This window comes from Grampus griseus (assembly GCF_964374135.1).
Source record: "Grampus griseus genome assembly, chromosome: 11".
Taxonomy (NCBI): Eukaryota; Metazoa; Chordata; class Mammalia; order Artiodactyla; family Delphinidae; genus Grampus; species Grampus griseus.
Genome location: NC_139005.1, coordinates 71,443,356 through 71,587,534, shown reverse-complemented (window position 1 = coordinate 71,587,534; position 144,179 = coordinate 71,443,356). Strand labels below are relative to the sequence as shown.

The following is a 144,179-nucleotide window of genomic DNA, read 5'->3' as shown; positions in this document are numbered from 1 at the left end:
TTTTTTTTTACTGCACTATGATTTTGAAAACCATTAGACAGCAGGAGAAATGATTTGTAATCATGCTGTAGAAAGAAAATTTTTTTTCTTCTCACTCTAGAAATGATTCTCGTTGAAATTCTAAAAGCTTTTTAAAGGCTAGATAATTTATTGTAATGAACATAGTTATGAGTTAGAATTTCATAATAACAGGGAAGTTATCTTTCCTCTTAGAAGATTTATTTCTTTAAAGGCTGTCTGAGCCTCCAATGAAGATTGCATGTTTCTATTTCAACTATAAACTCAAGACAGAACTAAGGAAATGTCAAGAGGGACACATCCCCTCTCATGCTCATATTTTTCCATGATTTTTCAAAGGAGAGTCTTTTCCTCACGCAAATAACTGAGGTCAACAGAAGGAAGAGGTCAAATGTCAGATAAACAGACCAGAACCAGAAGATAATTCTGAAAGTAGGAAAAGGAACATTGTCCAATGCTCAGGGAATCTGAAGTGCTGTAAAATGGGGGAAGGTACAAGCAGGGAAGAAAGCACAAGTTCCTGAAACCAGAAAGGGCAGAGAACTACACCCTAGGACTCAAAATGTAGGCCTGCAAATACTTTGTAGAGCAGGAGGAGTGAACAGAAGGAAGCAGCAGCTATTGTGGTAGCTATATTGTGCTAGCTATTGTGCCTGGCTAGAGCCAGGCAGAGATTCATCTAAACAGCTAAATTAAGTGATATAAGTACTAAGAAAATTTTTTTTTAAGATTTAGGTATAAAGGGACTTCCCTGGTGGTGCAGTGGTTAAGAATCCACCTGCCAATGCAGGGGACATGGGTTCGATTCCTGGTCTGGGAAGATCTCACATGCCACTGAGCAACTAAGCCCGTGTGCTACAACTACTGAGCCTGCGCTCTAGAGCCCATGAGCCACAACTGCTGAGCCCACATGCTGCAACTACTGAAGTCTGCATGCCTAGAGCCCATGCTCCCCAACAGCAATGAAGACCCAATGCAGTCAAAATAAATAACTAAATAAAATTTTAGAAAAAAATTAGGTATAATTTATTTGATTGAATTAAGTCAAATAAGGCATTTGTTTAATTCAGGTCAGTTTTTGCAATGCATATGTCCACACTCACAAATTCAATAACTTAGGTGAAATGCACAAGTTTACTGAAAGACACAAAAACACAACACACAAAAACAAAAACACACAAAAGGAGAAGTAAATAATACAAATATACTACATTTATTAAAAGTATTAAATTAATAATGTTCCAAAAAAGAAAGCAAGGCACAGATGGTTTTCCTGGGAAATTCTACCAGATATTTAAGAAAGAAGTTATACCAATTCTCTATAATCTCTCCCCCAAAATATAAGGAGATGGAACACTTCCAAACTCATTCTATATGACCAGAATTATCCTAATACAAAAGCCAGTTAAAGACACTACAATAAAAGAAAACTATAGGCCAATATCTCTCATGAACATAGATATAAAAATCCTCAACAAGATATTAGCAAATTGAAGCCAACAATGTATTAAAAGAATATCCACCATGACAAAATGGAATTTATTCTATGTATGAAAGGCCGGTTTGACAAACTTACAAAATCAACTAATATAAATTTCCAAAAAAAATATGTAAGTCAAACCATTATGCTGTACACAACTTATACAGTGTCAATTATATCTCAATAAATATGGAAAAAGAATCAACTAATGTAATCTATCACTTCAACAAGCTAAAGAATAAAAGATAAAGGATTAAGTCAATACATGCAGAAAAATCATTTGGCAAAATCCAACCATTCATGATAAAAACTAAGCAACTAGGAATAGAGGGGAATTTCCTCAACTTAATAAAGAATATCTACAAGAAACCAACAGCTAACACCATTCTCAATGGTGAGAAACTTGAAGCTTTTCCACTAATATCAAGTAGAGGCAAGAATGTCCCCTCTGACTACTCCTTTACAACATCATACTTGAAGCCCTAACAATAAGACAAGAAATAAGACAAGAAAAGGAAAAAAAGGAATACTGTTTTGGACGGAGGAAATAAAACTGTCTTCATTTGCAGATGACATGATTGTCTAGGTAGAAAATCCAAAAGAATCAACAAAAATCCAAAAGTTCAAATCCTGGAACTACTAAGCAATTGTAACAAGGTTGCAGGATACAAGGGTAATGGACAGAGTCAATTGCATTCCTACATATCAGCAATGAACAACTAGAATTTGAAATTAAAAACACATCACCATTTACATTAGCACCCCCAAAATTGAATACTTAGGTATGAATCTATCAAAATACAAGTAAAATCTATATGAGAAAAACTACAAAACACTGATGAAAGAAATCAGAGAAGATCTAAATAAATTGAGAGACATTTCACATTCATTGATAGGAAGACTCATATTAAGGTATTTTTTCTTCCCAACTTGATCCATAGATCAAAGCAATCCCAATCAAAATCTCAGCAAGTTATGTCATGTATACCAAAACCTGATACTAAAGTTTATATGGAGAGGCAAAAAACTCAAAACAGCCAACATAATATCGAAAGAAAAGAGCAAAGTCAGAAATTTGACACTCCTTGACTTCAAGATTTACAATAAAGCTACAGTAATCAAGACAATGTGATATTAACAAAAGGATAGGCAAACAGATCAATGGACCAGAATATAGTCCAAAAAGAGAGCCACATAAATGCAGTCAACTGAACTTTAATAAAGGAACAAAGACAATACAATGGAGCAAAGATAGTCTTTTCAACAAATGAGGCTGGAACAACTAGATAGCCAAATGCAAAAAAATGAATCTAGACACAGATTTTACACTCTTCATAAAAATTAACTCAAAATGGATCACAGGCCTAAATGTAAAATACAAAACTATAAAACTCCTAGAAGATAACATAGGAGAAAACCTAGATGAACATAGGAATTGTGATGACTTTTAAGATACAACACTAAAGGCATGATCCATGAAAGAAATATTTGATAAGCTGAACTTTATTAAAATTAAAAACTGTAACTCTGCAAAAGATGATGTCATAAGAATGAACAGACAAACCACAGACTGAGAGAAATATTTGCAAAAGACACATTTGATAAAGAACTATTATCCAAAATATACAAAGAACTCTTAAAAATCAACTATAAAGAAACAAAAAACCCAATTAAAAAATGGACCAAAGATATTTACAGACACCTCAACAAAGAAAATATACAGATGGCAAATAAGCAAAGATGCTCCACCTCATATGTCATTGAGGAAATGCAAGTAAAACAAAAAGATATCACTACATGCCAACTAGAATGGCCAAAATTCAGAATACTGTCAACATCAAGTACTGGTGAGGATGTGTAGCAATAGAGAGCTCTCCTTCATTGCTGATGGGAATGTAAAATAGTACAGCCACTTTGGAAAACAGTTTGGCAGTTTCTCACAAAGCTAAACGCAGTCCTACTTTTCAAATCATAAGACGTGGAGGAACCTTAGATTCATACTGCTAAGTGAAAGAAGCCAGTCTGAAAAGACTACATACTATATGGTTCCAACTAGATGACATTCTGGAAAAGGCAAAACTATAGAGACTGCTAAAGTTTCAGTGGTTGCCAAGGTTTTGGTTGGGGCAAGGATGGGGGATTAGGAAATAAATAGGTGAAGCACAGTAGAAATTTAGAAAAGTGAATTCTGACTAACATGATAATGGTGAATACATGATATTATGCATGTATCAAAACCCACAGAACTGTACAAAGAGTGAACCTTAATGTAAACTATAGACTTTAGTTCATAATAATACATCAATATTGGTTCATTAATTGTAATAAATGTACACAGTAAAATGTTAATGGAGAAAACTGTGTGAGTGTAGGTATATGGGGATGGTCTATGGAAACTCTCCGTACTAGCTGTTCAATGTTTTTATAAATCTAAAACTGTCCTAAAAAAGTGAAGTTTATAAAAAAAGAAAAAATATTAGAAGTATTTACTCTGTCTTTAGACAAGCAAAAAAACAAATGCTTGCCCTGGTTAAAAAAAAAACAAAACTCTAGTTTTCTTTACCTTTCTTTACCATTTGAAATACTGTACTAACTTCAAGATTCTCAAATTCCAAATTACTCCCAAACAGAAACCTTACGTTATTATTTTCACTTTTTTATCCTAAGTCAGGGTTAATATATTCCCTCATATGTGCTTTCTTGTGTTTTACATCACTCTCTAACTGATTTGACCATTATTTATGCACTTGTCTCTTCTCGCCTACTCGACCACAGATATTTATTTCCCACAGCACCCTCAGCTATGAATTCTGAGGCAATATTAAACAGAAGTTTAGAGCTGGAAGGGGAGATGTTGATACCTGATGAACTCTCCTAGAGCATCACAGACTAGGCTGACTATCTTGAATGCTTATTTTCAGATTTCACATTTAATAATTTTCGTTGTTTTCAAAAATTTGTATGGCTCTCCCCCTTCTCCTTTGGTTAAACTCCTCAACCAAAGAAGCATTTACTTGATATGATGGATAAATCTAATTAGTGATTTTTTTTTGTAATGAATCAACTTCTCTAAGGGAAATATACAGGGTAGCCATAAAGTCTGGCAACAGAGATGAACTGTGCACACTAAATGGTTTATTGCTATTATGTTACAATATGTGATCTGTTCAACCTTCTGTTCCTCATCACCAATGAATAGAGTACAGTAAGGGAGCATTATTTTAAATCGCTACTCATGCGTCTGTGATGTGATGCCTCAGGTGGCTTGTATGTCAGTTTGCTAGGGCTGCTGTAACAAAGTACCACACCTGGGTGGCTTAAACAACAGAAATGCATTGACATAGTTTTGGAGGTTAGAAGTCCAAGATCAAGGTGTTGGCAGTTTTGCTTTCTTCTGAGGGTTGTGAGGAAGAATGTCTCATGCCTGTCTCCTAGCTTCTGGTGTTTTGCTGGCAATCTGGCTTTCCTTTACTTGTAGACACATCACTCGTTATCTCTGCCTTTACATTCACATGGCGTTCTCCCTATGTGTATCTGTGACCAAATTTCCCCTTTTTATAAGGACATCAGTCATATTAGATTAGGGGCTCACCCTACTCCAGTATGACCTCATCTTTACTAACTAATTCTGTCTGCAACAACTCTATTTCAAAATAAGGTCACATTCTGAAGCACGGGAAATTAGGACTTCAACAATGTGAAATTGGGAAGGACACAATTAAATCTGTAACAGTCTGTGTCTCTAATTTTCACTGAATAAACCTGCACCTTAAGAGTATTTTAGAAGTGATCAAGAAAGCCCCTCTATTTAAACAAAAAATCTATATTCCCAGTCTTTATGGCCATCCTGACTAGTACTGCAGCATTGAGCACAGGTTTTGAATACCTGGATTTTAATCTCAAGAACTTACAATCATTATAGACTTTGGCGAACTACTTAAATGTTCTCCACCTCAGTTTTCTTATCTATAAAATGGGACTGGGACTTCCCTGGTGGTGCAGTAGTTAAGAATCTGCCTGCCAATGAAGGGGACTCGGGTTCGATCCCTGGTCCAGGAAGATCCCACATGCCGCGGAGCAACTAAGCCCGTGTGCCACAACTGCTGAGCCTGCGTTCCACAACTACTGAAACCCACACACCTAGAGCCCGTGCTCTGCAACAAGAGAAGCCACGACAATGAGAAGCCCGCGCACCACAACGAAGAGTAGCCCCGCTCGCTGCAACTAGAGAAAACCCGCACACAGCAACGAAGACCCAACTCAGCCAAAACTTTAAAAAAATAGAATAAATTTAAATAAATAAAATGGAGCTAAGAATTACATCTGCACACAGGGTTATTGCAAATATTAAATAAAATAATTTACATACAGCATTTTTGACAATGCCTGTCGTAAATTCTAATATCAGAAAGAACATCATCTTATTGACCATCATCTTGCTCCAGAAAAATTCCTGATAGAATGTAAGATCCTATGATTTGTCTGTCTGGTTCAGAGCTGTACCTCAAATCCCAGTGCCAATCATAATACCTAAAACATGATGGTGGCCCATGAAATCTTTTTGAGATGAATATCTGATATTCTACTTAATTATACCTCAAACTGAATTATTGATACTTGCACATACACACACACAAAATTTGCTCAACCTAAGATATCTTTTACACACAAAATCCCAGTTCTAGGATCTCATTTTTTTACACCAGCAATGGTGAAGCATCCACTTAGGAGCCTTTAACACCATTAAAGTAGAAACAGTTACTTGACCAATATGACAGGTCAATCAGATGAAGAAGTAAACCATACTTACTTTTCCTGTAGGTGCATCAGGAAAATGGGAATCATTATTCCTTTCTCTCTCTAGAAGACAAGCAATATTTTTGTGTTCTAGAGACTTTTGCTCTCAAATTTAATTAAAAAGGATCAGGATTATTTTAGAAAGAGACAGTCTCACAGGGATAAAAGAGGGTATCCTGACTCCAGAAGGAGGGGAAATCTCTGGGGTCTGGAAAATACTCTGGGAGGAACCAATAACTCTAATGTAAGTGGGCCTGGAAAGTTTGGGGACCTGAACCCTAAAAACCAAAGCTTTAGAAGCTTCATGGAAGGTCTAAGAAGCCAGAAATCTATGAGGTCAGCTGCAGAGCCCCCAGCCTTCTGATGGGCCATGGCAGCCTAGGCAACAGGCATCTTTTGAGGTGGCATAACCCTTCTTAACTTCAAGGTAAGGAAGAATGTTTAATTTAATTTAGAAAAATTAAATTAGTTTGTTTTGGAATAAACTTACATCTGATATAACAATGTAACAAAATCCTAACCTATCCTGCTTTACCAAACCCGTCCTTTGGAGCTAGATCTACAGGGCACTTGGTGATCTCCCAGGATTTTAGGGTGTCTCTTTTCTGGAAAAAAAGAGGAAAGAAAAATAAAGATGAGGTGGGATCATTAAATTCTAATGTCAGAAAGGACATCATCTTATTGACCAAACTGCAAAACTGCAGAAAGATGGAGCACCTTGGCGCTTGGAAAGGTGGTTGAGTACAGTTACTAAAGTATTTGATAGAACACATGGTAAAGCCATGTTCTTTGCTTGATGTAGTGAGATGATTCACATTTAAAAGACAAACAAACAAACTCTAGATGGTACTAGATAAATTCATGATACTAAATGGGAGCATTAGAAATAAATAGGTATACCTTTTTTCACACCAAAGGCAATCGTAAGGTGATTAGAAACTTCTCTCTAAATCTGAGATCTCAGAACAGGTAGACAACTGAACAGACTGGAAATGGCTCACATTTCCCCATATTTTTCTATTTAAATTTTTAAGAGAAGATGAAATTCATGCCCTCTTGTGGTAGGGAATAAAAGAGAAAAAAGGTAAAAGCTTTTTGGAATCTGAATCTATTCAGAAGGCTGAATCTGACATTGAGATATTTGTAGAAAATTCAGACAATTGTTGGGGGGGGGAAGTGTTTTTAATACTTGTAACAAAAAGAAATGCTACATGAATGATGACTTAGAAGAACAGAGTGGTCTAAAATATACTCATTTCAAAATGTTCAATGGAACACGAATCTATTCAGCCAACAAATCATTACTGATCACCAATTGCATGCCAGTCACCGTGCTATCACCTCTTCCTCCCCCCTTCCCATAGCTTATCACAATCAAAAAAAATATTACAGGGTTTCCCTGGTGGCACAGTGGTTGAGAGTCCGCCTGCCGATGCAGGGGACGCGGGTTCGTGCCCCGGTCCGGGAAGATCCCACATGCCGCAGGGCGGCTGGGCCCGTGAGCCATGGCCGCAGAGCCTGCGCGTCCGGAGTCTGTGCTCTGCAACGGGAGAGGCCACAACAGTGAGAGGTCCGCATACCGCAAAAACAAAAAACAAACAAACAAAAATATTACAACTACATCTCATCTTATATGTTCTCCTCTCAGAACACATTTACTTCCTAGAATCCATTTCCTACTCTGCCTAACGTTAGTGTCTCTCATGTCATACTCCTTAACTGAATGTTGTCTTAACTGGGCAGATAAACCAATAGAAATAAGTTGTTTGTTTGTATAATGTATTTCTAAAGTAGCTATAGAGATCAGGATTAAATATATACAAATTTCCCCAGCTTTCCTAGTTTTTTTAAATCTCTGGAAACTTTCCGTTGATTCCTTCCTTTGGCTGGATTTTCTATTTTTTTTAACCAACTCTACTTGCCTTGCTGACTAATTATCTTAGATCTTTTCTGCTCCTCAAATTCAAAAGAAGGAGAAAGTGCAAGTGAAAATAATACTCCTTGAGTGCCTCCTGTATTTCAGGAAAGTGCTGGTCACTTTACGTACATTTTGTCATTTATTCCTTTCAACAACTCTAGAAAGTAAGTACAATTTTCCTTACTTTAAAAAGCAGGCTTGGGGCTTCCCTGGTGGTGCAGTGGTTAAGAATCCACCTGCCAATGCAGGGGACATGGGTTCAAGCCCTGGTCCGGGAAGATCCCACGTGCCGCGGAGCAACTAAGCCCGTTTGCCACAACTACTGAGCCTGCACTCTAGAGCCTGCGAGCCACAACTACTGAAGCCCGCACACCTAGAGAAACCGTGCTCTGCAGCAAGAGAAACCACCACAGTGAGCAGCCCGCGCACTGCAACGAAGAGTAGCCAGCGCTCCGCTCAACTAGAGAAAGCCTGCACACACAGCAACAAAGACCCAACGCAGCCAAAAATAAAAATAAATAAAATAAAATAAATTTTTTAAAAAAAGAGGCTCTGAGAGGTTAAAGAGCTTCCCCAAGTTTCACAGAGCTAGTGAATAATAGAGCAGAGAACTAAGATTAAAATCTGTGTCCATGTTCCTTTCACTAAAATGCATTTCTTCCCCAAACTAAGAACTTTTGCTTCCTTCAAAATTCTTTGTCCTATCTTTCCTAGATTATTTAATAATACCACTATTTCTTCTATTTCACAAGCTGAAAAATTAGTCATTTACCACTCTTCCTCTTCCATTGTATCTACCCCTTCTTCTCTTTCTCATTCATTGGTCACCAGTTCTTGTCAAGTCCGCCATCCCCAATGAGTTCTCGGACCCCACTGATCTTGTCTGTTTCCATGGTGAACACTGCATTTAAGACTCTCACATTGCCTATTAACTACTAACTGGTATTCCTGTCATGGAGTTTTTCTGGAAGGGGTCTATTCTCCTTTCTGTTACCAAGGTGATCTCTAGTACATGATCTCCATTTCCTCTTCAGGTTAAGTGATACACCAGGCCTGTACCAAGGTGTCCCCAGCCTCATTCCCATCCTCACCTCCTATTCCATAGGACTTCTCACCACCCTTCACACTCACGGTGCTCATGATATTGCCCCTACTAAAATACTCTCCTCCTTATTCCTCTAGAATCTTTCACAAACATCCTCTCCCCTCTGCAGCCCTTCCTGGCCGGTTCATCTCTCCCTAAACAGAATACAGTGCTTCATAACGCGTAAGTCTCTGAATGTGTGAGTGTTTTTGTGTACTTCTTTCATAGCACTTAACCAATCGCCCTATAATTCTTTGTCTACAAGCTTATTTTTCCTCAAGACTATGTTATAGATACTGAGCACATTGTTTGGTGTTTTGTAGGTGCTCTTGTAGGTGCTCAAATTCATTAGAGCTTTAGAGTGAAGTTTTGGTTGTTGTTAAAACAGCAAAAACATCTGCGTAACAAATTGGCAAAGGATCTATAAAGAGAACACTTACAACTGGAAACAACAAAAATTTATGGTCATTAAAGTGTTATTTAAATAACAGGGGCTAAATGATTGTGCATAAATGCTTTCAAATATATTTCCTCAAATAACTGTCCAAGAATAACCCTAGTCTATGAAGGCATAAAGAATACAGAGTTCTGATACTTTATTTGCATAGGGCACTAGGTGTTTCAGGAAGTTCTGACCAGTAATTATAACAACTAACAACTTTAAAGTTTAAATCAAATTTTTTTCTAGAATTACCCCTTGTATGGAGTGTGTTAATGAATCTAACTTATAAACTCTTGTAATAAATCAAATCATATAGTAGCTGACAGTAGCAATTCTGTTTTATAGAAAGCATTAACTTCCCTCCTAAGAGAGTAAATACATATTAGATAAAGTCTATAAAACACTCCACAAATGTTAGACAAATAAGGAAATTAGAATGTCTTTGTATAAAAAGAATGGATATAATTCAAAGGCAAAAGAAAAATTACTCCTTAAAATGTTTGTAAGTTGTTGTTTAAAATCAAAAGTAATAAGGCATGAATGCATACAGCTTTTTCTCTAAAAAAAAAAAAACTGGCACAGAATTTCTTGGTCTTAAGCATTTCAAAGACACTGCTTAATAGGAACACTTAAACACTCTTATTCAAACAGTAATTGTTTTCCAAACATTAGTTTAAGAAAGAATGCCTCTCTAGATCTTTTTTTAAGTGTTGGTTATCAGCTCTCCTTCTTTTCCCTTCCTGCAGGTCCCCTGGCCAAATTACATCCATGTCAGGGCACAGGAGAAAATTCTCTCCTCCTAGTAGCTTCCCCTGGCCCACCCCCACCTGCACACGTAGAAGCAGAGTTCATTGCTCCCCAGGCTGCAGTTCCATGGTATTTTATAGACACCATTATTATAGTCATTGTTGCGTTTAATTATCGCCATTTATACGTGTAACTCTTTCTCCTGCTAGACTGGCAGCTCATGCAGACAAGGACCACTCCTACCGTTAGGCAACAGAAACATAACAAAGAATAAACCTTCCAAGTTATCATGGTCAAACAGCAGCAAATTGGCAGAACACAGATGGGTTCCAGTACTATTCCTTTACTCAGGGAAACATTATGGCAGTGACTCTATCGTGTAGCTTACAACTGTAAAAATTCAGCCATTAAAAGAAAAGAGGTGGGCTTCCCTGGTGGCGCAGTGGTTGAGAGTCTGCCTGCCGATGCAGGGGACACGGGTTCGTGCCCCGGTCTGGGAAGATCCCACATGCCGCGGAGCGGCTGGGCCCGTGAGCCATGGCCGCTGAGCCTGCGCGTCCGGAGCCTGTGCTCAGCAACGGGAGAGGCCACAACAGTGAGAGGCGTGCGTACCGCTAAAAAAAAAAAAAAAAAAAAAAAAAAAAAAAAGAAGAGAGGCAATAAGTTAAGTATTTGTTGGAAATCACTGAAACCCTAACACTAAACTTTAGTGACCCCAAATATAGGCCAGAGGAGACGGAGACATGTTAGAAGAAGTGGGAGGGCACATTTTTCAATGTGAGAATGCCTGACAAGGTGTAGCGTGTCATTCTGAGGACAAAGTACATGTAACCTCCTCAGTTAAGGGGAGCAAGGTTGGTTAAGAAAGTGCTAAGAAACTGCTGAACTGCTTTGGGCTCAACAAGGCAAACAATGCATTTGACGAAGTTCATGTCTCTTCCCAGGCAAAACGGAACCAGAATGCCTCAAAGAACCAGCAAGCTTACCAACTCCCTAGGATAATGGTCATTTTTGGGGTACTGGGACCTTTTGAAAATCTGATGGAAAAAAAAATAAAACGTATATATGATCTGTTTCCCCGAAAAAGACACATATGCAATTTTTTTTATTTCTTGAGATTCCAGAAGCCCATCCATCCATGTGAGGATAAGGACCCCTGAGGAAGTCAGAAGCAGCTCCAGCAGAAGCATCCAGACCGGTGGGCTTTGGAAATAACAACAGCCAAAGACGACTTTCAGAGGTTGGGTGTAATCTTCCAGAAGCCGAGGGAGTCCTCTAGCAGCCGAGCAGAGCAGTTGGGAGCTAAGCCTGTGGCTGCCAGATGCTAAAAGCATTTGGGACTCCAAGCCAGAGGTAGATAGAGCTACATGAAATGAGCCCGAGGTAGGAGGTTCAGAACACCACTTCCCTGATCATCTGTTTAAACAAGGTTGCCTTGGACAGTTTCTAGGCCCATGAATGGGATTGGCTCTCCCTGATTCCCCTCTTGGAGCTCTCTCTTTGAAGAGACTTTGCAGGAAGGGAGTACAGATCTTTGAAACTGGTGTTTCTATTCTAGAGAAACAATAGGATATATATATAAAGAGATTTATTATGGAGAAATAGCTATTGTAATTATGGAGGCTGAGAAGCCTGCTGTAAACTGGAGACTCAGGAGAGCCAGGGGGATAGTTTGGGTCTGAGTCTGAAGGCCTGTGAACCAGGACAGCTGATGGTGTAAGTTTCAGACTGAGTTTGACTCCAAGGGCAAGAAAAGACTGATGTCCCAGCTCAAAGACAGTCGGGCAGAGAGAGAAGATTCTTCCTTACTCAACCATTTTATTCTATTCAGGCCTTCAACGGATTTGATGAGGCCCACCCACATTTAGGAGAGCAATCTGTTTTACTCAGTCTGCCAATTTAAATGTTAATCTCATGTAGAAACACCCTCACAGACACACCTAGAATAATGTTTAACCAGATATCTGGGTACCCCATAGCCCAGTCAAGTTGACATATAAATTAACCAACACCATGACCTCTAGTGGAAGAACAACCAAGGAAACATTTAAGGGAAACCAACCATAGTCCAGAGGACATTAAAAAGACTTCAAATACTATTGCTGACTATTATAAACACAATTAACAAAGCAGTCAAGAGGACATATTGATATTATACCATTCCTCTCTACCATAAACAAAATAACAACCCAAAAGTATGAGTTCTTAGATCTTATCCCAAAATATAAGCAAAAGTATTTTCTTTTCATATTTCCTTTAAGATAATGTATGCATTGAATGTCTATCAAGAATACATTGTGATGTCTGCCTTGTTGATCATGCTTTTTACAAAGGGTTGTTTTCTTTTTATTTGTTGTAAATTTACTTCTGGGGCCATTATGATAGTTTAGAGGGTTACACAATATTTATCTTGGCAGAAGTGGCCTAAATTTTTCAAAAATGTTGTATGTAATACTCTAACCCACCACATCATAAGTACAGAAAACTAGAAGGTTTTGAAAGAACAAATTTTTTTAAACTATTGCTTGGACTTTAAAATGAGATCAAGGGTGATTCTAAAGAAGTATCAAATGTTTGGTCATTTAAGAATGTACCTATCAGTGATTTTATAGTATTTGATAGTCTTCTTGGTTATCTGTGAGTTCCAGGCACCAGAATTTGTTCAACTGGTAGCCATCCATGCTAGTTAAGAGGAGTAATTTTAACAACAAATAATCTCAGATCATGAACAACCTAAAGCACACTGTATTTGATTTTAGATGTTCTGTGAGATATTGTCTTTTTCACAAAAAGATTCCCTATGTTTTGTTGACTTCACCATAGCCTTCTTCGTGTTTACATATCAACGGCACAATGGGAGGAAATTCAGACCCTAAAACTCTACTTAATATTTTGATATTAAATTAAAAAGGAGTCTTAGATAACCCATGCAGTAAATAAATCTTGTGCAGTTGATTTAAAACTAAATATACACAGTAAATACAGCTTAAGAATGTTGATGGTGACTTTACTAAACTAAAACCCATGGGAACAGAGGGCAGCAGAAACATTCTCATCTCCTTGACTGTAAGTTTCCTCACTAACACATCCCCAGTATACCTCTAATGCACTTTGGTTCACTGCCATGCAAGGCTTTAATGGCAGAAGAGGAGAGGACAGAATTTTTTTAATATTGATTTAAGGGAAATTCTCAGAGGCCCTTCTCCATTAGACTCTTAAGACTGGTTAAGGAAAAAAAAGAAATTGGATTTTCCTATCTAATAATCACATTTATTTTTATGAACTTTCATAATATATATCTTTATAGATATTTAATTATTTAATGGGAACACCGACTGCTTTGAAGGCTGTTAGATTACAGAAAAGTTCAGGTGTGGGGAAAGCATGAATGTACACCATCAGTTAGGGGAAACTCTGAAATGGTCTCTAGCACATGGTTATTTCTTAAGTGTACTCCTGCTTTCTTTCCCAACCTCTTGATTTCTCTGTTAACACTTCCTAACCAGTTCTTCCCCACATCTTTTCCTTCTCAGCAGGACTCCCTTTGATTTTTTAGCTATAATGTTTTCTTTCCCAGGTGACACCCAAGCTGTCTCTTTTTGTCAGGACATCCTGTGAGGAAATCCCTCATCTCCCAAGCTTTCTTCCTCGATACCTTCCTCCTCCTAAGATTCCCTTTCTAACGTCGATAGTTTTTGAGGTTGGGCTCCTTCATGATCTCAATTATAGTCCCTCAGGCCAACTCCTCAAGAGTCACTTTCCAGATGATAGTCTCTTAACCACGGACGGGGTAAAATGAAGAAAGGGAGGCTAGAAAATTAAGGGAACACAAAAGCAAAAAGACAAATTAATAGCAAGTTTATTCAATACCGGCTGAGCATCTCAGGGCAGGGGACCTGGTAATAGGTCACAACATCCAGAAATCACTTTGACAGCCCAACATCAGTCATGACTAAGAGCCAGGCCCTGTCTGTGCCTGGCGCCAGGTCTGTGGCACCAATCTCCCTTTAAGGCCCCTGACTCCTGATCTAATCACTGATGTAGGGCATGCAGTGTCAACCACAGTTAATACCCACGTTCACCTTCTAATCCCAGGCATTGGACTATTGACTAGCAGTAAAGATTCTTTTCCCCCAAAGATTAAAACGAACTATACTTAAGGAATATTATCTATAAAACCCTCACTGTTTGGGCTAGAATGAACCAATATGAATTGGGTAATTTTTAACTTGATGACAACAATTTGAGACAAATTAATTTCGTCGTCCCAGAAGTGTCTCTATTTATCTTTAAACTGAAAAGCTCAAGGAGGAGAAAAAAAATTGAGAGCTATAGAAGGACTATAGATCATGAACTTTTTATTTGTGAATCACTGTTACTGAGTGTGGCTTTGTATTGCTTAACCTGAAGAGAATTTTGGAGAATAAAGCAGTGACTAAGAAAAAACAGCTTGCAAAGCAGGCACTGTATCAATGGAGGAATTCCAGGGTGACAGTGAAAAACAACACTGTGACTGATTACAAAGTCAGATTGTTTCCATCAAAATTCTCTTCTATGAGATCTGTCAATCAAGTAAACTCCATTCATCTTTTCAAAGTTAGATGACCTCTAAGAGTTCAGACTCTCCAACATTATCCATCTTTTTCATTGCAATCAAGCAGTGGTCTTGTATATCTGGATAAGATTTAACCCCCATACCATCACATAGGGTTTAATAGTCTATGAAATCACTTTTAACGGGATATTGCTAAACTTAAGGACATTTAAAAAATGTTAGCCTAACAACCTCTTAGAATTGCTTACTTACTCAATGAACACTGTCCTTTTCACTACTTAGCACAGAATTTTTTTTTCCTTTGTGCGAACCTCTCCCATCAGAGTCCATGCTCTGGACTTTGCTTTTTTTATAAGCAATAGTCCTGTAAAGGTGATTTTTTTCAACAAAAGAAGAGTCTCCTCTCAACATTATATCCTGCTCCCCCCGCCATTATAGAATTCATAAATAGTTGCACTTTTAAAATATTGGCCCGTTGCATGTATTAAATCACAGTAGTCTATGAAAAAGTGTTCTTAGGGCTCAAATGTGTTAGACATGTCACTTTTCAAAGGAAGAAGGAAGAGAGGCAGAGAAGGAAGGAGAGAGGGAGAGAGAAAGGAAGGGTGATAGTTCTAGGGCTGGAAAAGAAAAGGAAACAGCAAAGAAGGGCCACAATTTCTTGCAAAATACAACTGGGACTTCAATATCCCACATACCATCAGGAAATTTCAGGGTACTGTTTGTATGTGTGTGCATGTGAATGTGGTTATTTTCCTTGTGGTTATGATATACCAGCCTATACCGAATTCAGTAGAGTACCACACAACAGTGAAACCACATTTTTATGTCCTTAACAATTGTAATTTTAAACAAATGTAAGAAATTCTCATGAATTCTGTACAGTGAAATTCCAAAGAAGGAAGAAATCCTCCTTCTTCCTTTTTTCTTTTTTAGGTTAGAAGCCAAGCAAAGGTCAGCAGAAGAGATACTCTCTATCCTAATACTCTCCAACCGCTTGCTCCCACTTTCTTATATTAGGGTATAACTCCAAGGCCATTTCACCAAGTTAACCCTCTATCACTCTGTGGCCAGCAAACAGGGAATCTGGTCCAAAGTGCCAGAACAGGAGCAAAGCAGCTTGCAGGAGACCTAATTATCCAGTCACTAAACATAGAAAGGAGGTGAGAGTAAAGAAAGCATCACACCCACACTAAAGGCTACTTAGCATTTCAGTGACCTCCATGTTAAGGAATTAAACTTCTTTATGTTCACAACACTCTCTCTATTCCCCATGCCTCCTCCACCAACCTCATCTCCTGCCCCAGCCAGTTCCAGACACTTCACACCTAAATACTTACAAATAAGGAAGAGATAGGAGAAATTTTAACGACCGCTCTATTACCACATTGTCAAGGACATGCCCCATAACGGACACCCATGACCATTAGCAGCAGGAATTACTGTCAGAGAAAAGCACCCAAGGGCTTGATAACCTCAGGTTTCAAAAGTTTGAAACAATAAACATGATTTCATTAAAGCCTGCTTCCTACTTTAGTAGGAGCAGGCACGAACACAAACATGATAACGAGAAGATTTCTTCGGAGGAACGTTTCTTCTTCACAGAGCTGTGTCATGCTTACAATCATACAAAGCATAGAATCCTGGAACTGGAAGGGGTTGCTCAACGTTCAGGTGAGAAAGTGAGACTCAGAGAGGGGAGCCATGTGTGCGAAGCCCACACCAATGGTAAGTGTTAGAACTAAAACTCAGGCCCTCAGATTCCCAGTTACTACTCTTCTATATGTACCAGTGATCCTCAAATGTTTGTATATACCTTGGAATCACCAGCAGCGATCTTGAAAAATGCAAGTTCCTAGGTCTCATCCTCAGAGAATCCAGGCTGGTAGATCACGTGGGACCTAGGAATCTGTATTTCTACTGAGCGGCCCTTTGTGATTCAGATGCAAGTGGACCATACTCTGGAACAGTGTACAATACCACCTTGCTGAAAAGAGCACCAAAGTTTGCTTGTGATATTTATACACATTTTTCTGCTTTTCTTGGTTCGCCTCTCTCTCACATTTCTTCCTTTGCCAATGGGCTCATGACTCATTTGTCAACAAGAACTCATATTAAAACCCTCAGTGCTTTAAAACTCCATGTAGTATTTTGTGCTGGGGTAGTTGTGGAAAGGACAGTCTCCCACATAAGGAGATACTACCACTTTTAAAAAACTGCACAAGTAATGCATGTGTATATGCTCATTGAAAATTTTAAACAGTGCAGAAGACTATAAACTAAAAAGTGAGGTTCTACCTTTATCCCTCCCCTAATCTCACTCCTCTCCCCAAAGTTACTTACTGCTGCTGGGTGTGTACCCTTCAGATTTTCCTATACATTTAGATACATAGATACATAAGTACGTGTGTGATTTTTGCCCTTAGAGAATGATCTCAGCAATTTTTTTTTTTATTATTAGATAGGTGACAGAGGATACTGTCACCAGCACAGAACTTAAATCAAGGACATCTCAGGATATGTGACTGCTACTGGTAATTACAGCATCTGCCCTTGACCTTTCTAAAAATGAAGACTTTCTGGACCTCACTCACCTCCTCAAATACATTTTGGTCAGTAAGTAGTGTTCCTCAGTTACATAAAAAAAACATCTGCGAAGATGCTAAAGGAAAAGGAAAGGGCGGGCAGTCACATCATGTAAACGGGTGAATACTATCACAGAGTTCTCATGGGAACACAAGGTGCTCAATTAATTCAACTTGTTGTAAGCCCTGCATGAGTGAGGATCTGTTTCTGTGAGAAGGGTTGCATGGGGTAGGGCCAAGGGCATAAAGGGGGTGCTGCCATGCATTCATACAAAATGTACAGCATTTGTCCTGCTTTCCTACCTTCTAAACCCCACAATCCAGCTGTCACCTTCAGCACCCAACTGAAATGGCTCTTGTTAAGGTCATCCAAGACCCCTAACTACTGAACCTCATTCTTACCTTCTGTGGCATTTTTTATGTAACCATTTCTTCCTTCTGCAAATATTCCTCCTCCCTTATATCTCCTTTGGTTCTGGTGAAACTGAGTATTCACTGTCCATCTTTACCAGTTTCTCTTAAATATTCACATACCTCAGCATCCCATCCTAGGATTGCTTTTATCCTGGCTCTGTATCCTCTGTCTGATGGAGCTCATAGCCTCAGCAATGATACCCAGATCGTCATCTACAGCCCCATTTTACACTGAGCTCAGGGCTCACCTTCTTAAGAGCATCTGCAACTCAAATGTGGCATGTCTAACAGCAAATTGGTGTCTCCCTCCCCATCTTTCCACCAACCTATTCCCTCTACCCCATGTATTACTCATATAAGTTAAGGATAAAATAATATATCAATTCCCAAATCAGAAACTCCATAAACATTCCTCATTCCTCCCTTTACTTTATTCTTCTCATCAAATCCTATGGATTCCACCTCCAAAATATCTATGTACTCTGTCATCACCACTCTGCTCCCATTGCTATTACCTTAGTCTTCCTTATCATCTCCACTTGGACCAGAGTCATGGCTCCCTAGCAGGCATTCCTATATGAAATTTCTTTCCTTCTCCAATTCCAAATATTTTGCACTAAAAAATGTTCATGTTTCTGCAACATATAACATGTATGTCACTCCCCACTTAATAACCTTAAGTGGTGTCCCACAACCTACAGGATATAAACTTAAAATTCTTAACATACTTTCTAATCCTGCCCCAACCTACATTCCCAGTCTTATCCCTGGTCACAAATAACTCAGCAATTCCCCCCAAATGACATAAGCTTCCTCATCTATGTTTTGGGCATTCAGTTCTCTCAACCCAGAGGGAAGTCTACCAACAACTCCTCAGTGTGTAAAATAAATGCTTTCTCCTCTGTAAATCTACACCCAGCAACACCTGTCCATAACCTCCTTCAAGGCACTCACATCTTTCTCTGCGCTCCCACTCTGCACCTACCTCTAACAGGACACTTTCTCTAGCATTCATTCACATATTCTTTCAGCCAGCATGTAAGTAAGCATTCATAACAGTGTATAGTAATATCATTTCTAAACCCTACTGACCCTAATAAACCTGCTAACCTGGAACTCTGCACCAACTTCCAACATATAGAAAAGTGCCTTATATACAAAAAGTTCTCAACAAACATTTGTCGTTAAATGAATGGATAAATGAATGGAACATAAATAATAGCCATGCATGGAAATGACCTTCATCTTATTTCTCATGAAGCCAGCTGCTAGAAAGCCACAGATTTGAACCCTATTACCAGGTCTGAACCCTGTCCTCCAGAATTTGTTCATTTGATCTTTTACGTATTCAGGTATTCAATAACTTTAGTACCTATGGTGTATCATGTCTCAAGGTGTCAGGGAGACAGCAATGAACGAGACAGACAAAAGCCCTGATCTCCTGCAATTTACATTCTAGTGGAAAAAATACAAACTATAGACAAATATAGAAGTAGAATATTTTGCATTCTAGTCAGTGATGAATATTAGGGAGGAAAATAAACCTGAAAAGGAGATAGAGTGCTGCGAGTATGATTAAAGTTTTGAGGGGGTTAATTCTAAATAGGGAGGTCAAGAAATGGCTTAGGGAAGCATGATTCTAATTTGTACTCCAGGGATGGCTTCTCACAAAAGCCAAGAAAATAGGATACCAAACCTACTTTCCCAGTTCCTTCTCAGGAAAAAAAAAGGGGGGTGGGAGGGACAAAGAGGCCCCAACACACAACCATGTGATGTGGGTTTATAAGGAGCAGGACAGAAATGTTATCAGTCTGGGCCTAGAGTTGTAAGTTCATACTTGGGAGAGCCTCTGGACTTTGTAAGAGAGAAAAAGCTTGAAGCACTAGGGCCTTGCAGGGAGCTTTGGAGAAGAGGCTCAGGTACTTTATCAGAGACAGGCTTGGACCTGAACTCTACAGTCAGGTCAAGGCAGGCTTGGTAGCATGGAAAAGCAAGAGTAGTCCAGGGTTAAGAGTCATGGAATGAGAAATGAAATGGGCAGTAAGCTTGAGCAGGGTGCCTTTTAAATTTATGTTTATCTTTTTTTCCCCTTCACAGGAGACATAGAACCCAATCACAAACTATTTCCAATTCCATGGCTTCCAATGATTTTACATAATTAAATTTGTGTATACCATCTTGAAGCACTAGGGCCTTGCAGGGAGCTTTGGAGAAGAGGCTCAGGTACTTCATCAGAGACAGGCTTGGACCTGAACTCTACAGTCAGGTCGAGGCAGGCTTGGTAGCATGGAAAAGCAGAAGTAGTCCAGGGTTAAGAGTCATGGAATGAGAAATGAAATGGGCAGTAGGCTTGATCAGGGTGCTTTTTAAATTTATGTTTATTTATCTTTTTTTCCCCTTCACAGGAGACATAGAATCCAATCACAAACTATTTCCAATTCTATGACCTCCAATGATTTTACATAATTAAATTTATATACACCATATTTTTAAATGGTGTCAACAATTTTCATGATATAAGGCTGATGTGTATCTTCAGAAAACACTATTTACAGAATTATTTTCATAATATTTCATTACAACTAACAAACATCATTTGGAAAAAAAGGGAATATTCTAATGAAGAAATATTAGAGTTTCATTCTCTAATCAAATATGGATCCTTTAAATGTCATATTTAATTGTTTTACTGACATTTTAGAAGGCTTCTCTGGGCTTCTCTTACCTTATAACTAAAGGGCAGAAATTATCAATGAATGTACTGTGACTAAAACTGTACCCAAAAGTCAGATTCATTAAAAAAAAATTGACATGTTAAGGACAGCTATTTTTAAAGGATTTAGTAAGTTATGAAAACTACAGTCATCATATCGCTTGGAAATTCTTTTACCATTATTTAGGTTGTAAATTTCTTCTGGAAATAAAAATTTTCTTCTGGAAATAAAATGATATAAATTCACAGATTTAAACACTGAAAACTCTCATCCTAGCATGTGAGCTAAAGAATATTCTTTTCTTTTTATAAATTCATTTATTCATTTTTGGCTGCTCTGGGTCTTCATTGCTGCGCACGGGCTTCCTCCAGTCGCGGCGAGCAGGGGCTACTCCCCGCTGCAGTGCGCAGGCCTCTCATTGCGGTGGCCTCTCCCGTTCTGGAGCATGGGCTCCAGGCGCATGGGCCCAGTAGGTGCAGCACTCAGGCCCAGCAGCTGCGGCACACGGGCCCAGTCGCTCCGCGGCACGTGAGATCCTCCCAGACCAGGGCCTGAACCAGCGTCCCCCGCACCGGGAGGCAGACCCCCAACCACTGCACCACCAGGGAAGCCCCCCTAAAGAATATTCTTGAAATACCAAATTTGAGAATGGCATCACTTGGAAGATAGATTGCTTCAAGCAAGGCAGAACATTTATAAAGGAAAGAGAGAGAAGCTGGGAGATTTTTGTACAAATTATCCCATTTATTTAATTCCTGAAGCTGATTAGAAACCAGCAACTCACTACCAGACAGAGAAATCCTTTCCTTCAATGACTGTCTTACCTGTTTCATACCTCTCATGCTGCAGGCTTGAGAATGAAGCATCTAATCAAAGACAGGAGCCAAGGCATTACTAACGTAATAGGCAAGAACCTTTGTATTCTTTCACAAGTTAATCACTAAAGGGATTATACATAAATTATACATAATGGTGCATCTCTGGGAAACCTGCCTCCCAGGTAATGAGCATTAAGCTAAAATACTTTTGTTTAGCTCACGGGAAACATCCTGACCAGGCCCAACTGTGAATGACTACAGGAAGGAAGAAATTAGCACATCCCCTCCAGAGACTGACCAGAACCAGAAAACGTGTGACTTTACTCCCTCCCCTTTTAGTATAAAAGAAGCCTAAATTCTACCGCAGGCAAGACGGTTCTTTGGGACACTAGTCCACCATCTTCTCCATCTGCTGGCTTTCTAAATAAAGTTGCTATTCTTTGCCCCAACAACTCGTCTCTAGATTTACTGGCCTATCGTGAGGCCAGAAGTACAAGCTTGGACTTTGGACTCGGTAACACTAATAACCCAGAAACCCAGCATATCTACCCGGGAGAAAGAAGGCAGGGACTGCCCTATGGTGCCTTGTAGGCTTTTGCTCCCTACTCTGGCAGATACTCCAACTTGCTTCCATCTGCCTCTAACCTACGCCCACAGAAAATTTTAAAAAAAAATGAATCTAAGCAGACCATGGCTCAGACGATTTTCAATGACATAGCTAGCTTTTTCTTGCTGATGATACTGGTACATATCACTCAGATGATCTGCCTGGATTCAGGCAACTTCTCACCCAATCTCTTTGCCTAGTCACTGACCCTCGGTCCATTATACCTGCCTGAGTTATAAACCTCTGTGGCAGTACTGGTAGTGTGCTGGAGCTGGCCCAAACTAGCTCATAAGAATGAATTGTTAACATTTCAAAAATTTTTGCAAGCCCATTTATCTCACTTTGGTAGATTGAAAGTGATCATGGTAGGAGTATTCATACCAGGGAAATTGGCACAAGCTACAGATTCTCTTCTCCTCCCCCACTCCCGCAACCCCCATGACTGCTACCAACCCACTGCCTGTTTAACTTGCAGAACTTGCATGCAGATCCCTGCTTTATCTAATTTCCACAGACGTATCATCATGCCCACCTGATCCTTTCTGTCTGTGGGTTCTTAGTCCCACCCCTTCTAACTTACCCTATCCTGCTGCTGCCCATGTCTTAGAATGGGAATATACTCTGCCAAAAGCTACCTCAGCAGGGGAGATAGATATCCCTCTCGTCCAGAGTATGATCTGGCTTCAGAGTATAAGTGAACCTGAGTCTACAGGTGGATTGTACAGGCATTAGGTCTTCAACCACCCATCTTATATCTAATAACTAACTGCCTTTCTGTGGCATCCCAATGTGTGCAGCCCAATTTTAGAGTGCTAAAATATGGCCCCAAGAAAGTCTTAGAAGTGAAGATGCATACTAATTAAATATAAAATCTTCAAGTAGTATTAAAAAAAACAAAGCATATTTTGGCAACATAGGTGACCATTTCAGAAAGGAAAAACTACTTGGAGCAGAAAACATATATAGTTTTTCTCTTTCCTTCAATTTCTCCTAAATCCTGCTGCCGTATTATTTTCCTAAAATACAGATCTTATTGTGACGTAAAATTTTTTGATGGAAGTGTATATGGTTGATAAGGCTCTTGCAATTAATACTAATTTTTATATCTCAATGAGAAAGAATAATTAGGACTATGTAACAATAGACAAAATAATGGAAAACTCATTTGGAATTCAAAAGTACAAAATCTGGGGATTATACACTCCCAATTATTAACATCCTGCTCCCATTATTTATGATGATTACGAATTAAATGTAACTCTACTTAGTTTATCTTCCTATATTAAAGAATTGGACAACTAGAAATTACTCCAAAACTTGCTTAACCATAAGAGTCATGTCAGGGTCTTGTTAAAAAAAGGATCCTGAGCAGACCTACTGAATCTCCACAAGGAGAGACTTGGAACATTATTATAACAAAAGCTTTAGGTAATTTCGTGGTCATAAAATCTGGAAAACACTGGTGTGGTATAATGTCCTATTTTTTAATAAATGAGGTAGCTGGTCTGGAGAAGTAAAATACTGATGGTTAATAACAGCCAACCTGAGACTATTAATTAACTTTTCACTATGTCATAGTTTAAGGCAGTAGACAGAATAATTCAAGATTTATAAGACATTATCTCCACAATAAAAACAGAGAACTATCCTTTATGGAATGGCAAACAAATGTATTACACGACAGCATCAATATTGATTATATGAATCATTTTCAAGAAATTAAGTACTTTTTGAACTATATGAATCATTAAAAAATCAAACATATATTTTAAAAACATGCCTAAAAGTAGTTAACTAAGCTAATAAAAAAAACTGCCATGTTACTTTTTATGACCTGCTTTCAGAAGTCCCATAGTATCTTTTCTGCTGCATTCTATTTATTGAGACAGTCATAAAGACCCACCAAGTTTTAAAGAGGAGGGTTGCAGTGGGGAGAGACATAGACTCCACCTCTGGACTGGGAAATTGCCACTGTCTATGGGATTGGAAATGTTCTTGCAGCCATTTTTGGAAAATACAATCCACAACCATGGGGTTCTTATTGAACATACTTGGGATGACTTAACTCATAGTACAACCCCACATAATTTATTTTAGTCTATACAAATGTATCCAAAAACCAGGTTGAACGTAGAATGAAACTATAGGTTAATCTAAAAGAGAAACTTTTCAAATGCAGTTGTAAACAGAATGCTTTTAGCATGGTGAAAATATATGATTGTGGTTATTCATTTAGTCATATGTAATGGGTCAATAAATAGGTATATACTTTTGGTTGTAAATGTATGCGTTAAAAGGTAGATGGGGCTTCCCTGGTGGCGCAGTGGTTGAGAGTCTGCCTGCCAATGCAGGGGACAGGAGTTCGAGCCCTGGTCTGGGAGGATCCCACATGCCGCGGAGCAACTGGGCCCGTGAGCCACAACTACTGAGCTTGCGCGTCTGGAGCCTGTGCTCCGCAACGGGAGAGACCACAACAGTGAGAGGCCCGCGCACCGTGATGAAGAGTGGCCCCCGCTCGCTGCAACTGGAGAAAGCCCTCGCACAGAAACGAAGACCCAACACAGCCATAAATAAATAAATAAATTTATAAAAACAAAAACATCATCTCAGTTCAGTTGCTGCCCAGCTGCCCTTTCTAAAAAAAAAAAAAAAAAAGGTAGATGTAAACACAGCTGTCTCTCTATTTCTCCACTACCTAAACACATTCATATATATGTGGGGACACATCATATATATGTAAGTGTATGTATATATAATATATATATATATAAACACACACACACATATATATAGTGTCCTACTAAAGCTAATTCAGCAATGTCATTTTTTTTTTTAAGAAACTTTATTTCCACTAATCTATTTCCATTTTCTGTTTATGAGTCTGTGGAAGAACAAGCTGAGACCACTCAGTGGTCAGTCCTACCTGTTCAGCGGCCTGAGCAGTGGAAGCTGCAGTCCAGTCCCCAGTGGTGGGCGGAGCGCTGCAGTCTTCAGTAGGGAACCGCTGATTAGGCGCAAAAGGCGCCTGCAGACCCATCTGCAACCTCAGGTCGAGCAGCAGCAAATTCGGGAGCTGGAGCAGTCCATTCGCCCTGAACTTCCTCCTGGGTCACAGCCTTTCCAGCAGCGGCCTTCTTAGCATCTCCGCAGAGTAGAGATCAGGCTGCCCTCCCCCGGGTGCTCACGGGAGGTGGTGCCACGCATGCGCAGAACTTCCTGCAGCCCCCGCCCCGCATCCACCACCGCAGACCCACCTCGGGAGCTCCCTTGTTGTCGCTGGGGATGGCGATGTCCACAAAGCGCAGAGGAGAGACTGTGACACAGTAATGGAAAGCGGGTTAACATAAAACGCCTCCGAGATCAACCTGGATCAGTAATCACTGAAAGTCGTGGCTCTGGGAAGGCGGCCTGGATCTGGTTAGGGAAGTTTCCAGAAGAGAAGTGTCTGGCAATACGAGTGGCTCCTGGCAGCAGCAAACTTCAGCACAGCTCGCTGGCCAATATTCCTAGAGGATATGACACTGACATCAGCCCCGTTTCCAATGGCAACAACGGCGCGAGCCGCCAGGAGAGGCTTCTCCCAGGTTCTCTTTAGGCGTATGAGGTAACGTCATCACTTTTCCTTTTGTAGATGTACTGTTCCAATTGGTAGTCAAGGTTGGTGTCACCTAAGTGGGTTCCTGATCCAAGGAACTGGAGGAAATTCTCCTCCTTCATTTGCAGGCCATCAAGGGCTCCGGACTTTGTGAACGTTTCCCTTTAACCTCTGAGGGGAACCCAGAACAATGCCTTATGGACCCCTCTCTGGGTAATGCAGGAAAGCAGGAATGTCATTTTTAATAAATAAATAAAAGCATTATATTAGCAAATTAAATTGTGGTCAGTTTATATGCAGTGAAAAATTTGAAGAAAATGCATGACATTCTAGATCTGGAAGAATTCTCAGCTCTTTGCTAACCCTAACAGCTAAAGGTCACAGTTATGAACTGAATTGTGTCCCCTCAAAATTTATATGTTGAAACCCTAACCTCCAATACCTAGAATGTGACTTTATTTGGAAAGAGGGCCTGTAAAGAGGTGATTAAGTTAAAATGAGGCCAATAGGGTGGACCCTAATCTAATCTGACTGCTGTCCTTATAACAAAAAGAGATTTGAACACACAGAGATACCCAGGGCACAAATGCACAGAGGGACAACCATGTGAGGACACAGCAAGAGAGTAACAATCTGCAAGTTAAAGAGAGAGGCTTCAGAAGAAACCAACGCCACTGACACTGTGATCTTGGACTTTCAGCCTAGAACTGTGACACAATACATTTCTGTTGTGTAAGCTACCCAGTCTGTGGTAGTTCATTATAGCAGCCTAGTAAACTAACATAGTCACTCAATCTACTATTTGAATGTATAAACAGAATTAGATATCTTTCAATATTTTTCTAAATATTCTATGAAGAATTTTCTACCCAAAAACTTTAAATACATTTTGGGAAGTCTATCCTTTGTAAAGCCTCACGTTTCCCTAAATTTCCCTCCTACACTTGTGCCCCTGAGCACTCACGTTTAAGGTCCTCTGGCCTTGTGTGTTTGGGATCCTTTTATAAAAGACAGTTCTGAGTATATTCAAAGCATGTTATTACCACAATTCCCCAGGAAAAACACAAGTATTGTTTAAGATTAGAAGTTCTATTATGAAATCAACCTATGTTTAAATAACCTTTTGGTTTTAATTGATGTTTTTAAAAACATGAACAAAATGCAGTGTCAGGGTCAGAGCATTTGAGACTTAATAGCCATGAGAGACTTATGCACTCCTCGGTGTGATTATAAATGCATTGCCCTTTCTACACAACCGTACAATAATTATTTAAGCATAAGCTGACAGGAGAAACAACAACAAACACCTTTGTCTCATTTAAAAAGGGAAAAATATATTCATAGTTTTTTTAAAAAAATAGAAGTTGCAAGTACTTGTGTTTACTTATGTAAGTTCGTTGGTTTGTGTCTGTATATTTGTGTTAGCATATTAATTCAATAGATTAAACCATTTATGAACTCTGTGTCCTAGGATAAATTCCTAAATCTAAAACAAAACAAAACAAAAACAAAAAAACCACTGTCCCCTCATCTATAAAATGGGGCAAATAAAACTCTATCTCTAAAAGATTGAGGTGGGAGGATTAAATAAGAAAACATATGCAAAACTCTTGGCAAAGTGGCTAATACATAACAAGAATCAATCAAAAGTTGGCAACTATAAGTTTTTATTACCATAAAGCTCAGATGCTGAATTTCTCAAAGACAGAGACCTCTGTTATCTTAGGGCCAGCATCATGCCCTAGAGAATAGGTTCCCTATGAGTATTGTAGATTGAACTAAATTATTGTCTGTTGGGCTGAACCAAAATATATATTATATTACATTTACACGTCTTATACTTCTGTTACTTTCTAAAAGTATTTTAATATTGCAAAGAAAAAAATTTTATCAAATGTTAAGGCAGTTAACTGAGGAAAATAAACTATTTTAAGAAATCTAAGTTAGTTTGGGCTTGATTCTTATAAACCCAATGCTTTTGAACAATATGTAGTCATTAACCATGTATGATAAGAAGACTTCTGTTTCAAAGAAAATTTAATAATGTTGTTGGTATTCCAATTTGCTTTATTGATCAAAAATTTAATTTTTCCTTTGCTATTTAGAGTTGATTAATTTGATTTCTGATCTTAAAAACTTTAATCTTTTTTTTTTCTGAAAAAAGGCAAAACATTTTGCTAATTTTCAACTTTCAAGGGTCTGCAGTCAGTTCAAGGCTCAAAGCTGATAGTGGCACAAGTCCACTCAATTTAGCAAAAGTGAGTTCTCTGTTCCTCTCTAAATGTTACAGAGAATTCATTACCTTTTTTGCACTTAAAAAGCTGAAACAAAAAGCCACGGATATCAACACATCATGAACTCGTAAGAGGAAAGGCTATCTTGATTGCTGATTTCTTGCTCTTACAATTTACCCTAACAGAGGATTTCTGGAAAGATATACCAGAACCATAGGACAGCGAGACTGTTCGGCGATGGAAGGATCACGGGGACAGAATTCAGGAATCCAGATTCCAGCCCTGATCCTGCTAAATCACACCATTTCTGGTGAATATCACTAAATTTCTCTGGATCTCAGCCTTCTTTTCTGGAAAATAGGAAGTATGATGTGTGTATCCTTCTCCATGAGAATATGATTATGCTTTGAAAAATGGAGAACACGATTTAAATACGGGGAATTTTTGTCTCATATGTTGTCTGCTATGGTATATATTTTTCTCTATGAAAATGAGTATTGAGTAAGCCAATGCCATCAATAGATCTTATGAGAAGTTAACAATGTACTCCGAACATTTACTGCATGCCAATTGTGTACCACTTATTGCCTGGCTACTATGATCTAGGGACTTGAAATGTATCACTGTCTAATCTTTAGAAGGCAACTAACTACTAGGTAGTCATTTTTATTCTGATTTGACAGAGCAAAAACCATCAAGAGCATCAGTCCTGTATGTTTTGTCCACATGTGCAGGAAAAATGTTCTAGATTGGAGCCAGAAAGCATGACTATTCCCATTTTATAGATGGAGCTTCTGAGGCTCAGAGAGGTTGAGTTGCCCAAAGTCAAACAGAAGGTTAGTGACAGATATAGTCTCCAACACTTCTGGGAGATGGGTACTGGGAGCTCCATTTAACCTATGGGGAAACTGAGGCTCAGAGAGGTTTAAGAATCTGCCCTAAATTTCCCAGGCAGAAAGAAATCCTGCTGAAGCCAGGATTTAATCCCAGGTCTGTTGACTGAAAAGCCAATGTTCATTTCACTACCACACAGTGTAAAAGGAAGCATGTTAGATACACAAAATATACCTCCTCCTTTTATTTAATACACAGTAGTAAAATTAATCATTTTGCATTTTACAACTTCCTTGTTCACTTTTCCCTCCGTCCTTGACTACAAAGCCTCTCTCTGCTCTTCTGCCTGATTTAGCTGGTCTCCAAAATTCAAACCTGTTCTATTTTCTTTTCAGAGAGAAAGGTTTATATAGCATCATACTTTCTTTTCTTCTTGCTAGTTCTGCTTATATTGCTGAGAGTTCAAGGACTGTCTTCCTTAACAATGCCAGATCTTTGATGCATTAGATTTAGGAGAACAGCTTCAGCGTAAGGATGAATTGACAAAAACTCTTTATTGAAGTTCAAATAGGAAAACTTTGTACCACTGCAAAAAATCAAGATTTTAGCTAACCCTCTTTGTTCACAACATCCTATGGTGTTGATATTCTTTAGTGAACCTTCTCCCTAGGAAGCCTTCCTTCTTCAAATACCTTCTTTAGGTTCGCTCTCAGTGCTTTAATACCTTTACTACTTTATTTCTGCTCAGTGCAAACTTTTTGGTTTCTCTTTTCCTAGTTAGCACCATTGGAAACCAGATGAAAGGCAGCTTCTCACTTTGCACTGATAGTTGATCAAGATAAGCCGACAAACACAAAGGTTACAGAGATGATATTGTACAAGCTATATTAAGGTCGGGTAACCAGAAACCCAATAAGGTGGATTAGGGGAAAAATCAGCACAGATAATCTTAAGCTTCCAAAGTTTGCCCTGAAAAGACTCAATGCTAGCCTATTTCCTTTGCTCTACATAAAAGAACATTTCTTTGCTTTTGGAGCTGTTCATTGTCATGAAATCAGTCATTTGAATCAAAATCCTTAAGGACATTTTCCACGCTGAGAGTCCTGCTTTGAAAAGTGTCTAATTATCTTATAGTCCTGATAACTACCCAGCATGCCCTAGACTTGACAAATTATTTTCTGTGATTAGACTCCATGAGAAAACTCTGCAATGTAAATACTGTACTATCAGAAATATTTAAGTCACTTCTTAGCCCATAAATTCTTCTATTAATAAGAAAAAATCATTAAGGGATGCAGTAAAATATCATGGTTAGAAGGATGGGCTTTTAGAGTCATTCAGGTACAGGTTAAATCCAAGATTGGGCACTTTCCATCTGTGTGACCTTGAGTAGTCACTTAACTACCCTGTGGCTGCAGTTTTCTCATCTGTAAAACAGGTGACTGTGCCATGCCCACCTCATAGGTGGATTTGATCATGTTGCTTCTCTTTCTGTAGATAATGACAATGATTAGCATCACCCTATGCATAGATGGTTTACCAAAACTAAACAATACAGTTGTGCTAGGAGTATTGTGAGGATTATTGTATAGATTACTATAAAGGTTAAATAATATTTGCAAAGTACTTATCACTTGATAAGTGTTCCATAAACAATTATGAACAGACCTCAAGCCAGTTCAATATGTAAAAGTCTTAGGTTCTTTATGGTAGATTATGTGGCCACCAGGTCATTTTTGAAAGCAAATCACAGACCCAGTTCTGCAATACATATAGACTAATATATTGATAAATAGACATGAATCAGGTGACACAAAATATTCTTTATAGCTTGATAAAGTCTCAGCTCTTGATACAGTTAAGTGTTCCATTAGCATCTTACATGAAATAGTTTCTCAAAACAAACACATCACTAGAAATCCTCTCACACTGATGGCCGGAACCAGTCTGTTCAGGGCTCAGGTCTTAAAAGCATTATTTCTACTGCTAAAATTCAGGCCTTCTTGAATTATTATACCCTGTTCATGACTGCTTCTAGAACAATTTTAGCCAGTACAGGTATCCTGAAGAGCTTTAATTTTTGCCGATGAGATGGTCTTCTTACATTAATGATGCTGGTCAATAAGCCACCATTTTCACCTCTGAAAAATTATTTGCCATATAGTATGCTGTTTATGAATAATAGGGAACATTCTTATTTCTAACTTATTTCCAAAATCTATGCTGAAATAAGCTAGATTTTGATAGCATAGATATGAATAATAGAAGTGCTTGCATTAGTAACCTCTAGAGCATGGAACTTCTAATTTGAAAGCTAGCTGGACGGCCCTGGACTGAAATTCTTGAATAGAATGTTTCCAGCACCTGGGATGTGCCCTCAGTCAAATAACACACACACAATACCACACTGCATATTTTAAGCAATAATCAATCCAATGTAAGCATGTGTTCTTTATAAATGAAAAACAAAACATATATTTAAATCAATGATTATGACAATAATCAGCTCACCTTATTTTTATCTACTGTCTCACCTTGGGTATAGTCTTCAGAATAAGAAAGCTGGTAACGGGGATTTGCCATGGGGGTCTCCATAGAATGGAATGACAGATTTGAATGGAAAAAAAAATTTTTTAAAGGAGGGTAGGTGAGGGTGGCCTCTGTATGTGGCTAAGATGACAATGTCTAGGGCTTACTAGCCATTCTAAGCTTGGATCTCAATTCTGAAAGCCATCTCTTCCTTCAAGGCCTCTTTAGACTAGGTTGAAAACTGGTCAAGATCCCCATAACCTCTGAAGATAGGGTCATTGCAAATAGTTTCTAGCTGAGGGAAAACATAGACAATAAGGTACATTGTTAACAAATGTCTTTTATCCAAACTTGATAAGTGGTCTGATGACGCTGGAGGGAGACACGAAAAATCTGCTACTTGTCCAAGCAAGTTGAATGTCCACTAAAAAAAAAAAGTAACCACAATGCTTATTTCAGACTTTGGAACCCACAATGGTAAAGTTTATCTGTTCACTAGCTGCCTTAATGTCAAATTCTTTTCACCCACCACCTTGCAGAAGGAAAGAAAGAAGTTTCCAAATACATGACAGCTTCTCTGTTATTTCCTGTTTATAATTTTTAAAGGAAGAGATAACTAGGGGAGTCATATTATATCATTAGAGCTTTACAAAGTACTAGTGCATTTGTCTATGTCTCTATACTCTTTATTAACTGTGCCATTCAAGAGTTGTATAGAACAAACTTGTCAATTAGGAAATAGGCCATACTCTAGAAACTTCTCATTTAAATGATTCACTAGAGAACACATTTCAAAAGTACAATGTACAAAAGAACACTGCCACAGTTGAAGTCACAAATCTCTTTTAAAATCAGATAAGTGGAGAGGATAACATCACTGACAAAAACATCAACCTAAATTAATTTATCTAATACACATAAAAGTTATGAGACATATATGAAAGTCTTAATATCCAGGAAAATTATGCAAAAACATAGAGTTAAATAATATATTTTTAAATGTCATGGAGAAGAGGGACCTGTAGTAAAACATATAAAATTTGTAACAGTTCATGGTATTTGATTGTCTAATATATATATATATAGTGAACATTCTCCTATATTCTGGGAATATAGACTATAGAAAAGCATATTCCCAGAATATACATATTATTTAGAAAATCAATTCTACCTTTTTCTCTTGCCTAGAAATTCTCCTCTAAATAATCTTAAAATCACTGTCTTATTAATAATCACTCTTTACTATAAACAAGGGTAGAATATTTACTCTTTGATCTTGATTCCTTGGAAGTAGTGTTTCCGGACTAGCCAGAAAGTGTTTCATAAGTCAATTCTGGAGACAAGTGTTCTACCCCTCATTCAAATAAGCCTGTCTGTAGCATCAATTCTTCATATGTAGATTAACCGTGTAAACCACATTTTATCAAAATTCTCTTCTAGTTTTAAAAGCTACGTGTTTGTGAAATAACTCAGTTTCTGAAATCTTTAAGGATTAGAAAAAGACATAAACAAAAACATTTATATAAGTTAAATGAAATAATTATACTTATTAAAAAATAAATTTGGAGTCAAAAAATACTTGTTAAACTTTTAGTAGCAAAAAAAAACATGAAGACATAGTTAACGTTTACCAAGCCCCCATATGCATATTCTCTCCCTAGAATGTTCCCATCAAATTTCCACAGCTCATTTTGTTCTTTCACTCAGCACATTTTGAGAAGTATCCTTCTCTCCTTCACCGGATGAGGGCTCATGGATTACAAAATAATTTTCCCATTAATTGTAAGCCTAATGAAGTTTGTAAGGAATGAGCAACCACTCTGCTTCAAAGAGGAAGTGTTATCTGAACCAGGATTTGAATGATGAAAAGGAGATCTCAGGCAGAAAATAGAGAACAAGCTACTACTCCGTGCTAAAAGAACAATGTGAACGCAGGAACAAAGGTGTCAAAGAGAAAATGTTGAGAAGTCCAATATGGCTAGTTGGAAGGAAGTGGCTAGTACAGTTGATGAGTCTAGGGAGCTACAAATGTTGTGGCCAAATTGTGGGGAGCTTCGGATTTTATTCTCTAGGTATGGAGAATCAGAATACATTTATAGACAGTGAGGTGCTGTGCCTAGATTTTTATAGATGCTACAGTAATGTTGGCAGTGATGATGAAGTAGATGGGGAAGAGTATATTGGTGAAGTGGATGGGACAGGATGACATTTGATGAATATACTGCAATAGTTTAAATGAGATTCATCAGCTCTGAAGTGAGGCAGTGATGACAGAAATGAATGATACATTTTAGAGGAGATTATTGGAAGTAATTTAAAATTATTTGTTATAATTACTGGAAGTATTAAAATATTTGTCAAATGAATTAATTAATGAATAAATAATATGAGTTATTTCTGCAAAGTTGAATTAATAGTTTTAAGTGTACCAGGAAATTCTTTCTCTAAGATCCATTGGATTCCTTTTTACTCAGGTTTCTACTAGAATGTTTAAATAAGTCTATTCCTTTAGAATTTCTTGATAATCTCACTTTTTCAGTAGGTCATGATGTCTAATAACTTCTAGATTATTTGATATCCATGGACGATAATGATCTTTGTATATTATAATTATCTTCAGGAAACACTCCTTTCTTTTTTTTTTTTTTTTTTTTTTTTGCGGTACGGGGGCCTCACACTGTTGTGGCCTCTCCCGTTGCGGAGCACAGGCTCCGGAAGCACAGGCTCAGCGGCCATGGCTCATGGGCCTAGCCGCTCTGCAGCATGTGGGATCTTCCCGGACCGGGGCACGAACCCGTATCCCCTGCATGGGCAGGCGGACTCTCAACCACTGCGCCACCAGGGAAGCCCAACACTCCTTTCTTTTTGTCAACCAAATTCCTTCTGATATGTGATCAATATTTATTAACAACACTAAATTGAACATTCTGAGTTAATATTGTAAACATCTCTAGATTTCATAAAAGAGTTAAAAAATATCTCTGATTTGACATCATACAGGCTCAACGTTTTTTCAGGAATGTAATTATTTACTGTTGTTTTTAAATTGGACCTGTGATTAATTTTTAAGCACAATGTAAAGGGAAAAGAAGGCCGACTATCAATAATTTAAGTATTTACTATCCTTGGCAATATTTTCTAACCTTTATTCTATAATCAAGAAAAAACTAAACAAATGAGTTTGATGGTATCCCCTGAATATAAGAAATTTGGGGTTTTTCAAAGAATAGTCTGTGAACGGATATCTTTCATCATTTTTAAGGCTGGCCAAACCAGACACCAATAGGATAAAGGAAACTTCACATTTTTGTAGCTTGTGGCAACTCCATAGGAAGAAGGTAATCTTTCCAATTGACTTTAGCAGGAAAATACCTCAGTGGATTCTGATTAGCCCACCTCAGGTGATATACCCATACCTCACCAATCAGGGGATTGGCCAGACCTGGATCCTAAACCAACCCCTACAGTGAGGGGGGAAGGGGAGGCAAAGCCTTGTGAATGACAATCCCTTCTGAGAGACATGGGATCATCTTGCGTGATTTCTACAAAAGAAAGTGGGATGCTAGTAGCAGAGGAAGAAGAATAGGAGAGTTGTAGAGCAGATAAAAAATCCTAACCGTTGTCCACATGCCTGGATTAGATCATGCCTTTCCACTTACCAACAGAGGGATCTTGAATAAATTACTTAACCTTATTGGTCCTTAGTTTCCTTATTTATCAAACAGAAAAATTATCTCCCTTACATGATTGTTGTGAGAAATTGTTGACGTCGTACAAGCTCTGGGCCTTATCCGATTCCTGCCTCCTGCCTGGCATCAGTAAACTAATTGGAAAAGTATTTAAGAGATTCACTGTGTTCTGCTTACTGTACTAAACACTGAAGATAAACTAATGAGTGAGGACAGTCATAGTCAGTGACTTTAATCAAATAATCACACAAACAAATGTTTCATAAATGCTACGAAAGAGGGAATTCATACTTGAGTTTATAATAAGAGGGGAGTTGATCAAATCAGAGGTTAGGGAAAACCTGCCTGAGGAAGAGAATATAGGGAATATTGAGTTGAGATCTAAAGAATAAGAAAATATCTACTGGGTAAAGAGGAGATTTGAGTAAAGTGGTCTCTGCAGAAGCAGAAGGAAGAGTATAACCAAAGGCTCTGAAATGGGAGGGAACTCTGAGGAACAGAAAAGGTTTCTTGCCTCTGGAGCAGGGAGCACAGCACAAATTGACTCTGGAGAGGCAGGGAGGGGGCCAGACCTGGGAAGCCTTAAATTCTTTGCTTTTCTTTATTCCAAGAGCAATGAATGGCAAGCCACCAGAGTTCTCAGCACAGGAAGTTTTGTGACCAAAGAGTGATGTGTCTAACAGAGGGCAGCCAGAATGGGTGAACAAACAAGAGATGTTTCATACGCACAAGACTTACTAGATTTCCTTACTAAATTAAACCTATCTCTTAACATAAACAACAACAAATGTTAAAGCTCAAAAGAGAAAAATCTTTCCAATAATTAGATTAATCAAAAACAGCATGGTGGACCAACTAGCACTGAAAGTATGCAAGTAAAGACTAGATAATCATGGATAGACTTTCTTCCCAATGTATCAAATGTTGAACTCCCTGCACCCTATAACAGGAGCTACTTTTCTACGAGAAAAAATTCCTGATGCTTCCTATCCATTTGGGGCATAGCCCTACCTCTTGTTCACTTTTAAGTAGCTCCTGTTTTTCTTCTGCTAAGGGACTAGAGGCTGGCCTTTGTCTCCTCTCAAAGGCCTACACCGAAGGAAGATCTTTGTCTTTCTGACCCACTTCTGACCTCCTGAAGAGCTTGCCCACAGTCTGTGATTTGCATGCTACCTCTTCTAACCTCTTTGGTATCTGCTTTCATATTCTCTTCATTTTGATTTCAAGTATCATGATTATACAGCATAACTGTAGTGCATCAGTATGAAGGAAACAACAGATACAGTTATGGATGAGAAAGTCAGTGATGATATTAGTGTAGCTAGAAAGCCATTGAGCTGTGGAGGTGGGAGGAGGAGAAAGAACTGAGAGGGAGAAGAAGGGAAGGAGGGAGGAAGGGAAGCGAAGAGAGCAAGTCACTCTAGGAGGTTAGTATATGGAGTCCTGAGATGAATTATCCAGTTGATTGAAAAGAAATTGGGTTGAATTTCTGCTAGGTCTACTCCCCGGTTTCTTTAAACCTGTTCTAACCTATTAGGCTATTCCTTCTTATTGGTTTCATAAAATTAGTACAGTTAGATTGATGTTTGCCAAGCTTCAGTAATTCTACCAATGTCATGATTTTTGTCGTTATACACCTTCCTTTACTACCAGTTATATTTATTTAATGTTATACATTAAACTGCTTTTAAATTGACCCTTCAAATTTCTTTTTTTCTAAGCAATAATCAACTTGGAATCATCTGTTTGATATATGTGGGTTATACATGTATATATTATATACATTTTAAAAATACACATTTTAATTTATACTCATTTGGTAAGATAAAGATGTTCATCAGTGCAGCACCTACAGTCACCTGGGGAGCCTTTGCAGTTATGCATGCCACACTGCTAAACCCCTGATTGGTGGCAAGGTCATAGAGCCTGCAACAGAGTCTGAAATAGAATCAACCTTTCTCAAGCCCGTTTCCCTTTCCATTAGACCATAATGATACATTTCAGGAGTGTAACTCCTTTGTCCATAATATATATGCAACTCTTTGGAAGATTCTGGCAGACCAAAATTACTCCTAAAGGCTGGCTGTGTTAAGATTGGGATTGGCAGAGAGGAGTCATTAGTTAAATGATTTTCCTATACCGTCGCATTTGCTTCTGTTTACAGACTGTTTACAGACTTTCACTTCTGCTTAAAATGGTTTGTAGCACTGTTTCGATTGAAAGTAAAAGTAATTATTTAATACTCTGAACTTTTGGTTTTTTCAAACATTTATTTTCGTAACCATGGAGGGGGAGGTAGTCTCCTAGTCAGAGCTCTGTAGCCACTTGGAGTGAAGCACTTGATGAAGGATGCAGAGTGACATAACAAGCCCACATTTCCACTCCATGTTCTCCCTGAATTTGTTTGCTATTGAGTGTGGTGGGGAGAATAATGCACCCCTGCCATGCCCAAAGATGTCAGTGTCCTAATCCCCAGAACCTGTCAATAGGCTATCCTTAATAGCAGAGGGGAATTAAGATTGCAGATGGCATTAATGATGCTAATCAGCTGATTTAGGGAGTATAGCCTGGATTATCCAAGTGGGCCCAAGGTAATCACAAGGCCCTTAGAAGTGGAAGGAGGCAGAAGGGAAGGGCAGAGTGGGTGATGTGAGGACTCAATTCACCACAACTGACTTTGAAGAGGAATGATCCAAAAAATCTGGATAGCTTCTAGAAGCCTGGAAAGGCAAGAAAAGGAACTCTCTAGAGCTTCTATAGGGAACACAGCCCTGCCAACACTTAGCCCAGGGAGATCCATTTTGGACTCCTCACCTCCAAACCGTTAAGATAATGAATTTGTGTTGTTTAAAGCAATTAAGTTTTGGTTATTTGTTACAGCAGTGATAGAAAATTAACACAGTGAGCTTCAAATTTTACCTAGTTTCTTGTTTCTCATGGTTATAGGTTTGGCATATTCATTTTGAAAAAAGGCACACTGAACTAATTAAGGCAAATTTGGAATCCTACTCTCTTATTAAAATACCTAATTCCTAAATTTACACATTATTCTTATTTCATAGACTCTTGATGTTAATGTCTAGTAAATATTTTCTTTTAAAAGTTAATAAAATGCTTTTTAGTGTTCTCCAGTTATAAGAACAAATATAAAAGGGTTTTGGGGCCCGCCTGCGGCAATGAAGACACAGCACAGACTAAAAAAAAGCGGGGGGGTGGCAGGGGCGGGGTTTGGAGAGTTAATATTTGTTTTAAGTATTTTTTAAAAGCTCTATAGGGGACTTCCCTGGTGGCACAGTGGCTAAGAATCTGCCTGCCAATGCAGGGGACACGGGTTTGATCTCTGGTCCCGGAAGATCTCACATGGCTCGCTGAGCCAGCGCTCTAGAGCCCCCGAGGCACAACTATTGAAGCCCTGCAGGCCTAGAGCCCATGCTGTGCAACAAGAGAAGCCACCTCAATGTGAAGCCCGAGCACCGCAACCAAGAGTAGCCCCCCGATCGGGCAACTAGAGAAAGCCCACACGCAGCAGCAAAGACTCAACGAAGCCCCAAACAAAGAAACAAACAAAAAGCTGTATAGCCAGGGCTCTGGATTCAAATTAAGTTCTGTCATTTCCTAGCTGTGGTTTGGGAAAATTGACCTAAGACTGTTTCATCAGCTATAAACTGGGAATAAAAATGACAGGGCCTATACAATAGATTTATGGAAAAGATTTGATGAGATAATCTCTGTAAAGTACTTAGTACGGCGCCTGGTATGTAATTAAGTGCATCATATAATGGTTTTATCTACTATTATTGTTGTTGCATTATCTTTCCGACTCCAAAACCTTCTCCAGCAAAAAAGTACAGTTTTCAAAACTCTGGCTGGGTTGGTGATCTCCACGTTTAATAACCTATCGCTTCTCTTTCAATCTTAATTTCTAAAGAAGCAGCAGTAAACCATTCTGGAAACAGCATCTCCCTTAGCAGTATTCAATCCTGAGTCAACTGTTATTTCAATGATTAAATATTCATTCACTAAAGTAATTGTTTAAAAACAACAAGGGTAAGACAATGGCCTAACTATATAGATCCTAATTAAGCTTTAAAAACATTTCCATAAAGCAGGACGGGGCGAATTGTTTGCTAGGCCCCCAGTGACCTCTCCCACACCGCCTCTACAGAAAAGAGGGAGCTCCGGGCCCTCGCCAGCGCGCGAGGTATTTCTTCCGTCCCCCGGCGGTGCCAGGTGAGCCCCGGCGGATCTTAAGAGGCCGAGCAGGGACTCTCGACTACCCGCGTGCAGCGCGAGCGGCGGCTGCATGGTGTCCAGCTTCACCCTCGGCGCCCCCGCGCCCTGGTGGCCTCCCGGCCGTGCGCACATGGGCCCCCCGGCGGGGGGACGCGCTTGGCTTGATTTGTCCAACTCTGGTGTATTCGCGGGGCTCCGGCCGCCCTCCCGGGTCTCCCTCCCGTGGCCCAGCCCAGCCTTGCTTCCCCGGAGCTCCGGAAGGGAAGGAGGCGTGTCCGGAGTAGGCGGGAGGGAGCTGTATAAAAGTGCTGGCGGCTCCCCTACCCGGGCTTCACTCGCCGCCTCTCGCCGGGACCGGGAGCGCTCCGCGAAGCACGAGTAGTGGAGAGGGCGCTGCGCTCGGGCTACCCAATGCGTGGACTATCTGCAGCCGCTGCTCATGCAATATGCTGGAGCTCCAGAACAGCTAAACGGAGTTGCCACACCGCTGCCTGGGCTGGATCACAGCGCTGCCTTTCCTTATGAAGAAGACACAAGTGAGTAGGGCGCGTCCGGGAGCTCGCTGGCTCTCCAAGAAAATCGCGCCTGGAGGCCGGCGCGTCCCGGCCCCAAGTGCCAGGGCGTTCGGGGCTGTGCCTGCCGGAAGAGCCTGGAGGGCGCTGGGGAGGCGGGTGTGGCGTGCGAGCCCCAGCCGCCCGGCCCGGGTGAGCCTGGGAGAGGAGGAGTGGGAGTGATGAGAGGGAGCCCGTGTCAAGTTTGGAGCTGTAGCCCTTAAGTTGGGAGCTGTCAGTCGGGAGCCGCAGTTCCTGTAAGATGGAAGGATCTGTCCTTTGGCCGGAGAGTTTAAGTGATTACTGAAAGGCATGTCTTTGCACCGCAGACATTTTCCCGTGGATTTCGGGGACATTACAACAGTTCCCCACGCGCCACGCTCGCTCGCGCACCCAGATTTTTGTGCAGCCCCTGGGTGGGTACCTGGCTCGTGCGGACGCGGGTGCAGCCGCTGGAACTTAGCCAACCCAGAGTTCCTTAGTGGCCGCGTTCCGCTGGCCGGAGAACCTCCCCGGCCAGCCCCGGGAAACTTGACTCCCGCGGCGTCTGCCAGGTTTGCGGCTCTAGGCAAGAGAGCTCTAAAGGGGGTAATACCTCCACATTGCACCCACTTTCTTCCATTACAGAAGAGAAAAAGTTGTTTGTGTGTGTGTTAATGGGCACCTCTGATGGTAGTTATTGAGGTAATTCCCAGTGCTGCAAAATTGTGCATTATACAGAAGCACAGTGGTAAAGCACCGTCCAGGGGTACAATTAGTTTAGTTTGTTTGTTTTCTTGCAGCAGATATCTGGATTTAGAAAGGGCCGCCACCGTACTCCCATGCACAGTTCTTTTTGCCACTGCAGGTCTTACCTCCACTTACTTCTCCCCTTAGGAATTTTTCTGTTATCTGCCGCGGGTTGGGTAAGGCTGCCCTTTCACCCCCCAGAGGTGCTGTCGGAGATAGCAGTTCCTGAAGTGTGTCGAAGGGGTGGAATTGGTGGGGGAAAGGTTGGTACAGATCTTCAGTTTAGAATGTGCTGAAAATGCTTTATTTAATGACATACTTAGTGTCATATTTTAAATAGGTGTCTAGACCTGGGAAGGGTACATATTCAGAGGGGAGTATGAAGACTCGAGCCCATTGCACCCGTGTGGAAAAGGGCAGGAGGGAGGGACGTGGCCTGGAAGAAATTTTTATGTAGTCTCTAGGGCAGCTGCCCAAGACCGAGGAGAGGAGCGGAGCGCAAGTTCCTCTCCTGCAAGCAGGTTAGTTTATAGGCAAAGCACCTGGGATCACCACAGTGGGCTGTTGAAATGCAAATGTTAAAGACTGGCAACAGAAGAGAAGTTTTAATCTAATTACTTGATTCGTACGTGCTTTCTGCTTTGTGGAATAATAAGCATGGGCGGACGGGGAACCAATTCTTTGTTATAGTAGCATCTGCTCACGTGAATGGTAGTGGTGAGATGTGGGTGGAGAAACCGCTACCTTCTAGTTCAGGAAAAGAGCCTAAACCTTCCTATTTAAACAAGATCACTGGAGACAGATCAGGTTAATGACCAACAATCCAAAGGGGGGCGATGTACTATCAAGTCACTTTGAGAGTCAGTAGGATTGATGATCCTTGCACCCTTGCTTTGCAAAACAAAAGTGAGCTCTGTAATCTCCTTTCTCACTTCGATTAAATGGCTGTGTAAATTGGATTACATGGGATAATTCCATTGAAAACTAGAAAGAGGTCAAACTAGCCTGAAACTCCTTGGTGTTAGTGACTCAGTACTGCTGACCAGAGACACTGCAGGCAGCTAAATATTTTAGAAATGTGACCTGCTCAGGCCGAGTAAAAGTGCAAGCCCTTTGGGGGAACTTGCTGCTGTTAAAGGACTGAAGGCAAAGGAGGGCAGTGCCCTTGGTGAATGAAGGCATTCATTGCCTGGGATCTAATGACCTTCAAGGTTTCCTTTAAAGATACGTCTAGCAATTCCATATTCTTGCCACAGAAAAAGGGGACCCTGGAAATAGCATGAAATCAATGAAATAATCAGTGGAAATGGGGGAGGGTGCTTAGATCCTCATTCATATTGTTAAATTTTCTAATCCAAAAGTTACAAAGAAATTTCCTGTGCACCTCTGTATGGATGGAGAGTAGCATAAGGAAATCTGACATTAAGTCGTAAGATTGTTCTACTGAATCTAATGTTATATTTGCCAGGGAGGAATATCTATTAACATTCAATAGTTTAAATAATCATTTGTAAAGATGGCATCAATTCCAGAGTTCTGTTATAAAACAAACAGTTGTGTACCCTTCCATTACCCAAGATATAAAATGAGAATTTAATGATAATTTTAAAAATACACTTGAATTGTGCATCTCTCCAAGAATCACAGGGACACCAGGCATTCTGGACTTTCAGTCAAGCTAAATAAATGTGGAAATGCACCAACAACCACTTGAGGTTTGATAAATGATTCTTTAATTTATTTAGCACGTGTGATGAACTTTTAGCATATGGGAAATAATTACATGGGCAGTAGTCGTGAGGAGCAATTTTAACAATAAGTTTAGTCACAAGTCTACAGAAATGAAAGCATTTTGTGTTTTTCAGATTTCTGAATGTATTTTATCCATATTGTGTGGTTTTACGTTTTCTGAAGGGAATTGTGTCTCTGGCTTAGAAAGAACATTATTTCAATGTATAAGCATTTTTTTCAATGTAATACTCTGATAAACTGGTATATTAAATAACAATTGGACATTAATTTGCAAGACCAGTTAGAAAAGTGCTGGGCTTCCCTGGTGGCGCAGTGGTTGAGAGTCCTTCTGCCGTTGCAGGGGACGCGGGTTCGTGCCCCGGTCCGGGAAGATCCCACATGCCGTGGAGCGGCTGGGCCCGTGAGCCATGGCTGCTGAGCCTGCGCGTCCGGAGCCTGTGCTCCACAACAGGAGAGGCCGTAACAGTGAGAAGCCCGCGTACAGCAAAATAAATAAATAAATAAATAAAAGTGCTATCAGTTTAACAGGGCTGGTGCCATGTTTATTGATGTTGTACTTACATTTTAGTTTTGAGATGGTCTGGTCTGTGAGAGTTTTCACGACTGCTGTCAGTTTTAGAAATATGAAGATAGGAGAAATTCATCTGGCGAACGGTGTAGAAAAGGCCATTTTAGGCACACATTAGTTCTCAGAAGAAGCAAATAGAATGTTTATTAGCTTTTGTTTTTCCAGAGAAAATATCCCTCTTTTGTCTGTATGAAGTTTGTCATCTGGGTGATGATGCAAGTTTACAGAAAAATTTAACATTTATGAAAAGAGCATTTTTAAATTTTGTCCTTAAAATCACTCCATTTGGAATGTGTGCTTTGAACAATCCTAATTTTTGTAGCTTTTAATTGATAGATTCTGCCAAGACTTTAAAACTCAAGTGCTAAGTCGATTACATGCAACATAAAACAAGGAAAATAACCATATGGAAGTCTGAAGGCCCGGCCCAAGCCAAACCAATTAAAATCGCCAAATTTTATTTATATCTAACTGCTGATTTGGAGATCGCAAGTTATGAATCACATTTATGCTATAATGATAGGGTTATTGAAATCTTTCCATCACCATCAATAACATTAAAAAAAAATTCTCCCCAAATAGCTAGTCTGAAACTGGAGGTTTCTTGCATGGTCCGGCGAGCCCCACTGAGTGTGCCCTTCCCCAACCATGTCTAGGGAACACCTGAGATATAGTGGAGAGATCTTAGGTTCTAGCTTTTCAAGACTTTGATTCTAATTCCTGTCTTACCACTGGTAAGACAAATGACTTTAGGCACTTGGTTTAACTTCTTGGGATTTCCATTTTGCAATCTGTACAATGATTATAAAATAGTTATAAAGATCTGTAAGGATTAAATGAGATTTTATATATGTCTGTATCCCAGCACAGTGGCTTACTGTAGTTACAGTCTGAATTTATTATCCCCGAGAAGAGAATTGCCTGCCGACTAACTTAAAAGCCAGAAAAAAACTAGCTTTTGCAGGTAAATGTTGCTTAACCATCAAAGCACAGAGACCAAATTTTCATAAATCTGGATCTCTGCATTCAGCCTTATAAACTGATACCTGTTTGTACTATCAAATCAGGAATGTATGAAAAGAAAGGTTATCTGTGGCAGGAGAGATGATAAATGCTTTAAAGTTTTTCTTCTTTTTTTTTTTTTAGATGTTGGGGGTAGGATTTTATTAATTTATTTATTTTTGGCTGTGTTGGGTCCTCGTCTCTGTGCGAGGGCTTTCTCTAGTTGCGGCAACCGGGGGCCACTCCTCATCGCCGTGCACGGGCCTCTCACTATGGCGGCTCCCTTGCTGCGGAGCACAGGCTCCAGACGCGCAGGCTCAGTAGCTGTGGCTCACGGGCCTAGCTGCTCCACGGCATGTGAGAGCCTCCCAGACCAGGGCTTGAACCCGTGTCCCCTGCATTAGCAGGCAGACTCCCAACCACTGCGCCACCAGGGAAGCCCTAAAGTTTTTCTTAAAAAGTGAAAATAAGAGTTAAAATTGAAAATAGGAATCGAAAATGGGAATATAATCACCATCTCTGATTCACTTTCATATTTCCATACTTTTGCTTTCTAAGTGCCTCTTGTCTGATTCTGAGGGTTTATTTTTCATTTTAGACTAAAGAGACTGGGTCAGTTTCCTGTCCTTGGTGTTCGTGAACTTGCTCTTCAGAGTGAGGACAAGCATTCGTGTCTGCAGTGTGTCTTTATTGTCTTTATCAGGCAACATGTAGTGACATTTTAATTTTTTTCATTATGCAAGTTTGGGAGATTTTTTTTTTCTTTTCTCAGTTTCCTTAATGTTCCCTTTCGTAAATTAGGGTAAGGCATTTGGATATAAATCTGTCAGGAGTGATCTTTTATCTTTGTTTTCTAGTACATGAATCATGAGCACCTGCAGGAGACTCTCTTTGGTGTTAGCCACCTGTGTAGTCAGAACAATTTATAAAACAAATTGAAGGAACACCAGGATGATTTTATAATATATGCTGTTTTCAGGGTTATTTTATTTAGACTTTGTCTCATAGAAACCATTGACTATAGACTTACTGATTTATAGATGCAGTGAGATGTTTTTGCCTTTTCACTTAATTATGGGCATGATAAAAACTGTTTACAGGGGCTGGGACTTGGAGAGAATTGTCATTATCCCATCTCTACCTATTTCCTTCTGTCCAGAAAAATGGAGGTGATAGGGGGTGATTTTCTTATAATTAGGCCTCATGGATCTTTTTCTAAAATTGCAGTGTGTGTCATCTAAAGGAAGACTGTCTGTTACGTAACTCTCTTTGTCTTTTGACTACATTTTACTATTTTTTTCTAGGCTGCCACATTGACTTGGTTATTAGGGGATGGAGTTCATTTATTAGCGCAGATACTATGTTGTATGACTTCGGGAAGACATTTGAATCTCTCTGGACCTCAGTTTCCTCCACTGTAAAATGAGAGAGTAGGACTAGGTGATTTCTAAGTGCCTTCCAGTTCTAGAATTCTCTATGTCTAAGGTAGTAGTAAAATAGATGTTTGAACCAGATGGCATTTTAGCTTCCTTTGGTTCCGAGATTCATGTAGTCATTGCTTTGGTGTGAATAGAAATTTTAACCCTTTTTTTATGATGATAAAGCAGCCAATGGGGAGAAATGAAGGAGATTTCAACTTAGACTATTCTACTTTTAGCCTTTTCACCTGCTACTTGATATTCCTCTATAACAAGAATGGTATTTGCACTTGCTATCTGGGCAATATCCATAGTTGAAAGGGATCTTTACTTTCTCTCTCCCAATCTTTAAATCCTCTAAGTGAAGAAGAATCATAAGGCAAAGTCAGACAGCCAGAGGACGTCATCTTACATAACTAATGAATGTCTGCCTCCCCGTATTTGCTCATTGTTTCTACCCCTGCGGTCTCCAATATCTGTGTGCGTGGAGAAGAAATGGAGAGAATTTGATCCTGTAGTGGAAAGAACTTCCGTGCAGGGAATCAGAGGTACGGACCCTGCACTTGGTTCTGGCTCCAGGGCCGGTCACTGGATCTTCATAGTCTTGGGCAAGTCACTGAGCCTCAGTAATATTGTGCCCTAGAGTTAATCCTGAGAAGAAGAGTGAAGGGAAGAGGTCTGCAGCTGGAGACACAGAGGCTGAAAAAGGAGGGAGCAGCCCTTCTGCCTCTGGGAAAGACAGTTTCTGTGGATGGCACGTTGCCGAGTCTCAGTCTCTCCTTGCCCTGACTTTTTGCAGGTCTGGACCCCCTCCTCCAGGCAAGAGACCACGGATTCCGCAGAAAATAGAGCTGTGACAATGATGATAATGCTCTAAGCACCAGCAAAATCTAGTGAACTTCCTGCTAAAACCATGTTCAGAATTGAGGCAATGATCCAGACACTTAAAAAAAAGTAGCAGTAGCTATCTTTCATTTATCTGGATGAAGGAATTCAGCACTTGACTTTGCAGGTGTAGCTGTTGCCTTGGTGCTTGGAGGGCTGCTGATTAGAATGTAGTCTCTAAGGGGGCAGTTAGGGTACCTTTTCTGTGTTCCTGGTGCACAGACAGCAGCTCAAAAATCTGACAGTGGCCTTGCAAAGAATGCCTTTGCTCTCTAGGGTGACCAAGCAAAAGGGTGCACAAGACGAGAGAGCGAGAGCAAAGCCATCGTCAGTGCTCACTGGAAAAAGTAAGCCCCAGCCTCCTTCACCTTTGCAGAAAGGGCATCCCCACTGTATAATGTACCCTGACTGCATACTGTGCCCCCACTCGAGACCAGGGAGGACAGAGCACAGCCTGAAGGGGGCCGTTGTTTGTCTTGCATACACATACTCTGTTGCCCTTTCAGGAGCGGAAGTTCATCTTTTGTTTAAAAGCCCTGTGGGTGCTTAGCACTTTTGCCTCTTTTTCCTCTTGACTTGAAATCTCTGAAGCCAAGGACCTTTCCATTTAAGTGCCTTTACTAAAGTCCAGGGCTGAATCACATCTTGTAATTGGCCTGTTTCTTCTAAATACCAGTGTTTGAGTGGTCGTAAACCAGGTTGCCTCTAAAAATTACAGCTTAATAGTGGTTGTCTATTGTGAGGAACCCCGTTGTGCTGAGTTTTCCACTGTTTACTTGGGGTCCCTTTCGCAAAGCCTTCCTAGACAGCTACCTTGTGAAAAAACAGATTCCTTGATTTCCAAGAAGAGTGTTGCAAAGAAAGTAGGTTGTGTTTATAAAGGCCTTGCACCCTTCCTGGTATGCGTTGTCCATATGGATGGCTGTTAAAATTTACATTCACTGCCGAACTTTAGATGGGAGGAGGGAGGCAGGGTAGAGGTGCTTCATATAAAAGGGTTTCTAATGTGATCTAGAAAACCCAAGGATTGCAAAACAAACCCCGGCAGTCACACATCGTTATTTATGGTTCTGTGTTAAACCTACAGTTTAACACTTCTGAAATAGTCAACACGTTAGGGATTTCCATTTTTGATGACCGACTAAAACCTCTGTGATTACTTTAGTTTGGATCTCTGGCGATTTTAGAAAGCTGCTATCTTCAGCCAGCCCTACCCAGAGATCTCTGATGTGTTCTGTTAGGTGGAGAACTAACACAGGTCATTCTACTGTTTGTTAGAAAGATAAATTATCACAGTAAAAGGAGCTGGGCTGGTGCTTTCTGCTTCCAGGTGGTGCAAAGGGGTTGCTAAAATGCAGGGATAATAAAGTAGTTAGAAAACGTTCATGAAGAATCAAAAGGATGATATTAGTATAATGTTTTTAGTGCTGGATGAAATTAATTCTGTGTAGAAAAGCATCAAACGACAAAATAGGGTTTATATAATCCTTCCATTGTTACGCAACAAATTGTTTTGTTTTAGAGAAACAGTTTTGTTTTCTCTAATTCTTAACCCCTGCCCAGGAAAATACTTTAAAAGTTTAGGACACATTTGTTTATAATGTACTATGGCCATAATGGTACTCTACCTCTTAACAGTACTAGAAAATAGTGGACTATAAAAAATAGTTCCCCGTTTGAAATTTGGATCTTTCTTAGTCTTAAACAATTCCATAGACTTTTATCGATTTGACCATTTATTGTTTGCATTTCTGTATAAATGTCACACAAATGATTCAGCTTGAAGGAATGAAATTTACTACAGTCTGTGTCAAGCATTTGACATTTAAATGTGTATCCATTTTAAATACTTTCATGATTGTTTTGTAAAATCAAATCACCCTGATAATAAGATCATGCCAAAATGGCATTTAGTAGAAAACAGTTCCAAGATGAATTCAAAGAACTTTTCTTCTGGGAGGTAGGTACTGTTTTCTTTAAACCCCAATTCACAGATGAGGAAAAGGTCTTTAACGTGCCAACTCCAAGTGTTTTATGGTCATGATTAACACCCAAAGAGATTTAGCTGTCACTGCCACAGTGTATTAGTGCGGCCTATTCAGAACCTCAAAGATACACGTTCTGCTTATAGGAACATTAAATCAAAAACAAACACAATTCAGATATTAAAAACAGTTGCCTGTAATAGTTGGCAACAAAAATTTTGTGATTCCAGTTACCTAGCAGAGTGGCTCATACTAGAGGTTCAGTGAACACAGATGGAATGTTGTTGAATAAATAAATGCCTGATTTCAGGTTGTTAAGTGCCAACAACCTTTTTTAGAAGCCTTTTTCTTTTTTTTTTTAACAGAAGGCAAATTTTAACTACTGTCCTGGCTCTGTTATACACAGATGTGTCTGGTTGATGATTAGAAAGGCTACTTTGTTCCCCATTTACAGTATTAATTTTCAGTGAATGTGCACTATTATTTACTAAGTGAAACTGGTGGGCATGTGAGAATACAGAAAACACTGGACTGAATCAAATGTAGTAGTGGTTCGGCCTCTTACTAGCAGTGTGCCCTTCAGTAAGTGTTTCTCTCTGAACTTTTCCTTCCCAATCTTTAAAATGGGTGCAGAAATAACTTATCTATTGGTAGTACTGATGTCGTGATTAAGTGAGACAGGCTGTGTAAGGGCACAGGTACTTGCTCTTAGTAAATAATCAGTTCCTTCTCTGCAAGAGGAGGGAATCATGGAAGCTTTCAGCAAATCCACATGCTGTAAGACATAAATTCATTGTTCACAGTTCCTGCCTTTGGCTATAGGGCTTGCATGAATAAATGAATTAAAATAATAGAGCTTAATACCTTAACTGCCTTATTTATACACAATCTACCTTCTTTAACACTCGCAAGCACTCTTAGCAAATTAAACAAAATTTTCCTCCAATTTTACCCCCTTTATCTTTCTCCCCTTTCTACGAAAGGCAACAATTATACAAAATAGGCCAAAAGACAAGCTGCTTAAGAAGAGAAAGGATAGGGGACTTCCCTGGCAGTCCAGTGGCTAAGACTCTGCACTTCCAATGCATGGGGCATGGTTTTGATCCCTGGTCCGGAAACTAAGATCCCACATGCCACGGGGCACGGCCAAAAAAAAACAAGAGAAAGAATGAATAAGACTAGTTAATATGTTAATATCCGTTGATTACTCACTATAGATGAGGCACCAGGCCACAAACTGCACAGGAATATCTCATTTGATTCTAGCCAAAAAAAAAAAAAAAAGTTATGAAAGAGAGATTATTGATCTCATTTTTTTTAACAAGGAAACTAAAGTTCAGAGAGATTAAGAACACTTAACCAAGATTAAAAGGGAAAAAAATTGCAAGTAAGTGGAAGAGCTTGGATTTGGAGCCAAGTCTGCTTAATTCTTTTTTTTTTCCGGGTCTCTCACTGTCGTGGCCTCTCCCGTTGCGGAGCACAGGCTCCGGACGCGCAGGCTCAGCGGCCATGGCTCACGGGCCCAGCCGCTCCGCGGCACGTGGGATCCTCCCGGACCGGGGCACGAAACCGTGTCCCCTGCATCGGCAGGCGGACTCTCAACCACTGCGCCACCAGGGAAGCCCAAGCCTATTTAATTCTAAAAACTAGATTCCATTGAACCACGTCAATGGAATGGACCCATATTTAAATATACATATACATACGATCTGTAAGACTCAAGCCTTTTTTTAAAAAAAAATTTGCGGGTGAAGATGATGGTTTTTTAATCTTATAAGGGGAAGGTTGAGAGCAAGCGAAGCAGGGTTCCCGGGAGAGCGAGGGGTTGCTTCTGATGCAGCTTGTCAGGACCATGCAGGAGGGTAAATGGCTGTGAAGAGCAGCAGCACCTCCACAAGTCGGGGATCCAGGGTTTGGTCCCCAGCCTCTCCCACCTCAGTCTCCTTAGCCATCGAATGCCTGCGTCAGCTGACCTGTTGTGTGCGAGGTCCTTATAAACTGGAAAAATGTCATTTTAATTTATGGAATTAAGAATTACTGCCGAGAGGACTTCCGGGAAGATGGCGGAAGAGTAAGACGCGGCGATCACGTTCCTCCCCACAGATACACCAGAAATACATCTACGCGTGGAACAACTCCTACAGAGCATCTACTGAACGCTGGCAGAAGACCTCAGACCTCCCAAAAGGCAAGAAACCCCCCACGTACCTGGGTAGGGCAAAAGAAAAAACTAAACAGAGACAAAAGGATAGGGACGGGTCCTGCACCAGCGGGAGAGAGCTGTGAAGGAGGAAAAGTGTCCACACACTAGGAAGCCCCTTCGCGGGTGGAGACTTCGGGAGGCGGAGTGGGGGAGCTTGGGAGCCGCGGAGGAGAGCACAGCAACAGGGGTGCGGAGGGCAAAGCGGACAGATTCCAGCGCAGAGGATCGGGCCGACCGGAACTCGCCAGCCGAGAGGCTTGTCTGCTTGCCCGCCGGGGCGGGCGGGACTGGGAGCTGAGGCTCCGGCTTTTGTCGGAGCGCCGGGAGAGGACTGAGGTTGGCGGCGTGAACACAGCCTGCAGGGCGTTAGTGCACCGCGGCTGGCCGGGAGAGAGTCCGGGGAGAAGTCTGGAACTGCCGAAGAGGCAAGAGACTTTTACGTCCCTCTTTGTTTCCTGGTGCACGAGGAGAGGGGATTAAGAACGCTGCTTGAGAGAGCTCCAGGGACGGGCGCGAGCCGCGGCTAAAAGTGCGGAGCCCAGAGACAGACATGAGACGCTAGGGCCGCTGCTGCCGCCACCGGGAGGCCTGTGTGCGAACGCAGGTCACTAGCCACACGCCCTTCCGGGGAGCCTGTGCAGCCCGCCACTGCCAGGGTCCCGGGATCCAGGGACAACTCCCCCGGGAGAACGCACAGGCGCGCCTCAGGCTGCAACTTCTCGCCGGCCTCTGCCGCCGCAGGCCCGCCCCACACTCCGTGCCCCTCCCTACCCCCGGGCCTGAGTGACCCAGAGCCTCCGAATTAGCGGCTCCTTTAACCCCGTCCTGTCTGAGCAAAGAACAGACGCCCTCCGGCGACCTACACGCACAGGCGGGGCCAAATCCAAAGCTGAGTCCCTGGGAGCTGTGAGAACAAAGAAGAGAAAGGGAAATCTCTCCCAGCAGCCTCAGAAGCAGCGGATTAAAGCTCCACAATCAACTTGATATACCCTGCATCTGTGGAATACCTGAATAGACAACGAATCATCCCAAATTAAGGAGCCCTGTGGATGAAAGGCTCTTGGTGCTGCAGCCAGGAGTCAGTGCTGTGCCTCTGAGGTGGGAGAGCCAACTTCAGGACACTGATCCACAAGAGACCTCCCAGCTGCACATAATATCAAACAGCAAAAATTTCCGAGAGATCTCCATCTCAACGCCAGCACCCAGCTTCACTCAACGACCAGCAAGCTACAGTGCTGGACATCCTATGCCAAACAACTAGCAAGACAGGAACACAACCCCACCCATTAGCAGAGAGGCGGCCCAAAATCATAATAAGTCTACAGACACCCCAAAACACACCACCAGACGTGGACCTGCCCACCAGAAAGACAAGATCTAGCCTCATCCACCAGAACACAGGCACTAGTACCCTCCACCAGGAAGCCTACACAACCCACTGAACCAACCTTAGCCACTGGGGACAGACACAAAAAACAACAGGAACTACGAACCTTCAGCCTGCAAAAAAGGAGACCCCAAACACAGTAAGATAAGCAAAATGAAAAGACAGAAAAACACACAGCAGAGGAAGGAGCAAGATAAAAACCCATCAGACCTAACAAATGAAGAGGAAATAGGCAGTCTACCTGAAAAAGAATTCAGAATAATGATAGTAAGGTTGATCCGAAATCTTGGAGATAGAATGGACAATAGAATGGACAAAATGCAAGAATCAGTTAACAAGGACCTAGAAGAACTAAAGATGAAACAAGCAACGATGAACAACACAATAAATGAAATTAAAAGTACTCTAGATGGGATCAATAGCAGAATAACTGAGGCAGAAGAACGGATAAGTGACCTGGAAGATAAAATAGTGGAAATAACTACTGCAGAGCAGAATAAAGAAAAAAGAATGAAAAGAACTGAGGACAGTCTCAGAGACCTCTGGGACAACATTAAACGTACCAACATTCGAATTATAGGGGTTCCAGAAGAAGAAGAGAAAAAGAAAGGGACTGAGAAAATATTTGAAGAGATTATAGTTGAAAACTTCCCTAATATGGGAAAGGAAATAGTTAATCAAGTCCAGGAAGCACAGAGAGTCCCATACAGGATAAATCCAAGGAGAAATACGCCAAGACACATATTAATCAAACTGTCAAAAATTAAATACAAAGGAAACATATTAAAAGCAGCAAGGGAAAAACAACAAATAACACACAAGGGAATCCCCATAAGGTTAACAGCTGATCTTTCAGCAGAAACTCTGCAAGCCAGAAGGGAGTGGCAGGACATATTGAAAGTGTTGAAGGAGAAAAACCTGCAACCAAGATGACTCTACCCAGCAAGGATCTCATTCAGATTTGATGGAGAAATTAAAACCTTTAGAGACAAGCAAAAGCTGAGAGAGTTCAGCACCACCAAACCAGCTCTACAACAACTGCTAAAGGAACTTCTCTAGGCAAGAAACACAAAAGAAGGAAAAGACCTACAATAACAAACCCAAAACAATTAAGAAAATGGGAATGGGAACATACATATCGATAATTACCTTAAATGTAAATGGACTAAATGCTCCCACCAAAAGACACAGATTGGCTGAATGGATACAAAAACAAGACCCATATATTTGCTGTCTACAAGAGACCCACTTCAGACCTAGAGACACATACAGACTGAAAGTAAGGGGATGGAAAAAGGTATTTCATGCAAATGGAAACCAAAAGAAAGCTGGAGTAGCAATTCTCATATCAGACAAAATAGATTTTAAAACAAAGACTATTAGAAGAGACAAAGAAGGACACTACATAATGATCAAGGGATCGATCCAAGAGGAAGATATAACAATTGTAAATATTTATGCACCCAACATAGGTGCACCTCAATACATAAGGCAAATACTGACAACCATAAAAGGGGAAATCGACAGTAACACATTCATAGTAGGGGACTTTAACACCCCACTTTCACCAATGGACAGATCATCCAAAATGAAAATAAATAAGGAAACACAAGCTTTAAATGATACATTAAATGAGATGGAGTTAATTGATATTTATAGGACATTCCATCCCAAAACAGCAGATTACACTTTCTTCTCAAGTGCTCATGGAACATTCTCCAGGATAGATCATATCTTGGGTCACAAATCAAGCCTTGGTAAATTTAAGAAAATTGAAATTGTATCAAGTATCTTTTCCGACCACAACGCTATGAGACTCGATATCAATCACAGGAGAAGATCTGTAAAAAATACAACCACATGGAGGCTAAACAATACACTACTTAATAACGAAGTGATCACTGAAGAAATCAAAGGGGAAATCAAAAAATACCTAGAAACAAATGACAATGGAGACACGACGACTCAAAATCTATGGGATGCAGCAAAAGCAGTTCTAAGAGGGAAGTTTATAGCAATACAATCTTACCTTAAGAAACAGGAAACATCTCGAATAAACAACCTAACCTTGCACCTAAAGCAATTAGAGAAAGAAGAACAAAAAAACCCCAAAGTTAGCAGGAGGAAAGAAATCATAAAAATCAGATCAGAAATAAATGAAAAAGAAATGAAGGAAACGATAGCAAAGATCAATAAAACTAAAAGTTGGTTCTTTGAAAGGATAAACAAAATTGATAAACCATTAGCCAGACTCATCAAGAAAAAAAGGGAGAAGACTCAAATCAATAGAATTAGAAATGAAAAAGGAGAAGTAACGACTGACACTGCAGAAATACAAAAGATCATGAGAGATTACTACAAGCAACTCTATGCCAATAAAATGGACAACCTGGAAGAAATGGACAAATTCTTAGAAAGGCACAACCTGCCAAGACTGAATCAGGAAGAAATAGAAAATATGAACAGACCAATCACAAGCACTGAAATTGAAACTGTGATTAAAAATCTTCCAACAAGCAAAAGCCCAGGACCAGATGGCTTCACAGGCGAATTCTATCAAACATTTAGAGAAGAGCTATCACCTATCCTTCTCAGACTCTTCCAAAATATAGCAGAGGGAGGAACACTCCCCAACTCATTCTACGAGGCCACCATCACCCTGATACCAAAACCAGACAAGGATGTTACAAAGAAAGAAAACTACAGGCCAATATCACTGATGAACATAGATGCAAAGATCCTCAACAAAATACTAGCAAACAGAATCCAACAGCACATTAAACGGATCATACACCATGATCAAGTGGGGTTTATTCCAGGAATGCAAGGATTCTTCAATATATGCAAATCAATCAACGTGATACACCATATTAACAAATTGAAGGAGAAAAATCATATGATCATCTCAATAGATGCAGAGAAAGCTTTTGACAAAATTCAACACCCATTTATGATAAAAACCCTGCAGAAAGTAGGCATAGAGGGAACTTTCCTCAACATAATAAAGGCCATATATGACAAACCCACAGCCAACATCGTCCTCAATGGTGAAAAACTGAAAGCATTTCCACTAAGATCAGGAACAAGACAAGGTTGCCCACTCTCACCACTCTTATTCAACATAGTTTTGGAAGTTTTAGCCACAGCAATCAGAGAAGAAAAGGAAATAAAAGGAATCCAAATCGGAAAAGAAGAAGTAAAGCTGTCACTGTTTGCAGATGACATGATACTATACATACAGAATCCTAAAGATGCTACCAGAAAACTACTAGAGCTAATCAATGAATTTGGTAAAGTAGCAGGATACAAAATTAATGCACAGAAATCTCTGGCATTCCTATACACTAATGATGAAAAATCTGAAAGTGAAATCAAGAAAACACTCCCATTTACCATTGCAACAAAAAGAATAAAATACCTAGGAATAAACCTACCTAAGGAGACAAAAGACCTGCATGCAGAAAATTATAAGACACTGATGAAAGAAATTAAAAATGATACAAATAGATGGAGAGATATACCATGTTCTTGGATTGGAAGAATCAACATTGTGAAAATGACTCTACTACCCAAAGCAATCTACAGATTCAATGCAATCCCTATGAAACTACCACTGGCATTTTTCACAGAACTAGAACAAAAAATCTCACAATTTGTATGGAAACACAAAAGACCCCGAATAGCCAAAGCAATCTTGAGAACGAAAAATGGAGCTGGAGGAATCAGGCTTCCTGACTTCAGACTATACTACAAAGCTACAGTAATCAAGACAGTATGGTACTGGCACAAAAACAGAAATATAGATCAATGGAACAGGATAGAAAGCCCAGAGATAAACCCACGCACATATGGTCACCTTATCTTTGACAAAGGAGGCAGGAATGTACAGTGGAGAAAGGACAGCCTCTTCAATAAGTGGTGCTGGGAAAACTGGACAGCTACATGTAAAAGTATGAGATTAGATCACTCCCTAACACCATACACAAAAATAAGCTCAAAATGGATTAAAGACCTAAATGTAAGGCCAGAAACTATCAAACTCTTAGAGGAAAACATAGGCAGTACACTCTATGACATAAATCACAGCAAGATCCTTTTTGACCCACCTCCTAGAGAAATGGAAATAAAAACAAAAGTAAACAAATGGGACCTAATGAAACTTAAAAGCTTTTGCGCAGCAAAGGAAACCATAAAGAAGACCAAAAGACAACCCTCACAATGGGAGAAAATATTTGCAAATGAAGCAACTGACAAAGGATTAATCTCCAAAATTTATAAGCAGCTCATGCAGCTTAATAACAAAAGAACAAACAACCCAATCCAAAAATGGGCAGAAGACCTAAATAGACATTTCTCCAAAGAAGATATACAGAGTGCCAACAAACAACATGAAAGAATGCTCAACATCACTAATCATTAGAGAAATGCAAATCAAAACTACAATGAGATATCATCTCACACCAGTCAGAATGGCCATCATCAAAAAATCTAGAAACAATAAATGCTGGAGAGGGTGTGGAGAAAAGGGAACCCTCTTACACTGTTGGTGGGAATGTAAGTTGATACAGCCACTGTGGAGAACAGTATGGAGGTTCCTTAAAAAGCTACAAATAGAACTACCATATGACCCAGCAATCCCACTACTGGGCATATACCCTGAGAAAACCATAATTCAAAAAGAGTCATGTACCAAAATGTTCATTGCAGCTCTATTTACAATAGCCCAGAGATGGAAACAACCTAAGTGTCCATCATCGGATGAATGGATAAAGAAGATGTGGCACATATATACAATGGAATATTACTCAGCCATAAAAAGAGACGAAATTGAGCTATTTGTAATGAGGTGGATAGACCTAGAGTCTGTCATACAGAGTGAAGTAAGTCAGAAAGAGAGAGACAAATACCGTATGCTAACACATATATATGGAATTTAAGAAAAAAAAATGTCATGAAAAACCTAGGGGTGAAACAGGAATAAAGACACAGACTTACTAGAGAGTGGACTTGAGGCTATGGGGAGGGGGAAGGGTAAACGGTGACAAAGCAATAAAGAGGCATGGACATGTATACACTACCAAACGTAAGGTAGATAGCTAGTGGGAAGCAGCCGCATAGCACAGGGAGATCAGCTCGGTGCTTTGTGACCGCCTGGAGGGGTGGGATAGGGAGGGTGGGAGGGAGGGTGACGCAAGCGGGAAGAGATATGGGAACATATGTATATATATAACTGATTCATTTTGTTGTGAATCTGAAACTAACATACCATTGTAAAGCAATTATGCTCCAATAAAGATGTTTAAAAAAAAAAAAAAAAAAGAATTACTGCCGAAACCTTGGTGTCTTTCAAATAAAATGGTACTTTTCTTGGCAGAGGGGAGGTTTTTAAATATTTGAAAATTGTGTTGCAAAATAACTTCTTGGGGGATAAAAGATGCTCCGGGGATTACTTTAATCAGTTTGCTCTATTTTCATGCTGTTTCCAAACACAATTTTAGGTGGCGGTGATCATTTTTAGAAAACTACTTAATAATGTCTTTATGCTTATGTCTGTTTGTTAAAGCTACCAGCCATTAAAGTTGTGACCTTTGCTTTGTAATTCCTTGTCAGTCCAACCGCATGAATAGTAAAAATTCATTTTCTGCATTGATGTTAGATTTTTTGAAACAATTGACTGTTGGAGCACCCTTAGGGGCAGCATCGCTATGTAATTTATCAGTTTAGTGGAAATGAAGTTGTTTAAAATGTTGCTAAAAGGTCCTGGAATCATTTGAACGCAGGTGAAGGAAACAACAGAACAGAGGTGTGATGAACCAAATAGACTGCAGTTAGATGACCCACTTTGGTTGGGTAATCCTCTGAGCCTCGGTTTCCCTATCTGCCAAAGAGAGAGGGCAGGAGTACATTTCTCAAAGGTGGTTGTGAAGATTAAATGAAAGAATCCACAAAAAGCCCTTAGTCCAGTGCCGGGCACCTAGGAAATCCTAAATAAATATTCACTCTGATCTTCAGCATTAAACAAATGGTAAGCTTATCAACAGTGGTGACTCCTTTCTTAAGAAAGTGACTTTAATTACAAAGTCTCCATTGTCAGAATGAAAGGGAAAGTTCAAGCAATTTATCCAAATACCTCAGGCTTGGAATTCACTTTAGCCCTGAATAATTGTTTTCATTCTCTACTTTAACCAAAAACTGAAAAAGAGCTAAATGTGTATAATTATAATCGCAAGATAGTTTACCTAGAGCAAAGTTACTTCTTTCTATCCTGTGCCCAAGGTCACAGAGCTAATACATGGTGGAGCTGACTTATGAACCAGGCGGTCTGGAACTAGAGCCTACATTCCTAAACGCTATGCTATGCTTGGAATTGGGGGGACAGAACATGAGTCCTTCCCATGAATTGGTGAGTGATCTACTTCTCCCTATCTGGGAGGAGAAGTCATTTTCTGCATCAACAGAAATATAGCCACTTGTCAAGGGAGAAAGGAAAGAGCATGGCTTTTGTGTCAAAAGCACCAAGGTTTTACGTCTGGCTCTAGCTTGCCAAGGGATCTTAAGCAAATTATTTAACTTTGCTTAACCTTCTCTTAAACTGAATTTCCTTTTCTGTAAAATGGAATAATAATACTTTGTAGCTTTTTAACCTGGAAATAGGATGTTGCATACCTGCTTTGTGATTGTCACTCACAGAATTGTACTATTATAAAAAAAAAGTACTTTTCAGACTTAACACATTTTCCTGCTATACTATTAAGAACTAAGTTGTGTTTGTACAAATGTTTGACTCATTGGCCTCATGTAGACACTCAAAGGAGCATGGACTTTGGAGTTAGAATGAGGCTTAAGTCCTTAGCTCTGTTATTCACCAAGACCCACGTGCATGTTATTTACTTTCTTTCTCAATGTCCTCATATGTATAATGGGGTGGTAAGGATAATATTACGTGGTTGGAAGAATACAAAGATTAAATGAGATAATATATGGAAATTGGCTGACCCAGAACTGATGTTCAGTAAGTAGTATCTCTAATCTTTAGGGACTGGGTTATGCCAGCTAACAGATCAGTATGGATTCGTCTACTCTGTCTGTTTGCTTCACTTGTGTGATGGCTACAATTTATTTAAACCTGTTGTCATTGAAAAGCAGAGAGAGATTATCGGTGATTATGTGACATTGGATTGTGTGACCGTGAACTGAGATTAGTAAGGGTCTGGATCTGGGTCAGCATCCCCCTTTGTAACCAAGAATGCTGATGCATGACTTGGCTGTGTCACCAGTTATTGTGTGTGGTGTTCCATTCAGAGGCCTACGGTCATACTTATTATTCTAAGCCTTGAGTAATGAAAAATTCAAACTTTCTAAATACATGAAAGCTTTGAGTTTATTAATGTCTTCCAAAATGAGCCGCACACTACTTTATATAGTATGTATTAATAGCTTTGGAGACGCATAGATCTGGCGTCACCTCTTCAAATTGGATGACTTTGAATCATTCTTCTAACATTCTGATTTTCTCATTTCTAAAATGACATTTATAATAGTGTTTAACGTCTCACATGGTTTTGAGGATTAAATGAGCCAGTACATGAGAAGGGTTATTTCATGCCAGGTACCCAGAAAACCTAGGTAAATGCTAGCTGCTTTCAAGAAAAATTCATTTTTGCATTCAAAGTAGGTTGTGGTTTTTTTTTTTTTGCTCTTGTTTTTTTTTTCTTTGCATGTGTTGAATTTAGTTAAGGGTGTAGGATCAACAGTTTGGGAATGTTTGCATTATGAATCCAGGTTTTCCTTGTGGGTGATGGTATTTAGAGCTTAAGGGCTTGATTGGCCAGGTTAATCTTCAAGTAAGTTTTGTATCAATCAAGACAGACGCACGTTACTTTTATCTGTCCATTACTTCAGGTAAACAAGCATTCCATTCTTGTACAGAACATTAAACTGTTAAGTTCCTTTTGATGGACTTGTTCAAAGCACTTGTGAAAGACAGAAAACAGCTCCTGTTTTCTGACATTGTATAATCTGAACGCTCTTTCTAGAGGTTTCTTGACTGAATCTTTGACTATCACTACCTCAAAAATTAAGTTATCAACCCAGACAAGTGTGACGTAACTTTGGGTTCAGTTTAGAGTAGGATCTAACACAACAATTTGAGCCAAGACTCAAGTGAAACCAAAAAGCAAAAATCTTTTAAACGTTGAAAAAGGAAAAAGTCTACATCCATTCTTTTAAGGCCCAAAGGAGAATGGGACAGAATCATTGGTTTTTATAAGTCACTTAAGAGGAGGGCTGGATTATAAGGGACTTAGCTTTGCATATTTGCTTGAAATGTGTTTCCTGGCACTTGGTGGGGCAAGGCAGGAAAGTCAGAACAAGCACTTGCTGACTGTATAGGAGATCCACATCCTGAATTCAACTATGTGGTGTTGATATGGGGTTCATCCCTCCGAGGGTATCCATTTTGTTATCCAACAAAATGAAGAGTGAATTCTGTAATTTTAAAGATTCTCTCTAATGCACACAATCTAGATTATTAATGGACTGCTGACCATGTGACTACCCTGGTTAAAATCCTCCATTGGCTTTACATTACCTGCAGGATAAAGTCCAAACCCTCAACACACTGTACAAGATTCTCTGTGATTGGCTGTTGCTTATCTCTACTGCTCCCTGAGTGGTAAATTTCATGCTGGCGTCACTTAACGAAGTACAGTGAAATAGTGACATATTCCACAACTGCATTTGGTCTTGAAAGCCCTGGTAGCCCCTCTTCATCCTCCAGTTGGTCTAGCTGAGATGGTTCCTCCTCTTGGAAGTCCTCCCTGAAGGCTGTTTGCCCTTCCTCCCTGCCCCCACTTTCCTTGTGTTTAGTGATCTTACCCCGTGCTTCTATAGCATTAAAAAAAAAAATCATATAGGGCTTCCCTGGTGGCGCAGTGGTTGAGAGTCCGCCTGCCGATGCAGGGGACGCGGGTTCGTGCCCCGGTCCGGGAAGATCCCACATGCCGCGGAGTGGCTGGGCCCATGAGCCATGGCCGCTGAGCCTGCGCGTCCGGAGCCTGTGCTCCACAACAGGAGAAGCCACAACGGTGAGAGGCCCACGTACCACCAAAAAAAAAAAAAAATCATATATTGAAAACAATATAATGAAATTATATTCTTACTTACCTGTCTACCTGGCTAAATTGCCTCATGCTGGTATCCCCAGCTAGTGGTACAACACCAAAATCTTAGTAAAGGTTTTTGGAACCAAACTATGAGTTAATGGATCACGTGAGATATATCTTTGACTGAATCTTTGACTATAGCATTCTAAGCATGGATCTGAGTACTTATCGGTTTTATGCCTGCTGACTTCAATTGACACATGGGTTGGTGCCAAGGAGGGTTATTTGGAAGGTAGGAGGAACATTACTATCACGCATTGATGTCATACATAGGAAACGCATATAACTGTACTCAGTACCACCTGGCACAAACATATGTTGTTCAAACATAATTCTGTTTGGAGAGAGAAGTGGGCCACTTGGGGTTGTAGAAGAGGGTAGAGACCATGGATTAATAAAAGAGGAAGGTGGGGGGCAAGTTGCTGGCCATTTTTAAGGAAATAACACAATAGGTTGAATAGCAGGTGCCAGATGGTGCTTGCTAATTCAAAGTTATAGAGGGTATAAGAGCCAGAAAGGACTTTAGTACATAATCAGCTGCTGATGATGAAGAAAATGCTGATTGTGATGCTTATTCCATGTGCCAGGTCCTGAGCTAAGTGTGTTACATACTTTCATCTCCCCTGATTCTCTCCACCTATGAGGGTGGTTATATCCTTCCATTTACAGAAGAGGAATGTGGGCTTAGGAAGGTTGTGCAAGTCGCTCAGCATCTTACAACTAGTTAGTCTTAAACCCAGTCTGTTTGCTTAGTATTAGTATTGCTGACATCTTCTCTTTTTGCCTAGGTAAGATGTTTTTCTTGATACATAATAATGAATAAGACTGTTATAAATAGAGTAAATGAATTCTTCTTCCCAGCTCACCCCCATTCAAAAAGCTTCCTTTCATATTTTCTTTCCACAGTTTGTGTTGGTTAATGGTTAGCCAGTGCAATAGACAAGGAAAGGATGTTGTGTAGTTTTAGATTCTGATGTGTATAATCTCTAGCAAGAAATTGATGAAATAAATATGAGGCAATAGACAATATGAGAATTTCAGATGGTTCATTTTAAATGATATTTGTGGATTTAAGACTGATGTAGTTAAGGAATTTAGCAAAAACGATGTTTCATTACTCAAGATCAAAGACATATTTAAGTGTGGGGGAAGAAAGTTGGAGAAGGATTTAATAAGTGATGTTTTCAAATTTCATCTGTGATTAGAAGCCACCATCTTAGTGACCCAAGGCAATGATACAACTGCTTTACAATTCAGTGCTCTAAAGTTAAGCGTTTTTAGATTTGTGTACTTTAAAAAATTCACAAAACTATTGGGTTGGCCAAAAAGTTCGTTTGGGTTTTTTCATAACATCTTACGGAAAAACCCAAATGAACTTTTTGGCCAACCCAATGTTTTGACGCCAAGTTTTCAAAAGTTCTGAAGTTGTTAAAGTTATGCAACCTTACAGCATGGCCTGTTTTACCTTTTCTCTTTTTCTGTTTTTTTAAATCAGGTAAGCTGCTTGGTTTTGTGTGTAAACTGAAAGGTTATCGTTTCTGAAAGCCATAAAACTTTTTCTAGTTTTGGATAATGATTACATAACAAGGAGCAGAATCTACCTCCTGTCTCAATTTACAAACAGAATTTCCAAAAAGGACCATAAATGAGAAGAGGAGATGACACACAAAAATTAAACAATGAAGTGGATGTGCAAAATGGCTTGTGCAGCTTTGGCACTTGAATCATACAGCAGCTGAAGCATATCTTTTAAATTTCATTTAGCTGGATACACGGCCCTGTCTTCATTTCCTGAGATTCCCATTCTCTCCTATATGTTGAGAGAATCTCTTTGCCTTCCAAGCAGTCTTCCTGTTTACATATATTCCTCCAGCCACTTTTGATTCCGCAGCAAAGCAGCTGCTTTGAAAAAAGCCCAAAGGATAATCTTGCAATGGATACTCACTCATCTTCTTTCCTGACCCAAGGAGAAAGTTCCTTTTTATTTTCCCCTAGCATTATTTAGAGTTAGGACTTGAGCAGGGTTTAAAGTACATTTTCCATATTCTTCTTTTGTTTTATTAAACAAGAAAGCTTAATTGATAATCTTCCCAGGTTGTCTTGGAGGAAGAATTTCATAACACAAAATAGTTGACATTTACTTTGAAGATTGTTAACTCAGAACCTTTTAAAAAATAGTAATAATAAACTGTGTGATGCCACTGCTCACATCCTGATACGTTGTAAAAAGTCTTCTTTTTGATTTCTGTCCTACATCTTCCTTCTCTGCTGAATGTGGAGTCTCTTCCTACATAGTGACATTATGGAGATTGCTCAGCACAACTCCATGATGTCATGGTGAAAAATCGGAATAAAAGAGTTGCCACTTAATCATGCTTATTAGCATGAAAATGCAATAATAAAGCCTATTTTGGAGGGGGGTGGTGAGGGGGAGTGTGATTTGAGTCCACTCCTGAGTAGTCTGGCATGCAACTTTCTGTTTCTTGCAAACAAGTCTTGTCAGAGGGGAACAGTGATATTATGCCTGTGTTACTCTGAAGAAAAGGTAGTTGATTTTATTCTTTAGTCAAACTAGGAATGGGTCTGGATGACGTAAAAAAAATAATTTAGTTCTGTGAGTGTGAGCTTTTTTATTTTTCTTTTGCCTTCTCTGGTAGGGATGACAGATAAGTCATCCAGTGCTTTGAGAAGAGATAAGATTAGCATTTAAAAGCTTAACCTATGTCATCACTTCTGAACACGCCTGCTCCCAAGTGAAATCATATTCCTTGCATGTGTTTCCCAGTGCAGAATCACCATGAATAATTTTTTATACATGGCTGCTTTAGAAATTTTGATGGATTGCAGCTCATTGGGAGAGAGGAAGAAATTTATAGATGCATCTTATATTGAATTCTAAATAAAGTGCAGAATTGTAGACCTCTCAGAGACTTCCACTGAACCTACTGTAGGAAAGTGTCTGCATTCCAGGTCTGTGGGGTTTTTTTTTGTTTTTCTGTTTTGTTTTGTTTTGCCCCCGTTGAGTCAGTAAAGGAAAGTAACTACACGTGATACTCATCTAGTTCCTTTAGAAAGGGAATCTGGGGATTTTATAGGCGGGCCTGCACTTTGGGTCATTATCACATCTTGGCCACATCTGCCAGTGAAGGCATTTTCCACTGGTTGTTCATTAAAAATAATTTATTTAAAAATATATAGTTTATTTAGCATTTACTACAATCAGAGCACTGTGCTAGAGGCTAAAGCACAGCAGTGAGCAAAACACATTATTCCTGCTCTTCATGGGGCTTACAGTCTATCCCTGGTTTTATATCCTAATTTTCCATTTTCATGGGGCTAGAGAAGTATTTAAAGGTGCAAAGAAAAAGTTTAAAAGTTCAAACTGAGAAGCATTTATCTAATGTCACATTTTGGATAATTAAGAGAATGTTGCAACATTACTCACCCTTGTTATCATTAAGGTTTAGTAGTTGTTGGACCCAAGAGTAGGAAGGAGGATAATCGTTTATGCCTAATGGATGAGCAAAACTCTTCTGTTTATCCTTCATTCATTCATTCAACAAATATTTATGAAAGGCTTGTCTGTACTCAGCACTGCTCTACCCACTTTGGACGAAACAGTGAGGGACAGAAAGTACTTGCCTTATGGGACTCAAACTCGAGCAGGAGACAGGTAACAAGCACAACTGGTGGATGATGTTGCAATTCCGTTGTGTGATAGGGCCACCATCTGCTAAGGAGTGAATCACACTGTCCTGACTTCATTTGTGCCCCATTTCACACACCTGAATTTATTCTCTATTCAGACAGTTTAGAGAGTGCTACCACAATGGTCCGTACTATATGAAAGAGAATTTGATGGTAGGAGTATTTGAGCAATTCAAGGTGCTAGAGATAAGAATGATGAACAAGAATAGTGTAATTCTCATCCTCACCCCATTTGCACACTTGTCAGAAGGAACAGGTGATGAGAGTAAACGAATTGGGTTATCATCAGTTTCTTATTTCTGATGAAAAGTGCTTCGGTGGAAATAAAACTGATCTGAGAGTGCTGGAGCTGCTTAAGGCAGGTCACCTGAGAAGGCTTTTCCTAGCAGGTGATAGCTGAACTGAAGCCTGAAGGATCAGAACGACTTGCCTCTTTCAGAGCCCAGGAGGGAGAAAGCTTGTAACTAAGTGCAAAGGGCTTAAGGCAGGAATACATTCCCGGTGTTTCAGGAACAGAAAGGAGGCCAGTGTAGCTGGAGTATGGTGTGGGAAGAGGGCATGGTGAGAATGAGCATGGAGGTGGGCAAGTCTACGTTAAATAGGGCCTTGTATACCTTGAGCAGGAGTTTGTATTTTATCGTAAATGTAATGGAAAAGCATTCAGAGTCTGCAAGCAGGTGGTGATGTTTTGCATTCCCTGAAGACCACAGTCTTGTGGGTAGCAAGCATGGAAGCAAAGAAGGCTATTTAGGGGGTCCTTGCAGTCTTGCAGGCAGGAGTAGGGAAGCTCGGCACAAGCTGTAGTGGTACAAGATGAGACGGAGGGAAGTGAATGTTTCAGGATTTATTTTGCTGGTAGAACTAATAGCACTTGACAGAGTGGATATGGAACTAGGGAAATGGGAAGGATCAAGGATGGTGCTCAGAGTTGTGGCTTGAACCACCAGCCTTCAATTTTGGAAATGACATTACTGGGGATGCTTGTTCTAGGTGTGGTTGAAAAGACAGCAGTGATAATAACCATCATGGACATTTATGAGGGTGAACTGGCTGTCAGATGCTATATACCAAGTGTCTATATAACTTTGTGCGAAGTTTGTGAAGTAAGTTCTATTATTAGGCCCATAATACAGGTGAGGAAGCTGAAGCACAGAAAGATGAATAACTTTCCAAAGGCCACAAGGTTAGTTAGTGGCAGAGTAGAGATTAAAGCTAGGGCAGCCTGATTCTAGAATCACCGCCTCCCAGCCCCCCACTCTATACCGTTCTCTGTGCTTGAGTAAACACACTTTGTTTTCTTAAGCCATCTTGGATTATTACTGAAGCTAAAGTTGACTTTTGAAACTCTACTATTCAGGTTAACATTCACCCATTGCCCAAACAATTCAGTCTCACTTTTGCTCCAGGTAGAGATGAGCCTGCCCGCTTTGGGAGAGCTGATCCCAAATCCAAGCCCAAGGGTCAGTTTCACAACCTCTTTTTATCACCTTGCTGTGCTGATCTTTAATCTATGGGGGAAGCAGAACATAAATGGGATTGTGACATCCACTGTTAGCATAGCTTTTAATTTAAAAGTCAACATTTAAAAAATTAGTAGTAGTGATAAAATAATAACTACAGGCCTACCTTGTTTTATTGCGCTTCACTTCATTGTGCTTCCCAGATATTACGGGTTTTTTGTGTTTTTTTTTTTAACAAATTGAAGGTTTGTGGCAACCCTGCCTGGACCAAGTCTATCAGCGCCACTTTTCCAACAGCATTTGTTCACTTTGTGTCTCCGTATCACAAATTTTCACAGTATTTCAAACTTTTTCATTATTATAATATGGTGATTTGTGATCAGTGATGTTTGATGTGACTACTATGACTTGCTGAAGCTCAGATGATGGTCAGCATTTTTTAACAGTAAAGTATTTTCTAATTAAGATCTGTACATTGTTTGAGTTGTAATGCTATTGCACACTTAATAGATGATGGCATAGTGTAAATACAACTTTTATACGCAATGGGAAACCAAAAAATTAGTGTGACATGCTTGCTTTATTGCAATATTCTCTTTATTGCGGTGGTCTAGAACTGAACCCCCAATATCTCCAAGGCATACCAGTATAGCATTAACAGTCATGTCATGGTCTACTATAACATTGTCTTATTTATTAATCTTTTCAAAAATCCAAAGAAATGTTATCACCATGAGAAAACCGAGGCTCAGAGAGGTTCCATAATTTGTTGAAGGTTGCAGCATGTAAGCGACAGAATCAGGATTTGAATCTACATCTTACTTTGCTGATGTTCTTCTTTTCTAAACATCATCTCATCTCTTTCATAAGCAATGAACCTGCAGTTGAAGTGTATTGTTATCAGAGGAACATGTCCTGAGCACGTCAAAGGCAGACGCTTTGCTGGGCTTCAGGTGGTAGAATTACCAGAGGAACATGTTTTGGACATGTCAAAGGTACATTATTGCTGGGCTTCAGGTGGTAGAATTGCATTAACATTCTCATGGATTGCCAATCAAAAACTGCCTTTTTAGGACTTCCCCAGTGGCGCAGTGGTTAAGAATCCACCAGCTAATGCAGGGGACATGGGTTTGAGCCCTGGTCCAGGGAGATCCCACAGGCCGCAGAGCAACTAAGCCCGTGCACCACAACTACTGAGCCTGCCCTCTAGAGCCCACGAGCCACAACTACTGAAGCCCACGCACCTAGAGCCCATGCTCCGCAACAAGAGAAGCCACCCCAATGAGAAGCCCACGTACCACAATGAAGAGTAGCCCCTGCTCGCCTCAACTAGAGAAAGCCCATGAGCAGCAACAAAGACCCAATGCAGCCATAAATAAATAATTTTTTTAAACTGCCTTTTAAAGATAAAATTTAAATGATTGTTATTTTACAATTTGAATTTTGAAATACTAATAGAAAATTCCTAAGGAAAGTTTAGACTGATCTTTATGAGAAATAAATGCTCAGTAACTTGGATTTTTCTCTCCTAGTGCTTAGGGTTTAGTTGCAGACAATATAATCTACTCTAGCTAGTTTAAACATAAAGGGATATATTGAAGTTTATTTGATGGGTTATAAAACCACTGGAAGGGCTAGAAGAACAGGTTGAGATTTCAGAACACTCCCATCACCCAGAACACGGTTAAGTCCAAGGCCATCTGTAAAGCAGCTACATAACAGCAAGTGCTGTACAACCAGGACTGCTGCTGACGGCAGGGTGCCTCACTACCACCCAGCAAAATGCCTGCCCGGCATCCATCCAGCTTCTCTTCTCCAGGACTTTCTTTCCATATCGAATCTTGCAGAGTTGTGCCTAACTGCTGAAACCTAAGTACCTGCAACTTTAGCTAACTGCAATGGAGTCCAAGATATGGAGATTTTAATTCTGCAGCCACTACAGTATAGAAGAATATGCTCAGAGAGTGGGAATGGGAATTGAGTCAACTCACAGTATCCTCTACACTCACTACTTAACTTTTCTTTTTCCAAGTTCCTCTGAATCAGGAGTATCTAATATGTAGCCCTTGAACCAAATGCAACCTTATTTACCTTTTCAGACATTTTTATTTTCTCTAATGATATAGCACCCATGAGCTAGTACAGCCTAAAATAGTATGTCTAAGACTTCAGAGAGTACCTAAGAATCTTGTTAAAAGTACACATTCCTGGGGTTCCCTGGTGGTGCAGTGGTTGAGAGTCCGCCTGCCGATGCAAGGGACACGGGTTCGTGCCCCGGTCCGGGAAGATCCCACATGCCGCGGAGCGGCTGGGCCCGTGAGCCATGGCCGCTGAGCCTGCACGTCCGGAGCCTGTGCTCCCCAATGGAAGAGGCCACAACAGTGAGAGGCCTGCGTACCGCAAAAAAAAAAAAAAAAAAAAGAAAAAGAAACACATTCCTGAGATGGACCCTCAGAATTTTGGATTCCACATGATGCCCAGGGATCTGCATTCTAAATAAATACCCCCAGATGATTACACTTTGATCTAAACATAAGACAGCAACTCCCCTTGTTTCAGTTGGAGCACCTTCCATGAAGGGGTACATTTCAGCAGTTTTTTCAGTTCAACCAGAGGTACTTGGTATGTCCGGCACACATCGCATAATCAGGGAAACTCATACAGTGACCTTTGCAAATCTGGCTTGTCATCTGATGTGATGGAGAAAATGATCAAGATTGTGAGTGTTCTTTGAGCTCAGGCCTTTGACCCCCTCGTTTTGATGCTACTTGGAACAGTTCCAGCAGAGTATAAAGATTTAGTTTATTTGTCGTCCAAAAACCCAGGTGGGAAACAAACAAAAACTTTTGTTGGAGATTTCCTGAGCTGCTTCCTCAGATTGAGTCTTCTTAAAAATTAAAAGGGCCTGTGAGACCAAACTCGTCAGACTCCCAGTAGCTGATCTGACGAAACATCTGAGCACATTTAATTACAGCCATAGGGGAAAAAAACCACAAGAAGTTCTAGGAAGTTTAGGCATTCAGTCCAAATTCAGTGCATGGAATCAGATAGCAAGTGGAGCCCACACTCATTTTCCATCTCTCAGTTGTTTGGAGTTCAAAAGATTGTACAGATTTTGCAGAACTTTTGATTTACAGGGGATCACAATTTCAGAAATGAGTCACATAGTTGGAAGAATACAAATTGTGATTTAGGTTTTTGTAGCTGTTTTTGGAAAGCTACAACCCTTGGATTGCATGTCATCGCGGTTCAATTTTAAGAGCAACTAATTGACATAATAGTGAACAATGCCATCCCCAAAGAATCAGTGCCCACGAAGTGCTGAATTTGGGTATGTGGATTTCAGAACTGTCATTTTTTTCTTATTGTGATATTCCTGTACTTGCCAATGTTGAGGGCCTGTCGCTCTTATTGTTTTTGAAAATAAACACTTATAGCAAAAAGAATTAGCAACAGATATGTAAATCTAGGTTCAATGGTGAACTTGCACCCACCAGTTTTCTAGACCATTTTGGTTTGTTACATGTCGTCTTCCTCATAATATTGATTAGAATTAGTCATCAACTATCATCTCTGTAAAATACGTCCTTTCCCTCTGCATTTATAAAACTGCTGAAGACCTATATTTATGACTAGCTAATGACCTATCTATTACCATTGTTTCTGATGAAATCTATACTGCTGGCACAAATACTTATTTTCTCACGTAAGTCTCTATTAAAAATAATAAAACTTGTATACCTAGACCCTAGATTCTAGCCTGAGGTAGAAGTCCTTTGTAGGTATTTTCACACAGGGGCAAAGTCTCTGAGCTAACCTGGTTCTCCTTAACCACAGGTGAGTTCCCCCATGCACAGGCTATTTAAGGAGGAAGAAGGCTTGGTTTATCATTTTAGCCCCATTCTTTCAGAGATGTCTCTTCTTATCTACCAAGACTGAACTGAACTTTCTAGCCCTTCCAGACATTACCACTCTGTTGTAGTATGCCCTTGAAATTCCTTCACTCTCACTTACCCCTAAGGTTCATCCTCCATGGTCTCACTCCATGGAAACTGTCCTCATCAAGGTCAGCTCCATTACGTCCTCTTCAACAACCAACAGGTTGACATCTTTTTAGTGCTTATTTTATTGATTATACTCTCCCTTTGGTACTTTATTTTCCTATTGGCCACAGTACCCCCAAATCAACTGATTTGCCTCTCATATATTTGGCTTCTCATTCTCTTGTCTCCTATGCAGATAATTCTTTCTTCTTCTTATATAATGGTATTCTCCAGCGTTTTGGGTGATAACTTCCAATCCCCAGCTGTCACTTCTGCTGCATATCCTGGCTTAGGGAATAGCACCACTTCTGCCTCAGTCACCCAAACTGGAGCACGGAAGTCATTGGTGATTCCCCCCCGCCGATACCCTACACGCTTTCTGTCAGTCACCCAAGTTCTTCCTTTTTACTTCTACATCCTCTTAAACTTGTCTCTCTCCATTCCCACTGCCATTTGCTAGTTAAGGCCCTCCTCATGTGGCCTCTGGATAACTTCACTGACCTCCTAAGTGACCTCCTGCCCCCAGGCTTTTTGGCTGCCCCCCTCCACCCCATGTATCCTTCATTCTGATGACTGATAAACTTTTCAAAAATAAATCAGATCTTGATACTCCTTTACTTAAAGTCTGCCAGGAGCTCCCCAGTGCCTTCAAGATAAAATCCAAATCAATTAGCAAAATTGGGAGGACCTCTGCATATCTTTTTAGCCTCATCTATTGTTGCTTATTCCTTGAAACTAATTTTTCATTTTTGTCTCCTTCCCTCACTTCTGTGGGCACCTGCTTCTTTACTTTCTCTGTCAGGGGTCTTTGCCCCAGCTCCCGTTGACCTGGCTACCTTCCACTCACCTTTGGAAAAGATGTCTCCTCCCAGAAGCTATCTCTGAGCCCCTCCCTCAGTCTCCCTCCCCCACCCCAAAGTCAGGTTTAGCTGTCCCCCTGGGCCTTTCCCTTCTTAGATACTCTACCTGCTGTGTTCGCCAAGAGCTTGGGCTTCCTGAGGCCATGACCATATCTTCTGTATCTTTACCTTCTGTAATTATCAGGTACTCCATGTGTCTGTTGAATGAATAATTAGCATAAATAGCTCTTCTTAGAAGTCTGAAAGCACTCAATTTTGTTTTTACCAGAAAGAACAACTTATCACTTTTTTTGAGCTCTCCTCTCCCTCTAGCTATGCAATTTTTTTTAAGCTACCGCAAGTATAACCTGATTTACATGCACTACTTGTTTATCCAGCCTAGTCATAATTTGACATGGTTGTTTCAATTAGAAACTGATGCAGTTAAAGAGACCTATATGCTGTCCACAGCATAGGCATTGTAAATGAAACTTAACTGTTCATTAGATATAAATGAAGTCAGTTTTATTATCTGATTGGCCCAGTGTTTTTCTTTCTAGTCTTGATTTAAACTTGGTCCAGGCATACAGATGGCCAATGGGCACATGAAAAGATGCTCCACATCGTTAATCATTAGAGAAATGCAAATCAAAACTACAATGAGGTATCACCTCACACCAGTCAGAATGGCCATCATCAAAAAGTCAACAAATAATAAATGCTGGAGAGGGTGTGGAGAAAAGGGAACCCTCCTACACTCTTGGTGGGAATGTAAATTGGTACAGCCACTATGGAGAACAGTATGTAGGTTCCTTAAAAAACCAAAGATAGAGTTGCCATGTGATCCTGCAATCCCACTCCTCGGCATATATCCAGAAAAAACTGTAATTCAAAAAGATACATGCACCCCAATGTTCATTATAGCACTATTTACAAGAGCCCAGACAAGGAAACAACCTAAATGTCCATCAACAGATGAATGGATAAAGAAGATGTGATACATATACACAATGCAATGTCACTCAGCCATAAAAAAAAAAGAAATAATGCCATTTGCAGCAACATGGATGGACCTAAAGATTATCGTACTAAGTGAAGTAAGTCAGACAGAGAAAGACAAATATCATATGAGATCACTGATATGTGGAATCTTAAAAAAAAAAAAAAGTGACAAGGGAACTTATTTACAAAACAGAAATAGACTCACAGACATAGAAAACAAACTTATGGTTACCAAAGGGGAAAGGGAGGAAGGGATAAATTAGGAATTTGGGATTAACAGATGCACATTACTATATATAAAATAGATAAACTACAAGGACCTACTGTATAGCACAGGGAACTATATTGAATATCTTGTAAGAACTTAAGAATGGAAAAGAATATATATATTCAACTGAATTACTTTGCTGTACACCTAAAACACTGTAAATCAACTACACTTCAATAAAATAAAATTAAAAGAATAAACTTGGTCCAGGGATTTACTAGCAGAGTAGCCATAAACAAGTTACTTAGTCTCATTGAATCATGTGTTACTCGCCTACAAAATGGGATAAAAATAACCTACCTTGTTGATGGGAAGATCATACGAAATAATGTCTGCAAACTGCTATGTGTGGCCCTTAGTAGGAGTCAATATATGTGAGTCATTTCTCCCTTTAAGTAGCATTTAAATATAGAGTAAGGATGAACTGTCACAGGGTGATTCTCTCTGTCTCCCCATTTCTTCCTATAGATTGAATACCTTGAAATCCTTAAGTTCTCCTTTTACCTTAAAGCCATTGTCTGCCTTTTTCTATTAAGCAATTCACTTCTAGGATGTTCAGATTTTGTTATAAGAGCATACTTACCCATATTACCAAATATTCTACTTCACAAAAAGATCTGCATTGAGAGAGGCAGAAGAGTGAGTAACTTTACAGGATTTTAGTGGACCAACTTGGACTTCAGCTTGTTTGAGTTTCACTTAACTGGCCTGTTAATGTCTCTTTTCCTAATAGCACTAAAATGACCAATCTGCGGTTTTCTTTGACCCTTCGAGATTACTGGACAATCAGTAGAGAAGAATTTGAGTCAGTGTAGGTTGCTTAGGTGTTTCCTTCATAATGTTAAATGGTAAAATCTTGTTGAGCAATAAAAAATCTTAAGAAGTCATGTAGAATTAAACCGTTATTCACTGACAGACAGTCTGTTGTTGCTTTAGGTTAAGATTATTTGGGGAGGGTATTGTTCCTATGACCGCAGAAAATCTGAACTCAGGACTAATTCCTATACCTGTATCTTGGTAACTTGCTTTCCTGGCTCTGGGTAGCTGAGCCAATTGGCTCTCTTCCAAAGCACATTTGGGCTGCAAGGGAACTGCCTGCCTGGCTAGCTGGCAGGCGAGATTAAAGAAGAGATGAATGTTGTTTCTGGCAGCAGCTGCTGTTTTGTTCGGGGCAGTCCTAATACTATTTTGTAGTTCTCTGCATAAAGAAAACGAGCTACACAGATGCCCCACTTACCTTTTCGACTTTGAAAAGTCTGTAACGTGGATCCTGGCAATGAATATTTTAAAACCACTTCTCATGGTCATAGAAAAGTTTGTTTTTTTCCCCCAAGTTAGAAGATTGGAATCTTCTGGTTTCCTGAACAGCATATGTTGCCCTGATGTTCTTGGGCTGCATGCATGTTAGTTTCTACTAAAGGAAAGGAGTCTGCAACCTGACTTCTGTGTAATAACACATGTTCAGATCAAGTAAATAGTTTGCTTTAGGGGGGCTTTGCAGTTCCTTTCTCTGGAATGTGGCATTTTATTGTACGGAAGGCTGTTATGCTCAGGAAGAATTGATGAATGGGTGAATATTCCACTGGGGTCTTTTGAGATTGGTTCTCAACAAAAATGAGATTTAAGTAAGACTTTTGCCTTCAGAGTCTCCAACCTTGTCTTCCTGTAAATTTTCCCTTTTAAAGTTCCTTTTCAGTACCATCTGCCACTGTTAAAACCTGCTCCCAGAAAGAGACCTCCTTGCTATATCTGTCATTCACAATTGTGTATTTTAGTCACTATTACTTCCCTCCACCACGACTGTTTCTACTGCATATTTTAGTTCTAACAGTGCATAAGGAGTTCTCATTAGTTTTTTCATCATGTAAATAAATTGAAGGCGACTTTTAGCAAAGAAAGGGTTATTGGAATTTTGTGTCTTGTGCAGAGTACGTAGGGGACACTTTTGACGCATGCCTCTAAATTAAAAAAAATCTAGAACTGCCGACAATAAGATTCGTTTAATGTGACTGTGCAGTGAGAGGTTATCGTGAAATGAGAGGTTATCACACAACAAGCGTGACCTAGAGAGAAGAGTTGTACGATGCTAAAAACAAAGTAGCCAAAGAAAAATGTCATATGCAGAAGCAGAGAGTGTTACAGTAAAAACAGCAAGAGATGATTACCCAAATGGAAACAATCCATTTTAGAGCAGAAGTCACAAACGCAGGGACATTTTGCTTCAGCTTTCTGTCTAATAGGGTGTGTGTGTGCGCACCTGCCCACACGTTCAGGCACCCGAATACCCTTGTTGGAGTCTCCAGAAGTTAGAGAAAGAGGAAGAGAGAGAAAACTCCATTGGAAGCCAATTGTCCATTAACCGAAGCTACTCTCAACACAGTTGAGAACTAAGAAATAAATTGAAAAATGCATCTGACCCCCAAATCAGCATCAACATACCGTGTACTAAAGGTCAGACTCTTTGTTCATGCAAGATTGATTCTATAAAGTCCTTTCCCGGACTCTTGTTTGTATGGTTTTTAAGCACTTGTTTTCCTGATTTCCTAGACAATCCAAAACCTATAATCCACACAGCAAATAATTGCACAACACCTGTGGTTTGAAAAGATTCTCACCACCACTCCATGAACGGGTAAGGCAAAAACGATTCTCATTTTAGAGACTGATAAACAGATACTCAGAAGCATTCACTGGCTTGTTTGAGGTCACATGGTGGGGCTCAGAGGTTTTCTGGATCCATCTTCTATACCCTGCCATCACACTACCGGTTTTCATAAGCGTGAACTTCTTTTCTTTTTTGCCCTTGGAAACCTTTGTTTGAACAAAATTTTACGCAGAAGCATGAAAAAATAGAACAGAAAAAAACTGAGCTACTTTGCTTAAAGTAGGCGTTGGGGGCCCAGAATACTGGCGGGGCAGTGTGTTTTCCTTACCAGGAAGAGCTTGAACATCGCACACTGCTCCATTCATTCAGTAATTCACCCAGAGAGTAAGTTTATTGAGCTCTGATTTATTTTTCTATTGCTGTTGGAATAAATCACCACCAATTTAGTGACCTAAAACAATACAGATTTATGATATTATAGTTTTGGAGATTCAGAAGTCCAAAATGGGGCTTACTGGGCTAAAAGCAAGGTGTCGATGACACTGTGCCTTCCTGAAGGCTCTAAGGGAGATTGTTTCCTTGCTTATTTCAGCTTCTAGAAGGCACTTGCATTTCTTGACTCCTGGGCCCTTTCCTCCATCTTCAGTGCCAGCAATGGCAAGTCAGGTCCTTATCGTGTCACATCTTTCTGACCCTTCTCCCATCACTGCATCTCTCTGACCGGAGCTGGAAACGTTCTCAGTTTGTAAGGACCTGTGTGATTAGATGGGACTCAGAGAATCCAGGATAATCTCTCCATGTCAAGGTCCTTCGCTTAATCACATCTGCAAAGTCCATTTTGCCATATAAGTCAATATAGTCACAAATTCCAAGAAAATTAAGACGTGGCCGTCTTTTTGCTATTATTCTGCCTACTATAAGCACCACCCATGGGCCATGTGTTATGTTTGCCTCCGGGACTACAGGAGGCTAGAGATGGGCATGTTAACAGTAAAAATATGTTGCAAATAATGACCTGACAGTATGGGAGAAATAGGTAAACTAAGAAACAAACCAACAAAAATGAAAATAAAATTGTAAAAACAGTCATTCAAACAAGTACAGTAATTTGGAGCTCCTTGGAGGTGGGCAGTCACAACTACATAACCAAAATGCTTTTTCCCCCCAGCTTTATTGAGGTGTGACTGACAAATAAAATTGTATATATTTAAGGTGCACAATGGGATGTTTTGATATATGGATACATTGTGAAATGATGACCACAGTCAAACTATCCCGTTACCCTTTATTCTGTGTGTGGTGAAAACACTTGAGATCTACTCTCTTAGGAGATTTCAAGTAAACAATATAGTATTATTAGCTGTAGTCAAAATGCTGTACATTAGGTCTTCAGAACTTACTCATCTTATAACTGAAAGTTTGTACCCTTTAATCAATATCTCCCCATTTTCCTCTACTCCCTAGCCTCTGGCACCCACCTTTCTGTTCTACTCTTTGTTACTATGAGTTCAACTTTTCTTTTTTTTTGGATTCCACATATAAGTGAGATCATATGATATTTGTCTTTCTGTGTCTGGCTTATTTCATTTAGTCTTCCCTTTATTTGATGAAAATGAATCATCAAAGAGAAGCAAAGTTTAATATTTCTAGCCACTGTTTAGGAAATCAGGGAAATGTGTGTACTATATATTAGAAAAATTTCTGCATAGAATAATATGGAAAAAATACTTTTCCATTTAAAGAAGTAAGCTCCTCATTTCAGCACTCTCCCAAGAATACTGATAGGGAGGTATTACTACTGCTGTGCAGAATTCTCAGTACATTTCTGCCTTGACTGCTCCTCCATCCTAACGTTTAGTTATGCCTGAGTGAATGATTGAATTTTATGAAAGCTGAATACTCATCAGTAGCAAAGTACTTGATCCTTGAACAACATGCATTTGAAACTGCATGGGTCCACTTATATGTGGATATTTTTCAATAGTAAATACTTGCAGTACTACATGGTCCCAGGTTGGTTGAATCCCCAGATGCTGAGGAACCAGGGATAGGGAAGGCTGACTATAAATTACACACGGATGACTCCTGCATTGCTCAAGGGTCAACTGTATATACTAAGTTAAAATATTAGTTTACTTAATAACTTTAAAATAAAATGCCTCATGAAATATAAGTTTCTCAGGGATATTTGGTTTTTAATTTATTTTTAATTTATTTTATTGAAGTATAGTTGATTTACAATGTGTTAATTTCAGGTGTACAGCAAAGTGATTCAGTTATACATACATATATATATGTATATACATACACACATACACGTTCTTTTTCATATTCTTTTCCATTATGGTTTATCACAGGATATTGAATATAATTCTCTGCTCTACAGTAGGACCTTGTTGTTTAACCATTCTATATATAGCAGTTTGCATCTGCTAATCCCAAACTCCCACTCCATCCCACCCCCACCTCCCTCCCCCTTGGCAACCACAAGTCTGTTCTCTATGTCTGTGAGTCTGTTTCTGTTTCATTGATAAGTTCATGTGTCATATTTTAGATACCAGATATAAGTGATATCGTATTGTGTTTGTCTTTCTCTGTCTGACTTACTTCACTTAATATGGTAATCTCTACGTCTATCTGTGTTGCTACAAATGGCATTGTTCTATTTTATGGCTGAGTAGTATTCCATTGTATATATGTGTCACATCTTCTTTATCCATTCATCTGTTGATGGACATTTAGGTTGTTTTCATGTCTTGGCTATTGTAAATAGTGCTGCAGTGAACATTGGGGTGCGTGTATCTTTTTGAATTACGGTTTTCTCCTGATATATGTCCAAGAGTGGGATTGCAGGATTGTATGGCAACTCTATCTTTAGTTTTTTGAGGGACCTCCATACTGTTTTCCATAGTGACTGCACCAATTTACATTCTCTCAGGGATATTTGAATGTATTAACACATTTAAGTTTAGTCCTAACCAAATAGACTCCAATAAATTGAGCAAAATCATCTGTACAGATGTTTGTGTATAACTGATCCAAAAAAAAAATGCTGCCCTGGTGAAATTATTTTGCAATTATTATAGAAGTCTGTATTGATATATATTTTTAAACTATCAAAGAACATATATAAAAATTATAAAGTTAAAAGTTCTGAAAAATGCACAATATTCAGCTTTAGCTTGGAATAGGGAACAAACTTATCTCCATATGCGTGATATTTGAAAAATGATTAAAGTCTTGGAGAGATGGCGTCAGAGTCCTCACCAGTGATATAACAGCTTTCTTGAAGTGCTGTGACAGTATGAGGTGGTGAAGAGGACAGGATTTCGAATTGGACAGACCTGAGTTTTCGTCCTGATCTCACCACTTAGAAGTCACTGAATCTCTCTCTGTCTCAGTTTCTTCATCTTCAGAGTTAGGATATATGAAACTTAAATTTTGTTTGTGGTAAGCTAGACAAAATGTTTGGTACATAGTAAATGTTCAGTAAGTGGAAGCTGTTGTTCACTGTATTGTTCAGAAAGCACAAGCATCTGCATAGACATCCTGCCTGATGGTACTGATGAACTACAGTATGTACTCTATGTAAAGCCAGGCCCTCTGCTTGAGACAGGATCTCACCCCTTCCTGTCTTCTCAAGGACATCTGATGTCTCTCTGTTCTGACCCACAGTGCCAATTGCACCTCCTACTGGATCATCCCCATAGGCATACAGACATCCTGGTATTTTTACCATCTTATAAATAAGACTCTCCCCTCCCCCTAACCTAATTCCTCACCAACTCCCGTCTCACTTTGTTTTTACTTATTTCTTTGTTCATTTATTTATTTGCTCTCCTTTGAAGCACACCTCTTTAAAAGAGCTCTCTCTATGCACTGGTTTTAATCACTCACCTCTCATGCTCTATTAAATCCACTCCTGCCTGGCCTTTCCCAAACTGCTTCAATAAAAATGCTCTTGTTAATGTCACCAGTGACTATGCTGCTAAATCCAATGATCAGTTCTCAGTCCTCATCTTACTTGACCTATTGCGAGTATTTGACGTAGTTTCATAGTTTAACCTTCTCCTTAAGGTACTTTTACTTTTTTTCTTTTTTTTTTAACTTGTGTTCTTCCTCCTCCTCTGGCTCCTCTCTCGGGCTCCTTTGTGTGTTCTAAATCTTTTGCCAGACCTCTTAAGGTTAGAGCACCATAGGACCCAGTTCTTTGTTCTTTTTTCTGTTTGTACTCACTCCCTTGATGGTCTCATCTACTCTTTTGCTTAAAATTCCATTTATATATCAAAAGCTGTCATATTTATATATCCAGCCCAAACTTCCCTCCTCAATCCAGATTGAAATATCCTGACCTAGTTTCATCACTAGGATGTCTCAAAACACGTCTCAAACTGAGCACACTCAAAACTTAACTCCAGATCTGCCCCCCAAACCTTCTCTACCCCTCAGCCTTCCCCATATCATTTGATGGCAACACCATCCTTCCAGTTGCTCAGACCAGAATCCTTGGAGTTGTCTTTGACTCTCTCTCAAAGCACTCTCCAACTGTCAGGAAATCCTATCGGCTCAATCTTCAGGAGGCATCCAGAATCTAACCACCTCTGGGCAATGCACTGCTACGACACTTTCTTGCTTGGATTATAGCAATAGCCCCAAATTGGTCACTCTGTTTCTACCTATTGTTAGCCTAAAGTCACAGCAATTAAAGTGATCTCTTTTTTTTTTTGGAAATAATTTATATTTTTAGAGCAGTTCATAGCAAAATTGAGAGGAAGGTACAGAGATTTCCCCAGTGTCCCCTGCCCCCCCCCCACATGCATGGCCTCCTCCGTTGTCAACATCCCCACCAGAGTGGTGCATTTGTTGCAACTGAGGAACCTACCCTGACACATCTTAATCACCCAGAGCCCATAGTCTACACTAGGGTTTACTCTTGGTGTTGAACATTCTATGAGTTTAGACAAATGTATAATTACGTGTATTCAGAATTATAGTATCATATAGAGTACTTTCACTGCCCTAAAAATCCTCTGTGCTCTATTCATCCCTTCCCCTCCAACCCCTGGCAACCACTGATCTTTTTACTGTTTCCATAGTTTTGCCTATTATAGAATGTCATAGTAGTTGGAATCAAAACAGTGTATGGGGGCTTCCCTGGTGGTGCAGTGGTTGAGAGTAAGCCTGCCAATGCAGGGGACACGGGTTCGTGCCCCGGTCTGGGAAGATCCCACATGCCGCGAAGCGGCTGGGCCCGTGAGCCATGGCCGCTGAGCCTGCGCGTCCGGAGCCTGTGCTCCCGCAACGGGAGAGGCCACAACAGTGACAGGCCCGCGTACTGCAAAAACAAAAAAACAAAAGAAAAACAGTGTATAGCCTTTTCAGACTGGCTTCTTCAGTTCGTAATATGCATTTTTTTCCTCTATGTCTTTTTATGGCTTCATAGCTCATTTCTTTTTAGTGCTGAGTAAAAGTCCATTCCCCAGATATACCACAGTTTATTTAACTATTCACCTGCTGAAGGACATCCTGGTTGCTTCCAAATTTTGGCAATTTTGAATAAGCTGCTATAAAAATCAGTGTGCAGGTCTTTGTATAGACACACATTTTCAGCTCTTTGGGATAGAACCAAGGAGCATGATTGCTGGATCATATGGTAAGAATATGTTCCGTTTTGTAAGAAACTTCCAAACAGTGTCTTTAAAAAAAAGTTTTAAATATGTCATATCTCTCCTATGCTCAAAATCCTGCAATGAATCCCTTTTCATTCACAGTAAAAGTCAAAAGTCCAGATGGGTATACAAGACCCTACATGATCTGGCCTCTCCATTCTCTCTGACATCATCAACTTCACTGCCCCCCTGGTTTATTCTTGCTGTTCCTTAAAGCAGATTCCTTAAATCAATGAGTATGCATTTATTTTATAATAATGGGGAAAAAAGATATACTTTCTAAGTTGTCAGGGTAGTGACATTTCAACTAAGTTCTTTTTCTTCTCCAAATGTTTGATAATGATAATATATTACTTTTATAATAAAATATCTTGAAAGATTCAATTGAAAACAACAACAACACAAGATAGACCTTAGGGCCTTTGCACTAGCTTCTCTGTCTATAATACTCTCCCATAGACATCTGCTTGGATAACTCCCTTAACTCCATCTCATCTTTGATAAAACATTGCCTTCCCAATGTGGCCCCATCAGATATCAGTTCAGTAGTACACTTGGTGCTGCGTGAAGCCTCTGATGCCTTATGAGTGTGACTGGCACCTTGAACCTAGGACCATGCTGCTAGTAGAGCAGAGTAGGCATTATAGTCCTGATCCCCTTTCGTGTGATCTAATTTTTCTTTTTTCACAGCACACCTTTGACCTATATAATCTGGTTATTTATTATGTTTATTGTTTATGGTCTGCCTTCCCTCACTAGAAGCTAAGTTTATGATGGCAGGAATTTTTGCTTTTTTTTTTTATTAACTAATATATCCCCAGCATCTAGAACAGTGCCTGGCACAGTAGCACTAGGTACTTAATAAATATCTGCTGAATGAATGAATGAGTGAACAAATGTTTGTGTAGTTTCTTCAGTGTCAGGCATAAGACATGGCAAAGAGAAGTCAACAGAATTTCTGCCCTTATATTTCTTTTCTTTCATCTAGTCTTTTTGAGATATAATTGACATATACACTGTATAAGTTTAAGGTGTACAGCATAATTATTTGACTTGCATACATCATTCAGTGACTACCATATTAAGATTACCATATTAAGAACATCTGCCATCTCATATAGATACACAATCTATATAAATCCAAAAGAAATAGAAATGTTTTTCCTTGTGATGAGAACTCTTAGGATATACTCTGTTAACTTTCTTACATAACGTACAGCAGTGTGAATTATATTGATCATGTTGTACATTACGTCCCTAATACTTATTTATCTTATGTCTGGAAGTTTGTACCTTTTGACCACCTTCCTCCAGTTCCCCCTCCCCCACCCCCACCCCATGCCTTTATATTTCTTAGAGCCTAGAATATGAATATGGTTATTAGTGAGATTGGCCATTTACAGAGGTCCTTAGGGAGGATTCCAAAATCATATCATGGAAGAGGATCTTGGAGAAATATATTTCAAGGGAGGGTTAGGTCTTAGCAATGACAGTATGAAAGAAAGCTTGAGTTTAAGCAATTATACTTACATACATGAAGGGATATTAGAGGATATTTTATGTGTTGGGATTGTCCAAAAAGAAGAATCCCCCAAACAAATCATTTACACAATTCAGTCTTCATTTTGGTCCAAGGGAGATGATGCTATGAAGAGTGGGACCCCACCATGCTCAAAGTAGCCTTAAACAAAATTAAGCAGGATTACTGCTAAAAGACATAGATTACAGTGGTAAAACAATAAAAGGGTTTTAGTTTTGTTTCGAAGCCACTATTATCTATGTAGGTAGCATTGCAGTCTTAGAAATTTTAGTAAATGATAATTATAATTTGGTCCAGTGTAATATCTATTTAGCTTTCAGATATTAATTGAAAATAATAATCCAGTTCCATATAATACATGGCTGGTTACATAATAAGTAGGAAAGATTTCTAGCCATGTGCAGATGGGCCTTTGTGTAATTTTAAGATGCCATAGATGAATGTTAACTCTTAAAAGAACTCTCATATTTTAAAATATCTTCACATCTCCATGTTTTGCTCATGCTGTTTATTTTTCCTGGAATACTTGTCCCTTCCTTGTCAACTCTTGCAAACTCTTCTTTTGTCCTCTAAAATCCAGCCAGAGTCACATTTTCTCTGTGGCTTTTCTTGGCATTGTCTTTCTGCCACGAGTTCTCTCCCTTAAGGTCAACTGATTAAGTTTTTCCTCCTCTGAGTTCCCAAAGCATTTATCACTGGGGTGTGGGTGTCACTTACTTACCTGCATCTGCATTTCAAGGGTGTCTTATCACCTTTGTTTCTCTAGTGACTGGCTCAGTCCCTGTCTCATAATACAGGCTCAATAAACCGGTATCAAATTTGAAGCATTACACTCTTTTTTTTTTTTTTACCTTGGTCACTGATTCACCCAGCAAATTTAAGAGTTTTTTATATTCAAGGTTCTGCTATGTGTTGTAAAGATACTGAAGAAAAAAAATAGATGCCCAGATTTTTAAAAACATAAAATATAGTGTAATAAGAAAAAATAAGCCATGCACAAAGGTAACTATTTTACATATTTGAAAGAGTTATTTTCAAAGAGAGGTGTCTTGGGGGGCGTGTGAGTGTGGGTTCATGCTAGGATTCAAGAATATCTTCCCATTGACTGGAAAATATTTTTCCTTATTAAATGGCCAAAAAGCTGTGATTCAAAACAATGATTCTTTTGATGTCTCACAGTTAGGTTAAATTCTGTCCTATATCTAAATCTCTGTCTCTCCCCCTCACTTTAACTGGGTGTACTATTAGATTATCGGATTAAAGCACTGCTCAGGGTTTTGCTGCTACTTGCCAAACAGTCTACATTTAAAGTAGAGAAAGTTTCTTTTGGTGCCTTCAGGTATGAATTTTATGCATTCCCTAGTTTTTAGAAAACACCTTAAGTGATAAATACTTCACATGTTGCTACAAGTTCATTCCTAATTGCCATTGGGGAATTGCCCGTAGAAAGCTTTTGACAAAAGTTAACAATACTGTCATTGAAATGAAAAATCCAAACCATATTTTAAAAGAAATTTTTTAAAAATTTGGTCAGCATAGTTTGAATGCTCAGCATCTAATTGCATCTAATTGTATTTAAGCCAGTAGCGTTAAAAAAAAAAAAAAAAGGTAGATTCCCTTTTCCACATTAAGGCAGAAGATGTTAATTGTTAATAGTTTTAGTGACTACGGATTTTCACTGATGATCACCAGCATTTTTTGTCTTTTCATTTAGACTTGGATTATCACTTGCATTTATCTTCAACTGCTCCTATTTAATCCTCTCGTCAAAACTCAAGGGATCTGCAGGAACCGTGTGACTGATGATGTGAAAGACGTTACAAAATTGGTAAGTAAGGAATGCTTTCAATTGCTGTGACTCTTTTTCTTGTACTTTTTGAAAAATATTTCCTTTTTCCTTGCCCCAAATTAGTATTTTTCGAAGACCAGGAGAGAAGTCACTGAGTTATTCTGAAGAGTTTGTAGAGAGCAGCTAGGGAGATATTTAAGGTCATGGAGCATCTTGTCGGTAAAGTTGGCCTGTTGCACGCCACGGAAGTGGCTTTGTTTCTTTGCTGGTCTTTTCATCTCCTTCACAGGCAGTGAAGGATACTGGCGAGTTCTCTGTGTGCTGATGTGCCAGCACTAGCTTGTTCCCCATTATCTCTTAAAAGTGTTTTATTTCCCTTCCACATGCCTTCCTACTCTTCTCTAACGAGCCTAACAAAAGATCTGAGATGGTCTTTCTCCCCTTTCCAGCAGCTTGAAGACCCTGTCACATGCGGGTGGGTGTTTGCTCCCTCAGTAAACACAGTTGGAGTCATTTGTTGCCCAAATGTTGACCAGATTCATCTCCCACATCCATCACATTGGAACTCTTCCCTCAGGAAAAGCCATTTTACACTGGTGCCCCTTGGTCACTGCCGGCTTTGTGCCATGCTTCTCTTAAGATGCAAACCACAGAGAGGGAGAGCATGACACAGCATCTGAAATGCCTTCCTCCCAACTCTCACGATCTAGCGGTGATTGTACATGCTCACTTGAGCTACAGTGTGTGCTTTCAGGATGAACAAAGTTTGAGAAGCAGTTTTCTAAGTTCATGGTTCAAAAGAGCCAAATGGCACTCAGTTATTTGAATATTGTCTACGGAACGGACGTGATGTGAGAATAGGAAAGAAATGAGGATTGTAGTATGTAGAAAGAAAGAAAAGTATATTTTTTGAGATATTTATCTTTCCTATTTTGATATGCATTTCCCGGTTTATGTGTTTTATTTTGGGTTCATAGCCAAATTCCAAAACAGAAGTTCACACACACACACACACACACACACACACACACACACACACACACCCCATGCAGATTTCTTTGGATATTTACAAAGTCCAGGTCTGGTGCAGTGCCTGAAGATATATCACCATGTTTTATTTGAGGAGCTGGTGACCAAAGCAATGCAACATTTGCCTACTATATGCCCAGCTAGGTATAAGGATGGGGGTGGGGTGATGAAGAACTTTTTTTAAAACATGTATCATGATCCTTTCCCTCAAGCTGCATGTTAGTTTGTGAATCAAGAAACTATATTAAAAAGAAAAGGTTTATATTCGAAATTTGGTATCAGTAGAAGGCACTCATGAAATGTTTGTTCAGTGAAGTAAGGATGTGTACCACGGTGCAGCATCATAATCACCTGTGGCGTTTACGAAAATCATAGGTGTCTGGGCCCCACTGATTCAGCAGGCCTGAAGGCATCTACATTTAAAGACATTCCTTAAAGGAGGTTTAAGAACCAGTGCTCTAGATGGTCTATTCTGTCACAGTTTAGAGACCAAAGTATTGTGACCTTGATTTAATCTCATTTCTTATTATGAGTAGTTTTATCTATGTTGTATGGATTTATATAAATGTTAGATTAATACGAGTCTCCAAAATATGCTTAAAGTAGGCCACAACTGGGAAATTACAGCTCTCATGGGGCTGCTGGTAGAACCATGGAGCTAAGATGAGCAGGGGAGGTCTGAAGTGGTCCTAGGTGTCCAGTTTCAAATATGTGGGCAAGGAGTCATAGATGGAAGGTGATGGTGTATCTGACCACACGCTGAGCATGTCCAAAATTAAAATGGTATTTAAGAAAAATTACTTATAGTCATTATTTTTTGCTGTGTGAGGAACACTACTTAATGAGCACCACTTCCTGTGAAATGTCAAACCGATATTTTCAAGTGGCACAAGTAGGTATTATAAGCACCTTCCAAGATTTTCCACTCTTGTCTTTGACCATCTGCTTATTTTCAGTCTGTTACCTATCAGTTGATACAGTGAAAAATGGCAGGAAGCATGGAGAAAGAAGTGCCTGGAAAGAGATACTTATTAACACTAAAATATAATTCCTTCCCCCAAGGGCAAATGTAAAAAAATCATTAAACTGAAAAAAATCTTTCTGTCACCCCTCGAGCACCTGACTCAGAGGGGAACTTTTTAATTTCAAGAGTTGATCTAAATGAAATTAGTGTGTTTACTTTGGATTATCGGGGGGGAAAAATCAAGTTAGTAACGAAAAAGGACTTAGAAGATCACTTCTAACTGAATAAAGACCTACTTAATGCCCAGCCAATATTTCATAGAGTAGGACATTGAAAGATATAAAATAATCCCTGGTCTCAGAGTGTTTATAATCTAGTTTGGGAGCTAACCCATCTCTATGAATATATGAGTGCATATCACTCAGTCTGCAATAACCACACGTAAATGGATACCATTTGAAAGATTTTCTGGTATAGCGTGGGAACCAACCTATGCTAATTTATTGGTTCAAAGAATGGATTTTAGAATCTGGCACACCTGCTCTTTGACCTTAGATAAGTAACTACGTTTCTAAATCTCAGTTCTTACTTACCTTTTGTAGTATAGATTAAATAAGAGAATGTATATATAAATTTTTTACCACAGTTATTATCACATAACCTCTCTGTGCCTCAGTTTCCTCATCAGTGTAATAGATTAACAGTACAATTGACCTTTGAACAACATGGGAGTTAGCAGTGGAACATCCTTCTCACAGCTTGTAGTTGGCCCTCTGTATACAAGCTTCCTCCCTAGCTGTGGTTCTGCATCCGCAGATTCAACCGACCATGGATCATGTAGTACTGCCGTACTTAACTGTTAAAAAAAACAAAAACAAAAACATGGGTATGAGTAGACCCATGTAGTTCAAACCCACGTTGTTCAAGGGTCAACTGTACTTAACCTCATAGAGTAACTTTAAATAAGTGAATAGAACAGTGCTAGGAACATAGCAAGTGCCTGCTAAATACTGTCTGTCAGTAATGGTAGTAGTGGCATTTGTGGGGTCATAGGATACTGGAGTCGGAAGGGAATTTAGAAACAATCTAGACGAAGTACTTCCAAAATAGGAAAGCTGAGACCCAAGAGTGGTGAAGCCCAGCTCCTGATCCCATTACCTGTGCTGTATCTTCTAGGACAGTGGTTTTCAAACTGGCTTCAAGAGTCCACCTAGCCTCTCTGCTTTTATTATTTATGTGTCTGGGTTTCTAAATAAGACTTGGCTTGAAAAAACAATTGAGCTTTTAAAAAAATGTTTGCAAGCCACTGCTTTAAATCAGCATTTGTGGGATATGATTTGAGAACCATCCAGTCACAATCTCTTAGGGTACGTGTTAAAAGTATAGCTATCAGGGCCCTGCCTCAGAAATACGGAATCACAGCTTGTGGAGATGAGATGTAGGAACGTTAATGTTTCTGACTAATATGCCAGGTGATAGTTATTTGCATAGAAGTGGCAGGACCGCTTAGGCCATAATACTTACAATATAGGGTTGTTTCCATGTCTGAAAAGAATCTGTGTTCCCATCCTTAGCCTAAAACTCATAATTTCACTAATTCAAGCAACAACATGAGTCACTTTTGAGTTTTATGGATATAGATAATCACAGCCTCTCTCTAGAGAACAGTGGGGCAAAAAAGCATCTTCAAGTAGGTCAGGCTTACCGGGGTGTTTGAATACCAGCTCTGCCATTACCCAGCTGTGTGACCTTGGACAAATAAGTCCCTAGACCTTTCTGGGATTCAACTTGTGGTTTTGAAAATGAGGAACTAGGACATGATCAATACTTAGTTCTTAATCTAGGATTCATAAACTTTGAAATTCTTGCAAATGGAACTCTAAATTATGCCTACGTGTGCCTTATGTGTGTTTCTAAGAAGAGCATGTATAACTTTCATCTGCTTCCCAGAGACGTCTGTGACACCCAAAAAGATAAGAACTACTAAATCCGATAACTTGGGAGACCCTTTTTAGCTCTGAGATTCTTTTATTCCATGGAGATACTTTTTTTAGCTTGTACCTTTTGGAAAGCTTCAGTTATGCCTTGACAAAAGGAGGTTATATCGAACAAGAGGATCTGGTTTCTTTGCAGACATAACTTTGGTACATTTTATTTGAGAAAAAGAAAGTGGGTTGAGAGTACCTTTTTACCTTGCTTTTCATAGTAATTTCTTCAGCTGAAATCATTCCTTTGCCCATTCTGCCAGTTCCTCCTTTGCTTTAGGTGGCACCTTGCACTGTGCCCACAAACATTAAGTTTGTTTGCTTGGGGTGATTCTCATGTCACAGAAGCACACGATTTATGACTTTACTGTCATTTCCTTTTAAATTTCTTATTGGACACTTTTTACTGCCCCTGCAATCCCCGTGGTTTTCGTTTGAAATCCTTCTGGCATGTTTACTCAGCATAATAGTTCATCTATTTACAGAACATTTTGCTTTGTTTCCAAAAAATGTTGCAGGACTTGTTTTAAATGGCAAACTCAGACCTACCTAAAGAAAGGGCCAAGTATCTGGGAAGGGGATGAATGAAACTCTAAAAAGTTGTATCTATGGGATGGTTCAGCTGTAGCTTTTAATGATTTTTAAGTGTTAATTTAAGGAGGAATCCAAATATTGAAATAGTTCAAATTAATTTTTCCTTTTGTTCTTCCTGCTGTTCCTTTCATTTGTGGTATTTTTTCCTTCATTTGGGGGAATTTAATTGAATATGACTTTGTTGCTTTTTTAAAAACCTTTTTATCTTTTACTATCTATTGAGTAATTATTTGTCTTCCTCAAAATGTTTAAGGCAGGTTGCTGTCCCAGCCCCATCTTGTAAAGGTGAAATTACTCTGTCTTTTCAAGGTCAGTCTACAAATGAGTAGAGTAGAATTAAAAGTCAAGAATTCGTGGTTTTCCTGGTCTTGAAGTAGGCACTTATTTTAAGTAGATTATATTAATACCTGACTCTTAGAGTTTAAAATAATGGAAGATTATAAAAATATACTTAGATAACAAATTTCACACTTTGAATGGACAGTTTTGAATGATGCGGAATTTTTATTCTTCTTCAAATACGATGTTCTTTGGATATAATTACCACTGCCTTAAAATGGAAGATTGGAGTCTCTGAGACTTCCCATTTCTAGGTGAACTCTGAGCTTTATTAAGCATATCTTCTCTTTAAGAGCAGAGGTCTCACATAATTTTGTTTGACCCTTGAAGAACAATGGTTTGATAGCTGGAGAGTTTTTAAAGTTTATTTTGATTAGTTTGCAATATTTAGCATTTAAATTTCTGCTCCTGTGGTCAGTAGAAAATTCTTTTCTCTGTTTTAAGCTAAATTTAGGACTTATAGTATGCAAAGAAAGGACAGAAGCGTATTAGAAATAATAGTCGTAGAAACTGACAAGTAGCGGGCTATGTTACCAAGCATGTCAATCTTATCATAAAGAAAAAATTGTTCTTCCATTATAAGATAAACCACTTAGGTACAAAATCTCCTGCTCCTTGACTTTTTAAAGTAATCATTATTGTGTGAGTATCCATGCAAAGCACTTTGTATGGATTTTCTCTTTTAGTCATCACAACCCTAGGAGGTAATTATTTTTACCAACAGCTTATTGATTAGGAAGCTGAGGCCTGGTGATGGTTAGTAACCTGACAATCCTCACCTGGAAACAGGGAGCTGAATAGAGGTTTGAACCCCTAACTGCCCATCTCTAGAGCATAAGAACCCAGTTCATAATTTATGATGTTTTAACTTAAGATGTCAATATCAACTGAAATTTAAGAATTAGCATTCCATCCTCTTGAATTTTATTTCCTAGGTAGTAGTCACCTTATCTTATTAGGAAGCAGTCGTATTATAGAAGTTCAATTAGTACTACTTAATTGGAATCCACATTATAAAGTGTGTCTATGAAATAAACCAAAAATGTTTTAATCTCTTCTATCTGAAAGGAGAATGAGGGTCATCTAACTTCATTTAGATATTCTTCACTGAGAAAATATGACCCAGAAAAGTCTTTGAGTTGTCATGTTAATTTTTTATAAATCACTAATTGAGTTGTTATTAAAGGAAAAAAAAGGGTAATTAACTTGGTTAGTTAGATTTTTAGTCAACATTAACAAGAGATGGCTTATAAGGAGAAATAAAAAGACAAAAAGCTGGGACTTCCCTGGTGGTGCCGTGGTTAAGAACCCGCCTGCCAATGCAGGAGACACGGGTTTGAGACCTGGTCCAGGAAGATCCCACATGCCGCGGAGCAACTAAGCCCGTGCGCCACAACTACTGAGCCTGTGCTCTAGAGCCCGTGAGCCACAACTACTGAAGCCCGCGTGCCTCGAGCCCATGCTCCGCAGCAAGAGAAGCCACCGCAATGAGAAGCCCCCACACCGCAATGAAGAATAGCCCCTGCTCGCCGCAACTAGAAAAAGCACGCGTGGAGCAATGAAGACCCAATACAGCCAAATAAATTAATTTTTTTTTTAAAGGCAAAAATCTTTGTCCTGTGTTATTTCTGAAGACTGAACAACCAGCATTACAGTAAGCTGCTGCAGGAGTGAACTGGGATATTTAAAATATAAGTGTAGAAGGTTAGGTTTTTTGCTCTACAGCAGTGATTCTTAAACTTCTCTGGGTCTCCCAGCACTCTGAAAACTGGACTCTTTCCTCAGAAAGGTTCACATATGTGCAACATTTTATGTAGTGTCAAGGGAATCATGAGTTATTACTGCTGCATTTTGATTCTTATCTAGAACTTGGGAGAAACAACTGAGACAAGTGTGTCTCACTAAAGATGTCCAAGAAGCCACTGATTTCATGAGACTTGGAGACCTCAATGATACTTGAATCATGAAATCCAAAGATTTTAGATAAGTGATCTAGAGAGGGAGTTAAATGTTCTGACTTTGAGTTCTTTTTCTCCTGAGTCCAAATACCTGCAGGGTATGGTAGGCAGCCAGTGCCTGTCTGGCTTGCAAAGACTTTTTCTTGGCTGGGTTTCTGGCATTTCTACATGCCATTCTCGTATGCATTTTACCTCCTCGTGTCACTGAGTATGGTCAGTCCTTAAGACATCCAGAAAAAGATAGCAAATGGGCCCATCTAGTAGTAGAGTGAGCCCATCACAGAGTGACTTGTTTTTGCAGTTTTATGCATTTAATGATCTGGCACAGTACTTACATCCTCACACTCCACACCACAAAGTTCATTGGACCTTTGGAATAATTGGACCTTTGGTAAATTTTCCACCAGTTAGGTTCTATTTTATTTTATTTTTTGCCCTGAACATATTTTACGAGAATAGATTGGTTTTTTCAAAATCTGGAGCCTTGGTTATGTATCCATTTCACCCTCCCAACAGTATGCTTCCCTGGAATCTAAACCACGTCTCTGCTTTTTCAGCGTACGGTCTCTGTATAAATATTTAATACATATTCAGTACTTTCCTAAGGGTGTTCTAAACTGCCCCCAGTCTCTATTCTCTCCTTGCTCCAATCCATCCCTCCAGACTCACCTTTCTAAATTGACAGTCATGTTCCCTTCCAGCTTAAACACCTGCAGTATAGCACCACTGCTTAATTCCATGAGAAAGGTAAATCAGACTGAATTTTTCATAGTTATCTACTTCACCCTCTTCATCTTACAGACGAGGAGCAGAGGTTTCACTGGTCCCGCTGGAACTTGTTCCACTGGAACTGGTCGCGCTGGACCTCACTGCCTCCCTCTTGGCCTCCTTGGCCCAACATTTAGGTCCCTCACTAATAATGGCTTTCCCGGGGTATTTCTTACCTCCTACCTGCTAGAGCCTGAATGATCTGTCCCTGGTCTCCCATGTCTTTGTCTTTACATATAACCCTATACCTAGAATGTCCCACTCCCTTGCAATGAATAATAAATACTCATACTCATTCATATACCATGCTCAAGCACTAAGTATTTTAAACAAGTTATATAATCCTTGTTTAGTCTTAATAGATCCACTAGCTCGATTCTATGATTCCCATTTTACACATGTGGAAATTGAGGCTAAAGAAGATTAAGTAGTTTGCCTAAGATCTCTGAGTTAGCACGTGGCAGGACATGGATCCAACCTGAGCAGTGTGTCCCCGGGACCTGTGTTGTGAGGCCTACATCAAACTAACTGCTTGGAAGGAACAGCTTATCTTCCTAGTTCTAGGTCAAAGGCTCCCTCTACTCTTATCAAATTTCCACAGTGCTCAATATACATAAGAGAATTCTGTGCTTTCTGAATGCTATTTAACATACTATAAATGCTTGGAAAGTAATATAATAATTCATGAAGCCGCCATAAAAATATACAACTTGACTTCCTAATTTCTCTTCCAAATGTAATTGGAAACAAACCAATGCAAGCCAAGAAAGTAATAATGCGGAGACTGATCTGTAGATAACTGTGCTGAGACCAGCGCACAGCGCCAAGATTTGTATCCTTACCTCCAGTAGGTACTCCTGATGACTGTGACCTTGGGATGCTTGGGATAACCTCTCTGTGTTTTCTTCTGTGAAATAGGCTTAATAACATATCTCTGGGGTCGTGATAGAGACTGTGTATGAAAACTTAAACTGTAAAGCATTTTTCAAAAATAGTATTACTTTTCAGTTCTACCAGAAATTAAATATCAGTAAATCAGTTTAATGCAGAAATTATTATTATATACCCCCCAAGTGGTAAGGTGTGGAGATTTCAGTGTGCTGGTCAGAGAACTTCTTGTAAGGTTTCTTTGCACCAATTTTTACGTATAGATTACTAATAAAACAAAATTGGCCAGCATATTGCTTACATTTTTTCTGCCCTTTCGGTACATACTCAGATCCTAAGTTATCTGAATACCAGTTCGGTCAATTCTGTGTTTATTTTCTGATAATGTTAGTTGTGCTTAAGGACGGCTAGATTGTCAAGCAGCTTGTGTTCAGAACACCTGCCACTTCTTGCCATGTTTCTCCATCTGGAATGACTTTCATTTACACGGTTGGTTCATAACAAAACAGAATGTTGCTGCTCGTTCTGATTCCAGCTTTTAGGTCAGCTATGTTTTCCACTGGGGCTTACATAAAATAACAAGGTCCGGTACGTGGGCCTCTCACTGTTGTGACCCCTCCCGTTGAGGAGCACAGGCTCCGGATGCGCAGGCCCAGCGGCCACGGCACGAACCCGTGTCCCCTGCATCGGCAGGCGGACTCTCAACCACTGCGCCACCAGGGAAGCCCAGGACTTTACTGTTTTATTGGGGGTGGCATGAGGAGGGTTGATGGTGAGCCTCACAAGTGGAAAATATCTAGGACAAGTGTGCAGAGAGTAGATAGATGAAAATATGTAGTTGAGCTAAGAGGCAAGGGAGGCTCTGCTGTCAGAGACCTGAGTTCTAGTCCAGACTTAATACGTAGTAATCGTGTGACCTTAGTCAAGTTTCTTGACCTCTTTGAGCCTTAAGTTCTTCATTCATTAAATAGAGATAGTATGTGAAAGGGATTCTGAGGCTTGGATGTGATCATGCAACATAAGCCCTTGATAAGCACAGTGCCAGCACATCATAAATATTTGGTAAGTGTTAGGCTGGAGGCTGAGATGAGTGGGAGATGGTACCATTGGAAGTAGAATGGTAGCATGCACAGTGGGATCATCTACTTCCTTGGCTCCCCTCTGACTGCTTATGCCTTTAACTAGATTCTTTTCTCACCAAATTGTTCTCAGATTCCAGAAGCTATTGGCAAAGCCAAGAAGAAACCATATGGATTGTGTTCTGGGAGACTTGTCAGAGATGACCTAGTCTGGCAAACATGCACAACATCCCAGCTTACTATGGGGAATAGGAATGATTTTAGAGACAGGGTAAAGGGGAAAATGAGTCCACCAAGGCAAGGTAGACCCATTGAGGATATAATAAAGCAAAACCACTTTTTTTACATTGTATATTATTTTAAGACTCAATGGGCTAAGTCAGTTTATACATATTATAAACGGGCCATATGATACAGATGGAAATTTTATCTGTGCTAGAGGGTGAGATGTAAGAGGTGGTACTATATGTAGAAAAGGAGACAAGTGAACCTAGAACTCTGTAAGTTACCAGGATGTGTGCCTTGGAAGTCAGTTGACAGTATAGCTCTCAGTGAAGAATATGGATTGATTGGCACGTTCACTCATCTCAGCTCATAAATTGACTGTCAGACATGGGTACTTTTATCTCCACTTTACAGATGAGAGAAACCAAAGTACAGTTTAGATTTGTTCCAAATTCCCTGGTTCTAAATCAGGTGCTTGTTCAACTTACTGCCACAGTGACTGGTGGAAATGGGTTAGATAGTCTTTGAAAGCCTTTAAAAGAAGCTAGATAAACACTTGAGGCAGCTCAAACGTTCAGCACCAGCTAAGTGGATTAAGTTATATCACAGAACTGAATCTTTCTAAATTAATTAAGTGATAAAGCATTTGCCACTCATAAGTATCATTGATCTTTTGAAATTTCGCAAACATTTTTTTCTAGGATCAACGTAGAACAGTAGTTCTCCAACTTAAGCGTACATCAGAGTCACCTGGAGGACTTGTTACATGAGATTCAGTAGGTCTGGTGTGGCCCGCGACTGCGTTTCTACAGATTCCATGGTGATGTTGATATATCACTTGGTAAACCACTTACAAGAAAAATATACTGTGTTACTGATCCTTTGGAGGAACAAATAGGAATATAATCCTAGAGGGAAATTTCAAGACCACAGATGGAAATTGAAATTCACATCATGTTTCCAAAACTCAGTAGATTATACTTAGCCACCCATAACTGAATTTGGAGGAAAAAAGATTTGTATTATCACTTTATTTCTAGAGAGTGCCTTTGATTGCAAAGGGAAATCAAGAATGAAAAATCACTATATATGTAAATATTGAAATTCAGTAGTAACTAAAAGCATAATAGGTTTGTAGGTGTTTTTCTCCAAACCACTAAAAACAATATGACTGATATGTATGGATTTTCTTACAGATATTTTTTTCCTTTTTTTTTTTTTTTTTTTTTTTTGGTCTCTGTAGGTGGCAAATCTTCCAAAAGACTATAAGATAACCCTCAGATATGTCCCCGGGATGGACGTTTTGGTATGTAAACTGTACATTTCTGGGTTTCATTTTGGTAGCTGACAAAAGAGATGGGATCATTCATTCATATTGAGATAGGAAATTATCTGCCATTTAGGAGTTTGCTAATTGTCAGAATTTGAAGAAGGTATCTTTGGAATTTGACTTACATATTTTTTTTCCTCAGGCAACTGCTAAACTTTAGTTTTGGATGAGCATTTCAGCACATGTGTCTTACACCTGTACTCCCAAAGTAAATAAGATCACCTTCCTTAGAGCTAGCCACTGATTTCTCTCTTTCCTTCAGTCTTCCCCCCAAAAAGGCTTGAGTGTAAAATTATGTAAATTATTTTCATACCTGAAAAGGTCCTATATAAGTCTCCTATTTAATTTGAGTTAATTTGAGAACACAAATGTTTTATCTCTGAATTTATTTGCAATGTGATTGATTCTTAAAACCTTACAATAAAAATATGTGGCTATGATTATAGGTACTCCTTTATTACTGTAACTAAGCAATTTTGTTTTTCTCATTACATAGTATCAGTATTCATACATAAAGAAATATTTCCAGCATAGGGAATAATGTAATGCCTGTGTACTCATCACATAGCTTGTCAAATGGTACCATTGTGCAGTATTTGCTTCAAATGTATTTTTTAATATTGAATTATGATAAATATAACTAAAGCCCCATATATGCCCCTTTCCTATACCCATTAGTGCTCACTTTGTCTCTTAGGAATAAGTATTCTGAGCTGGAATTTTTCATTCCAGTGCATGTTTTCAAGGCTTGACCTGAAGATACCACCCCCTTGGAGCTGTGTTGAGTGCAACAGCCCACAGCAGCCCTGCTCTAATACTTTGATTGCAAACTGTACATCCATTCATAAGATACCAATTTTTTGCATATTTTATGTTAATGCCATTATACTGCATGTATCACTTTGCAACTTGCTTATATTTTGCAACATGCCTTTGACGTATAACATGTTCCATGTTGATTCATTTTAACTACTGTATTGTTCCTTTGAGTTAATTTAAAATCATTTGCGTTACTCTCTGCTCTGCAACTTGACATCTTTCCATAACTTAACAAAAATACTTATTACACATCGACTTTGTGCAAGTTGTCTTAAACTTTGAGTCCTTTCTGTGGACGAGTCCATCAAAATTATTACCAGTTCAAGTATGTTAAGCACGCCACTCAGTGCTGTGTTTAAAATGTCTTTCAAAGACTATAAGGTTGTCATTTCAAGAACATTCTCTTGAAAGGCATATTTCTTTTCATTCGTTTATACTAAAATATTTACTCTCTACTACGTTCCTTAGAATTCCTTAGAACATGTACCTTCTTGTTGAACAAGTTATCCTCTTTGTTGACCTAGCAAGTCTAGGTCAATGTCCTATTGAATTAGGAGAGTTCTCTGGAAATAATAATGTAACATTATAGCAGCCTGAAACTTAATTAATCATTTGCTTACTCACTCAGCAAGTGTCCGTTTAGGAAACACTATGGAGCTAGCACTTTATGAGACACTTTAAGAAACATATACATCAATTAGCCTTATGTTCAAAAACTTTAATAATAATGGGCGGGGGGAGTAGCTGGCCTTTTCATAATGCTTTTCTATTCTCAAAATGATTTCGTGTTTTTAATCTCCTTGGATGATCAGAAAAACCCTGCGAGGAAAGCAGGATAGCTACTGTGATTCCTGTTTTACAAATGACACCCTGAGCTTTACAACCCAGAAGCATTTTGCCCAAAGTTAAACAACTAGAAAGTGATAGAGCCTTAAAAAGAAACCGTAGGTCATCTGACTTTTAACCCTAAATGTGGGTAACTAAATAATTATAATAGCAAGGAAAAGTGTTCTAAGTGAAGCATCTAAGTAATAAAGATGCACCCTGCTCCTGACTATAGAAGCACTTAGGCCTGGGACTGCCAAGCTCTCTCAAAGAAATCACGCAACTCTTTGAAAAACAATGTTAAACTGAAAATAGCGAAATAGATTATTTTGTGCTGGTATAAATCATAGATTGTGCTAGTATAATCATAGATTGTGCTAAATCATAGATTTCAGTATCGGTTATTGATAACAAGCGCTAAACTTGTAAAAATAAAGCTGATTCATTGCCACCTATTCTTTTTTTCTTGTTTCTGTAATTGAGAAAAGTCCGCTATTATTTGGTCTTGGCACACTGTCCTGGCACAACTGGAGAAACTCTGTTCTTGGCTACCGCCGTTGGCAAGAAAAACAAGCCCGTGCATAGGCCTTTGGGTAGAAATAGGGGGTCTTACGCTTTGTTTTACCTTCATTTTAAAATGTTAGTTTCTGCCAAGACCAGAGGAGTTTCCCAGTGGAGAGGCCCCTGATTATTTGTCAGTGGTCAGAGCCCCAGCTGCTGTATCTTTTGTCTTTAAACAACAGAGGGTAGAGTGGGAGCCAGTATGGGTACCAGAAAGATTCTCTGGGGCCAGAGCAGTAAAATTCTTCCAGAGGCACTAGGCAGAAGAAAGCAATAGGGTAGAATACACTTTATTTTTTGCTTTTGTTTTAAAAATAAGCTAAATACTCCTGAAAAGGGGAGGTTACTTTTCTAAGGGTCTTTTAAGAAAATTACCCAGCAGATTGTCTCTCACAAATAGCAGGGTGTGATCCACTGGTTGGTATTTAAATCTAACAATAATTACCAATTTTATTTTAAACTCTTTGAAACTATAATAGTGTCAGACTGTTAGGATTTCCTTTAAGTTCCTAAACTAAAAAATCCTAAACATTTCTGACCCTTTCCACTTACAAGTAATGTTATTATAGAAAGAACAAAAACTGAGTTGCTGAATTTGGGCCACACATCTGCTGTCATTCTGACCCCTCTAAAATGATATAAACTATGAGTTGCTTGTGGTATTTGAGTAAAAAAATGCATCCCTTTTTAGTTAAATTACATATTTATCAGTTTTCTTCTTTTTATTTGAAAATACTTTCAAATTTCCAGAAAAGTTATAAGAATATTTAAAGAACACCCATATACCTTTTAATACAGATTCATCTATTTTTAACATTTTGCCTCATTTGCTTTACTAAATGCTTGCTTTCTGTGTGCACATGTGTTATTTTTCTAAACCCGTTGAGTAAGTTGCATACAAAATGGCTGTTTAACCCCTAAAATACTTCAGTGTGTGTTTCCTAAGGATTTTCTCTTACATAACCACAGTATGGTTGTCTGCTTCAATAAATTTAGCAGTAACTAAAATACTTCAATCTATTGGCTGTATTTCAATTTTGTCAAATTTTTTTTTTGCATTTTTTTCCCTCTAGTACAAGATCTAATCTAGGATCATGATTTGCATTTTAATATCATCCATGATCGGCAGAATAATGGTCCCCCAAAGATGTCTCATGCTGTGACTATATTACCTTCCATGGCAAAAGGGTCTTTGCAGATGTAATTAAGGATTTGGGGATGGGGAGAGTATTCTGGAGTATCCAGGTGGGCCCAGTCTGATCACATGAATCCTTATGAGAGGGAGGCAGGAGTTTAGGGACCAGAGAGAAGATGTTACGCTACTGGCTTTGAAGATGAAGGGGCCACAAGCCAAGGAATGCAGGAGATCTCTAAAAGCTAGAAAAGGCGAGGAAAGGGATTCTTCTGTAGAGCCACTAGAAGAAACACAGCCCCTGTGATCACCTTGATTTGAGCCTAGGAAGACCCATTTTGGACTTTGACCTCAAGAGCTATAAAATAATAAATTTGTGCTCTTTTAAGCCCACTAAGTTCATGGAAACTAATGCATCGTGTCTCTTTGATCTTACTTTAAGACTTCCCAGCCTTTCTTTGTCTTTATGACAATGAAATTTTTGAGTTATACAGCCCTCCCCTTTCGATAAAATATTTCTCTTTGAAACAATTAATGTTTTTTAATGATTATATTCAGAATAAGCATTCCAAGCCGTGATGCTACATTAAGTGATGACGTGTCCTCAGGTTATCACATCCAAAGGCACACAATGTCCATCTTCTCTTGCTGCATGTTTTGATCTCCTGGTTCAGGTGTTCCACCATTTCTGTGTATTTACTCATTAACAACTAAGAAGCAATCTTTGGGGAGACACTTGAAGACCATGTACAGTTCTTCATCAAAATTTCTCTCGTGGATTTAGCATCTATTGATGATTTTTACCTGAACCAGTCTTTACTGTCTTGTCAGTTTTTAATCATTATTCTTTTAAAGACAAGGTTAAATAAGCCATTGGCCATACATAATGTTATTCTAACAATATGCCTCCCAGCCATCTTCCCTCTGTAGCACCCTTCCTGTACGATTTTACTATCTCAACTGTCCCCACCTTCTTTTGCCTGGTTTGCTCCCTCTGGGATATTCTCATCTCCCTCGCCATTCCAGGATTTATTATGCGAGGTTTCAACTCTTCTTTAGAAGACAGGGTGGTTCTTCTTTAAAAAACAAAACAAAACAAATACACCTGATCATTTTACCCCTCCTCTTCATAAGCTTTGAATGGTTGTTCTTAGGAAAAGGAGCTCCTTAAACAAGGCCTCCAAGGTTCTCGTGATCTGGCACCTTTCCAAATTCTTGTTCAGTCCCTCAACCTCACATGTTCCTTGCTGCCACTGTTCCTTTCCTGCATGCCTTTCTCTGTACCTAGAGTGCTGGTCAATCCTTTTGTTTAGGTAACTCCTGAATCTTTCATTTTCTTTTTTTTTTCCTTCTATGGTTTTCTTTTTTAATTGAAGTATAGTTGATTTACAATGCTGTGATTGTAGCAGAGATTGCTCTGCTGCTGTACAGCAAAGTGACTCAGTTATACACATATAGACATTCTTTTTTTTCATATTCTTTTCCATTCCATGGTTTATCCCAGGAGACTGGATATAGTTCCCTGTGCTATACAGTAGGACATTATTGTTTATCCATTCTAAATGTAATAGTTTGCATCTACCAAACCCAAATTCCTTCCCCCACTCCCCCTTGGCAACCACAAGTCTGATCTCTATGTCTGTGAGTCTGTTTCTGTTTTGTAGGTAGGTTCATTTGTGCCATATTTTAGATGCCACATATAAGGATATCATATGGTATTTGTATTTCTCTTTCTGACTTAATCACTTAGTGTGATAATCTCTAGCTGTATCCATGTTGCTGCAAATGGCATTATTTCATTCCTTTTTCTGGCTGAGTAATATTCCATTGTATATATGTACCACTTCTTTATCCATTCATTTGTCGATGGACATTTAGGTTGTTTCCATGTCTTGGCTGTTGTAAATAGTGCTGCTCTAAACATAGGGGTGCATGTATCTTTTTGACTTGTAGTTTTGTCCGGGTATATGCCTAGGAGTGGGCTTGCTGGATCCTATGGTAGCTCTATTTTTAGTTTTCTGAGGAACCTCCATGCTGTTCTCCCTAGAGGCTGCACCAACTTACACTCCCACCAAGAGTGTAAGAGGGTTCCCTTTTCTCCACACCCTCTCCAGCATTTGTTATTTGTCTGACTCTTTCATTTTCAATGTCACTTCTTTAAGGAAGCCTTCCCTCTCCTTGAGGAAGCCATATCCTCCTATTAGAAACTCTTTTCATAGCACTCCTCAGAGTAGTAGTGCTTTCGTTTATTTGTGGAATTTAGTTGATAATCTTCTATTCACCTGTAAACTTCCTGAGGGCAGGCATTGTATAATCTTGCTCTTCTATCCTCAGTGTCCAACATATGATAGGCACTTAATAAATTATCTGCTGAAAGAAAATGAAGAAGGAAGGAAGGAGGAAAGTGCCCTAACATGTAATCACTTGTAATTTCCCTGAGGCACCAATTGAATAGAATCTACAAGATTTTGATGATGAGGCGAATAACTGTAACTCATCACACATTATCTGCACCTCAATGTCACACTGTTATCTTCTTTTAGATATGTGTGCGTTTTGTAAAAACTCTTAGGTCTAAGAGCTGTATCATGCAATTCTGAGGAATCATGGTTTCCGTGAGCCTTCTGTTACGCTACTTTTATTGAGTCATTTCCTTAATCAAGAACCTTCTCATTGTTCTCAGCGATTGAAGGCTGAAAGCCAAATTCCTGAATCTGATGTTCTTGACCTTCCCTAATCTTACCCCCACCAAAACCACTTCATCTTAATACCCGTTCTTCCCCAACACAGACTCGCCCCTCCAGCCAGATGCATCCCTGCCTCCTAGAATCACCTTGCTTATTCTCAATTCCAAGGCTGCCTAGTACTACTTCTCTTTGCTAGGAATTTTCTTTTCTCCCATCCTCTCATCCAAATTCTACCCACAGAATTATACAGTACCCTGGGGCTAAAAGCATTTTAGTGGTCATCCGCCTCCAAGGTCAACTTAAGAACCCTCTTTCTCATAAGACCATTTCCTAGTGTTCCAGACCATGCTCTCTTCCCCATATCATTTGGCCACTAAAAATTGACATCACCCCTATTTTGTGCTTCTGCTTGATGCTTGTGGGGGACAAGTAGTCAGCAACACTGATGTGGTATCTGCTCTGTGGACCTTACCTTTTAGTTTATTATCTCTGAATTTCTATAGAATTTGTCCAGAAACAAATCATTTGGGGTACTTGATCATATATTGCTTACATAGCTGTTTAAAATCGTATGCGTTATGGACTTGTCTCAAAGTACTGTTGTGAGAAATAATTAAGATATGAAAAACCCAAGATATAGTATACGTACAATGATTGTCCTATGTCATCACAATTATTTTGTTGTTATATTTTCTCTTTTTGCTGTATTTATCTAAAGATTAGGGATCAAATCTTTTACTCCTTTGTATTTCCTTACCATTTAAGCAGGTAGTAGCTACTCAAAAACTACTTACCAGTAAACATTTAACTGTTGGCAAAAAATGCGTGATTTCCAAATCTTGAGGAGCCCATCTCATTTGTTTATATTCCTTTGGTTCTCACTAACAGTAATGAACTCAAGCTTTACCAACAAAACAAAACAAAACAAAAAAGTCCCATTATTTTAAGGAGACTGAAGAATAGCATTCCAGTCAAGGATAGGGATGCAGCCAGGCCTCATGAAGGGACTGGAGCCGGGATTGGAAAGCTACCAGGTTTTCCTTTCCCCTTCTCTGCAGCTCTGCCTCATTCTGTTTTGCCTGTGCAGAATTTTTCTCTGTTCCAGTCACCTGGGGGGCATATCGCTGCCCCAGAGCTCCCACATTTACATATTGGTTTTGACCCTGCTCAGAGACTCGTTGTCAGTTCCTATCATTACTACCAGTTTTGGGGAGGGACTTTCTGATTGACCCATCTGGCTCAGGAGGGCACTATTGTTCAGTCAGCTGTGGCTGCAGGGCAAGTTCACTATTTGTAAGTGTGGATCCTCAGAATCCTCCCCTATGATTTGATGTGCTCCCTATAGAAATAGATGTCAGTCAAGTAGACACTGTACTTAATTACTTCTATCTCTCATATAATAGAGTATGTATTTCAAAGGAGTAAGTGTAAAATGTTAGGTAAGTGAATGAAATATAAGATTAAATACGATTTTTAAGTGGCTCTTTTGTATTCTCAAAGTACAGGGCCCATCTTAATAAGTAAGTGATTATATTAAGATACTTTCAGAACATCTAGACCATTACTATCTGATAGAAGCCACATATGTAATGTTAAATTGTCCGGTAGCTACATTTTAAAAAATAAAAAGGAACAGGAAAAATTAAGTATATTAAATTTTATTTAGTCCAATATATTCAAAATGTTATCATTGTACCTTACAATCAATATAAAATTATCAGTGGGATAGTTTTCATTTTTTTATATTTATTCAGAATCCACTGTGTATTTCATACCTACAGTACACTCCAGTAAGACATTAATTTTCATCAGAAATATTTATTCATTTAGCTTTTTATAAAGTTTACAGTTGAAAATGCATATTCCCATACCTAAGCTTTTCCAAACATACTTAAAAGTTTTCCAGTCACCAAATCAAGTATTGATTTTTTAACTTTCAACAGACTGAATTAGTTAAGCAAAAGTAATATTTTAGTTCCTCAGTCACACTGGCCACATTTTGAGTGATAAGTAGCTGAAGGTGGCTAACGGACCCCCTATCAGCTAGCACAGATTAGACAGACCCCTGTATTTTATAGAGAAACTGAAGTTCTGAATAAGTGACTTGCCTAAAATCACGAAGTGTGTTAACCGAGTTAGAATTAGACACAGCCTCTAGTTCATCATTGCTGCCCTCACCTCCCCACGCTGATCCTTCCTCATGGTGCTATTTTGTGTCTGGTTCAGAGGCCATTTATAGGCCTGCCCCGGGAAACATCACATATTTATAGTGTTTGGACTGATTACCATCTTAATCAGATTGAGGTTTCTACATCACTTTAATTCAAACAAGAAAATGCAAAGTTAGATGTCTACAGTGAACACTGAAAACCCAAATTAATTGTTTAGACAGAAGACTAAAATAAATGACAAAACCCAGCTCATCTAAAAGGGAGTTAAGATTTTGGAGACTCTACAGTAGTAATGTGAGCGCACAATATTTTACAAAGTGTTATTGTAGGAATGTTTTAAATCTGCCTGCCCATGGAATGTTTGAGAGTGGCAGGGAGTGTCAGCTTTCTAGCCCTAAGAGTAAAAACCAGAGAGAGTTCGCTAAAGGCGATTAGCATTTGCTCTTTGGTTGCAACGATTGCTGGGAGAAATTTTCTTTCCGTAGTATAGCTCTGGATTCATTGAAATGAGACAGAGCCACTTCCAGTTCTTAAGAAATCTCTTGAGGTTAAGGACCAGTGTGCCTCGTCCAGATGTGAGACCACATGAGTCATGGAGAGCCCAGCAGAAGAAAATACTTCAGCTGTATGTGCTTTGACTGTATTCACTGATAAAAGAACTAGACGAGTGCTTGGGAGTCTTGGTTTCTAATATTTAAGTTTGTTGTGTAATCTTGGCAAGCAACTTCACTGCTTTAGGCCTTGGTTTTCTCAGTTATGAAATTGGTGGGACTGGACCAGATGGTCTTCAGCATTTCTTCCAGATCTAAACCATTGTGATTCCAGTGGCATGGCTCTAGATTCTTTTGTCTGCCCAGCCAGTAGGTAAATGCTAGAAGCACAAGAGGAAAGAAAGGAATGCTTTTGTACCCTGGGCATCCATACCTCTATTTCTCTAATTCTGGCAAGATTGAGGGTTGACACTCATTAAAGAAAACAAAACAAAAGCGATCAAACTGGGTGGTAATCCTGGTAATTCGATTGGTTGGATTAGAAGATGGAGTGAAGACCGACTGTGACTATTCCTCAGAAGCCTCGTAGCTTATGAGCCAGGCCTCTCCTCCCTCTGAGTCTCTAATGGATATTTTACCCCAGCTCCGTTGTGGAGAAATCCCTCACAGTGCAGACAACTCCATGAGGCCCACTAACGAAGCAGACACGTATCTAAGACAGTTTCCAAATGGAAAAGTAGTGCCAAGTGCATCCATGAAGAAATGTTAGAGTATGTTTTGTCCACTTTCAGATTTTAATTCCAAAAGGCTTATGGTGACTGCTCTTAGGGACTCTCTCTTCATCTAAGACTGATGTGGAAGAGTGTGTCAAATGTTTTCTACTATTAAACCGGAACAGTTTCTTAAATGAAGCAGGGGATGGAGATGAGAAAGCAGGCCAGATTTAGCAAGTCCCCAGGATGTTTTTATTTCAGCCAGCGACTCAAATTTACCAGTTCTGGGTCCACAGAGGTATTATGTCATACATCTTATGAAATTCATATATCATCTATTTTAAATTTTCATTGTTGGTTTTTGGAAGCGGTCATATTCCTGGTTATGTTTAGAATGCTTTCAATTGTAGTAGTTTTTATATCTTTAATTGTTAAATCATTAATTTGGTGCTTATGGTATTTTAAAATCCCTTAGGAAGTTCACAGTTTTTACCCAGATCTTCTGTGGTGGCATGCTAGCAGGTCAAGGACAATGAGTCAATATCATTGATTCAGTTAGCATTCTAGAATGATACATGTTATATGTGTGTGTGTGTATATATATATGTATGTGTATATATATATATACATTACATATATAATATATATATATATACACACACATACAAAGATGAATAGAAAGCATGTGTTGCTCCAGTAGTCCTAAATAGAGCTGCTATAATTGACCCAGAAAATGTAAGACAGAGGCTACCAAGAAAGAAGGTAAGAAATTAAGAGTATGGAGTTAAGGAGTTTGGAGTTTTTCAAAGCAAAAACTATATTTCTTTTTGTATGTATATGGGCGAATAAAACATTAAATTATGTGTACTTCAGGAATTTGAAAGGTACTCCTTACATCACCTCTTTGACATCCTGGGTGACTTTATCAACTTTATTAATTCTTCACATTCTTCTAGTGAAATAAAGAACATTATGTATAGCTTACATTCTTCTGATATATGTTGTGAGTTAATATTTATATAAAACTATTTGTTTAAAATGGTCTCTGAAAGATAAAGAGTGACAATAATGCCTGTTATTAAGGTAAAGGAAAAAATTAAATTTGTGACCCTCAAACTTTTAATTATCTATTTCCTAATCATAATCTTGGAAGAGGTGAAAAACAGAGAGACTTCCTATCATCTCAGAAATGAAATATTTAGTTCACTGAGTTTTGTTCTCTCTGCAAATCATTGACTATATTTAATTAAAAAGAAAATGCGAAACTGCTTGATATTCTTGTCAAAACTGGTTTCCTTTCTTGCAGGCAGATGAGTTAAAACTGGCTAATATTTAATATTGTTTACCTCAATTTTATCTTTAATAAATCCAATAATCTTTAAAAGCTAAAATATAACTGTTTAAACAAATTTAGTGACAAGAAAGAACTTTGGATTAGTCTTTTCCAAGAATGAATAATGAATGAAATACAGTTAAAGACGTTTAGAAATATATTTTTCAGCAGTGTAGTCCAGAAGTTTATATCAAATATCAACGAATTTTTCATAAAAATTGACTCAATTTTTTTGAGTCAATTGGACATTGACTCAATGTCCTTCTAAAAGGGCAGCTATTGGGCTAGGCAGGATTTAACTAAGAAATTAGAGGTTTAGGGTTGAAAATGTTACTGGGAAAAGTTGATTGCTTGGACTGTTGATTAGGTATGTGAAAACAAGGGTGGGTGGCCATGGGGCGAGTAGTCATAGTTAAATAAGAACTTGAATATGGAATGTAAACATAGAGTTCATTTGAAAATAGAGACAAACAGAAGTGGCAGTAAGCACCCCCGAGTTCCCAGTTAAAAATAAGAAACATACAAACAAACTCTTTTCTGCTTTAACCACAAAAAAGCAACAAAAAACAAAACCAAAAAGAAACAACAGCAACAAAAAAACCAATCTGTTCATTTAAGGCAAAGACCACAGAAACAAAAGGAGTACCTTAGTTCAGAACAAGGGAATTTGATTTTGGTTCCTACACATCAGAGGATCTGAGAGGACAGGCAAGCTTATTCCCAAAGTGGAGCAAGGACAGAGTTTGAAAAGATTAATACATGAGATCTGCTTGCCATGGAAAAATTTGCACAATTTCAACGGAATGAACGAATTGGTGAAGGCTGTTCTACCGAATAAGTACTATTAAGGCGTATTTACAGAATGTGTTGTTTCCTATATCCTAGGAAATCTGCCCCTTGCTGATAGGGCTGACTATCTAAAGGGAATTATCACTGTCTAAACAGGCGGAAACTTGGAGAGCAGTCAGCCCCAAAAGAAAGACTGACAGCTTGTAAAGAGACTTGTTAACGATGCAAATATGAACTTGCATATGCTTGAGATAAGCGTTAATTTTACAAAACAAAGAGTTCATTCTCAACATGTTTTGGAAACACAGTCTTTGAGAACTTGGTTGATGTGTCAAATGAAATGGCCTAATTGAACTAATTCCCATTTAGGGGTTTGTTTATTCTACTTATCTGAAGCCAGAGCCAACACTCCCTAAAAGTTTTGAATGGCATTTAATGCTTCCAGAAATTGCAGCTTACCTATCTGTAGATAAGCCAGTTTCCCTTTCAGCTGAATCATATTAATTAAAACTGTTCTGTTAAATAAATGTAAAATGGCCCTCTTGTATAATTTAGAATACATAAATTACTCGACCTTCCCCCACAGAGATATTCTGCTGGTAGGTAAAGAAAGAAAGTTTAGTGGTTTTATTCGTTTTACATGGCATCAGTTACTCTCTCTGATTACAACATTTTTATTACAATAGGAGTCATTTTAAATTATTTAGGATCTTAATAAGCCAAGGCCATTTTATCTTTGCCAATAATTACCTTATTTTTCTCAGTATAACATTTTAACAGAGTTAAAAAAATAAATCAGGACCTTTACTTTAAAGATCTTTATAAGAGAGAAGATAACGTTACAGTATACCAAGTATGTGAATTTATGACCAATGATTATATTTTAAGTGATGTCACATTAATTTAAAAAAATTATAATCCATTCTAACATACTAAGAAGTTTTTCCTAATAATCTAAACCTTTATTGATCCACAGCCATTTATAGCAGGGGTTGGCAAACTATACCCTATAGGCCAGATCCAGTCTGCTGCCTACTTTTATATGGACAGGTAGCTGAGTTTGTTTTTTACAGATAAACCTTTACAGTCTACTTGATGGTAGAGAATGCTTTTAACCCCAAGCAAAATGTTGACCCAATATAAAGCATTCCATTCTTTTTACTGGTAGACCTGTATTACAAAAGAAATTAAAAATTTTTTTAAGTTTATTTATTCATTTATTTAATTTTTGGCTGCACTGGGTCTTCGCTGCTGCATGCAAAAAGGGTTTTCTCTAGTTGCTGAGAGTGGGGGCTACTCTTTGTTGCAGTGCGCAGGCTTCTCATTGTGGTGGCTTCTCTTGTTGCGGAGCACGGGCTCTAGGCACGCAGGCTTCAGTAGTTGTGGATCACAGGCTCTAGAGCTCAGGCTCAGTAGTTGTGGTGCACGGGCTTAGTTACTCCACGGCATGTGGGATCTTCCCGGACCAGGGCTCAAACCCATGTCCCCTGCATCGCCAGGCGAATTCTTAACCACTGCGCCACCAGGGAAGCCCTAAATTCAATTATTATGCAAAAGAAATTATATTCAAATATAATCATTACCTTTTAAACTTTGTAATAAAAGAAACTGTGGAAATTTATTTTCTCTTGTATAAATGGACCTACACAATATCCTTGATTTTTGCCTCTTGGCATAGAAAGCCTAAAATATTTACCATCTAGCCCTTTCCAGAAAAACATGGACCCCTATGATGGAGTATTTTTTCTCATTCATTTTTATTTTTTAATTTATTTTTTATTTTTGGCTGCTTTGGGTCTTCGTTGCTGTGCACGGGCTTTCTTTAGTTGCCGTGAGCGGTGGCTACTCTTCATTGTGTGGGCTTCTCATTGCGGTGGCTTCTCTTCTTGCAGAGCACAGGCTCTAGGCACGTGGGCTTCAGTAGTTGTGGCACACAAGCTCAGTAGTTGTGGCTTGCAGGCTCTAGAGCACAGGCTCAGTAGTTGTGGCTCATGGGCTTAGTTGTTCTGTGGCCAGTGGGATCTTCCCGGACCAGGGCTTGAACCCGTGTCCCCTGCATTGGCAGGCGGATTCTTAACCACTGCGCCACCAGGTAAGCCCCTCTCATTCATTTTTTAATCACACCTACATCAGTTCAGCAATTAGTTTCTGAGCAACTCCCATATGACAGACACTGTTCTAGGCCCCAGGAGACACTGTAGGGAACAAGATTTTATAAAAATACTGCCTTCATGAAATTTACATTCAAATTATGTACCTCATCTCCTCAAAACTACCTTGTTTCCATTATTCCCATTCTATAGAGAGGCAAAGTGAGGTTCAGAAAATTTATGTAGCTTGTCTGGAGTCTCAGCCAGAACTGAACCCAGTTATATCTGACTCCAAGGCTTGAGCTTCTAACCAGTGGGCAGGTCTGGCTTCATGGGGAGTGGGCTCCATGCTTGGTTTCATGCTCTGCTGTCGCCATCTTGAAACTCTTAATCATTTTTTTGAACATGTTTTTGAACAATAAATACATTTCCATTTTGCCATTGGCCACACAAATTATGTAGCTGGTCCTGCCACTAAGGCAAACGTGCTTCTCTCTCAGACCACATTCTGCCAGGGCTACTTTTTAGTTTTTTAAACACGCACGGGGGGCTTCCCTGGTGGCTCAGTGGTTGAGAGTCCGCCTGCCGATGCACGGGACACGGGTTCGTGCCCTGGTCTAGGAAGATCCCACATGCCGCGAAGCGGCTGGGCCCGTGAGCCATGGCCGCTGAGCCTGCACGTCCGGAGCCTGTGCTCCGCAACGGGAGAGGCCACAACAGTGAGAGGCCCGCGTACCGCAAAAAAAAAAAAAAAAAACACGCACGAGAATTCATCTATGAAGAAGCCTTGAAATCTATCAAGGTCTTTAGAAAAATAATCTATTATTAATCCACTGATTCATTTTCCAATTCACCAAAAGACTGGAAGTTCCTTGAAGACTAGGACTCTCTCCCACAATAATTTTTTTGTAGTTTCCTCTGGGCCTAAAATTCTTTTAAATTCCATTAGTATCTGAACCTTGTCAAGGACTCTGTCTTGGCTCTTGTCTTAATTTTACTTCCATGGAAGAGCAAAATCTTTACCATCAACAGTTTCCTCTGATCTTTATGCATTTGTAAATTTTGAAACAGATGTTGGGTATGACTTAAACAAAACATAAGAACTAACCTGTTCTGATATAAGGAAATCCTTTGTCCGGGAGTCCATTACTGAAACATTGATGGCTTTGAAGGGTAATCCACAGGTAATCCACCTGTACTTAAAATAGGTGCTTTATCTTCTTTTCTTTCAATTTCTTACAGCCTAGTCATTGTTGGATAAGCGAGATGGTGGAACAATTGTCAGTCAGCTTGACTGATCTTCTGGACAAGTTTTCAAATATTTCTGAAGGCTTGAGTAATTACTCTATCATAGACAAACTTGTGAAAATAGTCGATGACCTTGTGGAGTGCATGGAAGAACACTCATTTGAGGTAACTTTGTATTCATTGGGATTGCTTTTTATTACTCTTCTCTAAAACCTGTGCTGATTGGTCATGGCTGGGATGGGGGCATATTTGTGAGATTTCTAATTTATAAATTTTTAATTAAAAAATTTTTAAGATGAGCACATCTCTTAGAGTTAACATCTCTTTTTATGTCAATCGTATCAGTACAAATAGAGTGCTAATCGTATCAGTACAAATAGTGTGCTAATGGCATTGATAAGAAGTAGAGGTCACAAAAAGTAGGGTATATTAGACGAGGTATCATGAAGGAAATAACATACGCATTGGGGCATGAAAGATGAGTTAGGTGGTCAGTAAATGGCAGTGTCTGGAAGAGCATTCCAAATACCAGAGAATGTCCGTTTACTAATCATAGAGTAGTACATAGTAAGTGCTACATAGGTGTTAACTCTTATTATTACCTGCTTTTATTTATAATCATGTATTTATGAATTCCTAAAATAGAGCTTTGACTTGTTTGGAGGATTTTATAGAAAATCATACTCTTTTTATTCTTTTGAGACTTGCTTCTTTCACTCTGCGTTATGTTTATAAGATATATCCACATAAAGCTGTAGTTTTGTGTGTGTGTGTGTGTGTGTTTTTACTGTTTATAGAGCATTCCATTGATTCAATACACCACTGTTTATTAAACCACTCTCCTGTTTATTGGTGTAAGGGTTTATAAACACTGCTGGGAATAACTTTCTTATATGCCTCTTGGTGCAGTTGTGCAAGAGCTTCCTCAGAGTATTTACCTAGAAGTGGAATTTCTGGGTCACAGGATGGGCGCATGTCCAACTTTACTAGGTAACATCAAATGTGCCAATTTATGGCATTCCAGTGACTTATAAGAGACCCCTCTGCTCCATGTCCTTGCCAGTACTTATTATCGTCAGACTTTTAAATTATTGACTATTTGGAGCATGTATTAATGGAGGGGTATTTTTTTTTAATGAGGAGTAATAATTTTAATGAGCATCTCTAAAGAACAGTGTCTGTAATTTGTTGTTAGGATTATTTCATTGTTATGATGTTGTATTCACCTTTCTCACCCTCACCACCACCCTCTTCCTTTTATCCGGAGTTGAGCCTCAGACTGAACTGGATGGGATCATTTACCCTGCAGTACAAATTTGAATTATATGTGTTAAAACAGTTGTCTAAAAGTGTCCGTTTCACTTGAATCTTTCAAGGACACATTTATAGTCTATTACCTTGACATCAGTTAAATCTATAGACTATTTGAAAAATATAATCCTATTTTTTTTCTTCTTCTAGAATGTAAAAAAATCATCTAAGAGCCCAGAACCTAGGCTGTTTACTCCTGAAAAATTCTTTGGAATTTTTAATAAATCCATCGATGCCTTCAAGGACTTGAAGATGGTGGCTTCTAAAACTAGTGAATGTGTGATGTCTTCAACATCAAGTCCTGAAAAAGGTAAGACATATAAGCATTTCTAATACAAGTATAAAAAGCAAGTTTGAGTCTTATATGTATAGGTAAGAATCTACCTTTGACTCAAATATATGTGTAGCTAGGGAAAGATGTGTGTATGTCTAATATAAAAGCAAATATCAGTGGCATGAAAGAAACAAACAGTTGTAGATTTGTTGGTGTTCAAGCCAAAACAACACTTATTGTGCATGAGTAAACAATATATGAGATAGTCATATTTTTATCTGATATTTGCTAGTAACGTACAATTATATTATTCTTCACCTCCAGTCTTCTTAATGTCCCCTTCTCAAATCTGAATAATCTAGATTTGGGAAGCAGACCTGGAAAGTACTCTGATATTGCACTTCACCTTTTGAGGACTCTGTAATTTATGTAAATCACCATGCAACACTGACACATTATTGCTTTCTATTTAGATTCCAGAGTCAGTGTCACAAAACCATTTATGTTACCCCCTGTTGCAGCCAGTTCCCTTAGGAATGACAGCAGTAGCAGTAATAGTAAGTACATGTATCTGATTTAATGCATGCATGGCTCCAATTAGCATCTGTAGGAGTATTGCATGGGCTTTAAAGGAAATTTTTACAATCATTACTATTAACGCTGTTCTGTTGCTATTCTTCCTCTTATGATCTTCCTGAGAATTAAATATTAGGTTTGTACAATTGGATTTCCCTATAGCTAGAGATAATGTTTAATCGGGGCAATAAATTTTCTGCTAAGATTATTTTAAATAAGGCATAAAATTACTTTTAGATGTATGATTTATGAACTTTTTTCATTGTTGACTTAAAGTATATTTCGCGTAGAATTTGCCTGACGAAAATGACTTTTAAAGTGGAAAATACAAGTGCTGGTTTTATAAAATTCCAAGGATATTTTCTGTTTTGTTGTGTATATCACTATTTACTATTGTGTGTTTGGAAATTTGATGATTTTTGTTATTTTACTATAAAATTACATGTTAGGGGAGAATATTCTTTCTCTGAGATTTCTGTCCTCGGTGGTGAAGAAGAACCCAGTTACCTGGAAGTCTAATGTCTTTTTTTCAAATGGAGGCAAAGGTCACTATAAAGGTCATTGGATTTACTAAGTATCCTGATCCTCTAGCCTCATGGCAACTGTAGGGGGAAAAAATTCATCCTTTGATCTTAGCTAAGAAAACCATCCCTTAAGACTTAGTAATGGGGCACTCTCATATGTTCAAGGACATCAAAGACCTATCTGTAAAAAGGAGTAATCAATTTAATACAAATCCACAATAGCAATGCTACAATTCAGAAATTAAAAGAAAAAGCTCTAAAATCCAATTTGTTTTGGATTTTTTGCCAACAAAACCTGACCTGAATTGTGATGAAGCTATTTATAATATTTATCTTTCTAAAGGTGAATATCTATGCATTTCACTAGGAAATATTAATGTGTTTGATTATAGGGTACTACCCAGACCTCATTGAAAATATTATATAATATACAATATTTACAGGACCAAACCTTCTAAGATCTAAAATTCTGAATCACATAACACATTGGATCTGAAAAGTTTTGAAGAGACACTTTGTATGTTAGTCAGTTAAGGTCTTTCCTACTAACTATGAATTTTATTAATCTTTCCAAAGAAGAAATTTTGTCTTCTTAAATTCTGTTTGTATTTCACTGATTTCTAATCTTATCTTTATTATTTCCCTACTTCTACTTTGGGTTTAATTTGCTCAATTTGTTCTAACTTCTTAAGTTCTTAAGGTAGAAAAAGTAGATCATTGACTCTAAACCATCTTCTTTTGTAATATAAGCACATATATAAATTTCATTAAAAGCAGCTTTGGCTATATTCTACACATTCTGATATGTTGTGTTTCCATTATCATACCTTTAAAATACTTCTTTTAATTCTCCTTGTGATTTCTTCTTTGATTCATGGGTAATATAAAAGTGGGTTGTTGTCTAAAAATATGTGTTTTTTCTAGATATCTTATTATTAACTCCACTATTGTCAGAGAACATACACTGTAATCTTTTGAAATTTATTGAGACATTTTATGAGTATTATTTAAGTTTTGGGTGTAGCATTCTCAGATTTAATCCAAGTAGTTGATAGTGTTGTTTAGATCTTCTATATCCTTATTAAGTTTTTTGTCTAATTTTTTATTACCTACTGAGAGTGGGACATTAAAAATCTTTCCTTTTGGAAAAGGAAATGGGATTTCCTTTTCCATGTGGGATGTGGATTTGGTTATTTCTCCTTTTGGTTCTGAGTTTTTTGCTTCGTCTGTTTTGCAGGTCTACTATTAGGTGCTTATACATTTATTATTGTTATGTCTTCCCTGATTAAGTGACCTTTATATCTTACTGCAATATCCCATATTAACTCTGGTAGAGCTCTTGTCTTGAAGTGGATTTTGTCTGACATTAGTAGAGCCAGCCTTTCTTCTGCTTACTGTTTTCATGTATATCATTTTTCTTCCTTTCATTTTCAACATATTGTCTTTATTTTAAAAGTACATCTCGTGTAGACAGGATATAGTTGGGCCTTGCTATTTTATCTAGTACTTTACTTTTAATTACAGTGTTTCATCTGTTTGTATTTAGTACAGTTATTGGTATGGTTGGATGTGGGTCTACCATTTTGTTATTGGCCCCATTTGTTTGTTGATACTCTGTTCCTCCTTTACAGACCTCTTTTGTGTTGATTTTTTTTTTTTTTTAGTGTTCTATTTTAATTACTCTGTTGGCTTTTCAACAGCACCTCTTGACGTCATTTTGTGGTTGCTTTAGGAATTACCACATACACCTTCACTTGTAACATTCTACTTAGAGTTAATGTTGTAGCACATCCAGAAACAATATAAGAACCTTGAAGCAGGATAGTTCCACTTGCCCACAACCATCTTTTGTGCTGTGTTGACATATATCTACATAGGTTATAAGCCCCACAATGCAGTCTTAAAATTATTACTTTAAACTATCATATGTCTTTTAAAGAAAGTAAGAGAAGGGAAAAAGAATCTTTTATATTTACCCACATATTTATTATTTCTTGTTACTCCTCATTCCCTCTTGTAAATCCAAATTTCTGTCTAGTGTTAATTCCTTTCTGGCTGAAGAGCTTCCTTTAGCATTTCTTGTAGTGCAGATCTGTTGCCACCAAAACAATTTTTTTTTCTTTTAATTGAAAAATGTCTTTGCCTTCAGTATTGCAGGTACTTTTTACTAGACATGGAATTCTGGGTTAAAAGAATTTTTTTTCTGAGTCCTTTAAAGATGTCGCTTCATTGTCTTCGTGCTTCTGTTGTTTCTGACAAAAAGGCAGGCAGCATTTGTATGATGTTTTCCCTTGTATGTACTGGATCATTTTTCCCCTCTGCCTTTCAAAATTTTCTTCTGTTTAGGAGTTTAAAAAAGATGCACCTAGGAGTGGTTTTCTTGTTGTTTGCCAAGCTTCTTGGATACGTAAGCTTATTTTCCTCAAATTTGGGGGAAATTTGGCCATAATTTTTCCAAACATTTTTTTCTTCATTCTCAGCTCCTTTTGAGAGGAATCACACACATGTAGAATCACACATGTACCAATCCCATATATGTTAGGCAATTTGATAATATCAGTCTCACAGATCATAGAGGTTTTGTTCAGTTTGGTTTTTTTTCCAACCTCTCTTCTCTCTAGTCTTCAAAGTGAATAATTTCAACCTATCTGTTTTCAAGTTCCCCGGCTTTTCTGACATCTCTAATCTAAATTTTTCTTCCAGTAAATTTTCATTTTGCCATTAAATTTTTTTTTTATTAAGACTTTATTGTTTTAGAGCAGTTTAAGGTTCACAGCAAAATTGAGGGGACGGTGCAGAGATTTTCTTACATACCCCCTACCACCACATACCCATAGCCTCCCCCATTATCAACATCCTCCACTAGAGTGGTCCAGTTGTTACAGTTGATGAATCTACATGGACACATCATAATCACCCACAGTCCATAGTTTACATAGGGTTCACTCTTGGTGGTATACAGTCTGCAGGTTTGATTCCAGTGTATCTTTTCATTTCTAAGTTTGTACTTTGTATTCTAGAATTTCCATTCGCTTCTTTTTATATTTTACATTTTTCTGCTGAGATTTTTCATCTGCATATTCATTATAACAATATTTTGTTTTTTGGCCCTTGGATATAGTTATAACAGCTGCTCTAAAGTTCTTATCTCCTAATTTCAACATGTAGGTCATCCCAGCTTGGTTTCTGTTAACTGATTTTTTTCTCCCTGATTATGGGTCACATTTCTCTTTAGATGGCTAGTAATTTTTGAACATATGTTGGATATTATGGATATTATGTTGTTGAATATCTGGATTTTGTAGCATTCCTTCAGAGACTTTTGAGTTTTTTTTACTGGTAGGCAGTTCAATTCCTAGCAGATCAGATTTATTTTCCTTCCCAGTCATGTTTTTTAAGCTTTCTTAGAGGGAGGCGAGAGAGTAGCTTTATTTCTAAGGCACAGAGTTTCTGAGATGTTTCTTGAGTACCTGGAAAATCTCTCCATTCTTGCTTGTCAGAACTCCTTCGTCTCTGAATTGACTGCCAGGGTCTCTGTTAAAGTCATAGCTTCCCGGGCATTGTTTATTGCCAGGTTTTGTGAAGTCGTTCCCTGTGCCTGTACAGCTTATTAGTCAACCAATGACTTAAGGAGACTCCTCCAGAGACTTCTACCGCTCCTGTTCTGCACAGCTCCTTTCCCACAAATAACCCTGCCTCATAAACTCCAGCTAGGGCAGCAACCCTGAACTTCATTCTCTGATTCCCTACCTCAGTGAGACTACTAAGTCTGAAGGTGCCTCCCAGCCAGAAAATCAGGACAGTCGTGAGCCTTACCACGTGTGTTTTTTCCTCTCTCGGGGATTACACTCTTGGGCTGCCTCTTGGCTGATGTCTGAAAATAGCTGCCTCGTATAATTTGTTTAGTATAATAATTATTTAAGTTGGGAAGGCTAATATGCTGTAATCATGGTTGGAAGAAAAAGTCTTTTCTACTTACTTTAAAAGACAAACTGAATATAAAACACCTATTTGGTCCTGTACCTCTGAGTTTATAGGTACTTTTTAAATTGCAACATGAATGACCAGTCTTCTTTTTTGTTTTCCTTTCTTTTTTCTTCCTTTTTGTAAAAAATATGGGTCTTGCCTAATCAGCTTTTGGCCAGGTGTTGTCACTCATGAATGAATATGGCACTTAGATACCCATGCACAAGACTAGCTCTTATGTGGTGTACATTCTCATAGGAGAAACAGACACAAATAAAAAGTCATAGTATTTTATAATATATATTATTTATAATATAATATGTATAATAGAAGTATGTAAAAGCTTTTAGTTGTAGCATAAAGGAGGTAAGACTTTTTCGGGAGTAGGGTCAGGGAAACTTGAAGAAAGCATGCTGGTTTTCAGGGATAAGACAGACCCCAAATGTGGCCAGGCTGGCCAGAGGACCAGTGCATATGAAGGAGGAATCCAGAGGTGTAATGCCCTCTCTGTAGCTTATAAGGGAAAATCATGGGATAATGTAAAAGTGTATAAGTTATCCAAAGGGAACTGTGTTTTCAAAGTTACAGTAATATCCTTAGTACCAAGCTAAAAGGATGTCTTTAAAATGATTGAGATTCTTACAGATAGTATATTTAAATAATTAATAGAGAAGAAAATCCTTACTTTGGCATTAACTTACTCATCTTCCAGACAGTCTTGAGTCACACTGCCTGGGTTTATATCCCAGCTCTAGACCTTGGCTAGCTATGTGACCTTGGGCAACTGTCTTAATCTCTGGAATCCTCAATCAAATGGAGGTTGATAATCTCTCCACAGGTTTTCTGTGAGTTTTTGTTTTTGTTTTTTTTGCGGCACGGGGGCCTCTCACTGCTGTGGCCTCTCGCGTTGCGGAGCACAGCCTCTGGACGTGCAGGCTCAGCGGCCATGGCTCACGGGCCCAGCCGCTCCGTGGCATGTGGGATCCTCCCGGACCGAGGTACGAACCCGTGTCCCCTGCATCGGCAGGCGGACTCTCAACCACTGCGCCACCAGGGAAGCCCTTCTGTGAGTTTTAAATGAGTTAGCACATGTATACTTGGAGCCGTGCTTGATGTATAGTACATGTTCATCATTAATTATTAGAACAATGAGATCTAGCACCGAGGCTGGGTCAGTGGTGAGCTTTGAAGTGCCAGCAAGCCTGCGGTGAGCTTTGAACCTGAATCAAGGGAGAGAATACTGAGTTGCATACTTTTTAAGGACCAAGGAGAGAGCCATGTTCATAGGCATGGTCCCCATAAGCAGACTTACTCTACAAAGGAGTTCAGCAAAATTGTTGCACAGTTTGTGTTCTGCGTTTGTAGAGATGTCTGATGTTATTAGTCAAACCACACAAATCAGTTCCCACAAATTTTGAACTGTGGACAGCTTTCATAATAATGATACAATTAACATGAAAACAACCCAGGAATTTGGGATTACTCAAATCCTGTCCAGATGAGCTCCACCACCCCATACACTTTCTGGGGCGATCTTTTCATAAAAGAAAAGCTTTGGCCCTAATACCCTTCATATGGGCCTTGAGGCACATAATTCAGATCTCATTGATCCCTGGCTGATAGCAGCAGTAGTAAGTATTATGCCCTGGAGGCGTAAGCAAGCCTTTTCTGATAACATCAATTTTTCTCTCCCTGGAAGAGGAATTGGCAGGATCACTGAAGAGTTAGCCAAGGCCTGGCTGTGAAGCCATTTGCATTAACAAGAGAAATAAGCAAAGTGAGGTGACACCTCTGTGGGAGGGAGGTGCAGTTCCTGTGGGTCTGACCCCCTCCCTTCTCCCTCCCTCTCTCCTGCCGGAGGACTGCTGCTGCGTGTTAGTCAGATTCCAGAACTTTGTTCAGGGCCATAGTCCTAGGGGTGGAAGTTTAAAGTGGTTAAAAAGTCACAGTGCTCTGGTAGAGGGAGGTGAGCTTTCTTTAGCCTCTAAAGAAACACCTCCCTCAGGGGCTGTCCTCCTACCTGAGAAAGATTTTGAGTGGGGAGTCCCAGAACACCTCACTCTGTAGTAAGCTCCTTTTGCTTATTGCTGGTGGGTGTGGTCTTTCCTCTGGTCTGATCGATGCAGTTCAAGATTTGGCTTTTGGATAGAACAAGAAGAGCAGGGTTTTAGCTGCCTTGATTCTGGGGCATCTGGCTGCCCAAACATAGGTAATGGAGTTCTCCATAGCACCATCTTAGCTCATTAGTTTTCCATTGGAGCTGGGGACAAAATATTAATAGCTTTCTTTGTTCTCTCTGTACATGTCTATGTATGTCACCTGGCCAAATCATAATCACATGCCAGCAATCCCAATAGACAGTGTGGGCCATCGTGGGTTGGCCATCAAGGAGAATTCAAACATGTCACTGGAATATAAACACAAACAGCCAAATTATTTACAGATAACGATATAAGCATTTCTAAAACGGTCAGAATTGCGTGTTAACTCCAAATCCATTTCCTCATAGAAAACACCTTTATAAATGGTAGTAAAATCCCTGACAAGTACACATAATCTTATATAACCCTTAAAATAGCTATATTATTGGAATAACAGTATTACTTCAGTTATGCCAAATCCCATTTTATAACTAAGCCTTAATTTGGTGATAGAATTCATGTTGAGCTTTAATTTAAGATGCCTAAAACATATTTCCCATGGGGTTATAGGATGTGAGGTGGGCCAAAAGAGCTGTCAGTCTAGTCTTAAGGAAGTGATCCATGGTTACGTGAATGGAAGATTCCACTTTACCCAATGTCCCTTAGGATAAGGGACACCCATGACTCACTACATCCCCCCCCCATTTCCTACCCCAGCACACACACACAGACTTACTGTTTTGAGAGCCTCTTTGGAAACATAAGAATCATAGAATTAATGAATTTCCTGTACCAGGTTTACCAATGGTAGGGAAATGGGCAATTTCTGTTCTCACTATAATAGATAACATTTGTTTCTTGCCTCTTCGGTTAAATCTATGAGTTTATTTTTCCATCTTAAACGCTGATACACATACAGTGGTTTGGTTCTTTTATATCATGTACTTTAGGTATTTTATATGTTAAATAGGTGACTATAGGCTGACACAGTACCCAAGTATCATTGCAAAATATCATAGCCCAAAACAGTCACTTTCCCTTGGATTGGTTTACATTTTGATCATACGATTGTTGAAAGTGTACAATTTCTAACTGTATTACATCTTCAACAGAAAACTGAAAGTTTAACTCTTACAAGTTGACACATATGTGTCAATGTTTTCAAACAACTAAGCTGTTCCTTGTAAGGAGATAGACAGAAAAATCTGTCAAAATGTTAAGTTTTGTGTTGGGAACAAGAGACGCTTGGGGGAGATGTGTTGTTTAATTCCTGAATCATTCTGCTTCTCATGGAAGAGCAAAGCAGGGTGAAGGGAGGTGTCCCAAGTTAAACTCATGTGTGTGTCTTCTCTCTCACTAAATTACATATTTAGAGTCAGCTTAAGGAGACACTGGTACTTCCAGCCATTCTTTCATGTTCAGTAGTCTCAGACTTTCGAACACAGAAAGTCTGAAAATTCAAACCTTTACTCCATGGTACAGTTCGGGGCCCTACCTGGCATCCAATAAATGTCAGCTGAAGATGTGATGAGGAGACACCATAATTCTAAACTTGAGGTCCCTAAAAGTACTCTAACCACAATGTACAGGTATTAACTTAATATTTGAGGCAGGCCAAACATAGCTCGAGGCATGCATCCAGACCTTGATCCGGGTTGCAAAATGTCTTCTTTAAAATTTCTTGGCAAGATGTGAAGTGTGAGAAAGTGAGAAGATATTAGAAGATAAAGGCATGGAAGATGGATTTGCCTGATGATAGAAATCATCTGCAGGTATATGTCATCTGTGTTCCATATGGGTCTGCATTAACCAAGTCAAATAGCCCTCTGTCTGTGGTGTTTCTTTCATTTTTCAACTTGTATCTTTTGGAGACTACATGGACTTGCATTGCAAGCAGGAAAATCAGCATTTTAAATATTTTAAACAGATAGGTCAAGAGTACATTTCGGAAACAGTTGGGAACAACCACAGGATAAGAGCAAAACCTCTGGCATGGAGGTACTGTGTTCACCACTGTACTGTTTAAATTACAGGGAAGGCCTCAAATCCCATTGAAGACTCCAGCCTACAATGGGCAGCCGTAGCATTGCCGGCATTCTTTTCTCTTATAATTGGGTTTGCTGTTGGAGCCTTATACTGGAAGGTAAGTGTTGCTATTCTTTTTTTCTTTCCCCTTGATCACAAAATTTCTGAACTTTATATATTTATTTGTTCATACTATATTACATCAATGATTAGCTAACAAACTGCCCTTTTCTAAGAAAGGATCCTACCAAGAAAACAATATTTTTCATTTGATTACTATTTAAATCTTTCAGTTTCTTTATTATTCTTTCATCTCCAACATCCTAAAAATGCTGAGTTGATAAAACCGTGCATTTTTCATAATTTCTTATTGCAAAAGTATTTTTATATGCTGCATGCTGATGAAAACATAGAAGTGGAGACTGTTTACCTCTTAAATAGTACATGATATATTGATATTTTTATAATATATGTATATATCACTGTTCTTTTCCCAGAAGAAACAACCAAATCTTACAAGGGCAGTTGAAAATATACAGATTAATGAAGAGGATAATGAGATAAGGTATTTTGTTTTACTAAATGTGTGCATAAGTAAGCTTGACCTTGCCACTTCACATACCGTGCATGTGCTCATAACATCTTTAAGAAGTGTTTCACTCTTATGGTGGCAGCTCCCAACTGATGTCTTCCAAGTTTTATCCACATTTCTGATCTCTCCTTGTCTCTTCAATCCTACATCTCCATTTACTTGGGAAATACCTTCATATAATTGTCTTCATGACCCTTCTTATGGTATCGTCTCTGCTCTCTTTATTTCTATAAACAGCAGAATCTTGCTCACGTTCCTGGTCATGGAGCTCAGGAGGCACGTTTGCTTATTCTCCTCTTTTCCACACTATAGCCAAGACATGCTTAGCTCTTTCTTTGGCAATAGTCATTATCTTCATCCATATCTTTATTATGTCTTGACTGAGTTGCTACCACAGAATCTTTCTTTTCCTCGGCCTTTCTAAACTCCACCTTTGTCTCATTCTTCTGTAAACCCCATTTCTTTTTTTTTGCCCATACGTGGGCCTCTCACTGCTGTGGCCTCTCCCGTTGCGGAGCACAGGCTCTGGACACGCAGGCTCAGTGGCCATGGCTCACAGGCCCAGCCACCCCGCAGCATGTGGGATCTTCCCGGACCAGGGCACGAACCCGTGTTCCCTGCATCGGCAGGCAGACGCTCAACCACTGTGCCACCAGGGAAGCCCTAAACCCCATTCTTAATATCACTTCCTAGTCAAGATACTTTCAGTTATTTTTCTCTTGCATACTTCATATATTTGACCTCACTCTGGCTTTCAGAGCCCTTAATTTTTCTCAACCTACTCAGTATTTTATTCAAAGCCAAATACAAAAATTGTTTTGTGAGACCTTGCCACAAAACAAGTGGTGGCTGACGCTGATCACGTTTTTACCCTATCCCATACTGCTCCAGGACCAATGCTTTGATTTTACATTCAGTTATAGTTTTCATTTGGCATGTTATTTTCTCTTATGCTGTATGTGTACATATTCACAAATTAAGTGCATATAAGCATTTTCCGTATGTGTATCTGCATATGCGTAGAGAATTTTTTAACTACTTGGGGAGACTATGTGGAAGCAGATGAAGTCTTCCCTCTTCCCTACAGTAATATTATGAAGGTAAGCTTCCCACTCAATTTTGCAATCTTTTGCTACTGTATTTACAGAAAAATAAAAACTGCCCTTTACAATGCCCAGATCATGGTTACTTCAGAATCTCTGTCTAAATGCAAATAAGCATGTTTCTTATTCTTTTTCAGTATGTTGCAAGAAAAAGAGAGAGAGTTTCAAGAAGTGTAATTGTGGCTTGTATCAACACTGTTACTTTCGTACATTGGTAAGTATTAAGAATTCAAGCTAAAAGATGTAACAAGAACTATGCAGCATCCTAGACACCAAAATTTATTAAGTCTTCTATCAAGCTGGGGTCAGTATGTTAGCTGAAGCTGTTATGTAATTGTGCATTCTCAAGTTTTGAGAGGCAAGCAGTATTATTCCAGTGTAGTGGATTCATCTTGTATGGGAGATATACAAAGCATTAACAATTGAGCGTTTCCTAATTTTTTTCTTTTTTGGCTGCGCCACTGGGACTTGGGGGATCTTAGTTCCCCAAACAGGGGTTGAACCCGTGCCTTCAGTGAAAGCATGGAGTCCTAACCACTGGGCCACCAGGGAATTTCTGAGTGTTTCCTATTTTTGAGGCCAGAAAATAAATTAGACAAGGGGCAAAATATTTTGGACTAAATAGGACTAAAATAAAATATTATTAATAGAAGAAGAATAAATAAAATCAATTTCAATTAGGTGTGATTAACATGATAGGAAAAGTATCTCATTTGTTAAATGCTGAAACAAATGAAAATCAAAAACATTGCCCTGCTATTTTAAGGAAAAGTAGAAAAGGTCAAAATCCCGTACAGTAAAAAAAAAAAAAACAATCCCATACAGTAGGAGAGGGAAATTGTCAAGGTAGCGCCACCTGCCACATGACATAATACTTGTGCCTCATCACCGTCCAGAGCCCAGGACACACTGAATATAAACCGGGGACAGATAACCTGTTGTGATTGTGTGGGTCTGTGAAGGGCCTGGGGAGAAAGGAGACTAGGAAAACATGACCAGAGGGCACTGATGTTTATACCTCCTCTCCCCTCTCCTGTCTACTTTCTCAACTCCCAAGCTGCAGACGCGGTGCAGGGAGCACCCTGAATGGCACTAACCTGATCCAACGTCATGCATGCTCTTCCCATTTGTACTTCTGCCAACTCACTGTTAATTCTGTTCTGCTCATGAACCCCCATTTATTACAGTGGTGTATAAGTGTTCTTTCATCTTCCTAAATCTTCAGTTCTTCCCCTGCACTCCCTCGTGGTTAGAGGATCATTTACTCGCCCGATTATTACAGACATGGTCTCCGGTGAGCTTCACCTTTTCCTTACAGGTCACTGTCCTTCCAGCTTTCCCTTCTGTCCCAGATTCAGAGATTTCTCTCTAGATTGAACCTTCCCCAGGGAAACTGGGTCACAGAGCCTTTGTCTCCTCCAGGAACTCACTTTTATCAAACATCATTTTTCAACAACCCAAAAATAACATCATATAATAATAGTAATTATGTCGCATATGCCTCTAACACTTTAACCCTGCTATTACACAGACTTCATTTTTGCCTTGAATCATGCCCTTGATCACCACGTCTGGAGCACGAATAGCACCCTCTCTTCTGCTCCCATCCTAGCTGTCCTCTAGCCTCATGTTTCCTGTCAAACACTGTAAAGGAATAAACCCTTCACTTGACCCTTTTTATTTTCGGGTGCAGTATTCCCCAAGCTGAAATCATTGTTATTCCAAGAAACATGTCTTTGACCTCCAATCCCAGTACAAACCTACTGTTTTTTCCCCACTGCTGTTTCACTTCCCTTAAGCCAGACATCCACCAACTACACATTAAATGGTTAATTGAACCTTAAAGGCTCAAGTAATGTTCTCTGTGGTTTGCTTTTCAATGGCATCACTGGGATCCTGTTTTGGCACATAGGTGATGTGGTGTTTAATTGTGGCATTTGTCCTGTGACATTTGGGAAATGGATTATGATGGAAAAGCCCAGGGCACTTGTCTAGGAGAAAGAAAGATGGCATTTTAAAGCAGCTGTAGTCAAGCAACTTACACATGCTGGTCAGGGAATATACAAGGACAGGAAGTGAGTCTGTCTGGTTCTTGCTATATCTCCTCACAAGTACCTCACTTGTTGCCTAAGCACTGTAGGCGCTCAATAAATGTCTGTTGAAGTGACTGAGTGAATAAATAAACCCTAAATGAAAATCTTACCAAGTGGTAAGGAAGATAGCTCTGCTGAAGTGGCCTTTTTTTTAAGGTTCTTTTGTTTTGCAAGATGAATATGTTCTAGAGACCTGCTATACAACATAATGCTTAGAGTTAAAAAAACTACATTGTGCATTTAAAACTGTGTTCAGAGGGTAGATCTTGTATTAAGTGTTCTTACTGCAATAAAATAAGATGTTTTAAAACAATCTTTTAAAAAGTGCAGTAAGGTTTATTTTTATCTTGTATGTGTATGTGTGTGTTTAATTTGCTGATTTTGGTCAGTAGGACAGCAGAGTATGTACAGCAAGGGGGAATACAGTCATATGCGAAATGGCTAAATTATTTTTCTTAAAATCTGAAATGTTACTCATATAATTAAACGAATGAAATTAGGTTAAAGAAGCCCCAAATTGTTTAGAAATAAACTCGTCACATACCATTGAGGAGCTGGTGTAAAATAGATGACCTTACTTCTCACCATTTCTGCAAAGCTCTCTCAAGGCTCAGCTCAGAACCACCACCTCCAAAAAGCTAACTTCCCAAATGAAAGTAATCTCTCTTTTATGGCCCTCTAATTATATTTTGTATTACACTTCATACAATATTAATATGGTATTAGTTACCATTACTTACATAGACGTTACTTACTCACAGCCACTTACATAGACGTTTTGTGTCCTCTTCTAAACCATAAGCTCTTAGAGGACAGGATTGGTTTCTGAATATCATTTTGGAATCCCATTAAACTATATAGTTTACACTTTGCACATACAAGTGATGAATGTATCTGTTGAATAAATGAATGGAGAGATGGATGAATACCTCAGAGAACTGCAGTAACGTGAGAATAAAATTTATGGAGTAAAAACAAAAATAGACGTGTGTAGGTAGAAGTAAATAAGAATTCAAATACTGAGGGCAAGATAGATAAAAGGAGGAAAATAGAAGCAGCTCATTATCATGAATCTGCAAACCCCGAAGTCAAAATATATATGTATCATTTGTAACCATTTATTGAGTACCCATCGTATACAGAAAGCCTGTTCCTTGTATCAACAGAGGTTTGGTAAAACCTGCCAAGGAAATTTGAGTATAATTTGGGGAAGGGGATGTGGTGGAGGGAAAGGCTTGGGGGAACAGACTGTGACATGGTAGGAGAGGAAATATGCCAAGAAATAAGAAGAACAGTAGTAAAAAGTACCAAGATAGAAATGAAATATGGAGTTGTAATTATATATTTTAAAAATTGGATATAATTTGGATTATAGTCATTTTCTTGCTTCACAAAAAAAGGGGAAAATATAAGGAATGACTCAGGTTTGTGGCAAGGATTTCTCCCTGAAATAGAAGTTTCATGAACTAAAAGAAATTAAACCAGGACAAATATTGGAACACTAGAATAGAAAACATATGGAATAGTTCTCCAACCTATAATTGGAAAATGAAGAGGAGGATTTGATATTTTAAATACAAGGAAGGAATGTAGATAATGACCCAGAAACAAAAGAAGTTGCCTCTAAGAGAAAATATACAAAAGCTGTGTTTATTTGACATCAAACGTGAAATTATCTCTGCAAAAAGTTAAAAATGTATTTAGTCAACTAGCTAATGACAAGTATACGTATGTGGCATCCCAGAAGAATTTTTCATTTATTGGGTTGCGTGTAGCACAGTTTAAGAGAAAGAAATAGAGTAGATCATAGCACAATTTTACTCTTCATTCTAACCACAAATGTGACACCAACAAGCTCTAGTACGTGCACTGTTGGATGCAAAGCTTAATATAACCTAGTTCTGTCCTCAAATTGCTTATGGCCTACAAAAGGAGATAAGACATATGCATAATAACCTATTTTAAAACAGACTAAAGGAGATTTTGGTTAAAAAACAACAAAAGAAGCTGACAAAGAAATGCAATAATGAGTCAAAGGCAAAGCCACTGCATATGGTTGTAGAGGATGTGCCCTGAACATAGCTCTAGATAATGACTGGTACAGATGGCATCCCATAGAATTGTACCACCCATATACAATTGTCTTATTTAACTGGGGAGAGAAATCATTCGGAGAAAGGCTTTATTGTAAGGGTGATGGAGGTGGCATTTGTATGGAACTGGATCTTGGATGATTGCTAAAATTTTACTGGCAATAGGGAAGTGGTAAATCCAGATACTGCAAATGGCATAAGTTAAATCAGGGAGCTGAAAGTACAGACTGTGTTCAAGAGTTTGTACAGCTGGACTCCAGTAGAAGTACACATAAAGGGTTAAAATGCTGAGAAAGGATGGGCATCAGTTTGAAACAAGGTCTGAATTCCAAGTACAGGGCTTACACTTTATTGAGTAATATAAGGAGTTGTTGGAGGGTTTAGAAAAGACATAATACAATCAAAGCAGAGGTTTAGGAAAGTAATCAGACGTTGGCGTGGCCAGATGGATGGGAGTGGTGACCTGGAATCAAGGAGTCCACTTAGGAGGCCAATCTTCAAAACAGGTGTGAGAGAATGACAACCTGAGCTAGGGTCACAGCCATGGAGATAGGAAAGCATAGGCCATTTTGGAGTCACTGCAGTAAAAGAATAAGTCCTAGTTCCTGATGGGATGTGAGGCTTGACATCGCAGGCAGTAATCAGGGATGATTTGGAGCCTATGGGACTAACCAGATGGCAGTGCCAATAGAAAAAAATGGGAGAAGGAGCCGTTAGGAATTATTAACCAGTGGCCAAATATGCTTCACTGGAAATTCAGAGTACAGTAAGCGCTGCAAATAATAGATTGGGGATTGGGAAGTCATCCACGAAGAATTTTAATTGAGACCTTGGGAGAAGGACCGTGTAATCACGGAGAAGGCCCAGTTTGGTTGACGGTAAATAGCATGAGTTTGTAGATACTGAGATGGCGGTGTTTAGGGACTTATCCCAGCATGGTAAGTGTAGAAAGTAATTTTTTTTTAAATTTATTTATTTTTGGCTGTGTTGGGTCTTCGTTGTGGTGCACGGGCTTCTCATTGCAGTGGCTTCTCTTGTTGCAGAGCACAGGCTCTAGGCGTGTGGGCTTCAGTAGTTCTGGCACGCAGGCTCAGTAGTTGTGGCTTGTGGGCTCTAGAGCACAGGCTCAGTAGTTGTGGCACACGGGCTTAGTTGCTCCGCGGCCTGTGGGGTCTTCCCGGACCAAGGCTCGAACTCATGTTCCCTGCATTGGCAGGCAGATTCTTAACCCCTGGGCCACCAGGAAAACCCCTAGAAAGTAATTCTTATTATAATTAGGCTGGTGGAGAGATTCATAAAAGAAACACAACCTGGAAGTTTCCAGTAGATCTAAGACAGAAGAAAGTCGATCCTAGAATTGGAATAGGGATGAGGGCAAGTTATGCTGGGACATTTATTGCACAGGACTCAATAATGGTTGGTTACCAATGGCCAGATCTTTGACTCTTTACCACATATTTCCTAAGAATTTCTAGAATTTTGAAGGTTTTGGTTTGGAGCTCACTCTGTATAGATACATTGTGATGCAGAGGATTAGAAGGGATTAGACTTGGGTCTAATCTGCACCTTAATTAGCTGTAGGTTCCTGGATGAGTCAGTTGTCTTTTAACCCCTGATTCTTCAAATGTAATGGAAGGATAATAATACTCACCCTATTTATTTCGTGAGGTTGTTGCCAGAATCCATGGTATTATTATAAAAATGGTAGTTTCGTTCTATGGGAAACCATTTGTTGGTTTTTATGTTTGTTTTCTTTGCGAAATGATCCAAAGACATAATCAGAATAGATTTCCAATCTTGCTTCTCTACGCTTACGTTTAGAGTTTCAAGTTATTTGTAGCTTTTTCAAAAAATATATATATTTTTTGCTTTTTTGTGATTTCCTTCTGCTTTTCTAACCAAGTTTTATTTTTAAAATATCTGCTAGGTAATTTGCATTTCTGAAATTTGCTCTTAATGCCTGTTAATTTCTCCTCCAGTATTTAATTCTGCTTTCCTAAATACAGGTTTTCTATTTTTTAGAGTTCTCTCTTTGGTAAATTGTCATGTAATATGGTTTTTAGTATATTATTACATTTTATATATTTACATTTTCAATATATTACATTTAATGATTGCATACATTTCGTATATTACATTAGAGTAATATACATTTAGCATATTACTGGAAAAAAACACTGTACTTCTTATCACTCATACTATAAAGTTTTATATATAGCCTATGTAATGATCTCAAACATTTTAAAACCAGTGATCTCTGGTTCTGGGATTGATAAATAAGGACAAAATAGGAAAAGAGTAGGGAAGAAACTAAATGCAAAATACACATTTATTTAGGGGTTGTGATTGAAGATAGCATGCAAATGCTGCCTATAATTAAAAAAGAAAAAAAGATAAGGAAGTACAAATACTTCACCTGAAAGCTGAAAAATCTGAAAGCTGAGTCCAAAGCTCAGTGGTTTAACACCAGCACTGAAAAGCTAAAACAGAGTCTGGCTTTCATGCTTCAGCAAGTACAGTAAGCTGTGCTGAGGCCAAATGAACTTCCCCAGAGGCTTTGTCAGGAATGTGGTGCCAGGATTTCTATCTTTCTTCTTCTGGCTGACAGCACTGAAGGAGATCCTACTGCTGCTCTTTCCTCAGCTGGGAGAAGTGATTGCTAGAACCTGGCTAGGCAGTCAGGATACTGGCACTGATCTGTGGCTAGGAGGCTGTCATTTGTGGGTGGCCTCTGATCAGCCTCTCCGCCTGTCCCAGATATCTCTTGCATGCCACTCCATCAATCTCCACTTCTCCACTCTGAACACCGCCATTGTTCTTCAGACCCTCTCCCCTCGCCACCTGTTTACAACCTCTTCAAAGGCTTGTTAGAGAAATTCAAGGCTACATAGATTGATAACACTCATCAGAAATGGAGATAATCTGTGCTGTGCTTGGGGGTATGAAAGCCACAGGGTATTCATTCATCCACTCTATGTTCAAGAAATATTTATTGAGTACAAGTGTCCCCCTCCAGTGCTATGCAAAAGTAGAGCATTCCAATGAAACCTGTCTTAAACCAAAATGGCCTAAAGCAAAGACGCAATCACCTTAGGATACATCTTGCTAATGCGATGCATAAAATAAATCTATGTAAAGCACAGATGCTCGTAGACACAATTCAAAGTTATGGTGGCTTTATGCTGAGAGGCTAAGTGTAGTTCCGGGGAAGAACTTGGCGGTGCCACTCTCACTGCTGGCGGTGCACACTGCCTCTGTAGGCTCACTGCAGAACAAACCCTGAATGCGACGGTCTCTTTTTGCCTTTTTTCATAAAAGCAAAAATCCTCTTTGGATTTCTTTCGTTTGTTGAAAACAGGTACTAAAGTAGGTGTTTTGTAAAAGCAAAGTGGTATAAAGGGAACTTTGAAAAGCAGGGGACACCCGTATCTATTTTGTACCAGGCACTGTTCTAGGTGTTGGAATACAGCAGTGAAAAAGATAAACAAAAGCTCTATGTTCCTCATGGGGCTTACATTCTAATGGGAAGAGACACTCAGTAAACAGTAAGATCATTTCAGATTATGTAAAATGTTACTAGGGAGATCAGCAAGTGACTGATCACTGCATCTAGGAAACATTTGTCAAGTTATTTTAGGCTGTGTAAGTGAAGCATGCATTGTAAATCTATTACTCATTCAAAGCCACATGAATTCAGCTACTGAGAATGAAAAGAAGGTAGAAAGCAGATATGCTATAATCTCTCTTTTTTCTTCTCTAGGCGGGTAACAGTTCATGTTTGCTTCATAAATGAAGCAGCTTTAAACAAATTCCTATTCTGTCTGGAGTGACAGACCGCATCTTTATCTGTTCTTGCTACCCATGACTATGTGGATGATTCAGAAATTGGAACAAAGTGTTTTACTGTGAAACTGGCACTGAATTAATCATCTGTAAAGAAGAACTTGCACCTAGCAGGACTCTATTTTAAGGACCTGGGGGATTTGTGGTCTCAATTAGAACTTGCAGCTGATGTTGGGAGAGAAAGCACGTGTCCCAGGCTGCACGTACCGTTTTGCATGCCTCCAGAAACGTCTAATTGTTGAAAAACCACATAGCTTTATTTTACAGTTACAACCTGCAGTTCATAGTTATCTTGGTCTCTGCAAGTAGATTTCAGCCTGGATAGTGGGGGTCATCATTTTTATCAAAGGGATCTAGAAAAAATTCAAAAAAACAAAAACTCCATAGCATCAGCCACTGTTCATTTAGAAAGCAGTGGGAAAAGAGGGTGGGGGTAGGGGCAGGTCAGCCTTCTAGCTGCTGATCAAGGAATGATATGGGTCTGAGCTTGGTCTCTTTCTGACACAGAGTGTGCTCAACCGTATCCCACTAGACGAACGGACATGGTTGTCTGACTTTAGTCATGCAGGGGAGCCAGTACTGAATTACACAACAGTGATGCCTTTGCAGAGGAGAGACTCCGAAAGAGTCATCACACGAAGAAGCTGTGGACACTGCCCAGCAGAACAGTCTGCTGAGGGGGGCATCTGGCACCCCTGGTGAAGTCAGCCTTCGCCCTTGACCACTATGGCGTGTACAAATTGTGCTTGCAAATTATATTACAAAATGTTTATATTCTAAAACTATCACAGAGTTATGTAAAGGGACTTAGGAGAAATCACTGAATGTATGGAGGCCGCATTTTCAATTTCTGCTGTGGGAGAGAGTAAATATAAATTATGATATTTAGTATCTACGGTTAGATAACCACACACATGCTAATATGGGTGTTGAAAACTAGGTGACTTGGCTTTTACAAGAATGCAGGGGATCAGGAAACTTTAGTTATTTATAGTATAATCACCATTATCTGTTTAAAGGATCCATTTATTTAAAATCAGGCACTCTGTATTCATTAAGGTTTATGAATTAAAAATAAAAAGAAAGCTTTATGTAGTTACGCATGTCAGTTTGCTATTAAAATATGCGACAGCGTTTTTGTCATATTGAGTGAACTTGGCAGGAATTCCCAAGATGGACATTGCATTTTTAAACCAGAACTTGTAAGACATTAAGTGAATTTCCCTTGCCAATTTTTTTTATTTCAAAGGACCATCTGACTAAGGTCAAGGAATGATTTCTTTTGGTTTATTTTGATGAAGATTCTTTTAATATATCACAAACGTACACATACAGGAATCCAAAGCTTTCCATTCTAACTTGATCCTTGTGATAACATCATTGCTATGTCTATCACCATCACATGACTGTTTTCAATGCAGTGATAGAGAAGGGCATGAAAAACTGCTATCTTTCCTTTGTTTTCAAAAGTCCAAGAACTTCTAGTAGAGCTGGATTTTAGCTTATGTTCAAAGCTAATTCAAATACAACTCTAGTAAGTGGCCCTTGCTCTTTTTTATACCAAAGAGCTCAGATGATTTCTACGATCCCTCCTCTAAAGTGCTGTGGTTCCTCAAACACTAGTCATGTCTCTAAGATACAACCCAGATGCTTTGGGAAGTTGCATTAATTTATTCAGTCCCTCAAATATCCCATGGTGCAACCAATTATATATAATAAAACCAGAGATCAATTTAATGGCTGAAAGGACCTGTCTCAGTGTGTGATGTTGATTGTTTTGAAGAAAATAGACATAGATTAACATGAGTATGTGTGTAGGTCATGTGTCAATTGAGAAGATTGATACTTCTCAATCTAATAGTTTGTTTCAGCAATGGTTTCAGTTTTTGTAAGTATGTAAAAATGCTGCTTAATGAGCTTTAGAGTATAATAGATGTACTTTTGTTCTCAAAGCTGGTAGCTGGGTTTTAACACACAAGGACATGGTCCTAATTGATAGGGTTAAATAAACAAATTCAGCAAGTTATGAAATCTGGCACGGTAGGCAAGGGGAGATGTATTCTGCCTAATTAAATGTATTGGTTCATTGAGAGTTGTGTGGATTACCAATTTTTAAAACACTAAAATTCAGTAAAATACACGAACAATAGAAAAATGTTGAACATTACTTTGGTTGGTAGTTGCTTGGGAATGAACTCTCATATCTACTTGGAGATTAAAATATATATATACATATATGTCTTTGCTTTATTTTATCCAATATGTGTTCTGAACATCCTTTATAAATCATGGAAAACTCACAACTGACATCTTAAACTGTGAAATCACCTTTTAAACTGGTACCATGTATCTGATAGTTCTCTTTTGTAATGTTTCAAAATTGTCTTTTAAAATGGTTTCAGAAGTCTGCAGATGCTAAATTATACTTTAGAGTAAAGTATAATTAAGCTTTGTACCTCTGTGGTAGAACCCAAATCTATAGAGAAACTGGCACTGATAAACGGTGCCTGCCCTGTGATATCAAAGCGTTGCTTGATTTTGTATTATAATCTGATGTGCTTACCACACAGCCACTTTCTAATGAGTCAGAAACAAGTTATTTTTTTCAATATTTTAACAGAACAAGTACCCTATTCTCTTTGAAAAGGATTAACTATGTGAAAAATGACAATGTATGATAAAGTATGTTCACAATGAAATATCTGCTTTTAGTAAGAATTAAAGTACTCCGGAGAAACTTTGTGGCATATTTTGGTATTCTAATTCAAATGAAGTTTTAAATTAATAGAAAACTCCACGCAGAATTCATGGATATTTCTCAATGTTTTTCTGAAGCTAGGTTCTGGTTTCAAAATGTAATTCCAGTATGGGGCTTTTAGCCATTCCCAACCTATTCTAATTTAACTAAGAAATATATTTTTCAAGAAGGCAGTTGGACATAGTGGGATGGATGTTAGGAAAAATTGTCAGGAGCTTCCACTCTGCCATTAACAGGTATTGGTAAATCACTGCCCTTCTTTGGCTCTCAATTTTTATTTATCTATATGGTGAAGTCAAGTCATACCATAGGTATGAGAGAAACCTATTGATATGTGACTGACAAAGATGATAAAATAGAGCTGAAACTATCGCATATAAAATATCTAACTCTGATCTCTGTGAATAAGCAATTTGAACATAAAAAGCTATGGCTGTTCTTGTTTGTAATGTAAATAGGGTCCATTCGTAAAAGTGAAAATCAGTCTCCTGTAGGGTGAGTCGGATAACCACTTACACAAGAGATGGCTTTTTCCGTTGCTTAAATAAACATTTTTGGATCACCTCTGAAGAATGAAAACCAAGAGTACATTTTACCCAAGATGAGATGTGTGTAACATTTGGAAGTGTACCAAATCAAGCATTTAAATGCTCTCATTTTTCTTAAAAGCTAAGAGCAGAAAATGTAAGATGCTCATAAAGTTTTTAAGTGCAAAAAGATACTTTCGAATCCGTTTGGAGATGGGTAAACCATAAATTATATTTCAGGATTGGAAAGTGGGATAAGAATTTTAGAGAAAGCCAGCTTGTTTTGAAACAGTATTATTCTGAAATTGGCATTAAAATATAAACATTCAGATTGAAATTCCAACCAGTTCATTTGTGGTGTTTGATCACACAGTTTATGGTGTTGCTGGAAATGCCTTTGTAAAGATAAAATAATGGTACTTTCATTTCCTAACAAGATACTGTTTTAGAAATAATCCATATTAAAATGGATATTCTTGATCCTAAAATGTTTCTTAAGCATCGTACATGTATTTATAACCGCCGTCTCCAATTACATCTTATGTTGTTCTTTAAAATAAAATTGTTTAAACTAAAAAAACATAGTATTTTCAGTTACTTGATTTCTGAGCTATGACTCACTAAATAAAAATTTCCAATCAAAATACCCTATTCTCCTATATTCTAAGGATTAATGTGTGATTATAGTGTCCACTTGCCACTATTTTTTAAATCAATGGACTTAAAGTATTCAGACATTTAGATGGATGCACAGATATATTGCTAGTTCAGTCATAGATTGGAGTTTGCATATTGTAATGTAAATGTATGTCAACATTATTCTATAGTTTTATTATGACTGAAGTTAAATAAAAAAGGTTGTAAAATGTGATGTGTATGTACTGTATGTGTACTTTTTAAAATAGGTTTATGTCCTGACCCTTTTTTATACAGGTTTGAATTTGAAATTACATTATATATACACATACTTTATTGTTCTAAATAAAGAATTTTATGCACTCAAATTTGCCCTGTCATTATCTTAAAGTTATCACACATGTTCATAACATGGTTGAGCATTTAAGGTAAACTCAAAGTTTTCTATGGAAAACATCATTAATCTAGATTTTATTCTAATATGCACAAAAGGAGATAAATTATTTTATTCCAATAAATATGTATTGGTTAAGTAATCAAGGAAGATAGGTAAAGTAATCAAAGAAGGTAAAATTGAATTAATACACTGTTGGATCTCAAGGGGTTTCTAACTTAGTTGGGGAGAAGATAGGAAAACCACTGTCAACTGCATAAAGCCACAGTGAAGTAATTACCTAAGTGCAAAACTGCGGTCTAGTTAATGTACTTGGGGCACACAGGAAGAAGAAATAGATAGCCTAGGGATGATCATGGGGGAGTTGGTGTTTGGGCTAAGATTTACAAGGATGAGAAATTTTGATAAAGAAGGATAATTATGCCCAGCCTGAGCAGTGTTTTCCAAAGCAAGTAGTTTTAAAATTTCTCAATTTATCCCATCAAATCCAATCCTGAGCATACAGTGCATAAAGGGATACACAGTGAGATGAGACCAGAGCCTTGAATGCCACAGGAGGGCAGATTCTTCTTAGGGGCCATGCGAAGCCATTGCGTGCTTCTGAGAAGAGGGATGGAATGGCAAGATCATACACCATTATGGCTTATGTGGTTTAGGCAATAAGTAATCATCCTGCCTAGCCCCTGGTTGGTATTGGACTCCTGAGACCACATCCTCTAGATTTATGACATCACACTTATTCACCCACCATTTCTTTTCAGTTTCTTTGCTGATTTTTCCTCCTCTGCTCACGCTTTATATTACAGACTTCCATCAATATAAGCCTAGACGATAATAGCCTTGTAACTGATCGCACTCCTCCACTATTTAGCCCTTTTTCAATCAGTTCCTCATGTTAGAGTGAATAATATGGAGACAACTGATAATACTTTTCTCTGATTAAAACACTGAAATGGCTTCTCATTATTTTTCAGGACCAAACCCAAACTCAACATGGTTTATAAAGCCCTCCTCGACACATCTCATAATTTTTTTTGGGGGGGGGGGGCAGGGGGTTGCTAATTGTTTGTTTTCCCCTTTAAGTTATAAACACATGAGGACTAGGACCGTGAAGACTTATATCATTGCATTCCCCCAATTTAATGCAATAATAAAGCATGGAATTGAAACAAAATTGAATCTGAATAGGTATTACCTATTGCAATGTTCAATAAGTTAAAAGTTATTTTCTAAAACTTTTTATCATGGACAATTTGAAATATATGCAAAAGTAGAGTAGTGTAATGAACTTCCATGTAACCATAACCTAGCTTCAATCTTATTTAAGTGCTGAATGATCTTATTTTATCTAAGTCACCTACTACACCACTTACCCACCACCCCTTTCATATTATTTTTAGGCTAATACCTACAAATACTTGATCTGTAAATATTTATATGTGTATCTCTAAATTATAAATTTTAGAACGTAATACCTTTGTCACACCTAAGAAAAATTATTCCTTAATATCAAAGACCCAATAAGTATTCATATTTTATCTCACATCATCATGCATTGCAATATTGTACTACAGCAGAGTATAAAATAAAGGTAAAATTCTCCCTCCAACATTAAAGTTCTTTCCTCCACAGGAAAACAGGTATTTCTTGTTAACCCTCAGAAAAACTATGTGTACATACATATTTATGTAATACTATCCTCTAACCTTACTTTTCCCATTTATTAGAAGAATGTGTAACACTTTGCATCAGCCCAGATAAACCTTTATCCACTACCATAGCCAGGAAATTATAGATGGACATTGAAATTGTACTATAATGTGTGCCTTTTGGAATTTCAGTCCATACTTAGCAAAATCCAATGTACTTTTAGAACTTTTTCTTCAAAATGAAAATGAGGCTGTCTTTTGAGGATATATCTGCCTCTTCAGCCCTCTCATTTGGTGGCTGTGTTTCCTCCATAACTGTCACTGGGTCTGGCAGTGGGTTCTCTGGTCCTCATTGCTGCTTCTGGGTCATCACTCCTTAATCCCTCCCAGATTTGAATCTCATGTTATCAGATTACATACCCACTGCTATTCACTGTTGCTTTCATGTACTAACTCTCAGGTTCTTCTCCTTCATTTCTTGATGGCATGAGCACCTACTTCACTGTCACTCATCTGTACTCCTGTCTTATTTCTTGGGATTTTGATACACATATAAATGATCCTTTTGGCTGCAGCTGCTGCTTCTTCCTTATCCCCCTCCTCCTCCTTTTCCTCCTTTGGAGACTTTTATGAATCCAGCTTTTCTATATTCTAATGAGTAAGGTTTATTTTAAGAACATCATTAGAGATCCTAGAAGGGAAGATGGCGGAAGAGTAAGACGCAGAGATCACCTTCCTCCCCACAGATACACCAGAAATACATCTACACGTGGAACAACTCCTACAGAACAACTACTGAACGCTGGCAGAAGACCTCAGACCTCCCAAAAGGCAAGAAACCCCCCCACGTACCTGGGTAGGGCAAAAGAAAAGAGAATAAACAGAGACAAAAGGATAGGGACGGGACCTGCACCAGTGGGAGGGAGCTGTGAAGGAGAAAAGGTTTCCACACACTAGGAAGGCCCTTCACTGGCGGAGACGGGAGTGGCGGAGGGGGAAAGCTTCAGAGCCACAGAGGAGAGAGAGCGCAGCAACAGGGGTGCGGAGGGCAAAGCGGAGAGATTCCCGCACAGAGGATCGGTGCCGACCGGCACTCACCAGCCCGAGAGGCTTGTCTGCTCATCTGCCGGGGCGGGCGGGGTCTGGGAGCTGAGTCTCCGGCTTTGGTCAGATCGCAGGGAGAGGACTGGGGTTGGCTGCATGAACACAGCCTGAAGGGGGCTAGGGCGCCACAGCTAGCCGGGAGGGAGTCTGGGGAAAAGTCTGGACCTGCTGAAGAGGCAAGAGACTTTTTCTTCACTCTTTGTTTGCTGGTGCGAGGAGAGGGGATTAAGAGCGCTGCTTAAAGGAGCTTCAGAGACGGTCGCGAGCCGCGGCTAAAAGCGCGGACCCCAGAGACGGGCATGAGACGCTAAGGCTGCTGCTGCCGCCACCAAAAAGCCTGTGTGCGAGCACAGGTCACTATCCACACCCCCATTCCTGTGCAGCCGCCACTGCCAGGGTCCCGGGATCCAGGGACAACTTCCCCGGGAGAACGCACGGCGCGCCTCAGGCTAGTGCAACGACATGCCGGCGTCTGACGCCGCAGGCTCGCCCCGCACTCCATACCCCTCCCTCCCCCCGGCCTGAGCCCGCGAAGCAGCTGCTCCTTTACCCCATCCTGTCTGAGCAAAGAACAGACGCCCTCAGGTGACCTACACGCAGAGGCGGGGCCAAATCCAAAGCTGAGCCCCGGAAGCTGTGAGAACAAAGAAGAGAAAGGGAAATCCCTCCCAGCAGCCTCAGGAGCAGCGGATTAAAGCTCCACAATCAACTTGATGTAGCCTGCATCTGTGGAATACCTGAATAGACAACGAATCATCCCAAACTGAGGAGGTGGACTTGGAAAGCAAGGTTTATGATTTTTTCCCCTTTTCCTCTTTTTGTGAGTGTGTATGTGTATGCTTCTGTGTGAGATTTTGTCAGTATAGCTTTGCTTTCACCATTTGTCCTAGGGTTCTATCCGTCTGTTTTTTGTTTTTTTTTCTGGTACGCGGGCCTCTCACTGTTGTGGCCTCTCCCATTGCGGAACACAGGCTCTGGACGCGCAGGCTCAGCGGCCATGGCTCACGGACCTACCCGCTCCGTGGCATGTGGGATCTTCCCACACTGGGGCACGAACCCATGTCCCCTGCATCGGCAGGCGGACTCTCAACCACTGCGCCACCAGGGATGCCCCCATCCGTTTTTTTTGTTTTGCTTTTTTCTTAAAAAAATTTTTTTTCTTAATAATTATTTTTTATTTTAATAACTTTATTTTATTTTATCTTACTTTATTTTATTTTATCTTGTTTCTTTCTTTTCTTCCTTCCCTCCTTCCTTCCTCCCTCCCTCCCTCCCTCCTTTCTCTCTCTCTTTCTTTCTTTCTTTTCTTTTCTTCCTTTCTTTCTACTTTTTCTCCCTTTTATTCTGAGCCGTGTGGATGAAAGGCTCTTGGTGCTGCAGCCAGGAGTCAGTGCTGTGCCTCTGAGGTGGGAGAGCCAACTTCAGGACACTGGTCCACAAGAGACCTCCCAGCTCCATATAATATCAAATGGCGAAAATCTCCCAGAGATCTCCATCTCAACACCAACACCCAGCTTCACTCAACGACCAGCAAGCTACAGTGCTGGACACCCTATGCCAAACAACTAGCAAGACAGGAACACAATCCCACCCATTAGCAGAGAGGCCGCCTAAAATCATAATAAGTCCACAGACACCCCAAAACACACCACCAGACGTGGACCTGCCCACCAGAAAGACAAGATCCAGCCTCAGCCACCAGAACACGGGCACTAGTCCCCTCCACAGGAAGCCTACACAACCCACTGAACCAACTTTAGCCACTGGGGACAGACACCAAAAACAATGGGAACTATGAACCTGCAGCCTGCAAAAAGGAGACCCCAAACACAGTAAGATAAGCAAAATGAGAAGACAGAAAAACACACAGCAGATAAAGGAGCAAGATAAAAACCCACCAGACCTAACAAATGAAGGAGAAATAGGCAATCTACCTGAAAAAGAATTCAGAATAATGATAGTAAAGATGATCCAAAATCTTGGAAATAGAATAGACAAAATGCAAGAAACATTTAACAAGGACCTAGCAGAACTAAAGATGAAACAAGCAATGATGAACAACACAATAAATGAAATTAAAAATACTCTAGATGGGATCAATAGCAGAATAACTGAGGCAGAAGAACGGATAAGTGACCTGGAAGATAAAATAGTGGAAATAACTACTGCAGAGCAGAATAAAGAAAAAAGAATGAAAAGAATTGAGGACAGTCTCAGAGACCTCTGGGACAACATTAAACGCACCAGCATTCGAATTATAGGGGTTCCAGAAGAAGAAGAGAAAAAGAAAGGGACTGAGAAAATATTTGAAGAGATTATAGTTGAAAACTTCCCTAATATGGGAAAGGAAATAGTTAATCAAGTCCAGGAAGCACAGAGAGTCCCATACAGGATAAATCCAAGGAGAAATACACCAAGACACATATTAATCAAACTGTCAAAAATTAAATAAAAAGAAAACATATTAAAAGTACCAAGGGAAAAACAACAAATAACACACAAGGGAATCCCCATAAGGTTAACAGCTGATCTTTCAGCAGAAACTCTGCAAGCCAGAGGGAGTGGCAGGACATATTTAAAGTGATGAAGGAGAAAAACCTGCAACCAAGATTACTCTACCAGCAAGGATCTCATGCAGCTTTGATGAAGAAATTAAAACCTTTACAGACAAGCAAAGCTGAGAGGGTTCAGCACCACCAAACCAGCTTTACAACAAATGCTAAAGGAACTTCTCTAGGCAAGAAACAGAAGAGAAGGAAAAGACCTACAATAATGAACCCAAAACAATTAACAAAATGGGAATAAGAACATACATATCGATAATTACCTTAAATGTAAATGGACTAAATGCTCCCACCAAAAGACACAGATTGGCTGAATGAATACAAAAACAAGACCCATATATTTGCTGTCTACAAGAGACCCACTTCAGACCTAGAGACACATACAGACAGAAAGTGAGGGGATGGAAAAAGATATTCCATGCAAATGGAAACCAAAAGAAAGCTGGAGTAGCAATTCTCATATCAGACAAAATAGACTTTAAAATAAAGACTATTAGAAGAGACAAAGAAGGACACTACATAATGATCAAGGGATCCATCCAAGAAGAGGATATAACAATTGTAAATATTTATGCACCCAACATAGGAGCACCTCAATACATAAGGCAAATACTAACAGCCATAAAAGGGGAAATCGACAGTAACACATTCATAGTAGGGGACTTTAACACCCCACTTTCACCAATGGACAGATCATTCAAAATGAAAAGAAATAAGGAAACACAAGCTTTAAATGATACTTTAAACAAGATGGACTTAATTGATATTTATAGGACATTCCATCCAAAAACAACAGAATACACATTTTTCTCAAGTGCTTATGGAACATTCTCCAGGATAGATCATATCTTGGGTCACAAATCAAGCCTTGGTAAATTTAAGAAAATTGAAATTGTATCAAGTATCTTTTCTGACCACAACACTGAGACTAGATATTAATTACAGGAAAAGATCTGTAAAAAATACAAACACATGGAGGCTAAACAATACACTACTTAATAACAAAGTATTCACTGAAGAAATCAAAGAGGAAATAAAAAAATACCTAGAAACAAATAACAACGGACACACAATGACCCAAAACCTATGGGATGCAGCAAAAGCAGTTCTAAGAGGAAAGTTTACAGCAATACAAGCCCACCTTAAGAAACAGGAAACATCTCAAATGAACAACTTAACCTTGTACCTAAAGCAATTAGAGAAAGAACAAAAACACCCCAAAGTTAGCAGAAGGAAAGAAATCATGAAAATCAGATCAGAAATAAATGAAAAAGAAATGAAGAAAATGACAGCAAAGATCAATAAAAGTAAAAGCTGCTTCTTTGAGAAGATAAACAAAGTTGATAAACCATTAGCCAGACTCATCATGAAAAAAAGGGAGAAGACTCAAATCAATAGAATTAGAAATGAAAAAGGAGAAGTAACAACTGACACTGTAGAAATACAAAAGATCATGAGTGATTACTACAAGCAACTCTATGCCAATAAAATGGACAACCTGGAAGAAATGGGCAAATTCTTAGAAATGCACAACCTGCCAAGACTGAATCAGGAAGAAATAGAAAATATGAACAGACCAATCATAAGCACTGAAATTGAAACTGTGATTAAAAATCTTCCAACAAACAAAAGCCCAGGACCAGATGGCTTCACAGGCGAATTCTATCAAACATTTAGAAAAGAGCTAACACCTATCCTTCTCAAACTCTTCCAAAATATAGCAGAGGGAGGAACACTCCCAAACTCATTCTACGAGGCCAACATCACCTTGATACCAAAACCAGACAAGGATGTCACAAAGAAAGAAAACTACAGGCCAGTATCACTGATGAACATAGATGCAAAAATCCTCAACAAAATACTAGCAAACAGAATCCAACAGCACATTAAACGGATCATACACCATGATCAAGTGGGGTTTATTCCAGGAATGCAAGGATCCTTCAATATATGCAAATCAATCAACGTGATACACCATATTAACAAATTGAAGGAGAAAAACCGTATGATCATCTCAATAGATGCAGAAAAAGCTTTTGACAAAATTCAACACCCATTTATGATAAAAACCCTGCAGAAGGTAGGCCTAGAGGGAACTTTCCTCAACATAATAAAGGCCATATATGACAAACCCACAGCCAACATCGTTCTCAATGGTGAAAAACTGAAAGCATTTCCACTAAGATCAGGAACAAAACAAGGTTTCCCACTCTCACCACTCTTATTCAACATAGTTTTGGAAGTTTTAGCCACAGCAGTCAGAGAAGAAAAGGAAATAAAAGGAATCCAAATCGGAAAAGTAGAAGTAAAGCTGTCACTGTTTGCAGATGACATGATACTATACATAGAGAATCCTAAAGATGCTACCAGAAAACTACTAGAGCTAATCAATGAATTTGGTAAAGTAGCAGGATACAAAATTAATGCACAGAAATCTCTGGCATTCCTATACACTAATGATGAAAAATCTGAAAGTGAAATCAAGAAAACACTCCCATTTACCACTGCAACAAAAAGAATAAAATATCTATGCATAAACCTACCTAAGGAGACAAAAGACCTGTATGCAGAAAATTATAAGATACTGATGAAAGAAATTAAAGATGATACAAATAGATGGAGAGATATACCATGTTCTTGGATTGGAAGAATTAACATTGTGAAAATGACTCTACCACCCAAAGCAATCTACAAATTCAATGCAATCCCTATCAAACTACCACTGGCATTTTTCACAGAACTAGAACAAAAAATTTCACAATTTGTATGGAAACACAAAAGACCCCGAATAGCCAAAGCAATCTTGAGAACGAAAAATGGAGCTGGAGGAATCAGGCTCCCTCACTTCAGACTATACTACAAAGCTACAGTAATCAAGACAGTATGGTACTGGCACAAAAACAGAAAGATAGATCAATGGAACAGGATAGAAAGCCCAGAGATAAACCCACGCACATATGGTCACCTTATCTTTGATAAAGGAGGCAGGAATGTACAGTGGGGAAAGGACAGCCTCTTCAATAAGTGGTGCTGGGAAAACTGGACAGGTACATGTAAAAGTATGAGATTAGATCACTCCCTAATACCATACACAAAAATAAGCTCAAAATGGATTAAAGACCTAAATGTAAGGCCAGAAACTATCAAACTCTTAGAGGAAAACATAGGCAGAACACGCTATGACATAAATCACAGCAAGATCCTTTTTGACCCACCTCCTAGAGAAATGGAAATAAAAACAAAAACAAACAAATGGGACCTAATGAAACTTCAAAGCTTTTGCACAGCAAGGGAAACCATAAACAAGGCCAAAAGACAACCCTCACAATGGGAGAAAATACTTGCAAATGAAGCAACTGACAAAGGATTAATCTCCAAAATTTATAAGCAGCTCATGCAGCTCAATAACAAAAAAACAAACAACCCAATCCAAAAATGGGCAGAAGACCTAAATAGACATTTCTCCAAAGAAGATATACAGACTGCCAACAAACACATGAAAGAATGCTCAACTTCATTAATCATTAGAGAAATGCAAATCAAAAGTACAATGAGATATCATCTCACACCAGTCAGAATGGCCATCATCAAAAAGTCTAGAAACAATAAATGCTGGAGAGGGTGTGGAGAAAAGGGAACACTCTTGCACTGCTGGTGGGAATGTGAATTGGTACAGCCACTATGGAGAACAGTATGGAGGTTCCTTAAAAAACCACAAATCGAACTACCATATGACCCAGCAATCCCACTACTGGGCATATACCCTGAGAAAACCATAATTCAAAAAGAGTCATGTACCAAAATGTTCATTGCAGCTCTATTTACAGCCCAGAGACGGAAACAACCTAAGTGTCCATCATCGGATGAATGGATAAAGAAGATGTGGCACATGTACACAATGGAATATTACTCAGCCACAAAAAGAAACGAAATTGAGCTATTTGTAATGAGGTGGATGGAGCTAGAGTCTGTCATACAGAGTGAAGTAAGTCAGAAAGAGAAAGACAAATACCATATGCTAACACATATATATGGAATTTAAGAAAAAAAAATGTCATGAAGAACTTAGGGGTAAGTCAGGAATAAAGACACAGACCTACTAGAGAATGGACTTGGGGAAATGGGTAG

General features: G+C 39.0%; 1 protein-coding gene and 1 pseudogene across 5 annotated transcripts; one reads left to right on the top strand and one right to left on the bottom strand.

Annotated features, from left to right (window-relative positions):
• Positions 1-25,030: 25,030 nt before the first annotated feature.
• LOC309829921 (small ribosomal subunit protein uS2-like) lies at positions 25,031-31,425 on the bottom strand (annotated as a pseudogene). The gene is made up of 2 exons: positions 31,354-31,425; positions 25,031-25,920 (listed from the first exon to the last, which is right to left on the bottom strand). The product of its transcript is annotated as a small ribosomal subunit protein uS2-like (transcript).
• Positions 31,426-39,641: 8,216 nt separating this feature from the next.
• On the top strand, positions 39,642-132,907 carry KITLG (KIT ligand). 4 transcript variants are annotated; one of them, XM_082666574.1, is made up of 10 exons: positions 39,642-39,829; positions 83,786-83,899; positions 94,933-94,995; positions 109,873-110,043; positions 111,340-111,499; positions 111,937-112,020; positions 120,704-120,813; positions 121,193-121,260; positions 122,528-122,604; positions 130,927-132,907. In XM_082666574.1, exons 1-9 carry the CDS (start codon positions 39,815-39,817, stop codon positions 122,565-122,567), a joined length of 825 nt encoding a protein of 274 aa, XP_082522700.1. In that variant the 5' UTR covers positions 39,642-39,814; the 3' UTR covers positions 122,568-122,604; positions 130,927-132,907. The 4 variants fall into 4 exon arrangements, with proteins under 4 accessions (XP_082522700.1, XP_082522699.1, XP_082522701.1 ...); XM_082666573.1 differs by having other exon boundaries at positions 130,337-132,907; XM_082666575.1 differs by lacking the exon at positions 94,933-94,995 and having other exon boundaries at positions 130,337-132,907.
• The last annotated feature ends 11,272 nt before the right edge of the window (positions 132,908-144,179 follow it).

What these genes read in the sequence shown, in the direction of transcription:
- KITLG (XM_082666574.1), top strand. An exon ending in TCCCCGGGATGGACGTTTTG is followed by an intron (nt 94,996 to 109,872) that starts GTATGTAAACTG and finishes AATTTCTTACAG; the next exon opens with CCTAGTCATTGTTGGATAAG. An exon ending in AACATCAAGTCCTGAAAAAG is followed by an intron (nt 111,500 to 111,936) that starts GTAAGACATATA and finishes CTTTCTATTTAG; the next exon opens with ATTCCAGAGTCAGTGTCACA.